This window comes from Pteronotus mesoamericanus, unplaced genomic scaffold (assembly GCF_021234165.1).
Source record: "Pteronotus mesoamericanus isolate MK-2021 breed Mesoamerican mustached bat unplaced genomic scaffold, CSHL_Meso_final scaffold_167, whole genome shotgun sequence".
In the NCBI taxonomy this organism is placed as follows: domain Eukaryota; kingdom Metazoa; phylum Chordata; class Mammalia; order Chiroptera; family Mormoopidae; genus Pteronotus; species Pteronotus mesoamericanus.
Window position 1 is genome coordinate 24,656,157 of NW_026555308.1, and position 144,179 is coordinate 24,800,335.

Here is a 144,179-nt window from a genome sequence, read left to right on the forward strand (position 1 = left end):
CACTGCACACTCCCTCCTTGCAGTATGCCCTCAGAGGTCCCTGTTTCCATGGCTGCGCCTGCTGTGGGCCCACAGCCCAGACCTTGGGGCCTCAGAGCAGATTCCCATTTGGGCTTGGCTGCTTAATGGTGGGTATCTCTGTTGCCTCGTGTGCAATATGGGAACAGGACATCTATTCTGCAAAAGTACGGCAATGCCAAAAGACAGCATTCAATAAATGGTTCTCTTGGTTGGAGAAAAAATACTTGCATTCAGTTTAAGAAACTAATAATCTAAGATTTCATCTTAAAAATTAGCCTAAAGAAGAACTGGCCCAGTTTTTCTACTGAAAACGGAAATATTATAAGGAAACAAAACCAAAAACACATTCAGTATTTTTATTCAATTTTTTTTAGCAATTTACATATCTCCCCACTTTTTCTTTTAAGTTAGTGTGACAATTTTCCATAATAAACTACTAAAAGAGAAACTTTGGTCAAAATGGAATGAAATAGCAAAAACAAAAACCCAAAAAATAAACAAACAAAAAACCAGGAAACAAACAAAACCCAGTCACTGCTGCTTTTAAAAAACCAACACTTTCACCAATTATATTCAAACAAAACCACACAAACAACATCTGCGAGATATGTGTCTTCAGTGTTTCCTTGTGGCTGGCTCTTCTCACCATCATGCAAATGGTGGAGCTGCCGTGGGCAGTTTGTCAGTTTGTCATGCTGAATCTGGGAGGCTCCCTCAGCTTCACATTATCCGAAGGCCCTGGATGGAAGACTCTAAGGTCTTGAAAATGGAAGGAAGAACACTAATGGTTACTGAGGGTTGTCCATCCTGGCCTTCTCTCCACTGTGCCATTCTACTTCCCTCCTCTACTTGGCTGAGGTACAGGCTCCTTGACACTCGCCCCTGACCCCCGCAAATCTGAGACCTGCTCTCCCAGGACTCTGCCCTGCAGAGATTCTCTAGGACTGCTGCCTGTTGCAGGCCATGCATTCCTCCGTCCCCACCACCCCAGCCCATAGGCTCTGGACACACTCCTCTGTGTTTCTGGGACACACACCTCCTTATCTATGTCATTGGCCCCTATTGATCAGGGCCATCTGTGCATATGTCCCTTGCCTCTTCACCATACTCTATATGCCCTAATGGCAGGGACTTGTATGTTTCTGTAGATCACACAGCAGCCAGCTTGCTGCACGACACGGCAGGTGCTCAAAGGAGGATGGATCGAAGAGAAAACTGCACTGAGACTTCCTAGCTTACACAAGTGCATCAAGAGAGAAAAGGACATGGCCTGAGGGATCAAAGAATAAAAGGGCAGAGCTGTAACCACCCAGGTGGTGCAACCTACACAGGCGCCACAATGCCTAGGACTTAAGGCCTATGAAGGTAAAAATGGGGTGGAGAGACTCTTAGAGAAAGGTGGTTTGTTTCTCCAGAATATTCTGGAGGCTCTTCCATACTATGTATTTGATCCAAGGAGGAAGAAAAATATAAAACATCATGGAAATGCACAGCAGCAAAATTCTGTAAAGCTGGAGTGTATAGAGTCCTCCTGGATCTGTCACTACCCTCTTCTATCAGGCCTCCTAAATCTCTCTCCACTCCAGGGCTTCCTGGCTGCAACCCCTGCCACAGCTGCAGTTCATCTCCTCATCACTTGTTCATTGGACTCAACAGCCTCTTCCTGGAGCCCTCAGTTGCTTAGGCCACTCATGCCTTACAGTGGGTGCTTTTCTACTTTTCTGGAACAGCTCCTAGTGTCTGCAGACAAAGTCCAGCTTCCTCTCCCTCACCACGCCACAGCTCTTTTTTTCTAGTTCCACCTTCTGCTTCTGTAGGACTCATACCACAGTCCAAACCACTGGCAGCGCCTTGATATAGTGTGCGCCCTCTGAGCTCTGGGCCTAGTCTGCGCAGGCTGCCCTTGCAGCTTAGAATGCTTGCGCACCCCATTCTCCCCTAACCATGTGTCCTGAAATCCCACTGCATCTAGAGATGCAGCTTTTCCCTGAAGCACTGGCAGTCCATGTAGCCTCCTAAACTCCTCAAAGTAAAAACAAAATTCTCTGCTGGGGCTCCACCTAATGCCCTCACCTTCTTCTCTCTTCTACCAGACAAGCCCCTCAGGGGCTCCTTCATCTTAATATCCTCAGTGCCTAGCACCATTCCTCATATACAGAGGGCACTTAGTGACTGTTTATTAGATTATTTATGTAAACCATGAAAATATATTTATATAGTGAAACTTAGACTGGTGCCCAACACATGGCCTGCTACAGAAACAGCACTCAACTTTTCCTCCATGAGTAGATGGGCGCCTAGAAAGAAGTATGTATTACATCTCATTGGAAAAGTGTGGTTTCCTCCTGCTAATGACTTTTAGGTTTTAAAGGTAACTACAGTCTAATGTCCTACATTTCTGATTAGCATTGGCTTTGATATTTTGTTCAAGAAATGAAAAACATTTTTCTCACAGGAAGAGTTTTAACACAAACAAGATTTGTTCTGAAAGGCAGAAAATACCTTGAAATCCCAAATTGTCATGGCTCCATCGATGCCAGTAGTGCAAAATTTGCGACAATCTTGCTTGTCCACTTCATAAATAGATACTTGACTGAAAAAAGGCAAAAATAAGAGATTGTAAGGTACGTGGTTGAAGCAAGCCCCAACCTTCCTTATAGCATAAGGGCATTTTAAGGAAATTGTCTATCAACTCTTTATTATCGAGTTTCTATTAATATTAAGCTGCAGCAATCTGACTCAGAAAATACGCGTATGGCTTTTGGCTTGGAGGAGGCTTAGATGCATGCCTGCCCTGTGCTGCCAAAGTTTGATCCCAATGAGATCAAAGTCATATATGTCAGGTGGGGAAGGTGGTGCTACATTTGCCCTGGCCCCAAAATTGTCCCCCAGGCCTGTCTCCAAAAAAGGCTGATGATAACACTGCCAAAGCAACCAGATTGGAAGGGTCTGAAGGTTACAGTGAAACTGACCATTCAGAACTAACAGGCCCAGATTGAGGTGGTGCCTTCTGACTACCCTGATCATCAAAGCCTTTAGAGAACCACCGCAAGACAGAAAGAAGCAAGAAACAAACAAAAAGACACATTAAGCATAGCTGAAATATCATTACTGATGAGACAGTCAACATTCCTGACAGTTGTGGCACCAACCTTTAATCAGAGAACTCTGTGGAACCATTAGAGAGACCCTGGAGACTGCCTAGCTGTGGGCTACGATGTTGATGGCTGCCACCTTCATGACATCATAGATGATATCAACATGGTGCAGTGGAGTACCCGGCTAGCTAAGGACTATCAAGGTAAATATTTAAAGATTGTTTGGCAACCAATGGGAGGGAGGAAAAAAAAAGAAAATAGACAAGTGCATTTTATTACCAGGTAGCCAGACAACACTGAAATGAGGATAAAGTTAAGAATTTGCAATAATTAGTGACATAAATAAAAGACAATCCAAAGCATGCAAACTGCCCAGGAGCAGGGTGCGGGCAGGACCACAACCATGACTAAAATGGAAACTAATAAAAAAAATCGTAGAGGCAGAAAACCCAATTGGTGTCAAACAAAAGCTCTGAAATCATCTCTGACAGCCAGGGCACATAAGCCAACAGCTCTCCTTGCATTTGAAATTAATCATTGTAAGTGCTAGCAACAGTCAGACAAGCCATAAGAATCCAACCAGGTAAAGCAGAAGAACAGATAAATCAAACAATTTGTCTCAGCCTAGTCATCTGAAAAACTTCCAAGAAAATCAATTCTATAGCTTGGACAATATTTTTCTTTTTCCTCTGAAATGCCTAGAACATTCCCTCTAGGAAAGAGATGGCAAATGGCACATACCATCTGTTTCTCTATGGCCTGTGAGCTAAAAATGGGTTTTACAAACTTTTAATGGCTGGAAAAAAACCCTATTATTGCACGAGATGTAAAAATTATGTGCAATTCAAATTTCAGTGTCCATAGCATTTTACTGAAATACAGCCATGACCATTTATTAACATATTGTTCATGACAGCCTTTATACCACAACGAAAGAGTTGAGTAGTTATGATGGAGACTGTATTGCCCCTAAGAGCCTAAAATATTTACTATCTGGTCCCTTAAAGAAAAAGTTTGCTAACCCTACTCTAGGGCAAAGAGGACTTAACATCTGCAAATAAAAGGAAACATGTCAATCTGCAAGGGTCTATCACTTTATTTTTAACCTAAAAGTCTCAGAGAGGCAATGAGAGCTGTTTCCTTTCTGATACACAGTCTGCAGAGGAGCTTAAGAAAAATTCACAAGAAGTAACTTTGAAAGTCATTCAAGACAGAGAAGCTTGAAAGTGTGAAGAAAGTTTTGCTATGCCTTCAAGTTACTACCCTTTAGTAGAGCACAAACATTTTCAGCCTATTTTAAGTCCAGTGGTCCCTTCCATTGAACATGATGAAAAGCACAACCTGAATTGATAATTCTCTCAAAGAGAAAGTCAAGAGGTTTCCATTATTCTTCTTGCCACCATCATCACCGTAAAAGTCTCTCAATACAAAAAGTCTAGTCAAAAACAGAAAATCCTATGTACCCAACTCTGAATACAGTCACTTAAAATCAAGAACATATTACCCTGGCTGGTGTGGTTCAGTGGGTTGAGTGCCAGCCTGTGAACCGAAAGGCTGTCGGTTCAATTCCCAGTTGGGGCACATGCCTGGTTTGTGAGCCAGGTCCCCAGTTGGGGACATGGGAGAGGCAACCAACTGCACATCAATGTTTCTCTCCCTCTCTTTCTCCCTCCTTTCCCCTCTCTTTCACAATAAATAAAAACAATCTTAAAAAATAAAAAAGAATATATTGCATTTCCTGACTAGGTTTCAAAAATTTAAGCTTTTTGGACAAAACACAGTTCTATTGTCTTATATAACCACATATCCCTGATGAAAAATAAGAAACTCTTCAGCTTGTCATAATGATGCTAAGGAATTCTGTTTCTCTAAATAAATGATCTTCTTACTTGTATACATTACTTGAAATCCATGGTTGAAATGGTAGCTAGAATCATCTTTTCAAACAGGATAAAACTAATCTTCCTGTTATGTTCACTACCAGAGGAACATGATGTTCAGGAAGGTCTTCTTTCATTCTCTTTTTGAAAAAAATTTTTATTGAATTTATTGGGGTGACATTGGTAATAAAATTATATATGTTTCAAGTGTACAATTCTGTAACACATTATCTGTATATTGTATTCTGTGTTCACTCTCCAAAGACAAGTCTCCTTCCATCACCATTTATCCCCCCTGTATCCTTTTCTATCTCCTCCCACTCCCCTTTCCCTCTGGCAGTCACCATGCTGTTGTCTGTGTCTGCAGTATTTTTTTTTCTTTTCTTAATCCCTTTACCTTTTTCACCCAGCCCCACACACCCCTTCCCTTCTGACAGCTGTTAGTCTGTCCTTTGTATTTATGAGTTTGTTTCTATTTTGTTCATTTAATTCCTTTCATTCTTAATCAAGTTTTTGAGAAAGCAAGCCCTGGGAAGAGGCTGCACTGATAGTCCACACCAGCTCATAATCCTCACGTGGGATGCCTTGTACTATCTACATCTTGAAGGACAGTACAAGACATCCAGGATGACTAGTGGGTGTAGTTCACTCTCTATCATGAGCTGAAAATAAGAGCCTGAAGTTGGGAAGTTACAAACTTCTTGCTCTCATTCCTGCAGGGAGGTCTGGGCATGTAGTACATAGCACTTTCATAGAGACCCAGTCAGGAAACAGAAGGGAAGAAGGGCATCTTGGTCACCTAAACAATTCTTTCCAGGTGGTCAGGGCCCTGGCCACAGGTGGCATCCATCACATCCCAGTCCAGGGGGCCCCAGGTGGCTGGGTGGCACCTACGTGATGCTATTCTGGTGCAAGGTCTCCAAGGCTGTATTGCGGTCCTCAGTTGTGGCTCTCTTGTCCATGTTGCGGAAGCGTTCCATGGCAGACATATTGCGCTGGATGCTCTGTTTGGGAATGTCTAGCTTGGAGACGAAAGTCAAGCAGCCACGGTCATCATAGTTAAAGAGCATTGGGCAGCAGTCATGGCCCTGAAACAAGGTATTAGTCAGTCCCTGGAGGGCACACTGCCTACCTACCAACCCCTTGGCAGAATGTTCACCACCACAGGTATCTCTTACTCCTAAAGGCTAGCTCTGTTTCTTCTAAATGGCTATTCCACTTTGTGCTATTACACAAAGTCACAGAGAACACTTTGCTCCTGTCCTGGAGAATTATATACAGTGTATTACAACGAGAGATGAAGAGAAATACTTACAGCAGCTACAACGCTATTCTCTGAGACAAATGACACACTCAGGAGGGGCAGGAACTCTGTTTTCAGAGTTGAGACCCTGAACACAAGAAAACTTGTTAAATGGAGACAGAACAAACCACTCAGTTTCTTTATAGATATAGAAGATGACAAAGGACCCATTCTCACAGGGACTTCAGCAGTATAAACGACTACTTATGTTTAAAAGGAGCCCTGTGGCCTAGTCTTTGAGGAATCTCAATCATGAGATGGCCCTGAGGTAACCTGCAGAAACTGAGGCCTTCTGTTCTCTTTAGCCTATGTTCCACTCCTTTCAAATGCCCCCCCCCCGCCCCCACTCCCAGCTCACAACAAACTGGTCTACTGCTTGGTCCCTAGCAGGCCCTCATCCTTTCCCATCTCTGCCTTTGCTCCCACATTCCTTTACCACATGCTGTCTCTGCTCCTCTTGCTTATCCAAAGTCCACCCCAGTCTCTGAAGCTCAGCTCTAATTTGATTATCTCCGTGAAGCTTTCCTGGACCACATCAGTCTAAAATGGCTTTTCCTTTATCTGACTTCCTTAAGTTCTTATTGTCACTCATGACTGAATGCTTAATTCTGCTACTTTATCCTTGCCTGTGCTCACTGTGGGCTCCTAGAGGCTGGGACCACAAACAGTTATGAATGCCTATTCCCTTTCCTCCACCACACACTGAGTTAAGAGCTGGGGCTACTGATGAACAAGACACAGTCTTAGCCAGGAATTCACACACAATAGGTGTGTGTGTGGACATATATGCAGACTTAGTACACATACTAAGTATATAATTTAGTAATCTGCTTTAGTACCCAGCCAAAAGCTTACACAGATATGGCAGGAAAACATATTAGTTAATGAATTAGGATTCTATAACTTCATGTGAAAGACGATGCACTTTGAAAACTGTTTCTCAAGAGACAACCTCCCTACCTCAAATACCAATGATATAGGATTAAAGTCTTAACACCTTATATTAAGACCTCGCTGTGGCATACATGGTTTTTACTATATGAAATATTTATATTTGAGCCCTGGCTGGTGTGGCTCAGTGGACTGAGTGCTGACCTGCGAACCAAGGATCGCTAGTTTGATTCCCAGTCTAGGGCACATGCCTGAGTTGTGGGCCAGGTCCCCAATAGGGGACATGTGAGAGGCAACCACATATTGATGTTTCTCTCCCTCTCTTTCTCCCTCCCTTCCCCTTTCTAAACATAAATAAATAGAATCTTTAAAACAATGTAAAATAGGAAATATTTACATTTGAGAAAGGGAAGAATAGGGGACTTAATTTGACTTGCAGGACCATAAAAGCCAAATATAAATCAATACAGGGGTAGACAGGGGTTTGTAATAAGCATATGCTAAGAGCTTTTTATGCATTATAATAAATTATACACAAATTAAATAAGTATAACATGAAAACATTACTGAATGACAAAAGGCAAATTACTGTACAGAATGTATAGTATAATTCCATTTGTGTTAAAAATAAAAAGTTATATAAATATCTACATATGTATAGAAATCTTCAGGAAGACTATGTTATTTATAATGAGGGGGTATTTTAAAGAAACATAAAAAAAAACATTCAATCCATTATGAAAAAATATTCTCTCTGAAGTGTCTCTTTGTCATCACTGTGCAGCACAGGGGGCCAGTCACCTCATGTGACTGGTTCTCAGTATACAGGTTAAGTCAGGAAACCTTTTTTGAAAAATCCTCAGCCGAGGATATGTTTATTAATTTTAGAGAGGGGAAGGAGAAGAGAAAGAGAGAGAAACATTGATGTGAAAGAGAAACATCAATTGGGTACTTCCCCTATGTGCCTCGACAGAGGATCAAAACTGCAGCCTAGGTATGTGTCCTGATTAAACCTGCAAGCTTTGGGTGCATGGGATGACATTCCGACTGACTGAGCCTCCTGGCCAGGGCAACTCAGGAAACCTTTAAAGGTAGGTTACCTTTGGCTGCCAATGGAAAAGGATGTAACAGAAAAGTAGATTCTTCCTCCAACACATGGTGAACACATATGAATTGTAGTATCTAACAACGTGCCTCATGCTCCCTTAAGGCTGAGCAGGCACAAATGAACCACTGCAATTCAAGTTCTTCCAGCTTACATCAGGGGAACTGGTTTCACAGTTTTAGTATTACTGAATAAAGTCCCAAATTAATGGTGTCATTATTCACCAACTATATAGAGCAAGAACTTAAAATCCATTTAAGGAATCACTATACACATTTCCATTAAGAATTTGTTTCTGGAAGTGAGACCTAAGTCTTTAAAATTTCCCCAAGTGGAAAATCTAAATGTGTGTCTGTGACTTTAAAGGCTGCCTTGCAGTCCTTGGTCAGATTTTTATGCTTGCGTCCTGCATAAGTACCCAGGGAAGGGCACCCTTATCCCAGCTGATGAGAGATTCCACCCCACTTCCTAATTCAAACAAAGGGTAAATACTCACTGCACACTTTTTGAGGCATCGGCAACAGACACGGTGCTGTCGTGGCTGACCCAGGCCAGGCGGCTCCCACTGGCAGAGAAACTGACGCCATGCACCCAGCCACCAGTGCCACTGCCACCAAACTCTGACATTAGCTGACCAAACGGCATTTTGCTGCCCCAGGGTGTACTGGCTGGCTTTTCATCCACTTCTTTAATGTATGCAGAAAACACTCTGCAGTTTAAGAGGCAGGGAGAGAAGGAAAAAGTAAATGAAAATATGTGTATATACAAATGGGTCACAGGCAGATGCCATAAGGTGCCCCAGAATACAAAGAGCAAAAAACGATGGACAAGTTCAGATAAATAAACCTCTCATGACAAAGAATGGTTCCAGGCTGCCTACAGGTCAATCCAAGTTTGGCAAATCCACACTCGATCAATGGATATTCACAGAGTGCTTATGGTGTGTCATCGATGTAATGAACACAAAAGCCCTTCCCTCCAGGAGTGTACATTCTGGGGGAGGATCATGCTGTCCCACTCTCCTTTGCCCCTGGGAGATCTGGCTAAATGAGCACAGCATTCCTTCCTGTCTGTTACCTTCACCATCATTTTCGACACAATAGTCCAGGAAGCCCACACAATCAAATGGTAGGAGAAAGGAAACTATTTACCACCCTGCAATAAACCAATGGTATAAACCCACTTAAAGAAAGGGACATCCAAAAAGGGAACCAGGGGAGGCTGTGAGGAGAGCAAGCAGGCTTTCCCCAGTGCTGTCTGGCAGAAGGCTGTGCTCCCTTGATCCTCAAGCCTACTGTCCAGCCTTTGTGGCAGGTGTAGTCTGTGATGAAGTTGGTTCCTTTAGAGCCTCCTCATCAGTCTTTCCCTAATTCCTTGAGGTGGGAAGCAAGAGGGTTAAAGAACAGCTAGGAATCTTTTTATATTCCCTTTTGCCCTCCAATGCTCTATCTACTTTAAAAAAAAAAAAAGATTTTTTTATTTTTAGACAAGAAGGGAGGGAGAAAAAGAGAGAGAAAAACATCATCAATGTGTGGTTGCCTCTCACACGTCCCCCAGTGGGGAGGTGGCCCACAACCCAGGCATGTACCTTGACTGGGAATCAAACTGGTGACCTTTTGGTGCATAGGCCAGTGCTCAATCCACTGAGCCACACCAGCCAGGGCTCTATCTACTTTGTAAAGCTTCTTTTCAAAAACTTCTGAACCTAAAGACTCTAAATGATTCAGAATATGTCCCCCCAAAATGACAATGGCAGCAGCAGCTCTGGAAGAGTCTGGGCATAAGAGAGAAGGGCACAGTGAGCTCTCTGGAAGTTAGATGACGTGACCATTTTAGAATTCTGTACTTTAAATTAGCATCAAAATGGCTACTGCGTTAAGTCATCTGAGTCCAGGAAAGAACAGGTGGTTCTCAGTTGCAAACTCGAGTGTGTGAACTGAACAGACACATTCCTAAAGGAGCACAAGTCAAAGCAAAGTTTATTTCTGGAAATTATTATTAACAAAAGAATTGTAACCTATTTTCACAACCAGATTTTTAAACATAGCCTAATGATCCAGATGGCATGGATTGATAAACTTAGCTCCATCTTCTAAGGGAGCTAGAATGACTTGGGGTAACATCACAAAAACAAAATTCTTAAATATGAAAAACTCTAGAGAAAATCTATGTATTTTTTCTGTTACACTGGTTCTTGGGTAGAAGAACCAATATTTTTCCAAAAAGTGCCCTGGCACTACTGAATCCCCTTCCTACAGTCAAACTGCCACACATATTTAAAAAAAAGACCCCCCCAAAGAAAAAGTTCTTGGGTATTCATGGATATAAATCACTAGCTAGGTTTTCTGGATATTCTCCACATAGCCTACTGAAGAAAGATACATCCTGTCTCTCAACTCACCACACAGTCAACTTGAAGCAGCATTTATTTGCCTTTCTTTTGGCTAAAGGGAAAAAAAAAGGCTTGCTGATAAAGAACTACTTAAAAAAAGCAATTAATTGTATGATCCTTAAAGTTCTTAGCCAAGTGGCTGTTTCTTTTAGCCTCATGCTAATAACAAAAAGCTTTAACTGAAAATGAATAGCACAATAATAGCTCAGCAATACACTGTTCAGCTATGTTTTGTTAATCTTAGTTTCACATTGGAATTTGCAGTCTGCTGCCTGGGTTATAAAATGAGAAATAGTAATATAGTTGACGGAGAAGAGGAGAACACTTCCCCCACTCCAAACCATGGATGTTCTGCCTAAGGAAAACTTCCCTCTTCTCACCCTTGCATCTCCCTTCTACCAACCTTCCAAGTCCACTTCTTTCTACTTCAGTGATTTATGCACTTGCTTTAGTCACTTTTCTAGACTACAAAAGCTCCTTTCATCTCTGAGTCCCTTATGGTGCTTGGCATAGTATCTTGCAAAAAGGGACCTTAAAAATATCTGTTGAAAGATGAAAAGACAGCTCAAGTGTGTCTACCAATTCTCATTTGTTCCCACCTGCATTTGAAATCACATGATCCTGCTGCCAGCAAAACATTGTTGGGATGCCAATCCAAGCTAAGAACTGTGGAGCGAATCGGCTTTTTAATGTGCTTGCTTACCCACCTACAAAAGGAGAAAATCTATTTTAGTTTATTCACAAATCAAACAATCCCCAAATGACCTACAAATGTGTCAGGTAAAAACACCAATGCATGTTTCTTATGTGGCTACCAGGTCTCCTGCTAGAGAAAAGGTGCATTTCCAGAGGAAGAGAGGAAGACAGGAAGAACCACAGATAGTTCCTTCCATTTTTCTGTCTTTTAGGTTTTGACATTCTCATCAGGGCAGCCAGTTTTGAACTTTTCCAGTACCGGGGGATCCTCTTTATGGAGAAGTATATTTATGGATTAACTCTGGTCCTGCTCCATGGAGCTTCAGATAATGGGAGAATTTAACCACTTTTTAAAAAGACTATTTATTTTTAGAGAGAGGGGAAGAGAGGGAGAGAAACACTGATGTGTGAGAGAAACAACCAGTTGCCTCTTACATGCCCCCAACTTGGGACCTGGCCTGCAACCCAGGCATGTGCCTTAACATGTGCCTTTTGGCTTACAGAATAATGTTCCAAACAACTGAGCTACAATGACCAGGGCAGAAATTACTTGAATTTTTATTATTAATATTTAGTGATTTATTATTTCATTTTAGATTAAGTTTGAGTCATAAGCTTAATTTCCTTTCTAAGTTTCCAATGCTAAGTACAATAAACTTCCTGAGACTGCAAATTCTTAACTTTTTTCACAGAGAAAACACAATGAAGAAATCAGCAGAACCTCTTGTTAGAGATTAGCCTCTAATTCTCTAGCTCCAGTTAAAGAGTTTATTTATGTCTAAAACCAGTCATTATTCTGGCATAACTAAATCGACTTTGGCCCTTAAACTGCTGCTTAAAAATCAATCATGTTCTATTGATCAAGATGAGAGACTTAGGATTGTAATAAGTGCCCTTCCTTGAAAGCTAAATTATTTTTCTATAGAATCTTTATCTTAGGAACCTATCTGAAAAATTTCATTCTGAAAAATATACAATATTCCAACTTAATAACATAGTTATTTTAAATTAAAGACTTAGAGGTTGTTTTATTTATTTTTTAAATCCTCACCCAAGGACATTTTTTCATTGTTTTCAGAGAGAGAGGAAAGAAGGGAGGGAGATAAGGAAGGAGGGAGGGAGATAGGAAGGGAGGGAGAGGGAGGGGTGAGGGGGTGAGGGAGTGAGAGGTGGAGAGAGAGAGAGAGAGAGAGAGAGAGAGAGAGAGAAAGAACAAGAGAGACAAACATTGATTGGCTACCTTCTTATATACACCCCAACCAGGGATGGAACACCACAACCTGGGTATTTGCCCTGACCCAGAATCAAACCCATGACCTTTTGGACTATGGGACAACGTTCCAACTAACTGAGCCACACCAGCCAGGTAGAGGTAGTTTTAAAGTAGTCACATCATACCAATAAAATATTTTTCCATAGCTGAAAAACTCACCTGAACATACAGCTTGTTCGAATTACAATACTATGTACTAAAGTAAAGCCCAATTTACCTATATTTGAGATTATTTTTTGATGAATAAAAATGTAAACAATCACTGACATTGAAAGTTACTTAGAAAGAAAAATTGTTTCTTACCTATTTGTTACAGTGAGCTTTCTAAATGATTTTTAGCAGGCAATATTTTATTAGCCTTAATTTTACATGTTTGAAAGAAAAATGCATGTCTTAAATTCATAATTCAATCTTGCTGCAAATTCAGACTTTCTGTTCAAAGAATCAAATTTTCCAAGGTTTTACTAAATTACAAAGTGCAATATAATCCCTTTCACTGTTTCAGCAGAAAGCAAACAGTAACACTAACACAAAGAGTAATGTGTTCTCTGCTATTTTTAGTGCAAATACACAATGCCAGTTTTGTACTGACAGTTTCATGTAGGAGGGTAGTAACTACCCTTTCTGAATGCATGTCAGATAGAGCAGAATTGCTTCCTTATTAAAGTAAGCAAGAAGGAGTAGTTAAAGTACATTACTTAGCCATAAAATAAACCCCTGCATTTTGACTGGCTTAGCTACAAGTGACTTATAAAAAAATGTACCACAGGCTGATTATATTTCCAAGATCCTGGCCAATTTTTACTTCAATGGCTTAAACAAGTAAATCATTATACCAATGCACAGATTTGGTTAGCAAATAAACCTGAAAGGAGAACATTGTGATCTATAATAATCCTAGATATTTTAAGTGGATAGAGATAGGGAAAAAAATTGTATCTCAGGACACAGGGAATCTATCAAGTTTAAAAGTTATATATCAGAGTAAGAAAACAGCAATTTGGACAGTATAGAGTCAGAAGAGTAATAATAGCTTATAGAACAAACAAGTTAGGGGATCAGAACATGGAAACCACAGCTCTATATTAATATGAGAAAGATGTGAGATTTGACTCAAAGTACATATAAGAAGGAAAAATCCACAATCAGAGCGAATGGAAAAGTTCAGTGGAAAAATTTTTTTAAACAGAGAGGAAGGAAGGGAGGAATAAAGTTTACTTTTACTACAAAGCAAAACCCACACATTATTATGAGACAAACATCACAACAGAACATTCAGAAAGTCAATAAAGTCCTGCCCCTGTTCTTTATGTCCACGTACATTCTTCCCCACAGAACTGAAGTTATAGTTAAGCCTAAACCCAGTATCTCAAGATGTCACCAAGAACAGCAGTCCAAATGTATGATTCTGTAGAGAAAATAAAAAAAACAAAATACTCAGATCTTGCTCACCAGTCATTTTCAGACTCAAAGTAACAAACAGAAATGAGTCGTGCTCCACTTCCCACAGCAAATTTGTTTTCTAGTGGGGACCACTTGACAAAAGTTGCTGCACGATTAATTCTCAGGATCACCAGGGTTGGTTTCCAGACACCATCTTTCTGACTCCAGACATAGGCATTACGGTCTGCCCCGCAAGTGACGATGCGGTCGCTCTTGGGAGCCCAGTCAATACCTGCAAGTGAGACATGGCATCATCTGCTTTGCCTGGGCCAATGACAACTGACATGGCACAGGCAGGTGGGCACTGGTATGGGGGGGACAGGTGTCCTGATCATCACACCACAAAGGTGAGGATGTTTCTCTGCAAAGTTCTCTAACTTGGGATCCTCCATGAGGTTAGGTAGAACAGAACTGTTTTATAACTGCAGAGGTTGCAAAACTAAGGAGGGACATTATTTTCACCCATTCACAGGTCTAAAGATATCTGGTCTGAAGACCTTTGTCTTCCCTCTAAGATTTGTTTTTTTTTGTCTTAAAGTACCTTTATTATTCATTGACACAACTAATTCAATAACATTAACTGAAAGCCTGCTATAGATGATTCCAAATAAAAAAACATACAGGGTAAATAAAAATAATTTTTAGTTTTTAGAGGAAAAAATATAAGTTGTGTTTCACTATATATGCTTCTGAAGGTCTCTGTCATTTAAACTAAACACCTTTTCTGTATGACAAGTTCTATGAAAGAGACCTTGAGTATCTTTATCTAAAACTAGGAAGAGACTTACATATATATCTAAATGTAAGGCTTATTATTTTTATTTCACCAGACTTTCAATTACTTGGTGCCTCTGGGAAGGATCCCCAAACCAGTCAGTTTGTAATATACCAAGAGTAGAAGCTGCTATGACTCAGTCATTTTACTGAGGTATTTTCTATAGACATAATTTCAAATTGAAGTTATAGAAATATTACTAATAATTTTTTATTATAGATATCTCCCTAAAAATTAATTATTTACATTCTTAACATTTATATGGAAACAAGTAAGGTGAATATAAATAAAAATCTTCATTAGTTATAATCATATTGACTTAGCAATATGAAGAGTTCATTCATTCATTCATTCATTCATTCATTCATTCATTCATCTATAGGAAATGTCAGCTCAATTATTTGCACCATTGAAGGGAAAGAGCCATGGGGGAGTGTGCTCTAAATGATGTGTATTTCCTTTTTAAATTCATTCATTACAGGACTGTTCTGCAGCCCCCTTTATTAGATTTAAAAGTTTATTTTTAACTACAAAAACAAAACCCACACATTGTTATGAGACAAACATCACAATATAACAGTCAGAAAGTCAATAAAGCCCTGCCCCTGTTCTTTATGTCCACATATATTCCTCCCCCCAAATATTAGTATTTTGACAAACATACTCTCTTGCTTTTTATAAATTAGTAGCGGTTATTCATTATTTCAGAACATTGATCTTATCATAATAATTTCCCCAAACATCCCACAGTTGAACATTTTGCTAGTTTCCAATCACTTAAGTTAGATAAAACTGGAATACACATTCAGGCACATATCTTCTTGCTCTGGTTAAAATTATCTCTTTATGATAAAAATCTCAGAAATGTGACTCAAAATATGATTATTTTTATGAATGTCTTCTTTTCTTAACTTGATTACAAGCTTCTTGACCCCAGGAAGCAAGTCTTTGAAACTACTGTGGTGGGCAGACCCTAGGGTGGTCCCTGTGATCCTGCCTGCTGGTGTTCATGCCTCTCTGTGGTCCCCTCCCCAGAGGTGTGGGCAGAACCTGTAACTTGATTTTAACCACTGGAATTCAGGAAAGGAGGTAAGATGTACATGATTACTGTATATTACATAAGGATGTACCCCCCTCAAAACATCCCCCCACAAAACACAACATCCCACCCCTCTTGCTAGAGATACTCACTCTTTCTCCATTGTTGGCTTTAAAGAAACAAGCTGCCATGAATCTTATGGTAGCAAGGAAATGAACTGTTCTACCAACAACTTGAAGGAGTTTAGAAGTGGACCTTTCCCTGGCTGAGCCTCTGATGAGAATCACCCCTGACTGATACCTTATTTATAGTTTGTGAGACCTAAAATAGAGTCCCAGATAAGACAGGCCCTCACTGTTTTTTTGTGGGGGGGGGGGGGGGGGGGGGGTAACTTTTTAGAGAAACATTGTTGTTGCCTCTTGCACATACCCTGACTGGGAACCAAACCCTACCTGACCATGAATTGAAACTGCAACCTTTTGCTGCAGGAGACAATGCTCCAACCAACCCTGACTCTTGACCCATAGAAACTGTGAGATGATAAATGTGTGGGTTAAGCTGCTAAGTCTATAGTATTTGTTTCACAGCAACAGAAACCTAATACATCCTCTAATATCCAGAATATTGCCTTGTAAGAGAAAGCTTATTGATTTTGTAATGATTTTGACAATCTCAAATTTCACCCATATTCCATATGACCACCACTCTAATTAAACACATATGTTTTGTAAGAATTACTGAGGTGCTTAAACATGAGGTACTTAATAAAAAAAATATATTCTTACTATTTAAGAAAATTATAAGCAACTGCCTTCTGCTTGGTTTTATAGTTCCAAGTCTACTGCTATAGCTGTATCTTTCATTTGATTTTGAAAGCTGTGAAACCAGTCATAGCCTCAAACTATTTTAGATGAGAATAGCCTTTAGCTCTTTAAATACACACTTGTTAAGAGATAAGAAGAGCAGATATTCAGTAAAAGGCAAATTTTCATCTCTTATTAATTTGGCTTTGCATCTTTTCTCTATTTTCCTGCCATTAGAAGACTTAAAAGAAAAGGAGGGGAATCAAGCATCTATCCTGTCTTTCTTATACTAATTACATCTCAGGCTAACTAAACAGTAGATGACATAGTGTTTTTCATAAATGTATTCCAGCTAATAGAGAAGAAATGATAGATTTAGAATATCACTTTGTTGTAGCCACTACCAAATTAATGGATATGGGCACGGATCATTAACAGTTGCTCACATCACAGAAAGAAAGATGACTAAACATTGTGTGCCTTCTTGATGGAAGAACCTGCTATCACCTAACTCAACTAGCAATTTATAGGAAATATAGAGGACAGAGAATATATAAAACACCATGGCGTTGCAATCACTAGAATCTAGGCTGTGGCGAACACTATAGGACAAACTATCTGATTTTCAATTTCCTTAACAAATAAATTGCAAAAGAAAAGAAAGGGAATGTATAAACAAAATAAAAGACTTAGATACAGCAACTAATCACAACCATGTGTGTACCTTATTAGGAATCCAATTAAAACAAAATATTGTATTGGTTATTATTGAAGAACCCTTATCTTTTAGATATACGAACAGAAATATGAAATGATACAATGTCTGGGATGTGCTTCAAAATAGTGCAGTAAAGGAGTTGAGAACAAGATTGGCTGTGAGTTAATAAATGTTGAATCTGGGTGATGAGTACACAGGGGAGTAACACAAAAGAATAAACTCACAGAAAAAAACACTAGGACTCTGAGATCCCTTTGATGTTTGCCATACTCTTTCTCTGCAGTACTGACAGGACTAACTAGTCTTTTCTTCTAGAAAGCTTTAGAAGATCTTTTTTTTTTTTCTTTCTGTAGTTAACTCTCTTTCTGAGGAAATATGTTTGATCCTTGGTCTCCTGCCAGGTTATATTTAGGTTTTTCCAACATTTTTTTTACGACCTAACAAAAAATACCATTTGAGCATTTGGACAGAAAACAGGGCCAAGTTCAAAGGATTCCAAAAACAAAGCAGGGGAAAAAAAGGACACTATTAAATATTTCACTTTTTTGGCTATCTCTTGGGCCTTTCATCTTATCCCTTTCTCATTTATAAGTATTTCCTAATGCCAAATTCCCAATTTAAAATATGAGTGTTATTATTTTCAGGCCATAAGGTCACTGGCAAGGGACTTAGAGAAAATAGGCCAAATCTAATAGAAATAAGAAAGTGGGAAAGCAATAGCAACAAAAATAGAAATTATATCTTTGGTGCTGGTTTGGTAATATACAGTCAGTCAGATCAAGCGTGTTCACTAGCATTACATACAAATTCTGGTAAAAGCAAAAAGGGATGGTCAGAAGCTTTTGCTGGGAACAATCTAGATACATCAACATAGAGCTCAGAAACAATGGGGAATGTAAAAGAAAGCTAAGAGTTACGTGATATGATGCCATTTTGGTAGCATTTAAAAATACTAGCCAAAGGTACTAAAGATTGCTTATGAATACATATATATATTCATTTTATATATATATATATACACACACACACACACACACACATATATATATAAAAGTATTAAAAATGGGACAATGTCATACTAAATTATAGGCTGCCTTCTCAGGGACAAGAGCAGGAGTGGTGGTGAGATGGGGCCACCATTATCTAAAATAAAATTCCCTGTTATTAAATCTTTGTTTCCTAAGTTTGCTGGCACATGAAAAAAGATATTTATCTTTTTTGTTGTTAATTCTGGGTGGCAGAATATGGGTGTTTGTCATATTATTACTCTGTCTTTTCAGTGTTTTGGAATATCTTCCTGGCCCCCAAAACAACATACAATAAAATTAGGAAGACACTGCGCTCCCACAGCAGTTGGGAACACAGTTTGGCTTACATTCCACACAGCTGACATGCTGTCTAGTTTCTGCTTTCATGTCCCATCTCCTAATCTAAGCTCTCTTTAGGCCTCATAGTAGGTTCAGTGTTTTCCAAAAAACTAGTAGAGTGTTGTGTACCAATTGGGGTAAAACAAGCACTTAAAAATTGGGATCACTCTTATGCTATTTTCTTAAACACTCTAAGGAAAACTCAGCAAATCTGTACAATTTGGACTATTATGGCAGATTTACTTATTAGGCTCTTTATTTAAATGAAAGAGTGCCAAATTTGAAAATGCTATACTAAGCTCACAGTTATCTTCCTTTACCTGTGATGTGTCCATTATGCTCCTTAAGTTCATGAGCTTTCACCCACTGGCTCCCGTTCTTCTTATAAATGTGGACTTCGTGATTATTGGGGCTAAGGGCAATCTCTAGAGAAAAAAGTCAATAGTTAACACTTGAACTTGAAACTGTTATACAAAAAAGGGATATGTTACAGTCAGCATTTAAAAAACAGAATGAAGGAACAGAAAATGTTTCAAAAAATGGTTCTCAATATTCACCCCTGAAGAATTCCTTTTATTATTTTTACCTTTACTTGGTCCCCATATTCTAAAATGTTTTGTAGAAATGTTAAACTTAAAAATTCATTCAATCAGCGATATATACAACTATCAATGAAAGATTATAACTAGTAAGAAATAGACAATGTTGCTATACTTTGATATATACAGTTGACTCTTAAACAACACAGGTTTGAATTATGCATGTACAATTATATGTGCATTTTTTTTCCTCAATAAATACAGTCACCCTCCATATCCACAAGTTTCACATACATGAATTCAACTGACTGCTGATCAAAAATATTGTTTTCCATCTGCAGTTGGGAATCTGCAGATGTAGAGGGCTGACTGTATGCATTGTTCTATGCCATTTTATATAAAGGACTTGAGCATCCTCAGATTTTGTTATCCAAGGTGGGTACTGGAACCACTGCTTCTCACATGTCAAGGGTTAACTGTAGTTATGTCTTTGGGGTCAAAACTTATACATGAATTGTCAACTGCATGGTGGGGGGGGTTAGTGCCCCAACTCCTGCATTATTCAAGGGGCAACTGTAATTTTAGCCCATAGTAAAGATATTTGACATTTTAGCTCATGTGTACAACATTATTTATACTAATAATTTAATTTCTGTTAGATTTTCTGAAATGCTGAAAATACATCATAGGCTCTCATTACTGCTATCCCAGACCCATGTTGGAACCACTGTAGTTTATCAAAAAAACCCTGATTCTGTTGATAAGCTATATCAAAGCTTTCCTTTAAATAAAGCCAGTATAAATCACAAAATAAAATTCTGTTTTCAGGAGAAATCTCTTGGACTAATCCAAAATATTAAGAATATACATATATATGTATATGATGAATTTTTAAACTGATTTTGATCTTTTCCCTTTCTAGTTGATACATTATTTCTTAAAATTAAAATTAGGATCTATGACTGAAAATTTAGGTTAATCTTTTAATAGTTTCTCCATCTATTATGTTACCTATCCACCCCTCCTTAGGGAAGCTACTGTTTTATAGATGAATTGTGAAACTAGATAAATATCTAGCTCTAAAATCCTAAGACTTTCAATGCTCTCTGGAAAACAGCTATGTATTTCTAAGATGCATATAGGGATTTCAAAAGTCAAATCCAAAGTTAAACCTGGAAAACATTATAATCTTCAAATTATAATGTGGCATAACAAAAAAAATCTGACTTAGCCCTGGCTGGTGTGGCTCAATGGATTGAGTGCTGGCCTGCAAAGCAAAGGGTCATTGGTTTGACTCCCAGTTAGGGCATGTGCCTGGGTTGCAGTCTAAGCCCCCAGTAGGGGGTGCCTGAGAGGCAACCACACATTGATGTTTCTTTCCCTCTCTTTCTCCCTCCTTTCCTCCCCTCTCTAAAAATATAAATAAATAAATAAATAAAAACTTGACTTAATATACTGCATTTATTAAGTAGTTTAAATGAGGACAATAACAACTTACACTCCTATTAAAAATTGGAAATACTCCAAAAACCTATTTTTAGATGGGAAAATGGAGACAGAAGATATAGCAAATTCAGCTAGGAAGCTCTGGATTCACCATCTTGCATGTAACATATTTTCAAATACCCAATATAGAGGCTCATATCTAGGTTTTCACTCAACAATAACCTGGTGTATACTGTTTATGTACCAAGGATTCATTTAAAAGTATGAGTGAACCATGTCTGAACAGCTTTTAAATAGATAGTGACTCTATAGATTCAAAATCCCAGCTGACTTCTTTGCAGAAATTAACAAGCTGATCCTAACATTTACAGGAGAATGCAAGGGACCCAGAAGAGCCAAAACAATCGAGGAAGAAATACAAAGTTGAAATTTACAACTTTCAATTTCAAGACTTACTACACAAAGCTATAGGAAGCAAGACAGTGTAGTTCTAGCATTAGGATAAACATAAAGATCAATGGGACGAAATTGAAAGTCCAATAAATTTACATTCAACTTACTATTGACAAGGATGCCAAGATAATTGCATGGGGGAGAAAAGAGTTTTCAACAAATGGTGCTGGGGCAACTGGTTATCCACACGCAAAAGGATGAATGAAGTTGGGCACCTACTTTACATCATATACAAAAATTAACTCAAGTGGACCCAAGACCTAAATATAACAGCTAATACTATGAGACTCTTAGAAGGAAACATAGGTATACATCTTTGTGACCTCAAGTTAGGCAATGGTTTATTAGATATAACAGCAAATGTATAAGCAGCAACAAGAAAAACATTGGATATTTTCAAAATTAAAAATTTGTGCTTCAAAGAACACTATAAAAAAGTGAAAAGACATTCTACAGAATGGGAGAAGATTCTGCAAATCATATATCTGATATGGGACTTGTATCCAGAATATATAAATATAATGAAGATTATATATTTAAAAATAAACAACTCTTACAACTTAAAAATTAAAAGACAATCCAAGTTTAAAAATGGGCAAAGGATGTGAATATATATTTCTCCAAAGAAGATATACAAAAAGCCATAAGTGGGTATACTACTTTATACCCGGTAGGATAATAATGGGTATAGGGCTCTAATAAAAAACACAGATAATAACAAGTATTGATGAGGTTGTGGAGAAATTGGAACTGTCTGCTAGTAAGAATGTAAACTGTTGTGGCCACTTTGGAAAATAGTTTGGCAGTTCCTCAAAGTGTTCAATATAATTACCAAATGACCCAGCAATTCAACTCCTAGGTATATACTCAAGAGACGTGAAAACATATGTCAACATAAAAACTTGTATGTGAATGTTCTTAATAGCAATATTCTCAATAGCTAAAAAGTAAAAAGAACCCAAATATCCAGTAACTGATAAACAAAATGAGGTTTTTCTACACAATATTATTCAGCCATAAAAAGGAATAAAGCTTATACATGCTACAACATGGATGAACCTTGAAAACATTATGTTCTGTAAAAGAAGCCAAATGCAAAAAGCCATATATTGTATGATTCCATTTATACAAAATGTCCAGAATAGGCAAATCCATGGAGACAGAAAGTAGATTAGCAGTTGCCTCCAACTGGAAGTTTTGAGGAAAACTGGAAGTGACTGCTAATGGGTATAGAATTTCTTTTTAGAGTGAAAATTGTTGTACAACTCTGTGAATATACTAAAGAAATCACTTAACTGTATATTTTAAAAAAGGATGAATTTTATGTTATGTGAAATTTATCTTAATAAAGCTATTCTTTAAAAAAGAGTGAATACAATTCAAAACTTTTAAAAATAACTCATGGGTCTAATACTACACTTCTGTTTCTAGATTTTTATTTTGTACCTCCTCCTTGTAATATTATTTTACTTTGCCTACTATGCCTACTTCTAAGAGGCTTCTCTATCCATTTCTAGTTTGCTGTAGCTAGAAAACTAGAAACTCAAGCTTGTTATGAATAACATAGTAAATACTAGTTAGTACTGCTCTTAGTACCTCAAGGATAAACCATATTCTCTGAAACATCTTATTTCTGGGTCTTAGAATTCTGCCTAAATGCTGGGTTAGTGTGGTATTATGGCACAACCATTGCAGACACTGGATTCTTAGGGCAATGAAAGATGTTTCTGATATAAACTGTCCATTAGTGGTATAGAAAAAGAAGTGGACAAGGAGCCAGAAGGCTTAGGTGCTAGCAATGGCTCTGACATTAACTAGGTATGTAACCACTGGAAAGTCCTTCCAACGCTCTAAGCCTCAGTTTTTATATCTGTAAACCAAAGGGCTTACCTAGTTCCCTTCTCAACCTATGTCCATCCTTTTCACATGTGACAATGAAATACTGTATTTTTCTGTGTAAAGTACACATTTTTTTGCCCAAATTTTGAGGGAAAAATAAGGATGTACATTATACATGGGTAATACTAATCCTGGATGTAAATATTGTAAATTTTTTACCAGAACATACAATTTCTTGTATCATATGTTCAGAAATACATGCTAAAATTCCTTTATAATACAAAAAACAAGTATCTAAATATAAATTTAAAAAATTGAATTAAAAAATTAAAACGAAAAACTTTTTTTCCTGAAAGTTTGGGCCAAAAACATGGGTGCTCATTAACACATGGCAAAATATGGTATATAATCCTTAAAAGTGTCTACATCAAAAAGTATCAAAAGTGCCAAAATAAAGGTGCAAACTTAATAGCATACTTACGGGTACGATCCCTGTTCCAGGCATGACAGGTGATTGGCTCAAGTAAAAATTGATGCAGGGACATTATTCTTAGTGTTTTCAAAGGACAGAAAGCTGCAATGAGCAACAACAACAACAACAAAAACATTTAAAATAGCAGGCAACCAATATGTAAGTTGTCTGAGGATCCTGAAATGTTTGGGGATAAATAAAACATTATTTTTGTATTATAAGAGAATCAATCTCAATGTCAAAACAATTATTTAAACACAACTAGAATTCTAACCATCAATGTATAATTTATTCTGTCCAGGGTCATCAGAGGACTCTAAAGCCATGGGTTAAAGATTGCTGGGTATAGGATATTCACAGTTTCAAGTGATCATCCTACAGATCGCTTATTAATTACAGAAGGAAAAACATGTCTTCACAAAAAAAAAAAAAAAAATCTGGCAGTCACCATCTTAACTGAGTGATCAAACTTAGTAAAATAAATAGTGGAACCATATAATCTGAGGGGCCTGCTGATAGGAGGCTACATGAAGGGCATATCATCATTTATAAGTAGTGACCACTTAATTTATCAACTTTTAAGAGAGCAAAAAGGGGCACTATTAATAATTATACTGTGACAATAGGTCACGGACTATCCTGGAGTAAACTGGTAATATGGCCAATTTAGCTACGAAGTATTTATGCCAAACATATTTACTCTAAATCCAGGCAAGATCAAGACCCAATTTCCAGTTTATAGGAAATATGGGAATTAAAGAACGTAAAAGGGAAATAAACAGTTAAAAACAGAATATGTTCCATACTATAAAACAATGGGCCTGGACTATTCCAAAAAGGCAGGTTGGGGGTGAAAGTCTTAGGATTTTAGAGCTAGATATTTATCTAGTTTCACAATTCATCTATAAAACAATTTAATTTAAAAAAATTAAAAGAGCTATGAAAATCAATTTTGCTATATGAAACTTGATTGTAATCTGTATTTTTTATTTCTTTAAAAGATATTTTATTTATTATTTTTAGAGAGAGGGTAAGGGAAGGAGAAAGAGAGGGAGAAAAACATTGATGTGAGAGAGAAACATTGATTGGTTGCTTCTATGCCCCTAAGTGGGGACATGGCCTACAAACCAGGCATGTGCCCTGACTGGGAATCAAACTGGCAGCCTTTTAGTTCACAGGCTGGTGCTCATTCCACTGAGCCACAGAAGCCAGGGCTATAATCTGTATTTTTAAAATGGCCATAAAAGATACATTTTGTACAATAGGGAAAATTTCAATTTGGGCTACATATTATGTAACAATATGGAATTATTTTCAATTTCTTAACTATAATGGTTTGCACTTAGGTAGGAGAATGTTCTAATTCTTAAAAGATAAAAATAATGAAGTGTTTAGGGGTGAAGTGTAGTGATGTCATCTGTTAACTCCTTTTCAATCCTTCAGTACAAGGAGGTATAAAAGAGCAAATGTGGCAAAATGTTAACTGGTAAATCCAGGCTAAGAGTATGCAAGTGTTTGCTATATTACTCTTTAAACTTTTAAGCAGGAATCTGTGAAACATCACTGACTTAAAAAATCAAATAAAATTCTCTTTTTTATAGGCACCCAAATCTATATCCATTGAAGAGGCAATCATTACCTGAAATAGGAGAAAATATTTCAAAAAGCACCCCATTTTATCAATTCTAAGAGGCACTCTCACAACACCTTTTAGTTTCAATACACTTAAGTTCAAGTCATGTTAACCTAGGGTGGAGACTGAAATGTGAGATAGGAATTCTGATGTAAGCAGGAAATGAATGGAAGGGCCACCAGTAGGTTGTGAAGTGAACAAAGTTCAGCAGACGAAGCAGAAGTCAATCTTAGTGGAAATCAGAAAAAATGTCTCTGCTAATTGTTGTAAAGGAATCCAAAGGTCAACATGAGATAACCCTTAAATAAAACATCTCATATTTTGAACTAGCAGAGAAATGTCAGTGTATCACATTTTATCCTAACGGTAGAGATGTTTAGGTCATTAATTTTTCACTTTTGCATGTTCTAAAAAGCAAACTGCAACTCACAAATAAAGAAAAAGACTGAAAATTAAAAAAAAATTTTTTAAATAAATTCAAATGAGACTGCTACTTTTTTTTTTAAATGAATTTTCAGACTTACTGCATGATTCTCTTTGATAGCAGGTGCTTACCCATCACAACAAGTTTTGCTCACAATTACTCAAAATAACATGTAGTTTTACAAATATTTTCTGAATTAAAAGCAATTTAGGTCAAAAGCCACACTTTATAAGCCTATTTGTTAACTGAAACAAAATTGGTCTGCAAATGAATAATTTAACGTGAATCTATATGCAATAAAAGCACATATTTCACGTATAAAGAGAACAGCTGTAGACAAAAGTTTTCTCATTCTTCAATTCAGTTTTAGAAGCAATGTAACAAAGCCTTCAAAAGAGGTAAACATTTACACAATGGCATAAACTTCTAAAATTGCATTTCTAATTTTGTTATTATTATTCAAGTTCCATATTTGGACACACACTCACACCTATAATTCTTAAACAATCATGTGGCTATTTTAAGTCTGTAGGCCAAGACAACACTCAGATTTTTGTCAAATTTATAACACACCCAATAAACACAGCCTATATTCATGAAACTCAGTGAATGAAGACCAATAATAGCTCAAATCTTGTCCTAAGAAGATACCTTCTGTCATAGGATGATAATTACAATTTCTAAACTGTGATTAATATTTAACTGAAATCTGAAAACCTGTGTCTTAATGAGGGTACAGAGGAAAAAAGGGACAGACAAAAAGGTGACATTAAATTTAAGCTTCTACTAATGACCTTTTATTATCCAGCACTGAGAGAAAGAGAGATGATTTATAGCATAGTATGATTCCAGGAATTCTCCCTCTCTTCAAACTCCTTTCTTCACCTATCACTTGGAGTACAGTGTCATTCTGAACTTTGGTTAGCCATGGGCTCTGGAGCCAAGGGAACCTTGGTTTGAATCTTGGCTTTGACACATACTAGCTGTGAGACCTTGGGAAGGTCACTTAATAAACATAAATCTCACTTTTTAATCTGTAAAATGGTCATATCAGACATATCACTGACATTCCAAAGCTGTTGGTAGGAGGGCTAAATGAGATAACAGGTGAAAGAATGTAGACAAAGACTAGCTCAAAACAGATGCTCAGTAAGTTAGATCCCTTTCTTCCTTTGACTTGAGGCTTTTGAATCATCCCAAGAAGTTACACCAGTTAACATCCTCTGAAGCACACTCCAGCTGGTATCTTCTGAAGTTGGCCCTGTAGCTTGAAAGTATTTGTACAAGTGGGAATTTCAGTTTCCTGTTTAGAGTCAGTTTTCAAGACTGTGATTCACCTAGTTTCTAATTGCTCTCATTACCCAACCCAGCAATACCAGGTGCTCCAATAAGGTCACCACACCCTCCACAAGTTCAGAGACAGGTTCCAATTCCCAGCGCAGGCCTCACCAGCAGAACATTTTGAATTTCTTCATGCAGATTTTGTTTCAGCAAAGGATTAGTCAACTAATAGATCGAAATGCTGCCACTCTCTCTCCAAGCAGTTTTAATTTTTCCAAGATGATCCCCTCCTTAAATTGTGATAAGTAGATAAATTAACCTCAGGGATTCTCTGAATACTCTGTGTTAAGGAGCCATTCATACCCACTCATTAACAGGGCAAAACCACCCTCCTGATACCCACTGAAAAACGCAGTGCCCACATGAAACCAAAAGGTTAGATAAAACTGATAAAAGAGGACAGAACTAAGATAATTTAAGCAATGAGTTGAGGTAGATAAAAGCAGGCTCCAAAGTCGCAGTGTGAGAACAGAAGGCTTTATAATCAGAGTCTAGGTCACAATTTTTTAAGTTCTTACCATGTTCCCAGCAGTGTAGTAGATACCAGATTGGGGCCAGAAACATAAATCAATCTGACACTTTTCTGGTCCTCGAGTGGAGAGAGAGGTCGGTTCAGAAGAGGAAACGAAGATATGCATAGAATGCCCAGAAGCAGTAATAAGTAATCATACCTAATATTTATTGAGCACCTACTCTGGGCCAGAAACTATTCTAAGCAATTTATGCAAATAAAATCACTTGATTCTCCAGAAAGCTCTAAGAATGTTCTTATAGCAATTTTCCCAGGGTCATTCAATGAAGGAGTGGTGCTGGGATTAGAATTGTGTCAATCTTTCTGGAGGGTTGGAATGTGACAGGTGCTGCTACATCAAAGGTTCACGGAATCATTATGTGCAATTCTGACTTACGAGGCAGGGGCACTCGAGAGGGGGAATCTTAAGGAACTCAAGAAAAGGCTTTCCTCGAGTTTAGGACTCCCCAGTAACCGAAGGATAGAGGGCTGCCCTAGATAGAAGCCAAAATGTTCCACCAACGCAGCGTGCAGGGACGTACTCTAGAGGCTAAAGAAAGAAACGAACGGTCCCTTGTGACACCCAATTAGGATGAGATTATTCCATTTACTACAGTTTTACAGATCGTGATAAATGGCCACTATAAATGGCCAATATGCGGCCATAGCCGCATATTGGGCTATGGAAGCGCAGGAAAAGGTGCCGTTGATTCTGGCATTGGAGGACGTCTGGCGCTAGAAAATTTTGGGAAGAACGATCTTCATGGGGCCCCAGGAGCTTAGCGGTCCTACGGAGAATGGGGATCCCCCGCCCCCCGGGAGGCCGGGCAGGGAGACCCGGCCCGCCCTCAGTCTCCGGGCCCCGCGGCCTAAGCCCTCGCCTCAGCGTCACTGCGGTTTCAAGTCCTGTGAAAGGCCAGTCCACTAGAGACGCACAGGGTCAGAAGCTCGCCCCTACAGCCCCTTACCTGGGGTCGGGGGAGTCCGGACCGGCTCGGAGCAGATAATTCGCGGACTCTGGTCAGTCGACGCGAACAGGCTCCGGCGGGCGCTGGCGGAGGACCGAAGCCCAGAGGGAGCGGCTGACAGATCCCGGAAACAGTCATGGCGCCTGCGCGGGGTGGCCGCGGGGTTAGTCCGCGCTTGCGCAAAGCTCGGGTGCGCCGCTGGTCCGGAGCTGGTGCGGCGGGGCAGTGTCCAGGGACAGAGCCGTCGTATTAACCCATTTGAAGTGGCGTTGCAAAGCGGCTAGAAAGAGGTGACGAAGCAGCCTAGAAGTCTTACTCGTTTCCTAGAAAACGTCCTCATACTCCTGGGTCGAAAGTGTGGATCCCTGTCGGTTTCACAAGAGCTTTTGTCAGGAAATGAATTACTGAGATTTGGGGCCTTTCCAGCCGCAGGGACTTGAGAAGCGACCATTCAGAGACACCCCCCCCGCAACCCCCGCCCCACATCCCCCCAGCCAATTTCCTTTGGAGAACACCGGAGGCCCGTCCTGGATCGGAATCACTTGTTCCCTGCTCCCAAGATGGCGCCACAGGTCGGGGAAGTTGAGGGAATTCATCACCTCCAGCCGCTCCCCTCTTCCCTTCGCGAAGGATAGTACTTGCTGTGCAGGTGCTTCCTCAGCTTGTGAAGAAAAAGGGACGCTGTAGTAGATAAGAGAAGTTCAGGGGGTTACTTGGCAGGCCCAGCAAGCTCAGTGCTGGGAAGTAACCACACAGGATTGTATAACGATAAATCCTAACCGGGCAGGTCGTGGTGGGTAGTTATGTCCCAGTCCTATAGCTTGCTTAACAAAGGTCAATCTTTAAGTAAGTCCTGTCCATTGTTCTTATGTACCTAGGATAACATACCTTTGAAATGTCAGAGTAAATTTCTTTTTCAGACCCCTGGAAAGCACAACCTGCAGCACCAGAACATGAGACCACACAATTTAGTGTTTTCTTGTTACCTGGATACCATATCTATGTGCTATAACGATCCTGTACCCATTAATGTAAACGAGATATGTGTTCCGGTTTGCTTTTTATCCAGTCTTAGACATTTCCCTGCTTTGCTTTCTCCTGCTTCCTTAATCTACCGCCAATGGATTTCTTGAAACCATACTTAAATTTTCTCCTTTGATTGTAAATGTATAAAATCAACTGCAAAGCTGCCATTGTTTGGAGCATTTTCTCAATCCTTTGAGATTCTGTCTCCAGGCATGTCCCCAAAATTTTGACCCAAATTCATATTTTTTTATAGGTTTAGACATGCTTTCTTCAATATACAAATGTCCTAGACTTCTAGCTGGACTTGCTGCCCTTGAACTCAGAAATTTAGTAGCAGCATCCTATCCTGCCAGTCACTGCAGTTGCTGATCTGCTGCCTATTTTGTTCCTTGTAGTGTTTTGTGAATTTGACCCTAATGCTTGGCTCCAAGGTGATTTTCACCGAAATGAACTTGTCAATTTCCCAATTTCAGAGTCACACTATGTTTCTGGGGTAAGTTAATCCAGTTGATCATGGAGCACTAATGCGCTGGAAGGAACTGGCTTTACTAAGTCCTATGGCTACAGAGTCTTTGGTCCTCGGAAGATTGAGGACAGACTGACAGAGTGGAATGATCATTTTGAAGTAGTTACTCCCTCCCAGAAACACAAGCTTGGCAAAGGAAGGAGAGCACATGGAGGCAAGGATTCCTGTGTCTGCAAGTTACCTGAACCAATTGGAAGTATGGAAGTACATGTCTCCTTTTGGCATCCAGAGTCAAAATACCAACAGTATTTTATTTAGATGCCACCTGTTTACAATCTGGGTAGATGAGACTAACATATATAAATCACTGATACCAGATTCTTTATAATAAATGACAAGAAAAGCAAAAAACAGCCTCATAAAAGTAACAGTGAGGCATTCAATATTAATCTCTGGTTCTATCTTTTGAGTTAATATTTTGCATTTTAGCTACCATTTGATTGCATTTCATTTCATATTTTATGAGTCATTTCTGATGGTAGGACCTCAGTTTTAAAGGGGCCCTTTAAGTGAAACCACCTTATGTTGTAACTGAGGAAACAGGACCTGGGAATTTTGATACGTTAGTGGCAGGGTTGGCCTCTTGATGTCTAGTCCAGAGCATTTCTCATTATCCCAACATGTCCTTGTGTAAGAGCTCTTGGAGCTCCAAGGAAGAACACTTCTTAGTGTTTGTTTTTTAGACGTGTATAATGACACTGATCTGGTATCCAAAATGAGGACTCTGCCTTATAAAAAATTAGCTCCAGGGAACGTGGTATTTAGAAATGGTAAATGGGAAGAAGAGAAGTGTTGGACACTGCCATTGGATGATTTTGTTGGCTTTATTGGTTTGATTGGAATTGGAATAGGATTGAATTAGAATTTGGTCAAGCTTCAAGTTGTCAGATATTTAGTGAGTACTCACCAAGTGCCAAGTATTGTGTTAAGCCATTTCGTACAGTGTATATAAAAGTAAGATCCCTCGGTCCTCAAGAAATTTAGAGACAGATAAGATCAGTTCACAAATAATTTTAAATATACAGTCAAACCTCGGTTCTCGAATGTCTCCCATCTTGAACAATTTGGTTCTTGACCAAATTCATGGAAAAAATGTCTTGGTTGTTGAACCAAACTTTGGTTCTCGACCTGCTACCCCTTTCATGCTGATACCTGTAGGATCAGTCATAACGTCTTTCAGGTGGCAAAAAAAGGAGATTTGGTTTTCAAACAAGTTGCTTTTCCGACAGCCTGGGGAGCAAATTAAATTTCCAGAACTGAGGTTCCACTGTAAGGAAATGCACAGTGCCTCAAACCAGGGAGGGTCTAGTTAATGTTTGGTGAAGAAACTATGACTGAATGAAAGACATAGTCTAGGATTTCAAAAAACACAGAGGATGCCACCAGTTGCTAATTTGTGTGGGAGCTTGTATAGATACATCAGAACATAACCAATCATAGATTAGAAAGATTACATGTTTTTAAAGGCCTAAGGAATTCCTTCTGATCAGGAGACGTGTGATTTAGTATGTAGAATATGGGGAGTAAGAAGATTGATTATTTGTGTCAGTGAACACTTACTGCTAATCTCCCATTCCTGTTTCTTCATGGGTTAATGCTTGCCACCTATGTACCACAAAAACTGTTGAAAATGTCATTAAATCAATGCTTATTAAAACTAAGTAAACAAAAGAACAAAAACATAAATGATACTCTGTTAATGCTTAATAATCCTTGTGCTTTAGATATTGTCCTAATTGCCGTGGTATGGTCCAATAAGGAAAAGTTTCCCCTAGAAAGGATATAGTACAATTCAGTGCCAGAGTGACTGAAAAATGCATACAGATTTTTGGCTTTTTTGGCTGTTGACCCAGTTCATTTCCCTAGCATGGAGATAAGACCAGTTTATGGGGTATCTAGGGGCATACGGTAGTCGCAGATGGTATATAAATAGCCTATTATCACAAAAATCATACAAGACAAGCACTCAAGCATACTTTTAAATACCAGGTATTACTTTCCTAATTTGATAAATGAAATCTGTAGTCCACTAGGCTGTAAATCTTTTGGAGGCCAGGCCAGGGCTTCCAAAAGATGTGTACTTCTTACTACACATTTTGTTTCTAATATTTTTCCGTGCTGTTATGCATCTTAGATTATTTTTAAAATTTTATTTTTTATTTTTGATTTTACAGAGAGGGGAAAGGAGGGAGTAGAAGAGGGAGGGAAACAGCGACCATCTGCCTTATTCACTACCTTATTAGCTCTCTCAATTTTGAGTAGTTATTTTGTATGTTTTGTTCACTTTTCTAATTATCATTGGTGGGAGATTTATCTATTGCCCTAGTCTTTCATTACCAGAACCATTTGGTAAGTAACCATATTTAAAAGTTACCATTTATTTTATTTTGCTACATTCTATTGCATCAATTATATATCTTTAATACATTCTTACAGTGTTTATTTGCTTTGTAGTACATGTTTGTTGCAAAGGGGGTATTTAATTCTCATCCAATATAGTACCAATCTTGTTTACTGCTTGCAGATTTAGTCACTATGGAGTTAATCAAGTGTTAAATAATTAGGTAGTGCTTAAAATATTTATATTATGGAGAAATGTTTGGAGAATTGTTTTATAGGTGTTTAAGAGGGTTTTAGTGATATTCAGATACATTGTTTAGAGTTTTTGGACAGGTGGTGAACACATTCTTATTTTCTCTTTTAAAATAACAGAATACAGGCCCCTTGATCTTAGAATTGTTTTCAGGAATGGGTTAAGCTAGGATGATTGTAGTTCTGTTTGTGGCATATACCATACCTCTGGCTTTTTGTGTTTATATCACAGATATATTTGTGGGGTTCTCCTTATATCATACTTCCAAATGAAGATGTTGGCAAAGATTGAGTAATTCTAGACCAGGAGGGAAGTTAACTAACACAAAGAGTATGTCTCTCCAGGAAGAAATTTAAAGTGGTAGAAAATTGCAAGACAAATGATTATTTTTGTAAGAACACTGAATGAAATGGCTGGTTTGCTTTTGAGCATAACAGTTCTTGTTTGGGTGTTGTTTTCGGTCTTAAACCTTTATGCCGATGAACTCAAGCCCCTGCCTCCTTCTGCACATACTCCCTAAAGTGATCTGAAAGTCTCTTAGCTTATACCACCAACCATAAGTTGCTGACTCTCTTGATATGTCCCTCTCTTCGTTCCTGACCCCTGATAGTTCTGATTGCAAGGGAGCTTCTCCACCTGGTATCTCTTCAGTTCCTACTTCAATTCAACACATATAAAGCCTATTATTTCTCCTTCCTTTCCCACCTCAGATTCAACTCTCCTCTCTACCTCTCACCTCAAGGTGTCATCATTTACAACAGATTGATCTGGGCTCCCAGGCAGTTACCAAGTCATATTGTGTCTACCGCCTATGTATTTTCCCCCCAGAGAAGGTATCAAACCTACAGAAAAATTACAAGAATAATATAATGAATATCAGCATACCTGTTTATGTAGATTCACCAACTGTTAACATTTTATCACACTTGCTTTATCTCTCTCATATATGTAAATAACAACAATAATGGTTATTATTATTGTTTGTTGAGCCATTTGTTAAGTCACAGACATTATGCCTCTTTACCCCTAAATATTTCACTATGTATCTCTGAAGAACAAGAACTTTCTCTTACATAATCATAAGGATCAAACTTAGGATATGTAATATTAATTCAAAGTTATTTTTTACAATAATAATGATTATAAAACTCAATTATATATCATAATTATAAGTTTAAGGTCATATACAAATATCACTGGTTTAAATAATGCCCTTTCTAGCAATTTTTTCTTGATCCCAGAGCCAGTCCAAGACCATTTACTGCATTTAGTTGTCTTGTTTCTTTATCCTAATTTGAAACAGTTCCTCAGGCTTTTTTTTCTTTGCCTTTTTTAACATTGATAGTTTTAAAGAGCCTACACCAGTTATTTTATAGGGTGATCTTCAGTTGAGGTAGGCACTGCCGTAATTGACTGAGTAAAGTTAACATCACAAATAATGGCACCAATAATTGACATCATGTTCTTTTGGTGTGATGCAGTGGGTCCAAAATGCATAATCTTAATAGATTCATGACAAACCTCCTTTGCCCTCTGAATGGTCCATGCTCCATAACAAGTCATCAAGGCCTCTCATGCTCTGTCAATTTCATCTCTTACCATGTCCTCTGTGAGCAATCTGGCGGTCCTCACATCACCTTTCCCACCTTGGCTGCCTCAGTTTTGTTCATGTGGTTCTTAGGGAGGCAGGGCCCTTCCAGGGAAGAACCACATTTGGTCCATGCCTTAAATGCCAACCCCATTGCCACATGCTGCTAATTGGTTTAGGGACCTATTTCTGCCAATCAGGACTCAAGAAGAGGTCTCTTAGGGAGCTTCTGTGAAAAAAATATGTCCCATGACAAAAAGGATAGTGAGAAAGTCCTTATATTTTTCCTGTCTTAAACATGGTTGTGGGAAGATATGATGGTTAGCGCTGTGGAAACTGTCTTGACAGACCCAAGGGTAAAGCAGTATGGAAAGATAGAGAGCTAGGTCTTTCACATTGCACTAATTCTGAAATCCTCTGTCACTTCTGGGATTGGTATATAAAATTATGAAATGTCTCTATAGCACCACTGTTGGCTCATGTGCTAATTGTCACTAAGCATGCTTGTAGCTGCTCCTCCCTACCCCCACCTTTCGTTCGGCACACTCTCCTCCACTTTATGCATAACTTGTTACTTATCCTTAGGCTTCAGCAAGACACAATTTCCTCTGGAGCACCTCTTTTTTCTTCCAAGACCAGCCTGAGTTCCTCCCCTGTAGCATTCTGTACTTACCCCACAGAAGCCTTCCTAATCCCTAACCTAATTATCATAATACAGCTTTCCCCTTGGTCTACATGTTTGGTTACTATTTTGCCTATATTTAAAAGTTGCCTTTTTAAATGTAGAGAAAAATTTTATGGAATCACTGCTCCAAAGCCACAGGATACATTTTTCATTAGCCTAACTAGAGGTCAGGAAGTAGAGGGAAGAATAGTTCCTTCTAGTTGGCAGCAGGTTCCCCACCAGCCTTATGATTCTGTCATAAATGAAGGTTGGCCTTTTCACAACAGATCTCTAGTCCCAATTTCTGGTAGCTTGTGGGTGGAAGGGTTGGGGTCTTTGTGATGCTTTTGTGACTTCTGGAAACACTTAATGATATGCTCCATGGGCAAGACCCAGAACCTGCCCGGTTCCCTACAAGGACCCAGGATTGTTTCACATGTGAAAGAAGGGGGGCGGTAATTGGTGTTTTCAAATGTACCCATGCTTTGTTTTAATTGGGTATGGTAAGACACACAGACATGGAAATGATTGTCACAAAGGAAGAAGTTTTTATATTCACACATGTATCCCTAGAAGCAGGAGGCAGAGCCTGGCGTGACACTCAGTGCCACACGGGAAAGCACAGGGTTCATCAGGAGGCAGGAGTGAGGGGAGAGCGTGGGCATGAACCTTATTGTGGTTTCTGTGGGAAAGAATAGGCAAGGCAGTGTAAGCAGGTTTATGGTTTGGCTAGTTCGAATAATTTCAGTGGGTTCTGTGGCATAGGGGCTCTCTCTAGTTGTCTGGTACCTTGCTTTTGTGAGTAGGGCAGAGAAATATTGCATCCTAGACTATAAGGGCTAGATAAAAGAGGTGGTTCTGAGTATGAGCTATGGATTGTGTTAGTCTCTATATGAAAGGTGTTTGCTATCTCTAAGAATTGGCTAGCTATGGGAGAGGCAGTGTGTCTCCTCAGTCAGGGAGGCCCCAGATGCTGAAGCATGAAAAATACAGAAAATAAGAAAATATAGTTAATATAGCAGTGATACAAAATTTAGCAGCTTTGAAACCTAGTCCAAAACATTTAGCAAAACTGTTTAAATGGCCTTTGCTCCATTTACTCTGTCGAGCATGGTGCCAGTGCCCTGATTTTAATTATTGTGGATACCAACTAATGTTGTTATTTTGAAAGTCTGTGATTATATCATGTTAGATCTTCAAGGTATTCAGAAATTACATGTCCTTAGGCAAAAACAGAATATATGACTAAGTGAAGTTCATTTTCTTAAATATATTGGGTCAGAAATGTCACCTCATCTCATGCTACAAAGAATTTGAAGCTCTGCCATTAACTGAATGGTCTTGGGTGAGTCACTGAATTGTTTACATCTCCTTCTGCCACTCCCCTCCCCCAAATGAGGAGCTGCTCTGGAATTATGTGAGTGTGGGAGGCTACAGGGTAGACTAACCTCCAAGAAACAATGATAGACTCTTAAAACCTCATGGAATACTACACAGCAGAAAGAAAGAAGGAACTCTTACCCTTTGTGGCAGCATGGATGGAACTGGAAAGCATTACGCTAAGTGAAATAAGCCCGGCAGTGAAAGACAAATACCATATGATCTCATCTATAAGTGGAACCTAATCAACAAAACAAACAAATGAGCAAAAAAGAACCAGAGACATGGAAATGAAGAACAAACTGACAGTGACCAGAGGGGAGAGGGGAGGGGAATAAAAGGGGAGAAGAAGGGGAAGGGTCAAGTCAAGGAACATGTACAAAGGACCCACGGACAAGGACAGTGGGGTGGGGATTGTCTTTGGGAGTGGGGGTTGGACAGGGCAGGGGAGAGCAATGGGTGAAAAATGGGGACAACTGTAACTGAACAACATTTAAAAACCCGCATGGAATGCTCTTGCATTTTTCCAGCAAGAGGCCTGCTGCTGTCAGCCCAGGCAGTCCTCTCTTGGGAGGTCAAATGTTGAAGTTGTATGGAATGCTAGAAGAAACTTGGCAAAAGTCCAAGTGTCATCCACAGTAAGCTCTATGCCAAATTATCTTGTTTAAATTTCACATTCCTATGAGGCAGATGCTGTTATTATTCCTCGTTTAATAGTTGAGAAAACAGGAGGGGAGACAGGTTAAATTGCCTGATACTGCTGGGAAAGTGAAACCCATATCTATCTGACTTTATAAGAATTAGCCTTAATTACAGAGGTGAATACTAGATCAAAATAAGGGCAAAGTAGAGGGATATATATTCTAGTTTAATATTAGGTGGGACTTTTGTACCATGGTTATTAGTCAAAATTGCAGTGGACTGCCTTTTTTTCGCTGGAAGAGTTCAGGTACAAGTTAGATTACCTTTCTTTCAGAGATATTATGGAGGGGAATCCCCAACTGCCTGAGAATTGAACTAGACACCCTCTGAATGCGCCCTTGAACCCTAAAATTCTAACATAATTCCTAAGATTCTGTGAGTTGGTGTCTCCCAGGAAATTCACACACAGCAATTAGAGATCTGACCACTAGAGTGCAGTGGCTTCACACTTGGTCTATTTTCACAGTAGGAACCAAACATGGTTCTTCGAACTTCCTAGAGAGCACCAAATTCAGAACCATTGCAAGGGTGATATGGATCCATGTGAAAATGGAGAGGGATCCACCAGTGGGGTATTGTTATCTCTTTTTCTATCAGCCCAAACAGTGATTTCTGTCTGCCAATGGATTGGCGAGAGGTCAAAGTGGTAATTGTTAAAGGGGTGATGCCATTTCCAGAGAGCTGAGGAAAGGTGCATTCTGAGGGCTGTGAATTGGCAAGGAGCCCTCATAGTGTTGCCCCCTCCACCCCTGCACTCTGAAGACTGGGAAAATGAGGAGAGGAACAGGGTTAAATACTGTTGGAAGATTACAGCAAAAACCCTGCTACACTTGGAATGGTTGAAGGACCTAGGAATATTCTGCCTGGAAAAGAGAAAGCCTGGAGGGACCATGAAAACTGCCTTCCATTAAGGTTGTTCTGCAGGGTCCTAGGTATCAAAACCAGGGATGGCAAGGGGATACCACCAGGGGGTAGATCTCAGCTTGATATAAGGAAGAACTTTCTGGCCAATGTCTGGAAGGACTACCTTGGAGGCAACTCGTTCTCTATCATTTGTTCACTCCACACATATTTACTGAGTGCTTACCCCATGCCTGGTGATCTCTGGTTGCTCAGGATATAGCAGTGAGTAAAACACACAAAACTTCCTGTCTCCATGGAGCTGACCTGCCTGTGTCTGAACATCCTGGAAGATGCTGAGGTGGATCATTAGGAGATCTTGTGGGTTATTGGCCTGGATGGATCTTAATATCCTTTCAGCGGATTCCATAACCTCCTGAACTTTATAAAACCTAGATTGTCTTCATATCTTTGAGAATACCCTTTCAAAACTTGCACAGAACTGCACTAAGACTGCATAGTTTTCATGGTTTCTGGAGAAACGAGTCTGTGAATTAGGTATAGGGACGTTAGGTATTAGGTAACAGAACTCTGATATATTGTAAAAATTGCCTTTGGATGTGGAAGTCTTAGAAAAATATTTCTTTACTTAAAAGCAATCTCCAGTCAGTCTATTGTTTGTATTTCTTTTATTTAAGCTGCATTGGGACAAGGCATTAACATTGTCCATGTGAACAATTATTTCTAGGGAATAGCCAAGCCACACAGACGTTACATATTCCGTCCTTGACATGAACATGTACGATATCAACTGAAACAGACCCACTGTTATTGTTTTACAAGTGCTTACACAGCTTGATGAAGTCTCAGAGAAGCCATGCTAATTTTAATTCCACTAATGGCTGAGTATTCACATTCCTGAACCCATTTGCCCCACAGCTATCATTATTCTTTAGCACCTGTCTCTTTCTCGCCTGTACTTACCTTTGCATAGTAAACATTCTCAGGAAGACCTAGTTTTCCATTTTCATATATTTTTCCTCTCAGTGGTCTGCTGTTGAGATCTGTATTACCCTAGAAGGCAAAAGAGAGAGAGAAAATCCTTGTGGGCCAGAGCTGAGAATTCTGACATCTTTGCCCCTTCTTGCGTGTAAGATTGTGATAGTTTAGGGAAACTTTTTTGAGCTTGGTGTGCTCAAGTAAACCTGAACTCTACATAGGCCATTGAAGGACCAGAGTGTAGTCCCCTGGGATAGAGTGCTCGCCATGAGCTTGCCCGCGTTGTCTCATGAGGGCCCAAGAAGCTTGTTTTGCTCTTGCGATGTATCTTCCCAAGAAAGAAAAGTTACTATTCACTACATCCCGCAAATGGATTTTGAAAATGAGCAAGATTTCCTTAAGGAGATTATGGAATACTTGCAAGCAACAGAGGCTTGCACAGCCTCACCCATGCCTATCCCACTAGCTTCATCTCCTGCACTGTCCATCACTCTTGCCTCATTATGAGCCCACCTTCTCCAGTCATGATGCACCCTTGTGTGAATTCCACCCCTGCATTGTTGCATCTGTTAGGCCTTTTATCTGGAATTCTCTTTTTCCCTTCTCTACCTGGTATGGGATCAGTTTTATTTTTTATTTTTTTATATTTAAATTTTTAAAATAAATATTTATTTATTTTTAGAGAGAGGGGAAGGCAGGGAGAAAGAGAGGGAGAGAAACATCAATGTAGGGTTGCCTCTCATGTGCTCCCTACTGGGGACCTGGCCTGCAACCGAGGCATGTCCCCTGAGTGGGAATTGAACTGGTGACCCTTTGGTTCGCAGGCTGGCACTAAATCCACAGAGCCACACCAGCCAGGGCAGAATCAGTTTATTTTTAATTTTCACTAAATATTTTCCATTTTCATTTATTTTAATATCAGAGACTAATACATTTATAAAATACACTGATCATATCCTTGGATGTCATGCAGCCTCAGCTGCTATAAAAATTTCTAAAAACTTCCTCTCAGTTTCTATACTTCTGTTGTCTTGTAAGGTAAAAGACAGGCCCTGCCCACTGAATGGCACCGCTCTAAATTCTTGTGCAGGTCACGTCCACTGTGGAGCTGCTCCACCTAGCCTCCTTTGGTTAAACCAGTCACCTTTCCCCTGTGATTCCCTGCCATGAGATGCAAACACCACATCACAGAACATTTGCTCACAGCCTTATGGTAATTGCTGTGTGTGTCTACTTCTCTACTGGATTCTGAGCTCCACAAGGGAGGATGGCCTTTTTTTTTTTCATCTCTGTATCCCATAGTACAGGCCTAGCTCATATTCAGAGCTTGATAGGTATTTGTGGGACTGAATATAATGCTACTTTAGAAAACTAAACTCTGGCATCTTGACTCAGTGCTGACCCATGTACTAGTTTGTTTAAGACATCTCATGGCTACAGATGGAATATCTGGCCCTATGACCAACAAGGAGAGCTAGAATAAGAGAGTGATAATGAATCAAGACTTGGAGAACAGACCGCAGGGGCCCCAGCCTTATAACCTCTACATGCTGTTGGCACAATGGTGTGGAGAGAGAGCAATTGGACCAGGACCAGCAGACCCCAGGAATAAACAATCACCAAGCCAAGGCAGGGGATGTGCTTTACAAGGTGTCTAATTCTGGACGCTAAGACTTAATGCGTGGAAGGAGCTGCAATGCCTTCTGACTCTGGACAGTGCAGGAAGCCTTATGAGTAACCCTTGCCAAGGCCAGGAATTAACAAGAGATTTTTGTCCTGAAAGGAGATGGTTACGCATTAATCGCAGGACTCGCCCAGAGGCAAGCCTCTAGTTTAACTTAACTTCCTGAGTTTACCATTATTTAAGAGTTAAAGAATTAACAGAAAGATTCTGTGTCCTATTTTTTGTTCCCTCCCTAAGCAAATGGGAAGAGCAGGCTCAGCTCAAATTCAAATGTCAATGGGGTTGCTGCTTTTGGCTAAAACCTAAAATGACCCATTCCTGCAAGACAGATATAAGTGAGTGAGGAACCTTATTCTTACTGAGGGCTGATTCCACCAGATGCTCAAACACAAGGCCAGAAAAATTTCCCAGAATCCATGGAGGTTGAATATCATCGGCACATCAGCACTGAGACTCCAGCCCACTGCCTCTCCCAACCTAAGCCAAGTATTTGATTTTGAGTTAATCATAATCCTCCTGATTAATCCTAAACAGAGGGCAGCTTTTTCAATCTCGACAGTAATTAAGACAGCTTGCCTTTCCATAGCACGGGGCTTGGATGACCACAGGCAAGTCACTGAACATCTCTGAGCTTCTTTCTTCTTTTCCACACTTGAAAGATATACCTACCTCTCAGGGTAAATAAAAGTAAAAAACATATACCATGTGCCTGGCTCTTGTAAAAGTTGGTGAAACCTCTGTTCCCTGGCTCTATGTTTCTCTAAGGGACAATTTCTGTTATAGCATTTGGTCCTCAAACTTGCTCATACATCTGAGTCACCTGAATGGCTGGTCAAACCACAGATGTTGGGCCCACCTCTAGAACTTCTAATTCAGTGGGTCCGAGTGAAGCCCAAGAATTTGCATTTTTAACAGCTTCCCAGGTGATGCTGATGTTGCTTCCTGTCCAAAGGACTACATTTTGAGGACCATTGTTCTAGACTAATGTTGTTTGCTTCTCTCCTCACCTTTCCCTTTCTTTTCTTCTGGGAAGAGGAATGATTTATCTTATATTTAGAAGAAGGAACCAGGAAGGCAGGGATGAAGACCATCTGTTCTCTCCTTTTGGATCTATCTGCAGGGCTGATGAGTTCTGGTTATTCTTCCCCTTGGAATATGAGCTGCTTCCCAGGGAGCAGGGCTGTGGTTATTCAGTTCTGCAGGTACCTTTAATTCTGGGGTGCTGACTAGGATGCCCATGACAGACACCCATTAAATTCTCCATCTAGAACCATAGCATAAAAGCTTTTATGTATTTGTCTCCTGCATTCTTTTTAATTGGCTCTGAATTAAGGAAAATAAAGGACTATTTTAAATTGTCCCCCTAAAATCCTACCTGCACTAAGTACTCAAGAAATGGTGCTGTGATTATTATTTTTCTAATGTTAGAAATCTAAATTCAACCAGTATTGAGAAAATCCTCAAGGGTAATGACATTGTGGGGGAATGTGAAAGATGAATACACATTGCCTATAAGCTTGCAAATATCCCTGTGATTGTCCAGTGAAAACAAGCTTGTATTTAGCATGTATTCGCTGGCCTAGTGTCAAGTAGCATCATCAGACATGGAAGCTACATTCAATGAGCTTCCCCGCAGATGGGGATGCTTGATGACTACCAGCACCTGTGATACAGGTAGACAGCACCACATCTGAAAACTTTCAGATTCTAGAGAGGGAATATTGCAGGTGAAGGGACAGAGGAAACTTTGGGGTCGCCATTGTGTGTGATCAGGGCATGGCAGACTGGAAGTCAGGAAGCATAGGAGTCTGAGGGAGCAAAGCAGGAGCAGGAAAGGTGAACTAGGAGAAAGGCTGTCAAGAGTGGAATCCACACCTACCAGCTGTGGGCTGGGACATGGATAACCTCACTCCTCAGAAGGGGTTTTGGAGGAGCCTGTCTTGGACACCTGGATGATCTCCGCAGAGGTTCTAGATGCCTTTGCCAGCCACCTGGTAGCTGGTGTGCAGCTTCTTCAGCACAGTCTCTGCCATGCCGGCCTGCTCCTCAGCATCATCCAGCTCATGCAGTCTTCCTGTAGCGAGCCGAGGTCTGGTTGGCCTGTTCTTCCTGTGACAAAGACACAGCGGAAATAGTGTGAACCTGGTTTATTCTGGTTAATGTTATCCATTCTGCAATGTCATCTAAGAGTGTAATTATTCTATAAGGCTTGTTACAAAACACAGCAGTCCTGGGTTGGGGTTGTCCTCCACCTTACCATGGACAACCATCATCAACACTCTTAGCAGATTCTTTTTGGACTTGGCATCCATATTTCTAAGTCAAATGTATTGTTACTGCTTCTGTCATTTGTGGTTTTAAGCATTAGTAATTGGGCCCCACTTGGAAATTGTGGATTTAGCATTTCCCATAGCCTCTGCCACACATTTCCCATCTCCTGGTCTTCCCAGTAGATTTGTAGTTGTTTTGTTTAGACCACATTTACTGTACACCTTGCCTTTATTGAACATTTGGGGAAGGGCACTGGGTGGATGGGTGGCTGATGGATTCAACGTGGTGGCTTCAGAATTGGCAGCAAATGACAGCAGAGTCAAATATCTATGTCTTGGGCAATGGTGGTATAGGACTGAGACTTGAAGCTACCATTTGCTAACCATTTGACTTTGACTTTAACATCGAAAAACATAACATAAATACCCTACGTTGGGCTGTTTACTCACCTGTGAAATGGACTAAAAAGATCAGCTTTCCTGCCTTATATCAGGAGGATCAAATAAGGGTAAGTCCTTGTGTTTAACAGTATGACCAGGAGGAAAGGTTATTTTGGCAGAGGCCATAGGGGCAGTGGAAGCAGGACAAAGGAAGTTAAGACCTTCCCCAGTTTGAGAGCACACCCTTCAGAGGGTACTTAAATTAGCACAGGAGTTCTTAGAGGATAAGTTTGGTTTTTATATGTTCTTATTGCCAGATTTGGAGTGTCCAGTCCACTTGCAAGATGATGGTGAGGATGAAGTGCCATGGACATGAAACTCATGGGAGCTGTTTTTTGGCCAATACTTTATTCCTTCCCTGTGGTTAATTCTAATCAAGCCTAGAGACCTGGGCGAGGAAGGGAGGGGGAATTAGGGACATGCGGCAACCACCTACCGCCTCTTCAGTCTGCCACTTACAGACCTTCAGCTTGTTCTACAGCTTCTCCTCCAGCTCCTGCATGCGCTGGTTGGTCTTGTGGTCCTCCTCTGTCTGGAAGACCAGCTCTTTGAGGCAACGCTCATTCTTCCACAGCGTCTTGACCATCTCTACATGCTGTTTTTGTTCACCATCCAGTTCTGCCTCTAGTTCCTTGATTTGAGGAAGGAAGAGAAGAATGTGGCTGAGGGAATACATGTTTTTGAACTTCAGAGCGCAGCGACTTTGGATAGGGGTGTTGTGGCTACATTGTCCACTTCCTTCCCAGAGGCGAGCAAGTGAGCCCTGGACCGAAGGGTAGGGCCCTGAGGTAGCTATCAGATGATCACTTTCCTTGAGCCTCAAGATTTCACCTCTGGGAAATGGAGGAAGCAGGGGTCAGGAAAGATGACCGAAACTCCAGGGCTCTTCCAGCTTTAACATTCCATGAAGTAAAGACTAAAACTGTGCCCTGACTGCTATAACTCAGTTGTTTGGGCATCATTCCACAAAGCAAAATGTTACAGGTTTGATTTGCGGTCAGGGCACATGACTGGGTTGTGGGTTCGGCCTCGAGTTGGGGTGTGTACGAGAAGCAACTGATTGATGTGTGTGTGTGTGTCTCTCTCTCTCCCTTCCCCTCTGTCTAAAAATAAATACATAAATAAAATCTTTAAAAAAAAGAGTAAGACTTGTTTTAAGTGAGTAATAAGAGAGGAATAATGTTGGAAACTGAGACTGGGAACAAAGAAAGAGGAAGAATATTGGAAACTGCTTTGCTTGGGGCCTAAGGACATTCTGAGGGAAAGATGACAGGGAGAGCTGTCAGGTATACATAAATTAGAGCTGTTGCCTCAATTTCCTTTTCTTTCCCAGTTCTGAAATAACCCAATCCCTCATGAAATGCTGAGCATGGTTTTTTTTTTTGTTTGTTTGTTTTTGCAAAAAGACCTCCCCACTCCCCCAGGCTGGCCATATCTCCTTCTTCTCTCTCTGGGCTCAGCTCTGTTGCCTTCACCCTGGTTTCCAGCTTCATGATTGTGCGCTTCCCTCCTTTTAGAGCCAGCTGCTCAGCCTCCTCCATCTTGGCCTGCAAGTCTTTGATGGTGGTCTCATAGTTTTTCTTGATCTTCTCCAGATGCATGCAGTGGTCCTGCTCTTGCTGGAGCTCTCCTGCCATGTGGGCAGCCTGTGGAAGATAAGGAGAAGAGCACACGCTGGGGGTTGGTCGCTATCCAGCTCCTAGTACCTTTGAGAGACAAGGAAACTTGTCTCCCAGTCTCTGGGAAACCAAGTGGCTGACTCGCAGAACCTCATTGACATATTGCTTGGATTTTTGGAAGCCGGGGCTCCATGCTCCCGTATCCTTCCAAGTGCAAGGGGAGGGGGCAGGTTCATGCACTCGCAACTAGGCCTTCCAATCCTGTGGATTCCACCAGCCTGTGCTCTCCAGCCAAAATCTTTACTCTCTCCTCCAAGAGGGGCACAGCATGGAGGGTAGGCAAATCACAGATCTGAAGTAGAAAGATGAAGTTCTGTACCCAGCCCCGGTGTGACTTTCGGCAAGTCATTCTACCCATTTGTTCTTACGTTCATTCCACAAATATTAATGGAGAGCCTACTGTGCACTCTGTATGTATCTCTGCTCTTGGGACATACCAACAAATTAGACTAACAATATTCCCAAACTCCTGGCATTTCTGTTAAGCGTGAGGAGCCTGCCCCCTTCCTCCCGGCAAAAATCTGTATTTTCTCAGCCCTAAAGTAGGATACATAGTATCTACCACTCGATTGGCATGTGAGCACTTAAAGTGTTACTGAGGTAAAAACACTTGGCAGCACATCTTGCCAACATCCACCCCTGAGCCCCTGGGCACAGCACCCATCTTCCTTTCACTAACCCTCCCTTCAAGGCTGGTTTGATGTTCCTCCTTGCCAAAAAGCCTGCCCAGAGGAGTCCACTTTGATGGCACCTTTGATCTATGTCTCCAGGCCACACATTCTGATCTCTCACGTGATCGTGTGTAGCTTGTAAGTATTCCCCCAGACTTTGGACTCCTCAGAGCAGGGACCACATTCCCACTGGCAGGGTGCCAGGACTCCACAGTGACTGATGAAGGAAGGGGCTGGACTTCCCTGTGGTAGCTAGGTCCCTAGCAGGTAGCCTGACCTGGGAAGCCCAGGCCCCTTCCTGCCAGCAGCAGACAGCACACACACATCAGTCATGGCTTTTTTGGCCCTCTCATCAGCTGAGCAGGTCTCACTGATGAGCTCCTCACACTCTTTGGAGATGCTCTGGATGTCTGATTCCAGCTTGCGCCTGACCACCAGGAGGCTTTGGTTCTGGAGGAGGAAATGAAGAAATCACTGAGAAAGGAGTCTGCACAGCCCTTTTGTTTACAGGAAAGAAAATGACCCTCTCCCAGACACTCTTGCCAGACTCCCTAACAGGCAATGGCTCTGGGACCCTGCTAAAGGTGAGGGTCTCTCCCCTGTATTCTTCTCTGGGTTTTAGAGCAAAACTTGCATCATGAGGAGCAGAAATAACATAATTTAGGCCTGGGGAGGATGGCAGCTGTAGAACAATCCTGAACGCAGAGGTGGGAAAACCCAGGTTCAAGGTTGTGTACTTCGACCTATGTGGATAAGTTCCTTACCTCTAGGCTTTGGTTAACTTGTCTCTAAGTGGGATAATCTCTGCATGTCCCATACACATTTTTCTTTTGGTGAATTCAAATGAGATAATGAGTAAGGATTAAGCCATGCTGGTAAAGGATTGCACTGTGAGTAGTAAGCAGTACTAGTGTTATCATTAGTAGCTGACAGGGCTCCCCAGTGTTGACAATGGATAAACCACTCAGCTCTCTGGGCCATGTTTTTCCATTTGTAAAGGAATGTCAGACTTTGAAATATTTTGGATCTCTTCAAGTTCTGAAATTGTAGCCTCAGCTACACTGGGGTTCTTAAAATTGGCTTAATAATCAGAATCTTCTGAGGAGTTTCTAAAAGTTCAGACTTCCGTGGTCTCACCATAGACCCACTGCATCAGAATCTCCAGGGGAGACTCTGGGAGTCTGTCTTTAAAAGCTCTACACAGCAGTGTACATGTTGTTAACACACTGTGCTGTGCAGTGAATAATGGCTAAGATGGTACATTTTATGTTACTATTACTTATAACAAAAACAAACCAAAAAAAAAAAAAAGCTCTGCAGGTGAGTTCTGAGGCCCTGAGGAATGAGGACACTAGCTAATTCTGAGTTTTGAGGGGAGCGCATAAGTTTTGGGCATCATTCTTGGCTCGCCCTGGCACCGTGAGTGTGTTTGCAGGGCACCCCCCAGGGAGCCACAATCTTACCTGGACATTGACCTCATTATGTCGCTCTGTGATCACCACCACCTCCTGCTCTAGCAGCTTGCAAGAGCGCTCACTGCCCTTCAGGGCTGAACGCACCTCTTCCAGCTCTGTCTGCAGCAGGTTTGGGCGCCTCTCCTGCAGGTTCTACTGTTTCTGCAGCTCCTCATGCTGCCTGGCATCCTCATCCATCTGGACCTGCAGGTCCTGGGGGAGCAGGAGGACACAATCTGAGCCCATCTTACAGGCCGTGGCACAGCCTGGGGCTGGCTAGGATTGAAGGTATGACCTTCACAGAGCTGGCTCAGAAAGGTGCTAGGGTCGGGGTGGTGGGGAAGTGGAGGCCACAGAAGAAGAGAGTGTGAAGTGCAGACTTGCCCTTGGGGAGTTCACAGCCTAGTTGAGGTGTAGCTGCATCATGGCCCAGGTGACCAGAGGATTTGTCCAGCGGGTAGTCAGCATGAGGTCAGGGCTTTACAGATGACGGAGCACCTGATGTTTACAGCAGGACCTTCTCAATGAGGCCTTCCTCAATGACCTTTGACAGTTACACCCACCCCAGCTAATCACCATCTTCCTTCCCCTGTCTTGTTATTTCTCCACAGCACTTACCATTTCTTAGTACAACAGTTTTATTTACGTGTCGCTTATTGTTTATTTGCTGAGGTATTTTTTGTTTTGTCCATTCTCCATCCTCTAACACTTAATTTAGCACCTGGACAGGGGAGGTCTACAATAAACATGTTTTGAATGTGTGGCTCTAGCTATGCATACTTTAAAGACAAGCCTGATAATGAAGAGTGATAAAGGACTTCAACTGTATTTGTGTTTAGTTCTTAAGGTGAGTAAGTGGTGGGTACATGGGTATTTATATTTTTTATTTTTCTATGTCTGAAATCATTGATAGTAAGTAAAAAATGATTTTAAAAATCAAAATAGGTCCAACTTCCTTTTTTCCTCCTTTTCCCCATGTTCCAGTGGTCCAGGATATGGACTTTGGTGACTGGGGCCTCTCATTTATACAGTTTCCAAGTCTCCTGCTCCCTGGATTGCCCGCCACCCCATGTTCTCACTCTCCTGCCTTTATCCTAGCTGAAGACATGCATGGTTTTAGCTTCCTATAAGCCTGCAGGCATGGGGTTGGCTTGATTTGTGATTAGTTCTTCTCCCTCCCAGATCACTGCCTTGATTTGCTGTTGTAGCCTTTTCAGTGTCTTCACAAGTTCACTGTTGTTCTTGTTGGCATGGTCCAGCTGGATTTCCATCTCATTTAGGTCAACCTCCATCTTCTTCTTGAGCTGAAGTGCCTCTGCCCGGCCCTTGGCCTCCGCATCAAGGCTGGCCTGCAAAGGCTCAATGGTCTGCTGGTGGTTCTTCCTGTAAGTCCAAGCAGAGAAGGCCTTGGAGTACTGGACCTGCTGTTCAGTCTATGCTAAACCACCTCCCTAGATAAAAGGTCTCTGAGTATCAACATGGGTATGTCCACAAAGTTGAAAAATTAAACTGTCTTCCTTTAAATTATTTAAGTAAAGGAGCATCAGGCTTTGGAAAAAGGAATGGAAAGTTAATGTTTACCACATATCTTTGTGATCTCAATTCATTTAACATGCAAAAGAGTCCTGCAAGAAAACATACCATTTAGCCCACAATGGAGTTGGATTCAAATCCAGGTGCCAAGGTATCTGTTTTATTCATTACAAAGTATGAGTTTTGGCTATACAAGTTAGATATATATCTCTCTTCAAAACAACAGTCATTTATTAACTGTATTTAATATATATCAATTATATTGTAATCAACATAATAAACATTTCCATAAAGCTCTCATAAAGGCTGTATTAATCTCCTTTTATATAGGAGGTGACCAGAGGAGATCACTTAGATGTTAAAAAAAACACTTAATTGAGGCAAACAAATGATTAGCATATTAAGATCTTGCCACCTGCCCCACACTGTCTACCTCTCCTTCACCCATGAACACCCACTGTGCTCAGGCATGTTGCTAGATTTGCAGCACCTTGAGGTGTATTCAATTTCCAGATATGGGCAAGGGTATTATGATATTCTCAAATGTAAACAAAATTGGGATTCACTTTGACTTAAGAATAAATACAAGCAAAACCCACAAAATATGTTGAAGAAATTAAAGACCTAAATAAATAGAAAGACATTCATGTCTTAATATTAAGACAGGATTCAATGCATCCAGTCACAAAGGACCACAGATTCTATGATTCCATTTAGATGAAACATCCAGAATAGGCAAAGCTAAAGAAATAGGAAGTAGGTTAGTTGTTGCCTAGGGCTGGGGATAGGATAGTGGTGGTAGTGGGGAGAAATGGGGTATGACTGCTAAAGGATGTGGGATTTCTTTGGGGAGGGGATGAAAATGTTTTAAAAATTGCAGTGATAGTTGCACAACTAAAAACCATTGAATTTTTTCCTTAACATGGGTAAGTTGTATGATATGTGAATTATATCTTTTTTAAAAAGATGTTATTTATTTATTTTTAGAGAGAGAAAGGGAGGGAGAAAGAGAGGGAGAGAAATGTTAGTATCTTGTTGCTTCTCTTGCCTCCCCAACTGGGGACCTGGTCTGCAACCCAGGCATGTGCCCTAGACTGGGAATCAAACCAGCAGCCCTTTGGTTCACAGGCCAACACTCAATCCACTGGGCAACACCAGCCAGGGTGGTATGTGAATTATATCTTAATAAAGCTGTTGCAGTCATACACACAAACATCCCATTTTACCTGCACACATACACACATACCACATAGTGGCATAGCTAGAAATTTAGGGTGAAGTTCAGGTTCAGCCTACTTGTTGTAGAGTCATTGGGCTTCTTACAACATGCTTTCATATCTTTATTTTCATTTAATCTTTATGACATATCTCACAGATTTTTTTCAGTTTTTTTTTTTATTGTGGAAAATACACGTGACAAAATTTGCTATCTTAACTACTTTTAAGTGTACAGTTTGGTGGTTTTAAATACATTCATAATGCTGTGCTACCATTACCACCATCCATCTCCAGAACTCTTTTTATTTTATAAAACTGAAACTCTGTACCCATTAAACAATAACTCCCTCATTTCCTCCCTCCCCCCAGCCCTTGGCAAACACCACTCTACCTTCTGTCTCTATGATTTTGACTACTCTACGAACTTCATATAAGTAGAATCATACAATATTTGTCCTTTTTATAACTGGCTTATTTCACTTAGCATAATACCTCAAGGTTTATCTATGCTGTCTGGTGTATTAGAATCTCCTTCCTTTTAAAGGCTAAATAATATTCCATTGTATGTATATATCATGTTTTTTGATTTGTCAATGGACATTTGAGTTGCTTCCTATGTTTTAGCTATTATGAATAATGATGCCATGAAAATGGGTGTACAAATATCTCTTTTAGACCCTGCTCTAAATTCTTTTGGGTATATATCTGAAGTGGAATTGCTGGATCATATGGTAATCCTATTTTAAATTTTTTGAGAAATGTCTATTCAAGTCCTTTGCCCACTTTTGAATCTCCATACTGTTTCCCACAGCAGCCATACCATTTTACATTCCCACCACAGTGCACAACACTTGTTATTTTCTATTTTTTGGATAGTAGCCCTTGTAATGGGTGTGAGGTGGTATCTACTGTATTTTGCCATATATATGCACACTGTTTTGCCCAAATTTTTGATGTAAAAATAAGGATATGCATTATACATGGGTATAATGATTATATACCATGGGTATAATAATGGGCATAATAATCTTATGTATAATGTGCACAAAAACATGGGTGTGCATTATAGAAGGCAAAATATGGCAATTATAGTTTTGATTTGGACTTTCCTAATAACTAGTGATTTTGAGCATTTTTCCATATGCTTATTGGCCATCTGTATATCTTCTGGAAGAAATCTCTATTCAAGTCCTTTGACCATTTTTGAAATGGATTACTATTTCATGGGGTTTCATGATGAATCACTAAGGTACAACATTTCAAAGTGTTTGTAAACCCCATCTGTATAAGGTACTACTACCATTATTCCCACTTAACAGATGCAGAAACTGAGGTTCGGCTAAATTGCCTAAGGTCACATGACTAGCAGGTGGTAGAGGCCATGTTTCTGAGCTCTGCTCCATTATGCTGTCAGCCTCCCATCCTGTCAGCACTGTACCTTGTAGCTTCAAATTCTTATTTCTCGTGAATTCTTTGGTCTATGTCAGCTTTAACCTGAGCCAGTTCCAGCTGAATTCAAATCACCTTGCTTTCTTCAACCTGCCAGGAATGTAAATGTCAGTCTTTCTGGCTAAGCAGGTGTGCAGTCCCTAGCCAAATATTCAGCCCCCGAAGAGAGAGCCATGAGGTTACCTCCAGGGAAGACTCAGCTTCCTCTAGGGCCACCTGGAGTTCTTCCTTTTCAATCTCCAATTTTTTCTTCAACTTCTGCAGCTCATGTACACTTCGCCCTCCCTCGCCCAGCTGATCAATAAGTTCCTTTACCTCCTCTGAGAAAAAAAATATTCTTGTTAATAAGGTACGTGAGAACTACAAGTGTCCCAGGGTGGTGATATGTAGCACAGACATTCCTCCACTGGGGCTAGAAGCAGGCACTCCTAGCCTCCCTGTATCAAAAGAGAAGCAATACACTCCACATATTATGACACAGGTCATAGACCTGTGGAGCATCAGGGCTTACGCATTGGAGAACAGTGGATCCAAGCTCCTCTTTTTATAGATGAGAGGCTGAAGCCCAGAGAAGAGTAAACAAGCACAGGGTAGCTTTAGGGACAGTGCACAAGACTCCCAGAATCTGTCAGTTTTATGTTCAAGGCCTTCCCTTCTTAGAGACACACTCCCCACGGCACCCGCCCTACACCCCCAGTTCTCAAATTCCACCCCAAGGCTCTTATATGTAATAAATATATATGCATACATATATTATTTACATATGACAGATGTAAGGGCTCAGATAAAATCTATTGAGCCCTTATTTGTGCCAGCTACTCTGCTATGTGAAGACATGGCATATTTTACCCTATTTCATTGGCACAGTAACCTTACAAGGAAGGCAGTATTATTTCCACATATTACAGATGAGGAAACTAAGGCACAGAAAACTTAACTCACCTGCCTAAAATTATATTACTGAATGCTCCAATGCTTCTACAAAGCACTTGCCAGCTAGTCAACAAACATTTATTGGGCATTTACTGTGTGCCAAGTGCTAAACCCACGATGTGAACTACTTTGGGAGGAAGGAGGCCCTGTCTGTGTCTTTGTCCCTGCAGGCCTACCCACCTGCCCTCAGATTCACCCTGCAGGGTCTTGTTTTCCTTCTTCACTGACTTGAGGTGCTCCAGGGACTCCTCGTAGGCAGTCTTGATCTTGAAACTCTCAGTCATGTATATGCGGCACTCTTTCTGTGAACTGTCCAGCTCCACTTGCAGCTCCTTGCACTTCTGCTGCCACTCAGCCAGCCTCTTGCCAAAGGCCCACTGCTTCTTGTCCAGGGCAGCAGCTGCAGCACTGGCCTAGGGAGAGTTAGGGATAGTCTCTGAGGGTCTGACTTCCCTGCCCTTTCCCCTCCTTCTGCCCCCTCCCTGCCTTTGCTTTCCTTCCCCAGTAATTCTGGTGACTACTGACTTCTTGGGCATTGGGATATAATTCAACATTTATGGCACAAACACAGAGTAGGGAGACTGGAAAGAGCTACATTCCAGTTCTGAAACTTCTGCTACTAGATATGGTCTCTGGCAGTCTACCTTATCTTCCTAGGCTAGAATTATTTTAGGTATAAAATGAATTATCTGGAGCACAACATCTCTCCCAGATTTATGACATTCACCCAATTCCCTGCAATGTATTTCTCTAAAATGTACTAATAATATACATTATACACCATTGTCCAACTCAAAAATAAGTTTGGTATTCTTCTTGTGAGTCAAAGCTGATTAATTTTAGACATTGTTTTTCATACACCTTTGATCTTTTTCATAACTGCCTGGCAACTATGTATTTGCTGCTAAGCAAGGTTAGATTTTATAAATTTCGGCTTAAATTTTGAATTTGAGAGGAACAAACCCTTTTTTGGGTTTTAGAACTTTTTTTCTGAAGCCTTTCATGTGGATGTGACTTTCTGCCCCTCACAGATGGCATGAAGAAATGGTCCTGTGTAGACCAAGACCAGGTTGGTGTGTGCAGTGGAAATCTTATGTAATTCAGCTGGAGATAGGCAAATCAGTCCGAATCAGGGATGCAAAGAGGAATACTTAGCCATACAAACTGCGTGGGACGTGGTTTTTGTGAGACAAAAGGGAACAGTTACATGACTTGCTGGGATTAAGTTTTATCCTTGTCATGGATGTATTTAAATAGTGGCTTGTTGAGTGTTAAGATCTTGGAATTATGAATACATATAAACACATATTCAAGCAAGAGCCTATGTCCAGTGGGCCTGTATACAAACCCTATGTTTTATTTTCATGGGCCACTGTTTCTTCCTGATCACACAGACATGTGCTAAGTCTCATCCCGATGCCTGTGGGCCCTTGGACCTGGCAAATAGGCAGCCTTTAAACCTTTTACCCCATGACCTTTTCCAAGTCAATGGTGAGGTTCTCAACTTCTGCCTGGAGTCTCTGTTTATTTTTCTCAAGGGACGCAGCCCCTGCCTGGGCGGCTTCAGCTGTCTCTTCTGCTTCCTGGGGCCTGGCAGCCAGTTTTCTCCTGTGAATGAGGGCAAGAGGGGCTGTCAAGGAAACATAGGAGCCCACAGGCAGTGGGGCCAGGAGTGTGGTGCTGAGATCTGGTGTCCTGATGGAAAAGATGCAGGCAGAATGTAGAGTGTTTAGAGGAAGCAACCACTGTCCATTCATTAATTCAACAAATACTTCTGTGCCAGGTATTGTTCTAGGCATTAGGGAAGTAGCAGTAAATAAAACAGACTCTAAATCTCTGTCTTCATATTGTGTGTACTGGGACACACAATACACAACATATAGACATAGCACTATGGAGAAAATAAAGCAGGGAAGGGGACACATGAGCAAAGATCTGCGGGAGGGAGGGCAGGGGCCCTGTGGATATCTGGGGAAGAGGTACCAGGCAGAAAAAGATGAGGGACTGAGATTTAGGTTTAGTCCAGAGTGAGAGCAGGCAGCTCCCAGGCAGCTTTCAATAGAAAGTAGAAAAGGACTGAAAGGCAGGAGGTGGAAATGACAGGAAGGCAGATTTAGGCTCAATATATGAAGAGATTTAAATAAAAGATTTGTGTCAGTCGGAAGGCACTGTGGTTATTGCTGTCCTGTCACCACAAATTCTAGTGAGTGGAAGACACAGCAAGCAGGCTGGGGTGCCCTTCATTCCTGGCACAGGGTGGCTCACATGCAGGGCTTCCCTGGGTGTGTGGGTCAATGGGTACCTAAGCAGCTTCTTCTTACGCAAGAGGGCAACTCAGAGACACATTCATGTCATGTCCACTTTTATTTCCTCAGCCTGGCAAGCAGAGTATCTACTTCTCTAGTTTGTGAACAAGGAATAAGCTCAAAGGAATTGAGGACCTTTACCACTGGGCTGAGGAAAGGCAGAGTGGGAATTTTGTGATTGAGTATAGTCTGTGTACCGCCAGTATCACAGAGAGTCCCTGTCCTGGACCCACCAGGCCTGTGGAGGCTTCCTACACCCTTCAGAGGCAGAGAAGCCTTTCCCAGAGAAGGAGCCCCTGCTTCTACTTTCCCTGTCTGAGCCTGAGTGCTTCAAGGCAGAGGATGTAGATAAGGGAGCCCTTAAATATGGAACCTGAAGACTGGCAGGGTAGGCAGAGGGCTCCCCTGTCCAGATACTCATCCCCACTTTTTACAGGAGCCCATGAACAGCCTTTTCCTGGGCATGGCACTGGCCTCAGCTGTGGCTGATGGTGAGATCACCAGCACCCACCCGCTCACTTAGCCTTCTCCACTCTCCTGACACAGAGCGAGCTCACTTCCTCCAGCTCCTCGGTCCTTAGGATGGCATCAGTTTCATACTTGGTCCTCCAGGTGGTCACCTCAGTGTTGAGTTTGGACACAAGGCTCTGCAGCTCTGACTTCCCTCCTTGCTCTTCCTCCAGCTGTTCCTTCAGCAGGTCCAGGTCATGCTTGGCGCTGGTGAGACTCACCACAGCTGTGCTGCGAGACTGTGGGGGACCCTACGAACCTGTCAGAGGCCCATTGGTCCCTCCATGCCCCCCAGGGCCAGCACTTAGATATTTGTAATGTTGGATCAGCAGTGCAGCAACTTAAGGAGGAAAAGACACATGATTCTATAATCCTAGTCATCAGGATTTATTTTCCTTGTTTTTTTCCGATTACTGTCCACAGATACACAATTCCATTTAGTCCTACACATAGCATACTTCTGTTTTGTAGTTAACTTTTTTACTTTCTAGTGGGACTTTTCATGTTCCTTCTGTATCTTTATAACCTATAAATTTTTTCAAGGAGCCAGCTCTGTCACCATCATCCCACCCCCAAACCAACCTTGGACTCTTCATCCAGCTGCCTCTTGTAACTGTCCACCTGTGATGTCAGCGATGTCTTTATCCACAGGATTTGATTGAGTCACCTCTGGATTCTTCATATTCCTGGCTCAGTTCACTGTTTTCAGCTGAGCGAGAAGGAAATGGGAGAAATATTGGATGGAGATCTAGCTCCTCAGCCCAGATCCTAAGCTCCCCCAGGGCATTGCTCCCAAAGTACCCAGTAAATACAGTGGTGTGGCCAACTGAGCTGGGACAAGGAGCACAGTGACCACCACACCAGCCACCCAGATTAAGTCATCCCAGCACTGGAGCAAGATCCCTAGAGTTGCTAGCCTCCAAGTGACTTGCATGGGATAAAAAGCTTCATCTAATGAAGCCCTGACCCCTGGTTGGAGATACAGCAACGGAGTTTGGAGAAGACAGTGGAGCAGAGTGTTTACTTTCTAAACTATATATGTCACAGTCCCAAGACCTACTACACTCCTGTCATTTGTGGACTGATTGCTGGGGCCAGAGGCCAGGAAGTGGTGCATGAGTCAGAGAGCTTCTGGTTTGGCTCTGCAAGTCATTAGATTTGTCTCTTCATCTCACTGAGCTTCAGTTTTCTCATCTGTCAAATGGGGTATTGATTTTCAAATGTATTCAGGATGTGGGAAATAAGGCTAAAGGATGCCTGAAGGTTCTCTGGTGTCATGCTGGAGCTTGTCTAACTGGCTCACCTAAGGAGTGTTAGGTTCTCTCAGGGAATGCACTTTTTTTGGACTGTTTGTTCTGGTTAGAGCCAGCCTCTGCAAAGTTATGTATCAACCTGTATAGTGGTAAGTTCCAAATTATTTAAGTCCTAGAGATGCAAAGGGTTTCTTCTGATAGAAAAACAAAAAACAAAACCAAACCCAGAGGTTGCAGTATTGCTGTCTTGCAGGACATTAGCCAGTTTTACATCTGACTTAGCAGAGTTCCTTAAGCATTCCTTTCCCCACTGACTATGCATCAATAAATCTCAGCCCCCTGTGCTCTTCAAAGGCAGCGTTACTATTTTTCTGGTTCCCTGATTAGTGACAAATGTTTTCTTTATGTTAGTATGTGGGTCATGTTTTAAAATGTTTAAAAAGTGTCAGTATGGCTGCCCTTCCTGCTGATCTCACAGGGCGGTTGAGAGAACTGATTTGGTTCCCTATTTTACACTCTCAAACCATGACTTGGAACACTCAGAGGATAAAATAAAATCTCCTTATCTCATCAAAGAGGATGTGAATTTTCCAAAACTAAGAAAGCTCTGGGGAGAGGGTCTAGGTACTCTTTCAGTTTGCTTGCAGGTCCCTCTTCTGTTCCTTACACTGTTCCTTAGGAAACTGCAATGGGGACTGAACTCACCTTGCAGGCAGGTCCTGATGGCATTGATTTCTGCCTGGTTTCTGTCCAGCTAGGCCACCTTGGCATTGGCTTCTGCTAAGCTATCTTCCAGCTTTTGGACATGGGCCTTGGCATTCATCTGCTCAGGAAGAACGCATTCAGTGGGGAAATGGGGCCAGGCTGCATGTACTAGGGGAACCCAGGCCAGGCCCTCCCTGTTTCCCACCTGAGTTCTCCTAGTGTAGCCTCCCAGGTTTCCAGCTCCTTCAAGATATACTCATATTAATGTAATGATAATCTTAATAACACACTTGTATTGAGCTTTTCTTATGTGCTAGCAACTTTTATAGCCCTCACCATGGTGCTGTGAAGTAGGGATTATTATTATTCCCATTTTACATATGAGGAAACTGAGGCACAGTTAGGTCATGTAACTTGGCCAAGGTTATATGTGTAGTTGATGGGGTCTGTGACAGGTTCACCTTGGTTCCATTTAAAACATGTCTGGGACTTGCTGGGAGCTCAGGAAATATTTGTGCAGGAGCCAACGCCGGGGTGTGTTCCTGTGGCTCTGGGGGCGGGGCTTCCCTTCCTCCAGCTTCCTCCAACTTGCAGAAGTTCACCTTGGACTTCTGCACAATCTCCATGCTGGCATTGAGGTCGTCAATCTCCACCTTCATGACCTGCTTGTCCTTCTCCAGCTTGAACTTGACCCTCTGCAAGTTCTCTATATGCTCCATCAGCACAGCTATGGAGTCTGTGTGCTTCTTGCGAAGTGTGGAGGCTGTTGCCTTGCTCTGCAGGGCCACCTCCTCCAGCTCCTGCTGCAGTTTCAGGAGCTTGGCCTCTTGTGATTCTGTTCAATCTGGGGTAGAGGGGAAACAGGGCTTAGCAGGACTGGCTGGCACTGGCCTCCTTGGGGTGGATACTGCCCATCTGATCAACGGTCCTCTGATATTCCTGCACAGCACTAATGAGATGTCCTGATTGAAATATCAGTCCTAAGCCTCTGGGTGGGTTGCCCATAGGATTTGTTTAGATAGTATTGTGTGTTTAAGATATGTTCAAATCTTAACACCAATACCTTATGTGACCGTATTTGGGAATAGGGTCTTTGCACATGCAAACCAATTAAAATGTCATACTGGATTAGGGTGGGCCTTAATCTGAAGACTAGTTTTCTTTACAAGAAGAGAGAGATTTGGACCCAGAGAGACACACAGGATAAAGGCCATGTGACCACATAGGCAGAAACTGGATGATGCAGCTACAAGCAAGGAGCAGCAAAGATTGCCTGCAAACCATCAGGAGCTGGGAGAGAGGCCTACGACAGATTCTCTCTCAGAGGCTTCAGAAGGAACCTACCAGGCAGCCCCTTATCTGCAGCTTTTGCTCTCATGGCTCCCTGTTGTCCTCTTAACTCCCTGCACTGCTAGATGTAGTCCCTTTGTTAATGCCCCTCATTCAATCTATCTGGGATGATTTTGTTTTCTGCCAGGATCCAGCCACAGCTGGTTACCTGATTCAGACCAGGTCCCCAAGGAGCAGACTGTGGCCAGGATGATGGGAGAGCAGGACATGGAGTCCAGGGGGCCACAGGAAAAGATGATCAGCCTTCCAGTGATAAGAGACTCTATTTCTGCTCTCTGCTCTGACCCAGGGTCCACATTTGCAAGATAGCTGACTACATGAAATTAGGAGAGTATCATGTGAACTAAGAGTCTGAGGGGATGGAGACAAGGAATCATGTAAGGAAAAAGGAGTAGAATTTGGACAATGCATCTTCAAAGTATATTTTTCTAAGGTAGTTTTAAAGCACCACAGACCGCCAAGCAAGGAGCTGGAGGAGGTCTCTATGATGCCTTCATGTGATTAGAGAAAGATACATTCCACCCCAGGAGGCACAGTTCAGATTCCAGCCCCCCTTTGCCTGTCTGTGGGTGCTCTTGGAGTGTGGGGTCACCCCACCATAGTAACCTTGTCTTTATTTTCTGTATTCTTGTGCTCTGGCATCTGGGGCTTTGCTGACCACCAAAAGACGGCCCCCTCTCAGGATTAGCTATTCCCTAGAGGTAGCGAACAATTCAATTTCAATGATAAATGAACCAATCTAGAGCCCACATCTCCAACCCCTTCCTCTGTATATTGCTCTCATACTCTCAACCATTATTCACTTGCTCTAATCACCCAGGGTAGGTACCAGACAACCAGAGTTGCACTCTATGCCCCAGAGCCCTCTGAAATTATTTGAATTAGCCAACCTAAGCCTGCTCCAACTTGCTTGTTCCTTCCTTGGAAACCATAATAAAGGCTCTTGCCCACAATTTCCCCTCCCTCTGCCTCCTGACTGACCCTGGTGCTTCCCTGTGTGGCTCTGCCTGGCATGCCCCCTCCTCCTGATAACTGTAACAAACTACAGTTGACCCTTGAACCACGCAGGTTTGAACTGCACAGGTCAATTAACTGGGGTCAATTGAAAGAAAGCCGTGTGTGAGTGGACTCGTGCAGTTCAAATCTGTGTTGTTCAAGGTCAACTGCATGTCTTCAGTAGCAGTCCTCTCCTCATCTTCTGCTTTATTTTACCTCAAATTCTCTTTTAACACACTATATTTTAGAATACCCACCTTCTGCATTCAATCCAAATCCTGCTTCCATTAGCGCTGCTGAACTAAGGAGCCCCAAAAGGAAGTGGACCAAACCAGTCCCTCTCTTGCCTACTCTTTATTACTAATGGGTTTCTACTTATGCTAGCCTCAGGAATTCAGCAAAACTAACTGGTCTTTATCTCATTGTTTGTCATACAGCACTTTTTTTTCCCTGCAGGCAGTCAGGAATTGGGGTTCCCAAGGCTCCCAAGGATGGTACCTGAGCAGATGTGGCTCCCCCAGCCTCTTCTAGCCTGTCGCTGAGGTCTTTGAGGTCCTGGGACAGGTCACTGCGTTGTTTCTCCACCTGGGGTGAGAGCGAATGATACCCAGAGAAGCCATCCATGAGCCCCTTTTTCTGCAGGTATCTGTGAGGCCAAGAGCCTGCACTTGGGGAGCTCTGCACTCTCTCTGCCTCCCTACATGTTCAGTGAAGGACGCTGTCTTTCCTCCCTGCACTGGTTGGGCCCTAGTGCCCATCCTACCTCCCAGCCCAGTTTGGCTGAATCTGGAGTTTAGGTGTCTTATGATTTATTTCCCACCAGTTTTCTGGCCTTATTTTAGTAGGATCTCTGCCTTCAACCTTCCCTCTACTCTTTGCTCTTTCTTTTATACCTTTGTACCTGTGCAGGTAGGTGCTATTTCATTCCTCCCTGCCTCAGCCTGTTGAATTCAGTCTTCGAGTCCACAGGCTAATGTTGTCTCCTCCACCTGCCCCAGGCAGAACCAGCCTCCTCTCCTTGGTCCCACATCAGATGTTATAATCAATGTCTACATGTAGTACAGTGCTTGGCACACAGTAGGTGCTCAAGAAACAAGCATTTTCAACTGGAAACCTGTCCTCCTCTCTTTTTCTGCTTATGGTTGGATTGTAGCTGTCATTAGGTCCTTTGACTCAAGAAAGGTAGAAAAAGTATGTCTCTTACCTTGGCTCTCATTGCCCTCTCAGCTTCCAGTTCTTCCTCCAGTCCTTCAATTCGGGCCTGCCAGACCAATAAACAGAAGAAGAGCATTGAGGGGGGTTATGTTTCCTGTGTGAACTTAGAAACTTACCCACTTGGACTTTTAAAATGGAGGTAATTAAAGGGAGCTAAACATGTGAGGGACACTGTCAAAAGCAGAGGGAACTAAGGTGTATGTGAGTCCCCTCAAGGAGCCAGCATTGCTGGACAGCATGGTGGGGGGAATGATGGGGGATGAGGTCAGTGAGGGAATAGGGGCTAGATTGTGGAGGGCCTTGTAACCACTGGAAGGACTTTGAATTTAACCCGGAGTGAGGTGAACATGGGTCATTCTCCAAGGACTCTGTGGCAATCTCGCTCTTCAGGAAAACTTAGGAGGCAATCGGCTGATGTAAACAAAGGGTACAGAGAAGTCAACCTCAAAAGGTGAGTTCAGTCTCCTCAGTCCTGTGGATACCTGGTGTTCCTTTAGTTTCCACTGCAGTGTGCAATTCAGAGACTGCTCATCCTCATATTTAGAGTTGACAGAATTGATTTCCATATCCTTCCTGCAAAAGAAGATTTGATCTCCTGAAGGGGAAAAAAAAAAAAGCTCTTAGGGTAGACCAGCAAGCTGGCCAGTGAACAGAGACTGGGCTGCCAGAGAAGGTCTTAAATCTGCTGAAAACTACTTGCTCCCTAACCCCTGGCATTTTGGGGTGATGGCACAGAAGATCTCATCCTAGAGAGTCTCAGAATCTTCCACAGGCTTTTCATTCCCTTATTATTTCACTCATGCATTTATTAATTTGACATATGTTTATGTCAATGAACAAACTAGACAGAAATCACTGCTCTGGTGCAGTTTACATTCTAGAAGCTCCAGAACTGCATTAATGCTTTGCCTTTTTGGGGAAAATTTTCCACAAAAGTCTGTCTCCTTCTGATGTGTGAGTTCAATGTGTCAAGGAGTCATGCATGAATGAACACCAAGAGGATAGACCAAGTGAGTGAGGAGGATGGGCAAGGTCACATGCACCTTCTGGGTGTGCCACGGAAGAAACGTGTTGAAATGCAGATTTTGTTGCATATGCCCTTCATGGAGGTCTGTGTGCTTTAAAACTGCCTTAGAAAAATATACTTTGAAGATGCATTGTCCAAATTCTACTCCTTTTTCCTTACATGATTCCTTGTCTCCATCCCCTCATACTCTAACTTAGTTCAGGTTTATGCCTGGACTATTGCAGTAGTTTCTTAATTGTTTTCCTTCTGTTAGTTTTTCTCCATTCCACCTTTCCTCCATGTTATTGCCAGAGTGATATTGACAAAATAACCCCTCAGCTTGTGATCTTCGAGAGCCCAGCATATAGAGTTCTATAAACTTTTACCCTCTAGAATGCATGCATTGCTCGATACCAGTCTCCTTTTCATTGTCCAGTAGGCCCTGTCTGAGTCTGGGAGCTTCCTGCAGACAGGGCAGCACCTACTTCTTTCTCCTTGTATCCTCCATGCTGAGCACATTGCCTGGCATGTAGCAGATGCTGGCTACAGGCATGGATACATGTGAAGCCCTCAGCAAGTGCCTGGCACCTAGCACCATCCAGAAAGTGCTAGATATTGCCAATATTGTTACAGATGAGTGACTACACAGGTGTACTTTTTCACCACCTCCTTGAGATCTAGCTTGGACTGCTCCATCTTGTTGAGATCATCAATGGTCACTTTCAAGTCATTCTCAGCCTTCCAACGAGCCTTTTCCACCTCTGCCCAGATTTTCTTTTCCTGTTCCCGGTTATCCTCCAGCTGTGGAAACAAGAAAAGCAAGAGAAAGTAGAATGGGGGGAGTTTCAGGTCAGAATACAATAAAAAATTAGGCTGGGCTTGGTTCCTTAGCTGTGGCATCAGAGAGTCCCTCACTTCTATGGGAGATGTGTCAGTCCAGTTCCCAAAATGTATCTGAGGACCATGTACTCCAGTGTGGACCTGGCCCTTGAGCTGTTGGCCCAGTTGTGGGGCATTACCTCATGGATCTGAGTGTTGAGTTTGCTGTTGCTCTTGGTCAGGTGGTTCACCTTGTCCTCCTCAGCTTGCAGGTCATCGAGGGTTTTCTGGAAGGAAACATACAGATGTGTGTCGCACGATGCAGGAGCAGCTGATAAGACCTAGTTCTCTGCTATTACTTCTGAGCAGAGTTGACTTGACTTCAGTGACTAGATACCAAGCACCTGCTCCTGGGTGCTTGGTGAGGCCTGGGCAGACCTGAGCACCCATCAGCAGCAGGTAGGCCCTCAGGTCAGTAGTGGGGCTCTGGTTCTCCACAGAGCATATGAAAATCTCTGCGGGGCTTCTGGTTGTTGCAATGATTGGGGACCACACTGGCACTAGTGAATAGTTCCAGGGAGGCTGGACATTTTGCCTTGCTCTGGACAATCCAACACCTTGAAGAATAATTCTACAGCCCACATGCTTGACGTCCCACTTTCATGTAAATAAAACAACCATTTATCCTTTTCTGAATCTGAACCCACCACCACTTTTTACATATAACTCTAAAAATGCTTTCATTTATTATACACTTTATTTTTACAGAATTAACTACCATGAAAACTGAGAAAAGATTCATGTATTGTTATCAAAATCTCCCCAATAGTTATTCACCATTTTGTTAAACTGCATTAGTGACAGCAGCTACTCTTTGCTACCTGGGTCACCAGCACACCCTCCTGATAGAGACAGACTCAGGCAGATAAGCCGCTGCTCATATTTTCTTCTACTTGATCTGCCTGACCTTTTACACATGTTCAGTGCCTTTTTTATTCTAAATTATTTTCCATTTATTTCTCCTTTATATTGAAGGGTAGGCACTCTACTGATTTTTTGAAGTTATATATTAGTTATATCATTATAATTTTTATTTCAGGACAGTAAGAGAGCCTTCCAAAATAGTTGATCCTCATTATTTGTGGGTTATCTAGCTGCCAACTTACCTGCTTGCTAAAATTTATTTGAAACCTCCAAATCAATACTCATGGTGTTTTCACAGTCATTCATAGACATGAGTAGAGTGGTGAAAAATTTGAGCTGCCTGGGGTTTTCAGCTAAGGTGAAATGAGATGATGCTCTGCCTTCTTATTTCAGCTCATACTGCAAACAAGTGTTCTTTTTCACATTGTTGTGCTTTTTTGGTGTGTGATTTCACTGTTTAAAACAGCACCCAAACACAGTGCTGTCTAGTGTTCCTAAGCACAAGAGAGCTTTCATGTGCCTTACAGAGAAAATTGTATATTAGATAAGCTTTGTTCAGGCATGTTGACTGAGGGTTCAATGTTAAGTAATAAACAATACATACTATGTAAAGCATCTTTAAACAGACACACAGAACAACATAATGTATTGATTGTGTTGTGTGTGTTATGTATTGATTGGTTGACAAAATGTTGTGATCAGAGGCTTGCAGGAACCTAACACTAAATTTCCCCTAGTATTTGCTAATTCAGTGTGTGTAATGAGTTTATAGAACATAACTACCTCGAATAATAAGAATTGGATGTACTTGTAATAAAAAGAGGCTCTGGGTTTAATAGAGTTGAGAAATACAGTCTAAGATAAAGTATTTCCAGAGGCAGCACAGGGGACATGCTGTGGATTCAGGAATCAGCAAACACAGGGATGAGGGTTCACTGTCTGGTTCTGAGCTTCAATTTGCTCTTTGCTCCTGTGTTTCCAGAGCTAGAAGGTGCTCTGTGCCACAGTCAGCACTGGTGGCTGGTCAGAGCTGGCTCTGCATTAAGGAGTCTGAGCCCGTAATAGTCAAGTGGGTCTCCCAGTGACCTCAAGAGCTCATGCTTGTTGTTGCAGTGATGTGTCAGGGTTCTCTGGTGCTTTAGAGCTCAAGGACACTTCCATACACCTCATTCCATTCTTATGACTCTGGGGATCACACCTCCCAATGTGCCAAGGGCCATCCTGACTCCTGCCTGTTGCCCGTCTTCCACCCTCAAAACTTACCTAGTTTGGGTGATAAAATACATGGTTGTCCCACTTACAAAAAATCTGGAAGGAAGGCACCACCATGTGACCATGCCCATTGCACCGATGAGGCAACTGAGATCTAGGGAGGCTCTGTAAATTCCCTGAGGGGCCCTAGCTGAGAAGTGGCAAAACTGGGATTTTCCTGCTTTGCCAGGGGAAGGAGTGGGTGGCACTTACCTGGTGCAGCTCCCCCAGCGCCCTCTTTTCCTTCTGGAGCTTGGCAAATGGAATCTTCTTGGAGTGAGAGGTCCCTGGTCAAGGTGCGGAACTTGTGATCCAGGGCCTGGAAACCCGGGTGGGGGAGAGACAGATCTTTAAGGCTCAGGATACCCTCTGGTAGAAGGAGAGGAGGCGGAGGCACCTGTTCTGGGAGAGGGTTCTTGGTTTGGCTGTACTCTAGAGTCACCTGGGAGCCTGAGAAATGCCAACACCTAGGGCACACCCCATCCAACCAGTCAGAATGTTGGGGATGAGGATAACAGCAAGAGTCACCAGTTCAGGCTTTGCTACTCAAAACCTTGTGCTTGGATCTCAGCTATGGCATTGACCAAGAGTGTGTTAGAAACTTGGATCCTGGGGTCCTGCCAGACCTGCCATCCCAGAACCTGCATCTTATCAGGATCCCAATGGTTTGAGTACACATTAGAGCTGGAGAGGCACAGGTTTGGTCATGTCTATCTTTCCCTGCTCATGGACCCCCCTGCTCACCCCCTGCCAACAACCTACAAGGGTAGGAAGTGGGCCTTGGGGCCAACGGCCAGCCAGATGGTATCAGGAGCCAGGGGCTCCTCCTGTAGCCAAGTGGAGGGGCAGCAACTGCTTGTCTGGGTGGAAATCCAGCAGCTGCAGGTGGCCCCACTATACTGATAGGGTTGCTTCTTTGAAGGTCGGAAGGGCAGACATGCTGCCGTAGGACATTCTGTGAGGGGGCAGGGATGCTGAGGCTGAGTGGGAAGCAGGCTAATGCAGACACCTGGAATCCCAGGCTTGAGGAGAACCACTTGGGGCTGAGTCTGGATGGCACCATGACAGAAAGAGTTCTCAGTGCCCTTAGCTTCTCTGCCTAGCAGAACTTCCTGTAACAATGGACATGTTCTCAGTTTGCTTCATTCAACATGGTAGCACTGGCCATGTGTGGCTCTTGAGTACTCAGAATGTGGCTAAGTTGACTGAAGAACCACATTTTAAAATATATTGAATTAAGTTAAAATAACCCCATGTGTCTGGTGGCTAGGATCTTGGGAAGCACTGCTGTGTGGGCTCCAGGTGTGGCCCGTACAGGGAGAGTAGACTGGGGATTCCCTGGCCTTGAGAGGAGCATGGTTTCACCCAGGGCTTCCTCACCTGCTTCTCCTTCTCTGTCTTGGCCACTGTGGTCTCAAGGCCTTCCAGGTCATGCTTCAGGTCACTCAGGTCCCCCTCCAGCTTGTGCTTGGTGCACTCAGGGAGGCAGCTGTGCCTTCCTCTTCCTCTAGCCACTTCCGCATGTCCAAGTTCTGGCTCTCTAGCTCCATTTTGGTCTTCATCATCTGGGTCAGGTGTTCCTCAGCATCTATTAGGTTCTCTTGCTCCTGATGAAAGAAAGGACCCCAGTCAAAGTCAGAGGTCCAGGCTTTTGTAGGGGACCAAGATGGCAGACAATCCTTGGCCTGACAGGCCCCCCAAAAATGTGTACTGGGGTTGTGCTGGGTCAGCTCTGAGCTCCTTTGTGACATGTACAACAGGAGCTGTCTAGGAGTACGATCCCTAGACCAGCTACAGCACCTGAGAATTGGTTAGGATGCAAGTTTTGGTCCCGTTCTGAGATCTGCTGCATCTGAACCTGCATTTTAACGAGATCCCAGGTGATCAGATGAACCTTAAGGTTTTAGCAGAAGTAGAGCTATCAAAGGTCACACAGGCTCTATCTCCTTATCATCTGTGGTCACTTTTGTTCTGCTTGAAGGGACCTTAAAAGCTGTCGGTCTGGGACCTCCCAAACAATAATACATACACAAAGGGGGCAGGTGAGAAGGATTCAAACACTGCATTGAAATCCTTTGATTCTTATTGTTACACAATTACTTTAAAAACAATTTTTAACAGTAATAACTTAATAATTTTGAAAATAAATTTAAAATGAAAAAGAACTTGTTAAATCCATAATTTTATGGCTAACATTTGCTTAGGATGAGATTAAAGCAGGTTAAGGAAATTAAGTTTCCTTTTAAAATAAAAATAATGAGTTGATGGAAAGAAAAAAGGTCAATCATAGGACAGCTGGAGAAAGTGCTGGGGCTGCCTGAACTTTGAGAAATACTCACCTAGAATCCTCTGCAGTCTCACACCCTTGAGAGGACTGGCCTGTGTGTGGGCAAACTTGGGGATGCAGAACTTGCTATTGTCCCTTTAAATCTGTTGTCAGTACCAATCGTTAGGGAGTACTTTCCCTATGGGAGGGGAAGGAAGCTTCTGCATGAGCTGTTGGGGCCTAGGGCTACCAGAAATGACCTGGAGCCTGTCCTAATCTTCCACATGGCTGCCCCGTGAGACAACCATTCTCTTGTCTCCTGAATGTGGCATCCCTGCATCTGGCCTCCTCTTGTGCCCATAGGTGTTCCCTCTCAATGTGGGTCTCAGGTGGGACACCATAACCTGGTGTGATTCAACCTGCATGCAGTAGATTGGTTCATGGCCTCCTGCATTTGTTGAGGGCAGCCTGGCTGCTTGGGGCACCTGCAGTCCCATCACCTGGCTGACTCACATTGCCCTCAGTGCTATCTTGGAAGAGCCTTGGGAAATGAGACATCAGGTCTCTTGATTTCCTGAGGTTACTCTAGCTCTGAAGCCATGGACTTCGCTAAAGGAGATAAAGATGATTCAACCCCCAGGGGTGAGTCACTGATAGCCAAGCCCACATTTTGCGGGGGAGTGGGGCCTCCTCCATTCTAAGTGTATTTTATTCTGAGGAATGAAATGAAAGGTGGGAAGACACAACATAATTTTTCTGAGGGAGGAGTTAGCCCTTCTGGGAGGAAGCTAGACCCCTCTGTCTCCAAGGCAGTCTCATTTCTCCTGCAGCATCCCATGGCTCTCCACCCTGAAGACGCACTTGTGTCTGCTAGGACTGAGGCTTCCCACCCACAGAGAGCAGCAATCCTGGCTGGCTTGGCCTTCAGCTCTCACCTTGTTGTAGAGCTTCCACCAGCCCCAGAAGCGCGGCTCCAGAAACTTGCATATGTTCCACTGGATGACTTTTAGGCCAATTCTGGGAACAAACAAACAAACAAACAAACAAATAAATAAATTGGGGGTCGCATGGGTTAAAATGCAGGTGTCAGGATCTTTCCTCCCAGACAGCACAAGGCTGAGTGAGACAGACTGCTCATTTCTTCCTGCATTTCCCCTCTTTCTGTTCCCTCACTAGAAATCATCCATTAGTCTCTAAATCCCTCCTATCAGGAGTCTTTGGAATCCACCCTTTCTTGCCCCTTACAGTTTCATTTGATTGTCATTTACCAATGACTTCCTGTGCACCAGGCCCTTGGCGGGCTTGCCCTGCCATCCCACCACTCAGCACCTAACTGATCTCCCTACCTTCAGCTGGAGTCACAGGGGGCCTGCTCCTGGATATCAGGACTTCAGTACTATTATTATTTATCCATTACTATTATTATTACTATTTCTATGACTACAACGTGGGAGAGACAGGTCAAGCAGGGAAGTCTGAACGATTTTCTAATTACTATTTTAGGGAGATGGCTGAAAAACAAGATTCTGAGGGCATGGATTTGGAATGAGGATTTCTGGGTTCTAATCCTGACTCTGCATGAACCTGGCCCAGCTCCTTAACCCCTCTGACATCAATTTTACGTCTATAAAATATGGGTGCTGGCCCTCCCCCATCCCTTTTCAGCATCACCATCATATGGATCAAGTAAGGGGACAGCTGTGAAAGTGGCTTTTACACTGTAGAGAGAAGGGTTTATATTAGGTGGTCCCTGTTATGAATTCAGTTGTATCTTTCTAAAAAGATATGTTGAAGTCCTAACCCCAGTGCCTGTGAATAAATATGAGTTTATTTGGAAATAGTGTCTTCACAGATATAAAACTACAGAAGTAAAGATGAGTTATACTGGAATAGGGTAGGACCCTGACTCAAGATGATCAGTATCCTTATAAAAAAGAAAGAAGATGATTTGAGGACACACACACACACACACACACACACACACACATACACACACACGACCTTATAAAGACAGAGGCAGAGATTGGACTGATGCAGCCACAAGCCAAAGAATGCCTGGGGCTGCCAGGACTGGAAGAAGCAAAAAATTTCCTCCTCTAGAGCCTTCGGAGGGCGCATGGCCTGCCAAAACCTTGATTTCAGACTGTTCACCTCCATAACTATGTGAAAATAAGTTTTTGTTGTTTTAAGGCACCCAGTTTGTGGTGCTTTGTTACAGCAGCCCTGGGACACTACTATAGCCCCCAAAATGGTATCTGGGCCAGCAGAGACATTGGCGTCCTCCCCTCCCCTCGCTGTACCATGTCACTAATGAAGCTGACTGACCACTGTGTGTGTGACGGAGCCCCGATCATTCTGTGTGGATGTGTGCGGCTTCTGTGGTCACACCCCATTGGTGTCTGTATATGTTACCTTTGTTCTAGCGTCTTCTTGAACTCGACTCTCATGAGGAAACCCCAGAGCCGATACTGTGACGTCGTCATGATCTTGGCTAGACGTTCATCGCGCATGTCCTCAAACTTGGCCAGGATGCCCGCTGAGAATACCTGCAGGAAAGGCACTCTTATCTGAAAATAGCCCAGCTGTCACCAATGGCAGCTGCTTGGGGGGATGGTTAAAATCAAAGCACAGGAGGTTCAGAAGGGTCTCTCAGAGTTAAGAGACAGTATGGTGCCAGTATTTGAGGCCTCTCAGGATCAGCTGACCCCAGCATGGACACCTCCAATAGCAGGGCCTCAGTGTCTAGTTCCTCTTGCCCTTGGATTCTCCTATAGACTCCAGACCTGGTCTTGTACTTACCAGCTGGCTCACCTTGGACATGCCTCCTCACATCTAAGGGCCTCAGTTACTCTGTGAAATGGGAATGTTGATCTCTCTCAGAGGGTTACTATAAGGATTAACTGAGATAACAGGTGGAAAGGTACTTTTGTAAACCATGAGGTTCTGAGTAAAATGTGAGATCATTATAATCCCTGCTGCTGTGATTGCCCGGCAGCCAGGGTGGCAAGGGGCCTCTCCTTTTTACCACCATACACAGCAGCCTTTGGATAGTCATGGTCCCATGGGATCTTGGAGTGGATAGAGGGGATAGTGGTCATTGGAGGTGGGTAGTGAGTGGTTGACTTTCTAGAAAGGAGATGGAGTTGTACTAATACCGCTCAATTTCAGGCATCTAGCACTGTTGTGCCAGTGGGACTCACGCCCGGGAAAACAAGGTAGCTTTGAAAGTCATTTTAAAGAGAGCCCCAAACACCCAACCTGAGAGAAATACAAACTTAGGTCACAAGATACGATTCACCCCTCCCCCCACTGCAACCTTTAGGACTTTTATAAAACAGATCTTGGCAAGGATGTGGATCAAGGGGAAGGTGAGTTTGTATAACAATTTTGGAAAATGGCTTGGTCTTCTCTCATCAAATTGGATGTTTGCACACTCTGCAATAGACAACTGTCCTCCTCAGCATATATCTCAGCATGTGGGCTGTACCTGAAGGGCTTTGGAAAGATGCCAATACCTGGGCATTGGTGATTTCAAACTATTTCTGGGGCAGGGCTCAGGCATCAGTGTTCTTAAACTTCCCCTAGATGACTCTAATGTATAGTCAAGATTGAGAATTTGTTCTAGAGAAAAGCCTACACAGGATCATGTATAAGGAGGGATATAGAGGAGTTGTGATGTGGCCACCTGAGGGAGTATTATATGGCAGTGACAGTGAGTGGGTGTCACATACCAGCCAGCAAAGATGAACCTTAGAAACATGATTAAGTGATAAAAGCATGCCACACAAGAATATATCTAGTATGATTCCCTTGTGGAGCTCAAACCAGGCAAAACTTTGGGCCATATGAGTATGTGATAAAACTATTTTTAAAAAGGAAATGGGGTCATTAACATTCAGGGCAAGTGGGGAGGAAGGCGAGGAAAGAGATCAAAGATTAAGTTCTGGGTTCTAAGTGGGCTTACAGAGGGGGTCACTTTATTAGTGTGTTTCATAATGTAACACCTTTTCATAGGCTTCTAATAGGACATGACAGAAACTTCTAGAAGGATAGAAAGAGCCAGAAGACCTGCATTTGGCCTCTGCCTGCCTTGGATGTCCATGTGACCTTGGTTAAGTCACTCTCTTTTTGGGGCCCTCAGTCTCTCCTCCTGCACAGTGGGAGTGTAGGACCCTAAGTCACCCCAGATTGGAGAATCTGTGATTCTATATGCGGGAGAAGGGAGTAGAGTGCCCAACTAAATCCTTTACATGGATGCTATGGGCACTGACAGGAAAAGAATACTTCCTTTCACCCCTCCCCCACCCTCCAAAAAAACCAGGGAGCTAACCATCATGGGGTAAAATGTTTGATATTTCAAAATTAATTGGCATTGAGGTTTGGTCTTTGAAAGGCAGTAGAAGTGAGCGTGTGTGGGACCCACATGGGCCAACACTGGGGATAAGAATGCAGTTTACAGGCAGAATCACCCTGTTCTCTGCTCTGCCCCAGCAACCAGTGCCTGCCTGGTCCTCAGGGAGCAAAACAGTCCCCAGAAACCCAGGCCTTTACCTGGACCTGAGATGTCCAGTGCAACCTTTGAACAATAGCAAGATACAGTCTGTTTGTCCAGGTGGTAGCTGTGTCAGATTGTGTCATACTGGTGATGTCAGCCCTATTTTTCCAGGTCACATGACCTGTAGTCATAGGGTATGAGGCCTGCTCTGTTCCATCTGGTTCTATGAAATTGGGCATGTCACCTCCACCCCATCCTCAGGCTTTCTTATGTTTCCCATCTGTCAAAGGTGGGGCAGGGAAACGAGCTTGTCTTTGAGGTTCTCTCCAGCTCAAATATTTAATGATTGTGTGGCAAATGTGGAGTGTTCCTGTAAGTCAATTAAACTATACCTATCATATGTTAATTGTGAAGGAGAACGAAGCTAACAGATTCTACAGCAGTGTTATAATTCTGCTAGTACCCAGTGCTACAAAGCAAGCTCCCAGGAGCTAGCGACACCTGTTTGGTTCATTGACTTAACTGTAGAGTTGAGAATCATGCCTGGGACACAGGGGGCACTCCCTGAGCTTTGCCAAGTGACCAGATGTGTTGGACGCACACACATGTTAGAGCTTTCACATGCATCGAGCCATACCAGGCCCGTGGAGAAGCTGCACTCACCTGTGCCACCCATGAGACCTGGAGAGGCAAGTGACCTGCTCTAGGCTACACAGAGTCAGCCTATGAGCTTGACACTCTTGACTGTAAAGCCAGTGCTCTTCCCATGTTGGGATGCAGTCTGGGATGTAGCTATAGATGGACACCTTGCACTGTTAGCCTGTCTAGGCCTAATATTTTTGACAGAAGTCTGTAGGATCAGGAAGTGGGACAGACAAAAGACAGCCCAGACCCCATGAGTCAGGATCAGGTGGCTGCTCCATCTGAGTCAACTCTGACTTACTGGTCAGCTCGAGGCTGAGGCTCTTGGTGTGAGTGGGCTGGCATAATGGTGCTTAGCCTGAAGACTCCAACCATACAGGAACTGCCGTGCCCCAGTCAAATCCAGGACCTTGATTCTGATTGACTACTTTTGTTTTTAGAAATATGGGGCACATACATTCCTATGAAATATCCTACCATTTATCGATATTTGATCAGACCAGATGAGAATCCAGTTTGAGCTGGATTCTCATGTACATTACTGTTAATCATCCCCAAGTCCCATGAGACTGACCTTATGAGCCCTGAGTTTTCAGAGGAGGAAATTGAGGTTCTCATTAGCTGAGATGCTTGCCCAAGACAGGCACCTGGCCAGTGGTGGATCTGGAATTCACACCCTGGGGCTCACCTTCTTAAAACAAGGCTGAATGTTGTAGGGAAGAAGCACCACCAGAAGACCCTACCTTGGTATGTCCTATTTTGTATTCATTTACATCCAGGTCTATGGACCCAAGCAGCAGCTCTGAGGCCTTCTTGTTGTCTATGAACCCCTGAGGAATCACACTGGGGTTCAGTACTTTGTATCTATTAGGAGAGGGATGGATAACAACCATCATGCAGTCATTGCCATCTCCAAGCTGGCAGCATGAAAGCATGTCCATGAAGTTATCCCTTGATATATTCCCTCAAGTCAAGGAATAGGCTTCTTTTACAGATGCTCCTGCAGGCAGAGGGATGGGTCTGACAGGAGATTTTGGGGACTGAATGTCACTGTGGGTTGGAGGTTTTGGGAGGAGGTGTTCATAAAAATGTAGACACCAAACTCTCCCTTTTCTTCCAGGGAGAGGAGAACCACTTTTTTTTCCTGACCTGCCGGCAGCCCCCTTTGTGGTCTTGGACAAGTTCTTCCCCAGTTAGGGACTTCAGATGACTTGGACAAGATGACCTCAGATGACCCTTCCTACTCCATCAATATGCAGTCACATGGTCTAGCAAGTAGATCTTGGTTTGAGTTCTCCCAGAAACAAACCCTGAGACAGGAATTCAAGTGTAAGTAGTTAATTGGGAAGTGGCAGAGTTGGAAAGTGGGATGGGAAGCAAATAAAAGGCATATTATCAAGCCAGTTATTACAACAGGCAACTGGGTCTTAATCATGCTGGGGACACAAGGAGCAGTGGCAAGCTGGAAACTGTGCCTACTGGCTCACAAGAAGAAGTTGTGTGCATCTCTTTCAAACCTCACATTCAGTGAGTGATGAAACATTGGTAGCTTGAGATCAGCCATGGTGGGAGTATTTACACCATGGAAACAGGCAGACACTACAAATTAAGGCTTACTTAAAAAAATAAAATTCCTGGAGAGCCTGTTATTTAACATTTACCAGCATGTTGCTATCTGATCTGACAGTCAGTATAGGACACACTTCAGAGTTAGCCCTCCAGAGGGTGAGGGAACTGAGATACTTATATGCCAATTGTTCTTAGTCATTGGTTGAGGGCTGCACCTGGGAAGGCATTAATTCCTGATACTTTCAGCCTGCCAAGTAGCAAAGCAGCCAGAGAAAGCCCTCAGGCAACAAAGCACAGCTAATGGCAGTTAAAAGTTAGGCCAATGTAGTGAAGTACTGAAGTAGTGACAGTGAGACCACATACATCATTGCACCTACAGTGTTTGTGACAATGGGATATTTATCCGTAGTTAATTCCTGAAAATTGAGAGATGTATTCAAGGTTTCAAGGAGTCATTACTCACCTCTGTTTGAACTCTGGGTATTGCACCCTATTTGGGAAACCCTTCCTGCAAATATGGATACCTTCCATGACTCCATTGCAAGCCAGCTGGTGCATGATTAGGTGGGCATCCACCACACCTGCCAAGAGGGAGGGCACAAGATGGGGGGTCATTACCTTATGGTGGGACAGGCCACTCCTTGCCACTCAAGGAGGCTGACCTGAGTATCCACATCATCAACCCTAGTCTTCTCCCATCATTGACCAGGGGTCCCTGGTCTCTCACAATTCACCAAAGACCCAAAGGCCCTCCTGAGTATGACTTCTGTCTGGGTGGGCACCATTCTGCTGTCAAAGCAACAAAAACACAATTTGTGGATTATCCATTGTTGGGGATTCTTTCATACCCTGTTTAGCCCCAGTCATTCCTGGTTACTGAAAGTGGACTTAATTGGGAACAAACACCAAATTACAGATCCTGAGAACTGCCAGCTGGGAGACATGTCCCCATGATGTACCTGATTGCTTGAACTCATTGAGGACAATACAGTGGACAAAATGGGGGACAGAGCTGTGGAGGGTGGTCATCAGCTTGTTTAACTGCTCCTAGGGTTGGAGGAAAAAGAAAAATAGTGAGTAAAGCTTGGAATTGGTGTTGCAGGATATACACACCCAGGAGAGGTATTTATTTAGAGTTTAATTAATTAAATTAAAATTAAAATTCAGTTCTTTCAATCACATGAGCCCTTCTTGAGGTACTCACTAACTATACATGGCTAGTGGCTATCATATTGGATAGCATATTGGCAACAGTGGTCGCCATCTTGGAATGAAGAGAACATTCTGTCATTGTGGAAAGTTCTGTTGGATAGCAGTACTCTTCAAGGTCCACTGACTTGCCTAAGGTGACATGACTTACAAGAAACAGGACCTCTTTTAATTCAGTGCTGGATCATTGTAGAATCATGGTAGTAAAGGGAGCCATAGTGTCTGTGTGTGGACAAACCCCTGTCCATTGTTAACCTCCCTACTAAACGGCCCCTCCTCATCTGCTTGGATACTTCAATGAAGTAACCCGCTCTGCCTAAAGACAGGTGATACTTGGGAAATAGCAAAATTTTTCTTTGTGTAACATCTCCCCATTGGCTGCATTTTTGCACTTTGGGATGTCTTTCCAAACTTTGTGGAAGAAGATGTGCCAACTAACTCTAGGGCACAAGAGCTTAGCTATTGATATCTCCATTTGCCATGTTGGACAACTCTTTTCACTCTGAAATGACGTGGTTGGACGGGACCATCTCTAAGGGTCTCTTTTGCTCTATAGTCCCATGGTTCTGTGACCCCTTCAGAAGGAAACGAACTCCTTGAATGCAAGAAGCAACCAGAGTCATAGAAATGAAACCACCCTGTCCTTGGTTATGTCGCAGCCAGACCACCATACCACTGGAAAGGGGAGATAGGTGCACTGAATGCAAGGTAGCCTCCGAGCCAGCCCTTACTCACCCTGTAAAAATTGGAGACTGCCATGAAGGAGGGCCCTCTCTTTTGCTTCTTGCTTCCATCTGAGGAAGAGAGACAGACATGTTTCTCATCAGTACACAGCATGAGGGGCTGTCTCAAGGACATAAATTCTCTGGTTTTAAAAAGGCTTTTTTTTTTTTTTTTTGAGAGCGAGTTACAGCAGGGTCCTCCCACCAGGAAAATAAGATCTACCAGGGAGTGGGCCAATGGGCTCACTGCAGCATGATGGCTAAAAGGAGTGCTGTGCTCCCTGGAGAGGGCATAGCCCTTTGTGATTTAGGGGTGGCACAAGGGCACAAACTTCTCCCATTACCTGGTGAGGAGGAAGAGCCCACAGACCATCTGAAGAACTGCATGTGGGTGGTTTGCAGTTCTTGCCCCATGAGTGGCAGCTCTACTGGGCAGCTCTCACCCAGGGTGTTCCCCTATGGGCCACACAACATGGACTGTGGGAGGCAAGGCTGGGCTTGGCATTTGTCTCAGACAAAGGAGAGCAGGGAGAAGAAAAAAAGCACAGAGCTTTTGGGCATCAACTTTTCCAAAGAAGTATTGTTCTGCCTAGAGGTAATATGGGCCTGGTGATCAATTCAACTGATACATCTGTGTCTCTTTGTGGCATCCTCTATGCCCTACCTCAAGGAACATGTCATCCATCCATCCATCCATCCATCCATCCATCCATCCATCCATCCATTCATCCAACAAGAGTTGAATAAAAAATTTTGTTTCTTTCTTTCCATATTGGCCACCAGCACAGGCAGGTGAAGGGCATCAGCACAGGGAGACTGGACACGACAAGGGTTCAGCCATACCTGGAGCCTCCTCTTCTTTGAAGAGAAGGGCCAGGATTGACAGTGTTGATTTCTGGAACAAGCCCACTACTGTTTCATTCAAGGGGTCTTTGTTCTTTTCCAGCCAGCCCAGGATGTTGTAACCCACCTGCAAAGGGGCAAATGCTGGTGATTACATTTCTACCTACAGCTCTATCTGCTCTCAGGTCCCAAGATCAATCTCCCATCTTCTGGTGCTTCCATCCTTGTCCTGATGACTTGCTTGGAGTCCTGCAATGTCCCAGGCAGAGGCCCTTTCATTTGATTTCTTGGTCATTTGCAGTTTACCTGTCTTGGGCACCGTTGACTTTGCCCACAAACCAGGACTCCCAGCTACTCTCTGTTGGTCTATGACTTTCTCTTGCATGTCTTATTTTGCTGAACACTCAGCGTCCTTACCCCTGGATCTTCTTCTATTCAGATGAGTTGATCTTGCTGTCAGTGACTGGCTTTGACCAGTGGACAGCTCCCTACAAGGGCATTTGTTCTCTCCTTGCCAATAAGCACATAACCCTTGGGTCACTGCCTTGTGGAATTGGTGGGGGGAGGGGTAATGCTCCATTCATCCAGAACTGGGGGCTCTATGTGTCCAGGTAATTGGACATATACAAGTTTCTGTTTCCCATTTGCCATGTGGCCCCAGCTAGAGAGACAAAGATGAAGGAGCCTTTCAGATCCTTCCATTGAGTACCGAGAACTGAGGGAGCAGATGAGAAGCTCAAACTTTTGGGCTTCTCATTTTCTCTATAACACATAAATGTCTGTCATCTCCGGGCTTTAGTTTAGAGCCTTCTTGGAAGTGCAGAGCCCTCATTTCAGTTTTAACATTCCATTGCTATAAATATTTCATTGCTCCTCATTTTAGTGTGGGAGGTGAAGTGGAACACTGCCATTTGCTCCCAAGCCTGCCATTTGCTTTAGGTGTCAGCACTATTTATTTTGAGTAATTGACAATGTGAATGAGTAGCTGACATTGTTATGGTTGATGAGATTATTAAATCTTGGTCCCAATGCCCAATCTGACAGTAGCTTTCCTGATGGCTCTATGCTGAGGCTGCAGTTTCCTTGCAGTTAAACCCAAGGAGGGTCAATAAACTTTAGTGGTAATAGCAACATAGGCATTTATGACAATATTGAATTCCCAAAGAAGTAAAATGCATTTTTATAAACTGGATGGATGAATGTTCTCATCCCAATCAATTATTCAAATAGGACCTGAGTCCTCCTTGCACTTAATTATCCCCTTCCGTGAGGACTGAGTTTGTCATAAGTGAAAAGCCACTTTGTAGATGTTACCTTGTTGGTTTGGTGGCCACAAGCTGTCAGAGAGATGAGTTAATCATTTGGGGACTAATTAATGTGCTCATGGAAATTTTTTTCAAGTGTTCTCATTTCTGACCAAGATTGAAGTTCAGCTGTCAAACCAAGGGCTTTAGACAATGGTGTGGACTTGGCAGTTCTGAGGGCCACAAACTGTTGGTCATTCCTTAGCAGGCATCCTTGGCTTGGACTTTTTGAATTCTCAGATGAAGAAGATGAGGGAGTATGAGCTGGAGTTCATTTCAGTGAGCTGATCACCCTGTTCTATTGTGGCTATACTAGCTGGAGGCTGGAAGCCTTTGGAAGGGAGTGTCAGGATGGACCTATAATAGCAAGAGGGAAAAGAAGCCAACAGGTGACCACAGGGTAATACTCACAGTGCCTGCATAGTGGACAAGCTCAAAGTGAGCCTCAGGCCCCTTGCCCTTTCCTCCTCCCTTGGATTTGAGGAAGTTGCTGGACTTGCCCAGGTGGTTGTTATACAGGGCTGCCTCGAATGTGGCATTGGTGGCCTCGGGGAAGAGGCACTGTTCCTCCAAGATAAAGAAGATGCCCATGGGCTAGAGAGAAGAGGAGCAGATGGCTTTAGAGGAGGCCACATGATCCCAAAGAGTGCACTTTGATGTTGGCCAAGGGTTGGTGGTAGGGGTGCCCACACACCCATTGGCCAGGAGGCAGAACTCTGGGAATGGTGCCTGGCATTCCATGGTTTGGTCTTCTAATGCCATGGCCATTTAGACTTGAAAGAGGCTAGAATTCATGAAGTCCAACAGAAGGGAAGACTGAAGTCTGAAAGGGGCAGATAGCTCCCCAAGTGTTAATACCACCCAAACAGTGGTGCCAGGCAGGTTTGGCCCTCAGAAAAACAGTGAGATCAAAAACATCTGACCTCTCTGTTTGCTTTATGTGCTTTCACCTCCTTCTCCTCCTCCTCAGTGACATTCCTCGCTACCCAGGGGCCTCATGTTGTTCTAGGTCTCTACTCACACAAAAAAGGCAGAGCTCATAAATGTTATTAGTACCTTAATATTTCCCCTTCCATGCAGAGTCTGGATTTTTAAAGAATACTTCTGGAAGAGGGTAATGATTAAACCCAAAGCTCAAGCATGAGGATGTTCCAGACTCTGTGACAGCTGGACAGGGATATATTTGTAGGTGTGGGGGGACAGGTGAATCATGCATGCAGTCTGTTTTTGGAGACTCTATTTTACTGTGGAGTTAAAGCTGAACCCACGGCGGAGACTCCTGGCTATCTTGATGATAGATTCTACATGATAGGCCAAAGAATGAGCCTAAGACATCGATTTTCAACCTTTTTCATCCCATGGCACACATAAACTAATTACTAAAACTCTGTGGCACATCAAAAATATATTTTTTGCCAATCTGATGAAAAATAAGCATAATTTTGATTCATTCACACCAGATGGCTATTGTTGTGTTGGCTGTTGTCATTTTTATTTGATAGTCTAAGGGAAAAGAAGCCAGTTCCCCTGACTAAATAGTCAGATGCTGCATATTTTAAAAATTCTTGCAGCATACTAATTGAAAATTGCTGGCCTAAGAGAAAAGATATGTTCTTTCTTTTTTTTATTTTTTAACTTTTCACTTTGATAAAATTTCAGGCTTGCAAAAATCATGTAAAGCATTCCTATATACGCTTCATTCAACTTCTCCAAATGTTAATATATTTTACTCTGTACAATAACAAAAACCAGATGTAATACTATGAATATACTTTGTTTAAATTTGGTCATCTGTCCTGTAAATGTCCTTTATTCTATTCCTTTTATGCATTTAGTCAAACAATATCTGTTCTTGAACTAGGCCATCTGCTAAAACACCAAAATCCCTATGATATGATTTTACATAGGGATTTTGATTACAGGGGAGACTATTAGATTGCTTGGGTTAGAGTCTGACTCTGCCACTCACAGGTTGTATGACCTTGGACAAGTGACTTTCCTTATCTGTGCCTCAATGTTTCTATCTCTGGAATGGTTATACTAATTTATCTTCCACATATGGTAGCTTGTTATGATTCAATGAGTTAAGGCATTCAACAGCCCAACTAACTGTTGTCACTGCAGTCCCTGTTGTACCCATTTTGCAGAGAAGAAGCTAGAGGTCAGACCAACCAAGGTCATCAGCAGTGTTGCTGACTGCCCCGAATCCAGGTACCACCTCCAAGCCCCTCTCCAAGTCCCTCCTTCGAAAAGCAGGTTACCTTTTCCAGGAGGTTGATGCAGGCCTGCAGGTCAAGGCCAAAGTCTATGAAGACCCATTCGATGCCCTCCCTGTTGTACTTCTCCTGCCCCGGCACAAACATGTTGTGGTTGAAGAACTGCTGCAGCTTCTTGTTGGTGAAGTTGATGCACAGTTGCTCAAAGTGGTTGACCTGCAGCAGGAGAACAGAAAGAAGGGTCTCAGCCAAGGCACCAATGGAGCCTCCCCCAGGACCAAACAAAGAACTACAGTAGAGCTAAAATCTACCGAGGGCCAACCCATGTCAGGCACTGTCCCAAATGCCTTAACACTGCCCACCTCATCAGTAGCTCCCTCAGCCCTGTGAGAAGCCCTTCTCCATTACCCTCCCTGAAAAGACAGAGGAGCTTGAGCATGTGCCCCTGGCCAACAGTGCTGCTTCCAGGACCAAAACCTAACCAGCCAGACTCTGGCCCTGTGTGGTTAACAAAAATCTTCATGGAAAGAAACATTGTCTTTACAGATATGGAAATTACTTGAGATGTTTTATGGATCTGACCCCTGTTGTACCTTTGGACTGTACTGTTATAATTTTTCTCATTCCTCATCTGTAGAATGAAGAGGTTTGAGGGATTCATAGACCCCCTTTATAATTCAGATACTACGTTCTCTGAATGAAACTCCATGCTGAAGCCTCCTATGAAAAATAATTTTAAGTAGAGGCGCCATTGAAATCACAGGGAAATATACATGGAGCACATGCATGCATCTGATCCTGGGCTAAGCTGCATCTGCTCATAAACCTTACAAGGTGAGAATGGTTAGCATTCCCATTTATAGATGGAGAACAGAGGCACACATAGCTTGGAAATGGCTGAGCTGGGATTTGATCCCTGTTTGTTTGTTGAACACACTCTGCTATTGGCACAGGGCATCCTCCTTCTTCCCTAGTCCCACTCCTGCTGACTGTCAGTGGCTCCCCAGGACTCCAGGGAGCACAGTTTGGAAACTCTAAGGCTCCTTCCACCTATTAAATTAAATTATTCTTTGTAGACTGCAGCCAAACTAACCTTTTAGAACCTGAAGAAATTGGTAACCATCTGTGGCTAGTAGAAATCCTAGAATAATAGGACAGTAGAGCTGAAATGGACCTTACAGATCATCTCCTCCAGCCTGTTCATTTTAATATTGAGAAAACAAGGCTCAGACAGGCAAAGACACTTTCCTAAGGCCACACAACTATTTGGTGGCCAACTTGAGTCCAGAACTAGTCTATTGACTCTTAATCATGCTGCTTCCTATTATCAAGGTAAAATCTTCCTGACCTGCAACACTAGTCTTTAGACTAGTGATTAGAGCTGAGTCTCATTTCTGTGGACAAGAAGTGGGAGGCCACAAATGTTGTGTTGATAAATCAGCTCTCTCTCTCTCTCTCAATAAAAGCCTGATTTGTAGTGTTGGCCAATTTCCATGATATAAACATTCACAGCAGGGCCATGTATCAATATAATGTCAGCTGGCTCACAAAATTCCAGAAGATTGAACCAAAAGCTCTTGTGAGCCGGTACAGGTAAGTTCTAGCATACCATTCACTTTATCCATTATCATTCTTTATGAATAGGCAAGTTAAGATGACACTTTCTGGAGGTCAAAAGTCAGACACCCAGGAGCAAACTAAAACTGGCCTATCCCAGGTCCAAGGTAAGGTACAAGAGAACCATGGTGAAAAGTTGTTTATAAAAGGAGGATGGCCACCCCAAAGCAGAAACAAAAGGCAAGGCCAGGCATACCTCAAAGATCTCAAAGCCGTCGATGTCCAGCACCCCAATGAAGAACTGCCTCTGCATCTTGGTGTCCAAGGTCTTGTTGATCCTGACCACCAGCCACTTGAACATCTTGTCGTAGACAGCTTTGCCCAGAACCCCAAGAGAGTTGTTGCACTGTTCGATGTTCTAGCCCTTTTACACAAACTCATTGCCTACTTTGACCCAAGGCCTGGTGATGCCCTTCTGGAGTTCCCTGGAATTGAGACCCATGAGATGGGCGACTTTGTCAGCCACTGGGCAGGGATGGAAAAATATAGGTGAGTGAAAGAAAGATGGTGCCCTGAGAAACTTAGTACTATCTCCGTAAGTGAGGGGAGGGTGGAGAAGATCCTATGTTGCCAATGAGAAAATAGAGGTCTGAGATGGTTTCCATACTCACTCAAGGTCAAGTGGAAAAGTAGAGTATAGAAACCAAAATCATCTTTCTGATTCTCTGCCATGTCTCTCTGAGAGTATCATTGTCTGGACATTTAAGGAATGTCCTTGGTTTATAGCATGTCTCTGAAATGTGCATGAAGCTTTGGAGAGCTCTGCAACTCTCTGATCAGCCCCAGCCCAACACCTACCCTTGGTTGTGTCCACTTCAGCTTGCTCCTCTCTAGGCTTCTGCTTGAACTTCATGTTGCCAAAATTCATGATGCCCCCAGTCAGCTTATAAATGCCCATCTTCTCCTCAGCACTGAAGTCCAACACGTCAAATGCAACCTGCAAGGCCACCAGGAGGAGAAAGCCAAGAATCTCCTGGCTTCTCATTCCAGAGTAGAGGCCACAACGCTGTCACTGCACCATGGTGTGGACTTTGGAGATCGGACACACCCTGATCAGGGAGGTCTGTTTTTCTCCAAGGAGCCCAGACCAGATGCTCTGCAATCTAGTCTCTGTATTTGTTTAACTTCTCTGGCCTCTCTTTATTCTTCTGCAAAATGGCAATAGTAGGTGGTCATAAGGATAAATCAGAGTAATGAATAAATGTTTAGTCCAGTGCTTGACAGATAATAATAACTGAGGAGTAGTATAATTATTACAACATTATTATTGTTAAGGTTTCATGCTAGGTATTGGGAGATGAGAAAGCAAAGATGCATCAGGAATCAATTGTGTTGTCAAACAGGAGAGATTTCACAAATACTCTTAACACAAGTTACAGGTGCTCAGTGCCATAATAATAAGAGAGGGTATAATAGGAATGTCTAGCTGGACTGGAAAGGGGAAACAAATGTGTGGAGTAACCCTGGCTGGTGTGGCTCAGTTGGTTGGAGTGCTGTCCCATAAACTGAAAGATAATGGGTTTGATTCTTGGTCAGGGCATATGCCTGGGTTGTGGGTTTGGTCCCCAGTTGGCACGCATACTAGAGGAAACTGATCCATGTTTCTCTCATCACATTAATGTTTCTCTTTCTCTCTCTCCCTCCCTCCCTTTCCCTTTCTCTAAAATCAATAATTGTGTCCTTGGGTGAGGATTAAAAAAAAAATGCATGGAGTACATGGCCTCCTTAAGTCCCTACGGAATTCTAGCTCATGGTGGAATCTTTGGGGTTCTCTATGCGTTTCTAGTTCAATACTGCAAAGAGAAACTCTGCTTGCTATGACAGGCTTGGGAGAAATGCTAACTGCAACCCCAGGAATATCGAGAGAAGAATCTGGGCTGTTGCCTGACAACTCTTAGGGGGACTCCCCACCCCAATTCTGACAGTGGTGCATGCAGGCCCCCAAAGTTTCCCTCTTGACTCTCTTTGTCTTTCACTAGCCATTCCTATCCACTTACATCTGTGATCTGCAGCTCCTCCCTGTCGTCCATATTATCTACCATGGTGACATCCTGGCTCACCCAGTGGTACTCTTTAGGATTGGGGACCAGCAGCAAACTCTCTGCCAAGAGCAGGTAAGCAAGTTAGCAGCTTGGCGACACACATCTTTCTTCTCTTTCATTTTTAAGCAATATTTCTAAATGCCTCTCATGTGCCAGACATGACAGTGGACATTGTGGGGGTCAGACTCTAAGGCAAAAGATAACATGTGATAGCATGAGCAGTAATAATCACTTCATATATTATATATGGAACGTTGTTGCTTTCACAAAGAAATATCCTCACTTTTAGTTTTCTTCTTGGTCTTTGTTTTTTCACTTCCAGATGAGTCATGGGTACAAGAAATACTTGCCTTTCCTTTCATCTCTACTCTCGAGACAAACCACAGCCCCAGAATGAAGGTAAATAGAGGCTACCATGCTGCACCAGAGAGGCAATAGAGCTTGGTGGAGAGGGTGGTAAACAGGAGAGCCTTTGCTCTATCTGAAGGGGCCACGACCATTCAGTTGCCCTGATTAGTGCCACATGGGAGAGCAAGCCCATAGCAACCAGATCTTCTGCTACTTCAGATAAACTAGGAAATTGGTTTCCCTTAATTAAAAATACTCTGTGTTGAACACAAATAAAGCCAACCTATGAGTGGGGATGGTGTCCAATGCCCTAGTCTCTGGCTGGGTCAGGGGTGTATATATGGAAGAATGAGTCTTCATCCTTACCCCTCTCTGCCCTGACATCCTGTGCAGGTCTGCCAAGGACAGTGGAGCAAGTTGGTGTCTGCCCAAGGGCATCCAGCTGAGTGGATGAGTGCACTCTGCTGGCCGAGCAGTACCCTCAGTGTGAGCTGTGTCCCTGCAGAGTGTGGCCTGTTGTTGCATTGGCTAACTGTGGCAGTGGCAGGGCTAACTGTGGTCCTTGGTTGACCTCTCTGCTGCTGTCTAGGCATCGGGCCCAGAGGCAGCAGGTCCAAGACACAAGAGGCCTTAAGCTCCATATTCCAGGGCTATGCCTCAGCCATGAGTTGCAGGCATCCCAAAGCCCCATCTGTGAAACGGGCCGACAGTGGAGTTAAGGCCCTTAAGGCTGTTGTGAAGATGAGATGTGAGTAGAACTTTGAGAAGGTTCCCTGTATCCTACTCACATAACTCTAAGCTAAAAGGATTCAGGCAGAGCCATGGGCTCCGCACATGGGGATATTTTTGTTATTGATAAAACAGGAAAAGTGAGTTAAGGAGCAGGCAGACAAACAGATCTTTACTAACAAGTTCAGGCTTCCTGTTAGAGAGAATCTGGCAGGAAATGTGGTAGCCCCTCTCAGCTGCTTGCTGTGAGATGACACGAGGTTTCTTTAAGATCTGGAAAAGAATAAGCAAAATGTCTGGAAGTTCAGCCCATTCTGCCTTGAGTGCAGGGGTCCTCTCCACAAAGCCCAGTGCCATAGCCAGTCATGGGTTCATCCTTCCCTCTCCCCCAGACGCACAGCTTCGGGGGCCCCTGACTGCTGATGGTGGTAGACAGGCTATGCTCAGGAGGCCTCCACCCACTGATGTAATGTTCCTCTGTTGCTATTTTGAAACTCCTAATACCTTTTGAACAGGAGGCCCTCATGGTCACTTTGCACTGAGCCCCACACATTATGGAACTGAGCCTGCCTGGAAGAGCCCTCCGAAAGGGCCTGCTCTCGGTGTCTGCTCCGGCCAGTTTGCCTGTAGCTCCGAAGTGGATCTGGATGAACTTTCCCTGAGCAGGGAGGCGGGGGGAGGGTCATGAGGGAGTGTATGTGTAGTCCTAGAGCAACATGTGGCTCAGGTTTGGCCACAGTCACTCATTGACAGCCCCCTGAATTGAGAGGGCACTTCGGGAATGTAACAGGGCCAGATGTGGCTGTACTCTGAATCGTGGATGTCCCATGCAGATGGGCAGGGTAGGTGGATGGATTTTAGAGCTCAGTCCTGGGTCTGTGAGGCAACCTGTAGGGTTGGGGAGAGGGTCCACAGCTTCCAGACATTGCAAATCTCTGGCTCCCATGTCTGACTTCACAGCCCCCATATCCCCATGTCCCTAACTTTCTGTGTTTAAGCTCCTTGATTTATGTACTGATGTGAGCTCTGTTTGATATAGAGCCTGACATAAAAATCTCTGGGAAGGAGCTGCTGTGACTTGCCTATTCCCATTGGTATGTTTAAATCAGCCCTGATTTGCTTACCTGGAAGGGGGTGAGGACACCTGTCCCATCACCCCCAGGGCCCACCGTTGCTGCTGTTCACACGTACAAAACGAGAGTTGTTTCTGGTGGTCTTGGCATTCCCAAAAGCCTTTGGCACAGGGTTTGCCTGGATGATTTGATCCTCCAGGGACCCCTGCCCCAGAGAGAAACACTAGAGATGGGGTGGCCTGTGGGCTACTGCATGGGGACCCAGGGCTTTCAAGTGACAGTGGCTCATGTGCCAAGAACCACTGGGGAACAGGTTTGGGAGGCTAGGAAATTGGGACTGGAGGGGACCTGGGAGGAGGGCCACTGCCTGATGACTGTACCCCTGCAGCCTCTGACGTTGGAGGGGCACCTGGCTGATGAAAGGCCTTGATTCTTAGCTATTGTTTCCTCACTTTATTCTTGGTGGAGACACTTGAGCAAGCTGAACATCCTCCCTAGGCATCCCTGATCTCTAGCCCAACCCTCCTTCTCTTTGTCAGCATTTGAATGCCGCCACCGGCTCAGCTAATGTTCTTTGTGCCCCAGGTCCTGCGTGTAAGATGGGCTCTAGGCAGCAGAACTCATCCTGTGGGTCGAGACCTGGGTCTGCGGCCACCTCTCAGTGTGCCCCCACCCAAGGTATGTCTCTCCAATCTTCAGTCTTCTTGTCTGTAGAATGGCCCTAAGCCACAGAGCAGCTTCGAGGGTCACAAGTGTGCTGCCATGTGGGCCCTAAGATGGGGTGGGCTGAGGCTTGCAGACCTGAGCTTGCGCAGTCAGCCCTACCTTTGAATCTGTGGACTGTTTGCCAGTTCCTCCGATACTGGCAAAGTACTGGATGACCTTCTTCATGTTCTCAATCTTGCCAGCACCAGATTCTCCACTGTGGTTGGGAAACGGGAGCAGACAAGTGAAGCACGAACAGGGGAGTAGCAGCAGAGGAGTAGGGCAATCAAAGGTACAGGCTGAGCATGATCACATTTCTCCCTTTAGCTGTGACAGGCAGGTGGGGGGCTTAGGGACATGGAGGCTCCCCATAGTTTAGCAGGTGCATATTTACTAGTCCTGCTAAGCCTACTTGCTGCCTACAGATTTCTATACAGGGTCCCACCAATTAATTTAAGAGGGCTTATTTACACATATAAGGCACAGATTTAATTATATGTATATAAACTGAGGGACAGAAGGGACACTTATGGGATTAGCATGGACTGATTTTCACAATCTGCAGGGAAGAAAAGAGCAATTGGAAAATGTAATTAGGAAACACTTAGAAACTAGATGTTTGACATCATCTTTGCCAAACAGCCTGACTCTTCCTGCATCCCATCCAGCTTGGAGAGTGACCACAGAAGCCAGGTGAGCCTGAAAACCCAGGATCTTGTGGGGTCTGTGGTGACATGGTTGTCTCTGTATCAAACATCTTTGTGGAAAGGGCCAAGAACTGACCAGCCACCATGTTTCTACCAGAAACTTTATCCCATAAAGCTACCCAGTCATAAATAAAATGAAGAGAAATGATAATAAAAATCTCTTCATGGGGCCTCTATACTGTATGGCAGAGATCATACAGGGAATGGTTAAATGTTGACTTGAGTTTTGGGCAAATTACTTGACATCCTGGCTTTTGCGATGCTTCAGTGAGATAGGGCATGAGGTAGGGCTGGTACTTAGCAAGTGCACTTACTGAGCACTGGCATCTGGTATTAATATCACATGCCGTTGCAGCTCAACATTTAGCAAAAAAGTGCAACAGGTAGTGCAGGGTCAGGGTTGGGACTGGGTAGCACACGGTTCTTATGTATTTGGAGCGACAATGGCAACAGAGCATCTGTCACCTACATGAGAGCCCCACCAGGCCCTACCCCACATACCCATGAGCATGTCATGGTAGGCACTATCCAAAATGGAGAAGAGGTGGGGTGGAATCTCTGTTGCTTCTTGCCTTTGTACATGTTGCCCACTCGGGCACCATAGATGGGCAGCCACCTGTAGGGGTTGACTGTCATGCAGAATAAGCCTGAGTAGGTCTGGTGGGAGGGAAGGAAGATGGTTAGCTGGCCCTTCCTTCTGCTGCCTCCCTCCCTCTAGGCTCCAACTTGTCACAGAGCAGCCAGGCTGGAGGTCACTGCCAGCCTGGAGAGATACAGTGGTGTCCTCTCTGGGGGCAAAATCTATGTCTGAGTCTTTATTCAGTAAGCAAAACAAGTCTTCTCTTTAACGTATAAGTTTCATTTTCTTTTGATTTAATTATTTGAATAAATAATACAGTCACTATATGGACAAACATATAGCAAAAATTTCCCCCAACTGCTCGGTGCCTGCCCCCTCCTCCCACAGGTAAGCACTTCCTAATACCCACTTCCATGGTTTCTGATGCATATACAAACAAATTCAGAGACACATTCTTATGCCCTACCTTGTTTTTAAAACTAAAGATAGTATTTCATAACACTGTTTTATGTATTTCTTTCTCCATTTAATATAGCTGGGAGATTTTTCCACGAGAGTTCATAGAGATTTCTGGGGTGTTTTAATAGCTGTGCAGTGCTCACTGTGTGGGCATGATCCCCTCCTGGTGGGCAGTTGGGTTTGATCTACTCTTAAAAGATGCCAGCTTCTTGTTTCATCCCAAGACAATTTTGTAAGAAAATCATCCCATAAAAGGAATCAGAAAAACCAATGAGGTAGTGTAAGGAATTATCTGTGCAGAGAATAAGTGAGGGCAGGAAATGGCCAAATCCAAGGGTGGCCATCCGTGGGTTCCAGACTCTCCCTTCTCCTTGCTGGACACTCATATTGACCTGCTGTCCCCACTCTGTGCCTCTTCATAGTTCAAATTTAAGAATTTCCACTTTGGTCCAAGTGGGACTACTGCCCCCCAACCACCTTCCCCACTCCCCGCCAGCCCCAGCTTCTCCTTAACATAGCAGTGATATGTTAAGTTTTATAAGGAATCTTACTGAGTTGTAAATATGATATACAGTGTCTCATCCTGGGACTCCAGCCATTGAATCACTCCTTCCCTCCAGCCCTGTGTCAGCGGGGATGGTGGGGGGTGTGTAGACCTAAGCCTGGAAACCAGTTATATCCCTGTTTTGGTCAGAATGAAAGGAGAGGTTCCCCATCTTCCCTTACAGGAGGGGTGTGAAAGGGAAGCAGTTGGAACTGTGGAAGAACCCCTGCCTGTCAGAGTTGTTCTACCAGCACCTCAGGAGACCCCTTGTCCTGGCCCCTTGGGCCATACTCTGCAGAGCCTACAGCCCCTTAGCCCAAAGACATGGCGTGGCCACCAATGGTGAGCAAGGGCTTGGCTGCAGAGTGACCCTGAGTAAGCCCTGGGCCCAAGCTTGGCCATCAAGCCCACACATTCTCAGCCCAAGCTCCAGGCTCAGCCAAGGAGAATGTGGTTCTTCCCAGACATGAAGTTAAATGATCCCCACTCACCTCCAGGCCCAGCAAATATCCTTAAGATATTCAGACCCAGCAAATATTTCCAAGAGCTTTTTAGAGATCTTTCAGCATGGCCTGGGGCTATGGTGCTGCTAGGGGCTTGAATCTGGAACTAAAGTAGTATTGAAGTAGGTTGAGGGAAGGAAGCATGCAGCAGCCATCTTGCCTGTCACTGAAAATCACCAGAAATCCCCAGGGGCCCCTGACCTTTAAGGGAGGCTCCACCTCACCTATTCTTATCAGATAAGCATTTTTCTGTTTTAGTAAAGACATCTAGAGGGGCAAACACCCATGCTAAATCTAGCCACCAGCACTTTTAGGAAATCATACTTTTGTCCTGGGATTTCCAAGACAATCAGGGGACTGATGGTAACCCACTTTGCTCATCCTAGCATAGTGCACAATGTTTGTTGAATGAATGATTGAATGAATGGATAGAATGAAGGAAGAAAAGAAGAAAAACGAGGAAGAAAGGAAGAAAAGAAGGAAAGGAGGAAGGATAGATAAATGAATGGTTGGATAGATGGATGGATGGAAGGGACAGGGAGGGACTTCTAATCAAGCCATATAAAGTCACTAAAGAGAAAATGATATTTTGATTGTGGAGTTTGCAGAGGTGGGGTGGGGTGGAAGACTTCTGGGTGGCAACTTCAGCAAAAGATATTTTGGCTGCCCGTGGAGATGGTGTCATCACTGAGATGTCAAAAGCTTTGAGTGGAGGTTCTAATGGGTCAAAAACAGTCCCTGTGCCCTTGTCTGAGTCATAATGTGCATCAGTTGCTGTGGAAGGTAGAGTAGCTACTTCCTCCCATCAGGAGAGGGGCAGAAATCTGTAGTGCCCACTTCCTTCTCTCCCCTAGCCGGGGGCACTTACATAAATCCTCATGTTGATGTAGTGTTGGCGCAAATTATCCAGGACACTGGCCTCATTCAGGAAGGTCATGTCTGCCATGTTGCTGGCCTGGTAGAATTTGGGTGGATTCATCTGCTGGATATCATCCTTCATGGTGACGGTCTGGGGGAAATGTCGAGATATAGCACATGAATTAGGGAGTAGTACTGTCACAACCACAGCAGCATCTGGCACTGGTTACCACACACATACTGTCCTGGAAGGAGCTGGAGTCAGGAGTCAAGTGGACCCAACTCCTGGTCCAGTCATGCCCCCTGTGCAACTTGGGAAGGGGAGAGACTTCTGAGATCATATGAGACCTAACAGCCTACTTTCTGAAGTAGGGACGACAATAGCCTCCATGGCTGGTTTCTGGGAGAATTATATGAACTTAAGTGGGGCTATGGAAAAGTGCCTTGTAAGCTGTGATGTTCCCTCCCTCATTTGGAGCACCTCTGGCCTATGCTTCTCTTCCTATCAGGTCCATCCTAATAGGTGATCAGACCTTTCTCATTGATCCCAGAGATGCTTTGCAGAGATGTGACTCTTGGCTTTCTGCCTTGGGAATTAGTGGTGGTTTCTAAATAGTAATGAACTTTTTCATTAAAAAAAGGACATTGGCTCCCACCAAACCACTTTGAAGGATAAAATTGGAAACAAGCAAGCAAATGAGACAAAGAAAAAGAAGACAATGAGTGTTGGGCAGTAATGTAGAGCATTAAGAGTCAGAGCTCCTGTGCATGGAGGGTGAATCCTGCCCTTTTCTGCACCCTGGTTTTTCATCTGTAAGTGAAAACTAGCACCAACTCTTACATTTTATCATCTAGGGCCAAAGCCTAAGACATGTGATCCAGGAAAAAAATATCTTTGAGCTGCCTACAGCCTGAGATGTGAAACTTAAATACACCTTTGAATTTTGAGACTTTTAGTAATTTATAAGTCCAATAGGTAGATAATTTGACATCTTGACAGTTTTGGAAAATCCACCCAGTAGTGGTCACCATACCCCTAGTGAGTCAAGCTGGATTTTATTCAGAGTCTATTTCCACTGATTTCCAGATCTCTGGGCTTTGCCCACAGGCAAACACTTATCTCTCATCTCCAGCCTTTATCTTAGGAACCAAGGAAGTCAGTCTTTTCCATCCCAAACCTGGCTGGGTGGTGTGTCCACTGCAGATGCTCCCAGAAGCACTGTCCTTAAATTGCATCCAAACTGGGGCCTCTGGGTCTCCACTCTTATCGTCCATCATTTCTTACAACACTGTCATGTTCTGCCCTTCTGAAAAGTATGTTCCTCCTGAGAATTAGGCTTGACTTTAATGTTCAAATCCACTTTAATCCAACTATAACCTCACTTCTCTCCAGTCACTTCCCTGGAAGTGGGGTGCAAAGTGAAGCTCGACTATTGCAAATTCTCATCATGGAAGGTGTCTGGCTTATCTTATGCATGAAATCAACCAAGGACTGACCTCATGCTCCCCCTTGCTGCTCACCATGGAGAGATGGCATGGTGAAGTAGAGGGAACACAGGTGTTTGAGCCAGATGCTCTAGCTTTGAATATGAGTTCATAATTGTGACTGTGGGCAAGTCACCTAAAGTTTTCTCTATCCTACTGAAAAGCAGGATCAATAAATCTTACTACATAAGGGTATTGACAGGATTAAATACAATGCTCGTGCCTAACCCAGAATCTGCAGTAGGGTAGGGATTTAATAAAACAAATTTTCAATTCACAAATTTTCTATTCAATTTCTCAAGTCACCCCTCAGAGTTAGGCAATGTTGATTAACAGAAAGAGTGGTGTGCTGGTAAACCATTTGTATGGAAAAAAAAATCTCTGATTTGTACAATTTGTCAATTCCCATGGTGTAAATACTTCCACTGTGGCTGACATGAAGCTGCCAAATGTTCAACAACTGGTTGCAAATCCTGAATGTTTACTGTTGGGTCCTTGCAAGGCAGGACCAGCCAGCTCCAGAACACCACTACCAGGCAGCAAGGGGCTCAGCAGCCACCATCTATTGCTGATGCAACTGAAGAGCTTACTCAAGTTGGTCAGTGTTCCAGGCCCTGTCTCACATTCTTCATGCTGTCATTGGCACATAGTGCATCCACTGATGGGTGGGATGCTCATTCTCACTCTTAGAAAACAGATTCCACATGAGAACTGTTTGGGACTTTAAGGATGAGCAACTCATGACAATCTCTTATACATATGTATTGTGTTAGAGCATACAAAGTACTTTACTATGTCCTAACACATTGGAATCTCTGTTGTGAGAAAGCCAAATCTCAGAGAGGAAAAGTATCTTTCCCAAGGCTACACAGCTTGAGTGTCACTGTGTCTGAACTTGAACTCAGCACATGGGACTCAGAGGCATCTGCTCTTTTTGCAACTCTGCCTCTTGACCAGAAGCGTGGACAATGGAGCCTGCGTGTCTGCCACTTCCAAAGCTGTTTCATCCTGAAGAGTATTATCCACTCACCTGGTTGGTAACCATCTTCATGGTGACTTGGTACCCCTGTTCAGATTGGATCTCTCCAGCAACGAAGCCTTCCTTCTCGTCTTTGACCCAGCAGGACCTCTTGATGTCATAGGGTTTGTTCATAGCTTCGATCCTCTCTTTGTCAGGAGGGACCAGGAAAGACATTGCGTCCGCATCATCCCCACATTCACTTTTATATCCACCGGGCATTGTGGCTTGGCTGAGGAAGAAGCAAGGAGGAACCTAGGGTGGGAACGAGGGTTTCTCTAGGCACTGTAGGGAAAAGAAAGCAAAGACAGTTCGTCAAAACTGATGTGAGGGCCAAGGTGAAGGCCCTGAGAGCGACAGGGGGTTGCTTTTCTCATGTCACTTTGTCTGTCTTGGTAACATTAGATCTTAATTACTAAGAATAAGCTAATAACTCCTCAGAGTTGTGTACCCCCCCACCACCAACAAAACACTTCTGCATTTTTTTGTCTAATGTACCCCTTACATTAAGGCTGTGAGGCAAGGCTGGATCATTTTGTGGAGGAGAAGACCAGAGCCAGGAGAGGTTAAAGTAAGGATGTTTAACCATAAAATGGGACAAACCCTCCCCATCCCCCCAAAAAACAACTATTACCACTTGGTTTTCACTTTCCCTTAAGGTATGAACAGAGGCCATAAGCCATGGTAGTACCAGAACTGCTGTGGCTTAACCCCAACTGAAACCACAGCTATTTTCCTTTTAGTGTGGTTGCAGACATCTCAAAATAGTATTTATCTTCATCTCAACTTTGAAATTTGGGTCTTATTAGATCCTCAGTTGGAGGTTATTGAAATCTACTAACAAAGAAGTAGACTTTTAATCACTATATCACACACTGATTTTTTAATATTTTGATAACTGTAGTTTATTACCAGAGGTTTCCTTTGTAACAATATATAGTTTATTTTATACATTTAAAACACTAATCTCATCAGAGGTCCACAGGTTTTTACCAGATGCTAAGTGAGACCTGGCTACAAGTTATTGCCCAGGTTCAGTGATTACCTCGCAGATGAGGCCAGCCTAGGCCCAAGTTTGGGCCTCTTAGCTTCCAAACCCAAACAATTTCACCAAACCACCAGGAAGGAGGAGAACTGGGCATCTTAGATTGTCTTGGGAGAGAAGAAACTTACTGAAGTTTTGGTTAGGGTGTGATTCTGAGTCCCTTTGACAGGTGCAATTCTCGAGGACAAGTCCAGCTTCTACCTTTAAATAACCCAGCTGGAGATGGAGGGTCTCACTGCTGTGCCCCTGGACCCCTGCTGCACTGAGCTGTCCTGGGAGGGACCCTGGGAGAGGTCTTGGTGTTTCCAAAGGAGGTTGAGCCAGGACAGGCAAGCAGTGGAGGCAAAGCCAGATCCTTTTTCCTCTTTTTGTCTCCCTGTGGGGTCCAGCTTAGAGAGTTCTGGTTGGAGCCTGGGTTCCCCAAGCCCAGAGTTGGCCCATTTCATAAAAACTACAAATGAGAGGAGGACAATGGGGGTCTTATGCCATCTGGTGATATCTGTAGTTCCACTGGATAAAATGTTTTAAATTCTGGAAATAAATTATATAGGGTCACCAAGAAAACAAATGGCATTAAAATATAATTGAAAATATTAAACATGCATGATATGGTAATACATATGCTTCTTTACTAACACATTAAATAACACAATCTAACAGCAGGTCTAATAACCACCGCTCTGAAGCAATGATGGGAATTAACAATCTTTTGAGCTTTTTGCAACAGTTGTAACATGATATGAAAATATTGGTGACTTTCACTGCTGACAAAGTCACAAATACCATTAATATGACTGTGATTTGTTGCCTGTGTTAAAAGGGAAGGAAATGGTACATTTCAGTTGAAGGCAGTGAAAATCACAATGGGATTGTTTTCCCATGGAAGATTCCTGAGCCAAGGGTAAGGACCCTGCCTAATCCCTTCTGAGAGGATTCCTGTCACTGAGGAGCACTGGGCTGGGAGTCCTTGGTTCTTGCCAATGGCCTTGAGCAGGCTTCAGCCAGCATCCAGGAGACTTGTGTCTCACTCAGCTGTGCCACAAGTCACCTTGGGAGCTCAGTGGCCTCCTTGGGCCTCCTCCACCCACTTTAGGGAAGATACGATCGATCAATTTATACCTACTTTGGTCATTTGTTGTCCCTGCTGGCTCAGCTGCATTGTCTTTTTCCTGTCTCATTTGCCTGGTTCTGTTTAACATAAATGGAAGTCACCAGGGAGATGAGACCAAAATCCACATGAAAAGAAAATGCATGTATCATCCAGGTCAGATTAAAGTAGACTAGACTTGCCATTAAAACAAAAGAACTGCTTCTGAGGGCTGGGTTCCTTTTTAATTGTTCTAATGGGAGAGGAAGGGTCAGAAACCTTCCTTTGTTTATTCCAATATGGCTGCTTGTACTTTTTTAATGTTAATTTTGCTGTGAACCACCAGCTAAGGTGTTATTGCTGTTGTCCTGGCCTGGTGGCCTGGGGTGCCGGTCCCTGGGATCAGGCGTATCTGAGGGCTCTACAGGCCTCTGACTGGCCACCAGCCTTCTTCTCAGTTATGACCCCCAACTCCAAGTACCCTCTGCATCCAAACCACTCCTGTCCTCCCTGCTCCTGGACAATGGCTCTTTCCACACATCTTTGATAACCAAGACCCACTTTTTAAAAATCAAGAACCCACAAAACATAAAAATTTAGTTCACTGAATGCAACAGCTAAAAGGGTCCTCAGGGGGAAGAGATGCATTACTAAGTAGGGAAAAGGCAGGGCTGGGATTGAACCCAGCATCAATCCAGCACCCCCTGCATTCTCCCCTGCCCCCAAGGGTGGTGCAGTGAAGTGGGGCTGATCTGGATTTGAAGCCCAGATGCTCCTGCCTCATTGTGGAATGTAGCCCAGGTCATGTAGGTCCAAGTCTCTTGGAACACGGATTGAGAGCCCCACTCTGCAGCCCCTGGGTCAGGCAGGTGCTCAAGAAACGCTTATCCTCTGCTCCCACTTGCTCCTCTCTCTTCATTATATCTACTTACCTCAGGCAGCTCCTCTAGGAGCCCCCTCCCCATTTCCCATCTCTCCCAGGATCCCTGGTGGTACCCACCTGAGACCACAATGGAAGAGGTTGGCCATTCCCTTTTATACCTGCCCAACAGGTCTGAGCCAGCAAAATCTTAAAAAAGAAAAGAACCCCTTTTCCAATGGGCCTGCTGGCCCGGCTAGATGCTCCCAGGTCCCTCAGTGGGGATCAGTGAATGCCCTAATTCTAGGACATTTGCTTTCTTTCCATTGCCCCTCTGGGGAAACTGATGACTCTAGCCCAGGGATGCAGGCTGTGGGCAGAAATAGAAGAGCTGGCTAATGAGTTTTCCTTTTAAAGTTGTAACGGCACTCATCGAGGGGGCTGACTCTAAAGGAAGAAGACCTGGGTTGACCCATCCAAAGCCTTTGCCATGGATGAACCCAGATGGCCAATTGGTAATGACATTGTCCCTTTCACACACTCAGGCTGGAAGCCCCTTATGATCTTGGACTTCATTCATCTAAGTCATGGCCACGGGCCTCCGCCAGCCCACCATGGCCAGTAGAGGTCATGAGACATCATGGTGCAGTGCCAGCTCTGAGTTCTAAAGCCAGCTTTGAGCTCGAAATGCTTCCTGTGCATTTCCTGGCCCTGAGCAAGTCCTTGTCTTTTCTGGGCCTGCCTTTCCCATCTGTAAAATGTGATGAAAGGACTCTAGGATTCCTTGGTGTTCTTCTCAAGCTGGTCAGTGGCCTCTGGGTCTGGAGGGAGAAGCTGCTTGAGGGACTTTCTTCCTGGCATCTGACATCATTCTCCACCCCCAAGGTCCTTAATTCACTTAAAAAAAAATTGAGCAAAAATGAACGTAACAAAATTAACCATTTTGAGCAAATAACTCAATGGCATTTAGTATATTCACAATGTTGTCTAACTACCACCTCTGTCTAGTTTCAAAGCATTTTCATTAGCCCAAGAGGAAACCCATTACCCATTCAACAGTGTCTCTCCTAGACCCTGGCAACCAAATATCTGCTTTCTGTCTCTATGGTTTTACCTAATCTAGGTGTTTCATGTGAATGGAATCATACATAACACATGACTTTTTTGTGCATGGTTTCTTTCATTTAGTATAATGTTTCCAAAATTCATTAATGCTATACATATTTAGCAGTTCATTTCTTTTTATGGATGAATAATATTCCATTGCATGCATATATCACATTTAAAAAAATCTATTCTTTCATTAATGAACATTTGGGTTGCTCCTACCTTTTGGCTACTGTGAATAGTGCTGTTATGGACATACAGGTACATATATTTGTTTAAGGAACTGCTTTTGATTCTTCTGGATATTTACCTATGAATAGAATTGCTGGATCATCTGGTAATTCTATGTTTAGTTTTTGAGAAACCCATATACTGTTTTTCACAGAGGTTTTACATTCTCTCCAGCAATTCACAATTCCAGTTTCTCCACATTCTCACCAATACTTGCTATTTTCCTTTTTTTAAAAATCATAGTTATCTTGGTGGGCATGAGGTAGCATCTCATTGTAGTTTTAATTTACATTTCTCTAATAACTAATGATATTGAGCATCTTTTCATGTGCTTGTTGGTCATTTGTATATCTTTGGAAATATGTCTTTTCAAGTCCTTTGCCCATTTTAAGTGGGTCATATTTCTATTTTTGAGTTGTAAAAGTCTTTTATATATTTTAGATACTAGTCCCTTCTGAAATCTATGATTTGCAAAAAAACCCTACAAAAACTGTACAGTTTTTCAGTTTCTTAATGTTCTTTGATGCACAAAAGTTAATTTCAATGAAGCCCAGCTTATCTGTGTTTTTCTTTTGTTGCCTGTACTTTCAGTGTCATATTTAAGAAACTACTGCCAAATTCAAGGTCATGAAGGTTTGTCTCTGTGTTTTCTTCTAAGAGTTTTATGGCTTTAGCTTCTATATTTAGGTTGTTGAGGCCTCAATTTGCTCTTAGAGGAAAAAGGAACCCACCTTAGCACAGAGCTGATTTCCTTTTTTGTCTCTCTGGGCTTAGAACTGGGAAGCAGTTACTTGAAACCCAAAGAACCTTTTGTTTAGTATGTATTAATGTTTTTCGGATGCTTTCTATTATCATCTGATCCCTGCAGCATCTTGTTGTACTCTTCTAAATGGAATTAGCAATGAAGAATCATATTAATAAGCATTTATACCATTGACCTTTATTAGCACCTGCTTTGTCTACATACTTCATACCCAAGGACCTCGCTTTTCCCATGCTGGACCTCAGTTCCCTGAAAGGTAAAATGAGATTTTGGCTGAGATGCTTCCAAGCATGGTTGTTGTCAAATGCTGCTTAGGTGCCATTCTCGCCAACCTGCTGCTCCCTAAATTCTGATGACCTGAGGGGTTGTTTTTACTTTCTGTAGCAGAAGAACTTTTAATGGGCAGATTCTTTGCAGAAATCTGGGTTGTAAACAGGTAAAAATGGAGTTTCTCTGGGTACAGCATGAGAGAAGGGCTTTGGTGACAGTGCCCAGATATCCAGGCGAGGCCGTAAGGAGAGCCCTCCCCTGGCAGGCAGGCCTGGAGCCCATCCTTGGAATGTTGCACCTGAAGCCTGGACACCGGGTGCTCCAGCTTACTCGCACGTGATCTTCATCCTCTGGCTAATGAGAGCAGGGGCCAGTAAGAAGAAATGGGGCCCTGCCCCATGGAGATTCTGGGAGGACATATCTCCTGGCAGCAGGTTTTCTGCCTGGGCCCCATCAGGAAAGAGCACGCTCCAATGGGGTCACTGCCTAGTGTTTAGTGGGCACGGTTGAGAGAAACCAACAGGGGATGGTGAGGCACCCTCCACCCCTGGAGAGGTGACAGGAAAGCCATCACATCTCAGATGTGGCTGTAGGAAAACTGTGGCTCCTGGGAATGGCACAGCTATTGTCCAGCCAGACAGAGCTGGGGCTCCATTGCCTCTCCTGTCTGCTCACCCATCTTCTATTCTTACCTGCTTTGGCCAAACCTGACAGAGGTGAGAGACCAGGGATCTGGGAAGGTAGCTGATGGAGGTCAGCATCCTAGGACATAAGACAGGGTGCCGAAGGGCAGCAAATGGATCTGGAACAATTGTTGGAAATCCAGCACCTGTCCCATGGCTTCTCATGGTTTGAGCTTCCCACAGGGGAGTTTTTAATGTTCAGCATTCCAGAAAGTCCCGTTTCAGTAAATGTGCTTGGTGTTGGGAAAGGTCCTCAAAGTAACTGTCAGGTGACTACTACTTCCCAAGAGTAAGTGGACACATACAATTCTGTCTGACTTAAAAATGCAATAAGAATCACACTGGACTTGAAATTACCTGGCTCATAGAGATGGGAAAGTTTAGTGATATCGTTGTATAAAAAGCAAGCTGACTCAAATCTCCTCAGGGAAAAAATTCCCTGGAGTCAAGGGTTGGTGTTGGTACAAAAAATAAAAACAAAAGATTCCCATGTCCACTAGCTTATTTTGATTCTTCCAACAGCTTGGGCTGGGAGGTGGGTCAGATGAATTCTGACCTGCTTTTAGCTGATGAGAAAACAGGCTCAGAAGGGTGAAGAAATTTGCCCAAAACACATAGCGAGTCAGCCTCTGAGACATGGCTTTGTTTTCCTTTCTAGCACTTATCAGTATCCAGCAGTGCATTATAGGTCTACTAGATGACTTCTGGGCTCTTTCCCTTATAGAATGTAAGCATGGTGGGGGCAGAGACTTGGCCTGATCCTGATCTCTTTCCTGGGAGGCAGTAGAATGTAGTGGTTAAGAACTTGGACTCTGAAACCATATTCTCTGGGCTTGCCCCTTACGAGCTTTGTGACCGCTTTGTGTCTTAATTTTCTTGTCTGTAAATGGGGACAGTAGTGGTACTTACCATGTAGGCTAGTTATGAGCATTAAATGAGTTCATATATGCCAAGTGCCTGGCACCTATTAGATGATCAATAAATATTTGTTGAATGAATGAAAGCCAGGGCCCTGTGATGAAACCAATGACTCCAGGCATAGTACTCTGTTCAGATGGTAGTTGAGATGGGGATTATTCTTGGTATCTACATCCAGAAACCCCTGGGTTTGGCATTTGTACAGAGAGGGCTGGGCCCTGCTCCCAAATAGCTGGTTTGGAAATAGGCCTGCTAGCCATTCTGTGTGTGTCAGTCTCTCCCCGCCCCTCCCTCTCCTCCTTCCTTTCCCAAGTTCCTTGAATTCTGTGCCAAGTTCTTTGTTAGGCCCTAGTGAAGATATACAATTAACTAGACACATTCTCTGTCATCGAGGACTTTGCAGCATTGCCTTGTGGCCTCTTGTGGGGAAACACTGTGCTGAGCACTGCAATGAGAGACAGACTGGGAAGGGCAGAGGAGGTCCAGGAGATGAAGGTGGAGGGGTGGCACCACGATCAATCCTGTGCTCTCTATTCCTCCTGCCAGCCTGAGGACCCCCATGTTCAGTGCCGTTGGAGAGTCCCCCAGTACCAAGACCAGGACCCAGAACCTCAGATGAAAGTAAGTTCTTAGTCAAGGTATGTTGAAGTATAATACATCAGACCCCTGTTCAGATTCAGGGCCAGGAAGCCAAAGCTACAGATTTCTGGCTGTGTGCCAGGCCCTGGGCTTGAACCAGCTGCTCCTGTAACAGCCCCCCTTTCTATGAAGCAGAGCACCAGCTGTGAAAGGTCCAGAGGGCAGACCTTTCCCAGCCGGTGGGAGCTCCTGCTATTGGACGCTCAGTAGCCATTTGCTCCACACTTCCCTGGGCACCCGCAGAGGCAGGCCCTGCACTAGGTCCTGCTGCTTATGAGGCTGGACAGGATGGTGAGGGCTATGTGTGTGGCACGTGATCTTCTCTCCTTTCTTAAAATGAGAAGTGTGGCCTTGTTAAATTGAATACTAAGTGTTGGCTTCTAGAACATTCTTAGAATGCAGAAATCTCCCAAGTGGATGAAGTTCCTTAGTTTTGAGTCTCTGTTCTGATCTTGGGCAAGTCACTTAAGCTCCATGAGCCTCAATTTTTTCACTATAAAATGGTAACGATAACAACCGATCACAATCTGATCACCATCAACCAATGATGTTGAGCGCCTTTTCACAAGCTTATGTGCCACTCACATATCCTCTTTGGTGAAATGTCTGTTTAGTTCTTTTTGTCCATTTTTAATTATCAGATAGTTTCATTTTTATTAATTTTTGAGAGTTCTTTATATAGTCTACATACAAGGCTGTCGTTGGATATATGCTTTGTAAATATTTTCTTCTAGCCTGTGGCTTGTCTTGAAAATGCTTTGAAGTGGAAATATGCTGCCTACATGTTAAGGGTCTGTCTCCCTGAATGACTCAGAATGGAGGTCTCAAGAAATTCCACTTTCACCTACTTGTGCTTATCACCTTGGCTGCTTCCCTGGACCATGGTGGGCTCCCCTGAGCAAGGTCAAGGGTTGGAGCCATGAGTTCTGATAACTTGGTTCAGGTCTGGGGTTGGGAGGAGAGGGAACAGAATCCAAATATATTTATCAGGCTTTGGTGTCACTCAGCTGGTTTCTGCAGGTAGCTGCAGGGGCATGTCCCCTGCAGCCCTGGCCCCTTATGGGAGCATCTCCTTGCTGTCTCTTTGACCATCCCAGCTCTACATTCCACACAGTTTGGATGTGTAGGTTACTGTTAGGCTGCTGGGGCAGGGACAGGCTGGACCCACGCCTCCAGGCTATTCAGGCTCTGGAACTGTCTGTCTGAAGGAGGGCATGTGAGACAAGCCTGAGGCTTCTGGCTCCTAGCTCCACTTTGTAATCCCAGGCTCCTGTCTAAGCTCCTTGGGGGAGCTTTTTATTTCATTTATTTATCCTCAACCAAGGACATTTTTTTTTCCATTGCCGAGGGCGGGGGACGGCGGGGGGGGGGAGCGGGGGAGAGAGAGAGAGGGAGAGAAACATTGATCAGTTGCCTCATGTATACACCCTGACTGAGGATTGAACTCACAATCTAGTAATGTGCCCTGACTGGAAATCAAACCCCCAACCTTTTGGTGCACAGGGCAGCACTCCAACCAACTGAGCCACGCTGGCCAGGTCTTGGGGGAGCTTAATAGAAGCCCAAAGGTATCTTTCCTTCCTCCCTCTCTCCCCACTACCACTCCCTTCTTCCTTCAGGCAGCTCTGAGCTGGCTTTCTGTAGAAGGAAGCAGAAGGGGAAAATCTGCAGAAAACAGCTGTTGGGGAGGTAAAGCAAATTGTGAGAATAAAAAGTTGGAAACAACCTAAATGTCCATCTACAGGGTATTAGTTAATACAGTAAAATATAAATAGTTAAATAAAGGTACATGGATATTTTTTTAAATTGGAAATTCATATTCCTTGGCATGGAACAAGGCCCATTGCACACTGTTGGGTTTTAAATAAAAAAGGCTATAGAACAGCTCAAGACCATTTTTTTTTTTTTTTGCAAAATTGCACCTGTGTGAAAAGATGTAACAAGAGCTTATCTGAAATGATGTTTGTCCAGGTGACCATACCCACTAGTTCTGGGTGGTGGAATTTCAGGTGATTTTTTTTGTTGTTAAATCCCTTCTTTAAATTTATCACTATTGCCTGGCGTTCTTTCAACAAGAAGAACTATTTTTAGGATCTGAAATTATTTTTTAGGGAAAAAAGGAAACAAATGTCAGTTGGATGTGTCTCAGGAGGCTCCCTTCAGTGTTTCACCGCAGGGCGGTGGTTGCAAGGTATTCCAGAAGCTGCATTCCCAGTTGCTGTTTGCCGTCTTGGAGGAAGGGCAGGATCAGTGCCTTCCCAGGAGGGATTTGGGATGAAGTCTTGGCAGGTGAAAGGAAGTTCACAGTGTGATCCTTGAAGACCAAACATGGACATGGAACCTGAGCCCAGAAATAGCCCCTTACTCCAGAGACCCTTGGAATCTGCCAGGTCACCTCAGGGGCTGGAGAGACTGCACAGGCCTCTGCTGGAAGCCTCCTCGCAGGCTCTGAAATGGACGATGGGGGCTAGCACAGGCTCCTCTGAACACATGCCCTGGCATTAGGGCGGAGACAACATGGGACCTCGGTAAGGAGTTCTGCAAACTCAGCCCTGCTTGAAAAATCTCTGATTCCAAGCCAACTGGAGATTTCCTAATTAATCATGATTTCTACCAGGTCTTGGAAATACTGCGGTCAAGGCTGGTGAAGATCTATTTCTCCAGCTGCATTTCTTTCTTTTTCATACTGCACTTTGACTTATATCTCAATTTGATATTACTTGGCACTGAAGGGCCATTTTTTATTTTATCCTGAAAATATCTAAAAATCTTTCCAACTTTCATCTCCCCAGCCCCACATTATTCCTCTTGATGAAGAAATGCTGATTCTTATTTTTCCAAAGGAGGGAGTCTCTTTACTTTCTGTCAACCTCCCAAGGTCAAATAAAGCAGAGTGTTTGAAGAGCTCAGGTAGATTCAAACCCCCACTCAGCTGGGTAATCTCTCATTCATTCATCCATTCCAAGCATGCATCAACCATGCATCATCCGTCCACATATATATCCATTCATCTACCTATCATCCACCCTTTCATTATCTATAACTTACTCATCCGTCTGTCTGTCCATCCAGTCATCCATCGTCACCATTCATCCATCCATTAAGCACATATTTATGATGCTCCCTCTGGGGCCAGGAACCCTGCTGAGGTGACCCTTTACCTTGTTCTTGTGCACTCTATGAGGACAGTGTGTCCCCCCATTGGTATTATTGCAGGGAGGGGGAGCATCTTATTGGACACACAGTGCTATCTTTGAATGCCTACCTCACTTCCTTAGCTGGGATGATAATAACACCTATTTCACCAGGTTGTTAAACAAGTGAGGTGTTAACATGAATGAAAAGGCCCTGTATGATTATAAGAGCCTAGATACTCAAGAGATGGCAGCTCCGAGTTCCAAGTTCCATAGCAGCTGGGACCCTGCCTGGCTCACTCCTGAACCTCACAGAGGCCGGCAGAGAGTAGGTGCCCAGTAGTTTCTCCTGGATGGAGCCTTTTCCATGGCCCAGCTTCTGAGGTCAGATGGTATCAGGAGGAAGCTGGACATGACCTTGACTCTGGGTACAACTTGTGTTTCTGATATGCAGAGGCACCAGTGAGGAGAAAATTCTGTAGACTGCTCCCACATCCCCAGCAAAGAAAGCTCTTAAGACAATCAGGTAGGTGAAAAGCTTGGGAGGGGTGGTGCTGAACCAGCCCATCAAACAGAACACACTTTTAGGAAAAAACTATTGTATCGAGGGATTCAGGTTCTGACTTTACTAAAGAGCCTCCAGACCTGCTAAATAATCAGTCTTTGGTTTCCCTTTCTGTCTTCCCACCTGCCTTTCTGGCAGCTCCCTCACCGCCCCTGTATCCCCCCCCACCCCCATACCTGCTTCTCCTTCTCATCTCCTGGTCCTGGGCTGAGAGTCTAAAATTAACTCCTTAAGGGTCAGCATCTGGGAAGTTAAAGTACCCAGATCCTGGGGACTTTCTGACACACGTGAGCATATACAGACACATACACACACCCACAAACTCACACACGCAGAGACCAAAGATTTGACACCTGCTTTTGCCAGGAGCCAGTGGATTCCCAAAAACTGACCTCAAGCACAAAACCTTCCATGAATTCCTCAAGGAAGCGTGACATCAACTCTCCAATTCTGTGGTACTTTTTCTTTTTTTAAACCCTTTTTATATTAATAACATAACAAATAGACATTTATAAATAACCAGCGATATACCAAGTTGGAGGATGGTGGGAACTGTAGGCCAGGAACATAGGCAACGAGGGGGTGCACTGACTGTAGAAGATTTAAGAACAATAGTGAAAACTGAGCAGAAATCAGTCTGCTTTTTAAAAGCATCCTGCACTGGCCATTATCAACAATATCAATGACTAATATTCCCCCCTGCCAGGGGGCCACTCCGCCCATCCTGCACCCTGCGCTTGGGATGCCACTGGAAATAATGGTAGTAATGATGCCACCAAAATACGGCAAATGTGTTCTTGTTTCACAGAAAGTAGGAAGGGAATCCTGATACCTGCTATACAACGTGGATGAACCTTGAGATCATTATACTCAGGAAATAAGCCTGTCACAAAAACGACAAATTTTGTACAATTCCACTTACATAGGGCACCCAGAGTAGTCAAATTCAGAGACGGGAAGCACATTGGTGGGTTCCACGGGCTGGAGAGAAGGGAACGGAGAATTATTATTCAATGGGCACAGAATTTCAGTTTTGCAAGAAAAGAGGTCCGAAGATGGTTGGTGGTGACGGTTGCACAATAATAATGCACTTAATGCCACTGAACTGTACACTCAAAAATAGTTAAAATGGTAACTCTTATGTGTATTTTACCACCATAGAAAAAAGTTGGGGGCAATCCCAGCACAGGCAGTAGAGCACTGAGGCAAAAATGGGGCCACACAGACCGGGCCTGTCCCGATCATGTAACCTTGGGCAAGTCACATTGAAGCTGGCAGCCTCAGTTTCCCACTCTGTGAAATGGGATTGGTATCATAGGAGTCAAAGCAGTTTAAACAAACCAGGTAACAGATCCACCTAGGTTATTCAGTCACAAGAATTTAATATAAGAGGTTGTAGACTGCTGGGCCAGTGGGCCCCAGGGCTCAGCTTGAGCAGGGGTTGGGAGGCCTGAGGAGCAAGTCTCAGGGGACAGCAGAGCTGATGGAGGAAGGGGAGGCCCACATCGGCTTCCTGGCCTGGGTGGACAGGGTGGCCTTGATGCACAATTGGGGCTAAGGAGTAGGGGAGGATGCAGTGACTTCCATCCGAGGACTCGGATTCCATTCAAAGTGATTTTCCGTGACCTTTGTGTGGCAACTGAGGGCACAGTTGTGGTGAGCTGATTAGGTTTATTTGAAGGACACTGGCTGGATGCTTGGTCTTGGAAGGGTATGAATACTGTCCACCGTATATCCTGGGAACATCCTGGGTGATAGGGGAGGGACACCTGCAGCACAGTGGGGAGAAGGGGGAGGGCCTGGCTTTGGTGCCAGCATGCCCACTTACGCCTTCAGCAAATACAATGAGCAAGGTCTCTTCCTGGGGATAGAAGGTGAACAAAACCCCTACCCTCACGGAGCTTATGTTCTCTTTTGCAGGAGGCAGAGTTGGAAAATAAACAAGCAAGTAAATGTATTGCATTTCACATGTTAACGAGTGCTGCTAGGGAGAACAATAAAATGAAGTAACTCAGATGGGAATACAGGATTGGGGTGAAGTTCAATTTTAGATGTGGTGAGCGGGAATGAGCTCTAAAAACAGAGACTGAAGGGAGTGAGGGAGGCACAAGGAATAGCAGGTGCAAAGGCCTGGAGGCCAGCGTGGACCTGATGTGTTTGAGGGCTAGTGAAGAGGCCAAGGGGGCCACAGCAGGAGAGTGTGGGAGTGAGGCCGGAAGGAATGGAACTGGGGAGAGGCAGAGCATCAAGGGCCTCAAAGGTGACTGTGCAGCTATTGGGGAGCACTGGGGGGTTTTGAGCAGCAAAGTGGTGTAACCTGACTTCAATGTTTAAAGGAGCCCTTTAGCTGTGTGTGGGAAAAAGCCGGAAGGGGCATGAGCCAAAGCAGGGACAGCTGTGACAAGGTGAGCGGGATGCTGCTGGGCCGGGGTCCGAGGTGGAGGCGGAGAGACGGGCACAGAACAGGGAGGCCTGGGGCAAATCCTCTGAGAGCCTGGGATCCTGCAGCAGCCAGGCCTCCGTAAGTCATCCTGAAACCACCTTTTCTGACACCACCACTCACCAGCCACCTCGGTTGGAAACCATAGCATCCGTTTATGTGTCTCTATCTTTGTCACTCACTACCACCTCCAATGGGTCACTGAGTCCTGCGCAGCTCTGAACCCGCTGGCGTTGCTGCATCTCCACCTCGATGTCCTTCGGGCACCTGGGTGTGAGGGTGCTACTCTAAACACCCTGCTTTGCTCACTCAGAGCCCAGGTCATTAGCGCCTCTCACCTCCCATAACCAGAGCATCCTGGGGTCAGACTCTCCTTTCTCCACTCCCACCAATGGACATCAATAGCCATGTGATACCGAAGGCCACCTCCTGACAGCTCCTCCTCCGTCCAGCCCCAGCTGGGAAGGAATCCCCCTCTCACCTCCCCAAGGCGAGCCTAAATATCCCAAAGTGACGTGCTCAGTATGATTGTTGATTTGGTTAGGCGTGATTGTGGTTTTTTGGTTATAGTTTTTAAAGTCTTTATATTTGTGAGTTCAATAATATGATATCTGAGATTTCCTTTAAAACACACCAACAAAAACAGTAAATGCAAAATAAAAAAGGTGGGAGGAGAAGAAAAAAGATGGTGTTGATAACAGTTGGACCTAGGTGGCCTGTACTTGAGGATTTGTTGGTACTGTTCTACTTCTATGGACTTGGAATTTTTCCATAGTGGACAATGAAATAGGAGCACAGCCTTGCTGAGACCGCAGGGCTATCTGCTGCCCTTGGGACAAAGTACCAAAGCTTGCAGAGAGTAATGAGGTGGGTGCAGATCACTGACGCTGTTCAGAATTTCTTGCTTATGACGATAATAAGAAGCAAACAGACTTGTAGTCAGTTTTAACATTGGCTTAAATTCCTGCCTCAACCAAGGTGGATGGCTCCCACTGTCCCCTCGTCTGTACACCAGCCCACCTTTGCCCTGGCACCTACCCCATCTAGCAATCTGAAGGGCTTCTTTTCCCAGCAACCATGCAGTGCCTTTTCCTATGCTGTTCTCTCTGCCTGGAGCATCTTTCTCAGTTTTTTCACCTGCTAACTCCTGCTTTTTCTGAAGACTTGGCTCTGGTATCACCTCCTCCAGGAAGTCCTCCCTGACCTTCCCTATCCTGTTTTATCCCAACTGCTGCCCTGTTCCCATTCTGCTGGCAGAGCCCATCTCTGCTTCTAATGGGAGAATGGAGACAAGGCCAATTTGTTCACTGTTGCATGTCAGGGCTTGGCGTACAGTAGGAACTCAATAAATATTTGTTGAATAAATACATGAAACTTTGTTCTTATTTCCATTTCAACACAAAGCAGACCCATTCTCACCTCCACCCAATTGTCTTGCCTGCCTTGATGATAAATTTTTCTTAACACTTCAACAGCAGTTTTAAGCCTAATATTCCAATTTAGGATGAGACCTCACAATCTAGCCAGATTTCAGAAACCTTAAACATCCACAGTGCAAACCCTCCCTTGGAGGGAGATGTCCCGCCCCTTGCCATTTGATAGTTCTTCTGAAGCGCTCAAAAGGCTGCAGCTGCAGAGCCTGAAGTTATGCTGTGGCTCTGTGGCTGGGCCTCCATGTTCCTCTTTAGGACAGGAGAAGCACCTGCAGACGTGGGCCTCCCCATAGGCCGGCTCAGCTTCTGGGCTGGGCTCAGGTGCAGAGTGTTCAGAGCTCCTTGCCCAATTCCAATGTAAATCCAGGACTAACTATTGACTTAGGTCAGACACCAGCCCTGTGGGGAAGGGCCAAATGCCCTAAAACACCTGCACCTTCTGAGGTCATTTAGGGCTGACCATAGGACTGGAGACCATGGCTCCCTGTCAGGTGAGTGAGGGACAGGTGGTGGCTTGGTCCTGTGCATGAGGGTGCTGGGGCTGGGGGCTCCCGGTGTCATTGTGTCCCTCCCAGCCCTCTGTCTAGGTATTGACCAGACACCTTGCTCTGGTTCGGGCAATGAGCCATGGAGATGTCTGGGAGCTAGGGAAGGCGGCTGTGGTTTCACCCTCGTGACAGTCAGTGGTCTTCCCGGAGGGGTGGCTCTCAGACGGCCTCATCCTGGTCTGTCCTGTGGAACTCTGCCTCAGTTTACAGAAGCTGTGCTCACTGGACCTTGGTTTGTTTCCAGGGGGGACAAGGAGGATGTGGTAGATGTTGAGTGTCTGTTTAGTCTGCAGAACCTAGTTGGGGGCTGGCATAGTGTGGGGTACTGTGTCTGAACACACAGCAGCCTGTGGATCTAGGTACCCTCTGCCTTTGCTTGTGTTCCCTCTCCCTGAAATGCGCCTCTGGACATTTTCACCTGGGGGGATTGCCCACCCCATTCTGCCCCCTCCCACAAAGCTGTGGCTCATGCCTCCCCTCTGGGCCAGTGTGAGCCTTGGAGGGAGGCCTAGCTGTGTGTCCCCCTGCATCAAATATGGTGTCTGGACATGTCTTGTCCATGGTGGTAAAATCCTTTGGCAAGCCAAAGAATGCAGAGCTGGGCTCCTGTTCCTGGGGCCTGCTACCCATCCCCCCGCCCCTCCCTGGGGTCCGACCCCAGAATCAAGGGTGCCTGCTTATTGACCTATGCACCTTGGAGACGAGGTTGACTCAGTTCTTCCTGGGGAATAAGCCTCACTCACTCCAGCTCCACATATAGTTAATTTAGCTTAAAATAAATCCCATTTTGAAGTGACTGTTGATGTAGGTCTAAACACACTAAGGATGTCCATGGTATAGATGATGCGGAGAAATGTGTCCCAAAACTGTGTATCAAGGTCTTCTTCTGTAATTAGTCCCTTGGCATACATGCAGAGTGGCTGGGGTGCATGGAACGTGTGTGAGGTTGGCTAACTTGGAGGACGAGTGGGGTTATTGGAAATTCATGCTCAACACATTTCTGAAGTATTTAATTTTCTAAGCTGTGAGTATGTGTTAATTTAAAAATCAAGAAAATACTGTTTTAGAGAAGCCAGCTCTTGGATGCTGATACACACAAATCCTCACACAAGGACATTTTTTCATTGCTTGTAGAGAGAGGAAGGAAGAGAAACATTGATGCAAGAGAGAAGCACCGATTGCTGCCTTTTTGTATATGCCTGAACTGGGGATTGAACTCACAACCCAGGTATGTACCCTAACTGGGGATCGAATTCACAACCCTTGGGTTATGGATGATGCTCCAATCAACTGAGCCACACTGGCCAGGGCTGGATGCTGAAGTATATCTCAGTTTAACACAGTTCTCAGTTCGTGAAAGATACTCAGTCAAAGATTGGCTGGATGGGAGGGGAGACATGAGGGGGATGGCCTGTAATGCCCCAGCCGGAGAAAGTGAGTCAGTGCCATGCTCAGGACTTGGCCAGGGGCTCTTGACTGGGCCTCTGCCACGTGACACCAGGGAAGGGGTTCAGTGTGTGGGAACCAGCAGAGCTGGCCTGAGCCTGTGTGTGCGTGCATGTGCGTGAGAGAGAGAGAGAGAGAGAGAGAGAGAGAGAGAGAGAGAAATAAAAATAAAGCCCCTGAGTTTATGGTGTTCATCTAAGTAACAAGTTTGGCTTTTTTCTGGGTCACAAACTCAGAGAAACTACGGGTCAAGGGTGACAGAGTAGCTGGCTCTCCTGGATGCTACAAAGAGCAATGTGAGAGGACAAAGCTCTCACTGAGCTGTGACTAGAGAAGCCCGTGAAAGTCAGGATTTGCTTTGCAACTGGCTTTGCAGACCATCCCACAGTGAGTGGTTTGGTCAGATCTGTGACTTTCAAACATTCCTCAAGACCCTCAGGGAGTTGGGGGGACACTGTTCGATCTGACGTTGAGCTTTCTCTGCTTGAGCCATCTCACACAGGTCTATCAGTTGACATTTGATTTGAAGGAAGGTGGTCCTCCTCTCAATCCCTGGGTCTATTTCCAAGGTTTCTTATGGATATATTTTTTGGAGGTGCAGAAAGATGTATGGTTCCCATGGTAACAGTGCTATAACTAGACACTGGCTTGGGTCTCCCCAGAAGCAAAAGCATTTTATCCCCTTGCCCCAAACTGGCCTCTTAAGTACGTTCAGAGTCTCACGCACTGAGCTGGCTGGGCCACTTACAGAGGGTGTGGCAGCACTGAGGTGGCCACGTGCAGCAGAGACTTTCAGAGGCAGCCTCCATTGTTTTCATTGCCTAAAACATGTGCTTCCCTATTTTCCAGTCTTACCCCATGTGTTAAGGGCACTTATGAGGATGACTTGGTGTTTTTCCAATCAGGTCTTGTTACAGATTATAGGTTGCAAAGCTTAGTGATCCAAAGGATGGATGCGGGAGTCAACACTTGACTGTAGTTCTGCCTCTGATATATAATAGCTGTGGGTTTCTGTGGGCAATGAGGTCTGAGACGGTTTCCCCACATGCAAAATGGAGTGAACTCCACTTCACTATTATCAAATGTGGACCAGTTGTTGGGGGGGAGCCCAGATGCTGTTACTGGAACAATGACCCCCCTTTCCCCAGGGTCCCTCTGTTCCAGGTTCATTTGCCTGCCACTCTTAAATTATGTTTCTCAATGGCAGGGTTTGGTGAAAAGGAAAGTATTCAAAAGTTATATAGGTTTTGAATAATGGCTAAATGTTGCCATTAAAACTAAAAATCTCTTTAAAACACTCAGCAACACACAGTCCTGCCTTCTCCCATGTGCCCGGTTAGGCCAGTAAGGGATACCGTCCTTCAGAAGAAAAAGAACGTAAGTCCGGAGTTCAGCTACGCAGGCCTCTCGCTGTCCCCAGCACCAACCACTGCATGGCCGCGATCTCCAGTTCTTAACTCAGAACCACGTGGCACCTTCTCATGGCCCACTAGCAAGTCCTTTCTCCCTTTCCTTCCCGCACGGTCTACGCTTTGTTCCCTTACAGCAACCACCTCTGAGCTCTCGTGCTGGTACGCAGTAACGGGGCGGGAACGACACCGTCTGCATGGCTGCCACACCTTGCTTTCCTGCTTCCTAAGCCATGTGGTCAACGGGGCCCCTACTCCACTCCCCAAAAACACGTGGTCAAAAGCCTCTAGCGTGGCTACTGCACCTGGGTCTCAACCCAGGCAGGAATCCTCTCCTGCAATCCCATCTCTGACCCCTTCAGCAGGTGCTGCAACTGGTGGGGGAGGGTGGGAAGGGGGGCTGCCTTCCAGTTACATCCTGAGTTAAAGCTTATGCAAACCTTCCTGGTTAGCCTTGTTGAGATGCAAAATAACCGTCTTTGCATATTCGGCCTGAAGCTATCTTGCTGTTATTGACATGCAAAATGACTCTCAATGGCCCTGCTCCAGGTCTGGTATGACGCTGGCCTGTTACTGATACACAAAGTAACTCTCAATAGCCCTGCTCCCTGTCTGCCATCCCCTGTGGCAGCCCGTCTTGGGAGGGGGTGAGAATCTCTTATGTTTTTCTTGGACACCCCAATTTATGGACTCCATTACAAATCCCCTTTGGGGGGGCCTAGTTGCACCCTGTTACATTGCTATTAATTTTGCTTCAGTTAATCCTAAATGTCTAATATTCTTGTCATGTAATCAATGTGTCTTGGCCATTGCTCCCTGAAATAGGCCCATGATACTGATAAGGGCAAGATGACTTAAGAGGAGCAGCCTAGCCAGAGACCCCTCCCAGGTTAACTGTTAATCATTGCTTATCTGTTCCTGTAGCCCGTTTTCACATCCCTTCCCCCACCTGGGAAGCCCATCCGTTTCCCACCGGAATGCTAGGGCTTATAAACCCCTATCTAACCCCGATTCGGGGCTCAGAATTTGGAGACTGCCTCCTCTGAGCCCGAGCGTGTGAATAAAGGCTTACTCCGTTCCCTGAATCGTGTCGTGAGTCTGGCTTTCCATAACAATACTAGTTTATTCCAGACTTATAAAATACCATGTCTTATCTCCTAAGGTACAGGACATAGCTTCTCATTTAAATACAAATCTCAGAATCCAGCTGATAACCCTCTTGACTGGTTATTATAGCAACTAAAACTCTCTTTTGAGATGGTGTTTTAAAGTGTGTTGTAGTTAATAACAATGATTTACTTTTCTGTCATAAAAAGCAACTTTTTTCCTTCTTAATGGGGCAGAATTTGAGATTACTTAAAAGTAGATGAAAGGATAGCACTTGGTTATTCTCTGGCTGGAGTTTCCAGTGCTGAAACTGTCATGCAGCAATAGTTATCGCCTATTCTGGAGGTGTTGGCTTCTGATGTATTGCTGGAGGTAAAGCTACCTCCAGCTTGAACTTTTAACTGAATTAATCTAAAGCCCGAGGTCTTAAGCCAGCTTCTGTGAGGTGCTCCTCCTGGGAGATATGCAGTAACTGAAGGACTATGCATGCTACAGAGGCCCCTCTGCTCTACATGGCGGGTGAGGGAGGTGGCCAATAGGACTTTGTTAACAGAATGGTTAGGAGCTCCCTTAATGTTCCTTTGAACCACCGTGTCACTCTCCAGCTTGGACTGTGCCAGGGCGGTAGGGGGATCGGTCAACTCCAGGAAGTAATTTGCATTTCCCACTCTCAGAATTGCAGACAAGTTGTAGACTGTAGACTGTTAAGGAGACTAATGCTTTAAAACACACAAGTCACCATAATGAAGCCTCTGCTTTGAGCCTCCACTGACTCGTTCTCCTGTCTTGCTGTGCCCGGCTAGAGGCACTTTGGTTTAGCAACTTGTCCTTGGCCTGGTAGCTGCTGTTAGGAGAATGCCTCTGACACTATTGCTCTGTCGTCCTTTCTCAAATTCCCTTCTTTCTCATCGTCTCTGCTGGTTCTTCCTTCTCTTTGGCCCTAATATGAGTTTCATTTACCAAGACTCCATCCTTGTTCTGTTCTCACACAGGGTTCATCTTTCTTCTTAAGACATTGGTCTTGGCTCTCTACTCACTTATGGAATTCTCCAAATTATTTACACTGTTCCTTCCAAATTGATATGTCTAAATTAACCCTTCCTACCAAAAATATTCCCAGCTGCTATACACTTAAGGAGAGAGTCAATAGACCCTGGTCTTCCTCATCCAGCTTTCTCTTACTCTGGTCCATCCTGCATACTTGGAAACAAATGGATATTCCTAATACAGTTGTAAGAAATTTCATTATCTGCTGCTTTGCAGAACATTCAAACTTGGCCTGATATCAATCTTTTCTAGTTCAAAGGGCCAGCTCCCTTTGTGACCTTATCTCCACCACCCTTATCCAACAAATATTTGAGTACTTACTATATGCCATGCATTGGAAGGGTCTGAGGGATCAAACCTAAGACAAACACAGTCCCATTGTCATTGGGAATAGAGGGAGGAAGAGGCACAAACAAAAAAGTATTGGGTGCTGGTAAAAGCTATGGACAAACTAAAACAGATGATTGGAAAGATAGATTCTTGGGAAAGAGTTGTTGGTGGGCTGGGGTTGGCTCACTCAGGGCATCGTATGGACTTTGATTTTTCTTCTAAGATCAACGGGCGGCCAATAGAGGGTTTTTAAGTGGGGGAAAAACACATAATTGATTTTACTTTAAAAGGTAGCATGGCAATGTAATGGTGTGCAGAGCCGGAGCCAGAGAATATTCCCCACAAGTCTTGGTTTTGGGGATAGGGGAAGCAGGGGATGGTGATTGAGAGGTACTTTGCATATCTATGGCAACTTGGCTAGTTTAATAGTTATGTTATAGCTGTGCTTGCTTCTGGGGCAAGGGAGATGGGTGTGACTTTCTGACTGTGTCCTGGGAACTTACAGTGCCTGTGTGAAGCAGGGAGGCAGGTCCTGTTACAGTGCCAGAGGCAGGCAGGTAATTGGGTAGGCCTGCATCACCAGGCCGTGCCTGCCTGGGCTGATAATGGCAGCAGAGAGAATATGAACTGTACTGAGAACTAGCAGATGTAACCTGCTGTGGGAGGAGTTGGAAATGGGGTCATGCTGGAAGCTCCGGGTCAGGATTTAAAACTAGGCCACTAGGCCTGGCAGCCAGGAGGGGGATTTTGCCTTGTGGTTTGAAAGGCTTTAGGAGGCCCCCCACCAGCCGGCCATGAGGCTGGTATGGAGGAAGGTGCCATGTGGTTTTGGATTAAGAGCTGGAGAATACGCAGCATAGCTGATGGAATTGCGGGGGACCTGTCCAGCCAAGCACGGATTAATAGGAGATGCCTGAATACTGAACTGTGCCTGGGAATGCTGAGCCATGGGCTTCTGTTTTTCTGACAGATGGTGTCTCTCTGATTGGGATATTCTCAAACTGGCCTGGTTTGGCAAAGGGAGACAGGACTGCATATTTATGGGTTTTTAAGGAGAGTGGGACTTAATGGTAGAATTCCACTATTACTCTAAATCTGTATAACTTTTAAATAAATAATTCCTCTCCTTTTCACCAAACTCTGGCATCTGGGGTCATGTTTCTTGGCAGCAGGCAGTCGGTCCCCTCAACTGTTTCAGAACTGCAGAGGCTGGGGTTCTGTAACAGCCAGGGTGGAGGAGGGCCAGGGCCAGGTGTATGTTCAAAGACTTGGCAGGGCTAGGGTGCGGATGTGGACCGCTGAGTGGAAGGCATAGGCCCCAGCCAGGGGACACCTGGTGGGACGAGTGTCCCCCAAGTAGGAGGGGGATGAGGAACATGTGTTCTTCCTGTTCTCCACCTTCAAAAGGAGTCACAAGGTGTGAACAGCATGGACTGGGACAGCAAGATGGGTGTCAGGGCACCCTTGATGCAAGCCACAGCTGCCACCAGGGTGCGGTGTGCCTGTGTCTTTGGGACTTGCAGGAGGCCTTTCTGGGCAGGGACAGCATCCCACTGTGCTGCATTACCTGCTGTGAGGATGGGAGCTGCAGTGGGGTCAGACTTCAGAGCCGGTAGACAGCAGCTGGATCTCCTGAGGGCAGGGCGTTTGGAGGCTTCCTGCTAAAGCCGCTTAAGTGGACTCTCTCCAACATGCAAGGGGATTAATAAAGTTCCTGCCAAGGAGGTGCTGTGGTTGTGGAGCCTCTTTAAAGGAGAGGGCTGAGGAGGTTCATCGTCTGTGTCAGAACTTTCTCTTCCTGCCCTGTGGTGGTTCTGTTGGAGCTGAGCACCTTCTATGAAGGCTCCTTTCTAAACGAGAGAACCTTTTACTCGTGTTGCTGCAGCTATGTAGAGAGACAAGTCAGAGTCCTCAAGCAGAATGGGGAAAAGATTGTGAGGTTTGCCTGGGAGCCACCTGTCAATGATGTAGATGTCGGGATGTGCCAGCGGGTGCAGAGTGAACAACTGCTCTTGTGCAAAGTGACCTCCTCATCTCAGGAAGCAGAGAGGTGTGAAGAAGAAGCTGGCTGGGCATGCTGAGCAGGAAAAAGCAACTGGTGCTGAGGTCTCTCAAGACCAGACAATGGACAGTGAGGCACACTGAGACACTGTTCAAGGCATCTAGGACTGGATCTATGCCTCCCAGACAGATCAGATGGTTTTCAGTGCCTATCAGGATGGGGTAGGGGCACTAAAACTCTCCATGAAGGATGCCATAGTGGAGGAGGCAGAGAGCCTTGTGGATCAGATCCAAGATCTGTGTGACGCCCAGGAAAAAGTTTTTCACACTCTGGCTGGTGGGGTAACCAATGGTTTAGATTTTTACAGTGAGGAACTGGAGAAGGAATTGGACATCCTTCTTCAAGACACCAATGAACCTTTGGATCTGACTGACAGATGAGACATTTTATACCAACTGCGTGTCTCACCCTAGGATCTCAGATACTGAAATTGGCACTGAACTTGATAAATTGTCCTTATCTGAGGAAGGTTTCTTGAGCACTGACTCTCCAAAAAGGCAATTGGTACCGACTCTTTAAAGCCATTATAGGACCCTTCAGTGAAGGACCCATGTGTAAAAGAGACAACAGACTGGCGTGTGTGTGAGTGTGTACATAATTATTTAAATGAGAAGCTCTCATAATTTGTTGTGGAGAGGAGGAAGGAGAACCACACTGACTTATCTGATTGGTACCACTTACTACAGGGAAAATACAATTTCTGGGCGGGTGCTTCAAAGGCTCCCAGCTGTATCATGGATCAGCCTTTCTATCTTTATAGTGACACAATGTATGCGGTTCTGTATTTGAGCTGTCATCTTTCATAGCATTCAGTTCTTGCCATTGGTTCTGTTAGGTGTGTCTTCACTCACCAGCTTTGTTCCAGCCAATGAAGGTGAAGGATTTGCAGGTTTGATAAATCAAAATCCTCTTCCTACAACCCTCCCCTCCTTGTTTTTTAGAGGAATGTAGTCTGTCTATAAGGTAGTTATAAAGCTTATTCCAGTCCTACTCTATTTTCACTGGTAATGAGAAGAATGAGAGTCAAACCACTGCCATTCTATGGAGAAATATACAGTGTAAAAGATTTTTCTCTAGGGTCATTTGTCAAATTGTCCAGGTATTTAGGAAGAGAGGTCACCCTGAGTGGCTCAGAGTCGTGACAGTTGGAGAGTGGACTTCTGGGGTTGATGGATGCTGTTATCCTTCCATCTTATGCAGAAGACCTCCTGACTGGCAACCACCAGTCTGTTCTCTGTGTATGGGTCTGTTTCTGTTTTTTATTTGTTTATATAGTTCTTTAGAATCCACATATAAGTGAAGTCTTTCACTTTTGGTATTTTTGTCTTTCTTTGACTGACTTATTTCACTTAGCATAATACACTCCAGGTTCATTTATGCTGTATCAAAAGGTAAGATTTCACTCTTTTTTTTATGGCTGAGTAATATTCCATTATATCTAAGTCCCACCACTCTTTTATCCACTTGTCTTTTTTATCCACTTGTCCACTTGGGCACTTAGGTTCCTTCCATAGCTTGGTTACTGTAAATAACACTGCAATGAATTAGTGTTTTGGGTTTCTTCAGATATATACCTAGAAGTAGAATCACGGGGTCATAGGCAGTTCCATTTTTAATTTTTTAAGGTATCTCCATACTGTTTTCCTCAGTGGATGCACCAATATGCATTCCCACCAATAGTATATTAGGGTTCCCTTTTTTCCACATCCTCATGGACACTTGTTGTTTGTTGATTTATTGGTGGCAGCCATTTTGACATGTGTGAAGTGATATTTCATTGTAGTTTTCATTGAATTCCTGTGATGATTAGTGATGTTGAGCATCTTTTCATATGTTTATTAGCCATCTATATGTCCTCTTTGGAGAAGTGTCCATTCAGGTCCTTTGCCTATTTTATAATTGGATTGTTTTTTGGTGCTGAGTTGTATAAGTTCTTTATATATTTTGGATATTAGTCTCCTATCAGATGTATGATTGGTGAATATGTTCTATTCAGCAGGCCGTCTTCTCATTTTTTTGGTTTCTTTTGCTTCACAAAACCTTTTTAGTTTGATGTAGTTCCATTTGTTTATTTTTTTCTTTTATTTCCCTTGCCCAAGAATATATATTAGAAAAAATATTGTGAGGAGAAGTGTATAGGGTTTTACTGCCTGTGTTTTCTTCTAGGAATTTTATGGTTTTGAACCTTACATTTAAGTCTTTAATTCATTTTGAGCTTATTGTTATGATGAAGAAGATGATCTAGTTTCCTTTTTCCCATGTATATATCCAGTTTTCCCAGCACCATTTATTGAATAGACTGTCTTTACCCCATTGTCATTCTTGCCTCCTTTGTCAAACATTAATTGACCATATAGCCATGGGTTTATTTCTGGGCTCTCTATTCTGTTCCGTTGATCTATATGTCTATTTTTATGCCAGTACCATTCTGTTTTGATTACTGTGTCCTTGTAGTATAGTCTGATATCAGGTAGTGTGATTCCTCCAACTTTGTTTTTCTTTCTCAAGATTTCTGTGCCTACTGGGGCTCTTTTGTGGAGGAACAAGAAGCATCTTAATACATATTAACTTTCTTATAATTAATACTTAAAAGTCTTCAACCTAAAACTCATTTATCTATAAAAGTTAGATTATTTCCCCAATATTTCAATGCTATAAATTCCGTGGGTTTTGCTTGATATTACAGAAAAGGGTGGCTTTCATTTTTTAATTTTAATCTCCCTCACTCTGGAGTCCAAGTAAAACTCTTGTTACTAGATCAACACTTAATGATCTATGGACTGATTTCCCTAACAGTTAAAATGGTCAGGGACAACTGGTACATGGACATTCCCTTCACAGTTCTCAGCCCAACCTGGATCCCCACTGTTGGAAGGCTCAGGCCTGCTCCTGGGCACCCATGAAGAGGTGCTCAGCCTTGGGGCAATGGGATGCTTCGCTCAGATGTCTCCACAGCTGAGAATCCTGACCTGCCGAGGGTATACATGATCTTCCTTTACTTTGGGAGTATGATCGACTAGTTTTGTAGGTGTGGTGTAGTAGGAGAAAGAGGAGGGGGTAAAACCAACTGATGCTATTTACTAGCTGTGTGATTTTAACTTTTCTGGCTCATTGAATCTGTAAGAATGAAATCAGATAGATGCTTTAAGCAGGTTTTAAAAGCTGAATATGGCGACAGCCTGACTGCCTAGCTCGAAGTGCTCCAATTCTTTCTTTTAAACAGTAGATGAAGTGGCAACAAGGGCTAGCAGTCAGCCTGGAGCTGAGGAAGGCCAAGGAATATGAGGAGGCCTGAAACAGAAGAAATATCACCAACCTGTCCCTGGGCCTAGCTCTTTAACAGGGGACCAAAAAGGTATGCCTGGAAGGTGGCATTTATAGCAGTTGTGTGTAAAATACATTCTTAGTAAGTTTCTCTGACTTGAAAATGTTTAGTAGATTCAGAACATACAAGTTCTAATTGAGGGTCTTCAAGGAAAGGACTGGGGAGGTCATGGTTAGAGCTAAGCAGATGTCAGAAAGCTATGGGTTGTTACCTTCGTGGCCGTGAGTGTAGGATCTATGTTCTAAGGGGTGGGGGATGCTGCTTCTAATTGAAAATTCACTTGCCACCACTCAGCTAGAAACTGGAAATGAGGGATTATGAAGGTTGTCTCTCAGTAGAGACATCTAGTCATTTGATGTGTAAAATCTTGTCTAGGATTTTAATGCTACCCTCCCATTTTCCTTCTCTGTCCAACCCACCTCACTAGATGCAGATCTTGAGTTGACCTCCAGGCCAGTACTGTTTTTGTGAATCCTTTCCAGAGTGCTCTGACCAGGAGGTTTCCTTTCTTAGAACTCCAATAGCTTTTCTAGATGCTTTTGATGATCTGCTGCTCTCTCCCACTTTATCCTCGTGCATCGCTTGCTGGGCTTGGGGCTCTTAGAAAGCAGAGTTTGATTGAATCTGGGCTACTAGATCTGATGATGTATTATGGCCATCAAATAGAGGGGCTGTAATCATTCTTTGAATTGCCATAGGACTCCAAAGCGTGTCTCTACTTAGCTTCATTTATCTAGAATAGTCCCCTAAATTCACCCCTTCAAAGGAAGATGAAATTATAAAACTAAAGAGTTGTTTTTCTTAACCCTCCATTAGCATGACTTTTTAAAAAAGTATAATTCACATGCACAGAATTCACTTCTTTGAAGTACATAATCAGTGGTTTTTAGTATATTCCCAAAGTTGTGTGCCATGATCACCGCCACCTAATTTCAGAACATATTCATCACCTCAAATAGAAACCCTGTAAGCAGTCACTCCTCAGGCCCCCTTTGCCCTAGTCTCTGGTGATCGCAAATTTACTTTCTGTCTGTATGGATTTACCTATTCTGAATATTTCTTATAAATGGAATTATCCAGCATGTGGCCTTTGTGCCTGGCTCCTTTCATCCAGCATAATGTTTTCAGTGTTCATTCATGTTGTAGCATGTGTCAGTGCTTCATTACTTTTGTGGCTGAGTAATATCTCATTGCATGGATATGCCACCTTTTGTTTATCCACTCGTTAGTTGGTAGACATTTGGATTGTTTCCACTTTTTGGCTATTCCGAATAATGCTACTGTAAACATTTGTGTATGAGTTTTTAATGGGCGTGTTTTCAATTCTCTTGAGTCTATATGTAGGAGTGGAATTGCTGAGTCATATGGTAGTTCTGCATTTAACTCTGAGGTGCTGCCTGTGGTAAGCTGAATACTGGCTCCCAAATGTCTCCATCTCCTAATCCCCAGAACCTGTGTATGTTACCTTCCATGACAAAAAAGATTTTGTAGATGTGACTAACTTAAGGATCTTGACATGGGGAGGTTATCCTGGATCATTTAGATGGACCCAATGTAATCACATTGATCCTTATAATAAGGATAAAAGACAAGTCAGAACAGGTGATATGATGGTAGAAGCAGAGATTAGTGTGCTTTGCTTTGAAAATTGAGGGAACAGTCACAAGCCAAGGAACACAGGTGGCTCCACTAGATGCTGAAAAAAGCCAGGATTCTCAACTCAGTCTCCAGGAGGAACCAGCCCCAGCAACACCTTGACTTTAGTCCAGTGAAACAGATTATGAATTTCTGACCTCCAGAGCTGTAAGAGAGTATTTGTATTGTTCTAAGCCACTAAACTTGTGCTCATTTTTACAGTAGCAATAGGAAACAAATATGCTGCCAAACTTTTTTTCCCTAGCAGCTGACATTCTTACAACACTGATATTTTCCATTTTTGGAGTATAGTCATCTAGTGGGTGCAAAGCCCACTGTTATAATTTTAACATACTTTCCTACATTAGCATGACTTTAAAAAAAGTATAATTCACATATCACAGAATTCACTTTTTCAAAGTACATAATCAGTTTTTTAAAATGATGAGCATTTTTTTGCATGTGCTTATTGACTATTTGTATATCTTTGTTGGAGAAATGTCTATTTAAACCCATTGTGCATTAAAAAATCAAGTTTTTTTTTATTATTAAGTTATAAGAGGTCTTTACATATTCTGGATACTAAATGCTTACCAGATATGATTTGCAAATATTTTCTCCCATCATGTGGGTTGTTTTTTCACTTGTTGATAGAATCCTAAAAGAACAAAATTTTTAATTTTGAAAAAGTCCAGTTTATCTACTTTTTTTCTTTGGTTGCATTTTTTTTAAGTATCATATCTAAGAATTCAATGCCTAAACTATGATCACAAAGTCTTACCCTGTGTTTTCTAAGTGTTCTATAGTTTTAACTCTTAATTTAGGCTGTTAATCCATTTTGAGTTAATTTTTGTAAATGGTGAGTAGGGGGTTCAATTTCTTTGTTTTGCTTGTGGCTGTCCAGTTATCCCAGAACCATTTGTGGAAAAGACTATTCTCTTCCCATTCAGTGGTCTTAACACCCTTATCAAATATCAGTTGACCAGAGATCTAGGGTTTATTTGTGGACTCTGAATTTTCTTCCTTTAATCTGTTCATTTATTCATTTTAAAAGTTTTTATTGTATTTTTTTTCATTACCATTTAGTGCCCTTATACCCCACTCCCTCCAGCAATCACCACATTGTTGTCCATGTGCATGAGTCCTTTTCCCTTTTTGCTCAATTCCTCCGCCCCCCAATTTCCCCCCACCCCCATAGCTGTCATCCTGCTCTCTTATCTATGAATCTATCTCTACTTTCCTTATTAGTTCAGTTTGCTCATTATTTTCCACATATGAGTGAAATAATATGGTATTTGTCTTTCTCTGACTGGCATATTCTTCAGGTCCACCCATATTGCTGCAAAGGGTGAAATTTTCTTCTTTTTAATGGCTGAGTAGTATTCCATTGTGTAAATGTCCCACAGTTGTTTTATCCACTCAGTTACTGATGGACACTTGGGCTGCTTCCATATCTTGGCAATTGTAAATAATGCTTCAATGAACATAGGGGTGTTTATGGTCTTTCAAATTAGTGTTTTGGGTTCCTTTGGATATATCCCCAGAAGTGGGATAACTGGGTCAAAAGGCAGATCCACTTTTAATTTTTTGAGGTATCGCCGTACTACTTTCCACAGTGACTGCACCAGTCTGCTTTCCTACCAATAGTGCAGAAGCGTTCCCCTTTCTCCACATCCTTGCCAGCACTTGCTGTTTTTTGATTTATTGATGATAGCCATTCTGACAGGTGTGAAGTGATATCTCATTGTGGTTTTAATTTGTATTTCTCTGATAATTATTGATGTGGAACATCTTGTCATATGTCTATTGGTCACTTGTAAGTCCTTTTGGAGAAGTGCCTATTCAGGTTCTTTGCCCATTTTTTAATTGAGTTGTTTGGGTATTTTTGGTGTTGAGTTTTGTTAAATTTTTAAATAAAATTTTGGATATTAACCTCTTGTCGGCTATGTCAGTGAATATGTTCTCCCATTCTGTGTGTTGTCTTTGTATTTTTTATGATTTTTTTTCCTGTGCAAAACATTTTTAGTTTGATGTAGTCCCATTTGTTTATTTTTCCTTTTGTTTCCCTTACTTGGGGAGATATATCCAATAAAATATTGCTACAAGCAATGTCCAAGATGTTGCTGTCTGTTTTCTTCTAGTATTTTTATGGTTTTGGGTCTATCATTTAAGTCTTTGATCCATTTTGAATTTATTCTTGTGTGTGGTGTAAAAAGGTGGTCTAATTTCATTTTTCTGCACCTATCTGTCTAACTTTCCCAACACCATTTATTCAATAAACTACCCTTAGCCCATTGTATGTACTTGTTTCTTCTGTTGAATATTAAATGACTATAAAGATGTAGGTTTATTTATGAGCTCTCTGTTCTGTGTCATTGACTTATGTGTCTGTTTTTATGCCAGTACCATGCTGTTTTGATTACTATGACCTTCTAGTATAGTTTGATTATCAGGTAGAGTGATACCTCCAATTTTGTCTTTTTTTTTTTCTCCCAAAAGTGCTTGGGTTATTCAGGGTCTTCTGTGGTTCCATAAATTTTACAATTGTTGTTCTAGTTCTGTGAAAAGTGCCATTAGTATTTTGGTAGGGATTGCACTGAATCCGTAGATTGCTTTAGGTAGTATGAACATTTTAGTGATGTTAATTTTTCCTATCCATGAGCATGTTACAGTTATTCATTTATTTGTATCACCTTCAGTTACTTTCTTGATAAATGTCTTACAGTTTTCTGAGTACAGGTCTTTGACCTTTTTGCTTACATTTATTTCTAGGTATTTTTTTAATGTAACTTTAAATAGAATTGTTTTCTTAATTTCTTTTTTTTACACACACAATAAAGAAGACTTATTCACATTCATTTATTGTGTTTATGTACATCATTTGATTTAATCTCTACAATAACTCTGAGAGAAGGGTGTTATAACCATCTCATAAATAGGGAACTGGGGGTCAAAGAGTTTAAAGAATTTCTAAGATTTGTACTCAGAGGTATCTGATGGTGGATTTAATGTTCCTTTAAAAATTTTTATTTTTAAATATAGTTTACATTCAATATTTTATATTAGTTTCAGGTATGTAGTATAGTAGTTAGAAAATCATATACTTTACAAAGTGATCCCCCCAATATTTCAAGTACCCACTTGACACCCTACATAGTTATTGCATTACAATATTATTGACTGTATTGCCTATGTTGTACTGTATGTCCTGTGACTATTTTGTAACTGCCATTTGTACTTCTTAATTCCTTCACTGTTTTTACCCAGTTCCCCAACACCCCTTTCCTCTGTGAACCATTAGTCTATTCTCTGTATCTATAGTCTGTTTCAGTTTTGGTTGTTTATTTTGTTCTTTAGATTCCACATATAAGTGAAATTATATGGTATTTTTCTTTCTCTGAACTGGCTTATTTCACTTAGCATGATGCCCTTTTGGTGCATCCATGCTGTCACAAATGGTAAGATTTCACTTTTTTTAATGGCCAAGTAGTATTCCATTGTATATATGAGTATGTACCACTACACTTTTTATTCATTCATCTATTGATGGACACTTGGGGTGCTTCCGTATCATAACTACTGTAAATAATGCTGTATTGAACATAGGGGTGCATATATTCTTTTGAATTAAAGTTTTGGGTTTCTTCTCATACATGGTATACCCAGAAGTAGAATCACTAAGTCATAAGGCATTTCCATTTTTAATTGGGAAACCTCCATACTATTTTCCACAGTAGCTGCATCAATCTGCATTCCCAGCAACAGTGTACTAGGGTTCTCTTTTCTCCACATCCTCACCAGCACTTGTTCACCATTTTATTAATGATAGCCAGTCTGATAGGTGTGAGATGATATTTCGTTGTGGTTTTAATTTGCATTTCTCTGATGGTTAGTGACATTGTACATCTTTTCATATGTTTATTGGCCATCTGTATGTCCTCTAAGGAGAAATGTATATTTAGTTCTGTCCATTTTTAAATTGAGCTTTTTTTTTTTTTTTTTGGTGTTGAGTTGTATGAGTTGTTTATAAATTTTGGATATTAACCCTTTATCCAATGTATCATTGGCAAATATGTTCTCTCATTCAGGAGCCTGCCTTTTAATTTTGCCAATGGTTTCTTTTGCTGTGCAAAAACTTCTTGGTCTGATGTAGTCTAATTTATTTTTTTTCTTTTATTTCTCTAGCCCAAGAAGATATATCAGAAAAAACATTGCTAAGAGAAATGTCCAAGATTTTACTGTCTGTGTTTTCTTCTAGGAATTTTATAGTTTTTGAGTCTTAAATTTGTCTTTAACCTATTTTGAGTTTATTCTTATAGGTGGCTAACAAGGTAGTCTGGTTTAATTTTTTTTGCATGTATATTTCCAATTTTCCAAAATCCATCTATTAAATAGATTGCCTTCACTCCATGGTATATTTTTGCCTTCTTTGTCATATGTCAGTTGACCATATTGGCATATGATTTATTTCTGGACTCTCTATTCTGTTTCATTGACTTATATGTCTACTTTTAGGCCAGTACCATGCTGTTTTGATTGCTATACGCTTGTAGTATTCTTCAATATCAGGTAGTGTAATACTTCTAACTTTGTTCTTTCTCAGGATTATTGTGCCTATCTAGGGTCTTTTTGGTTCCATATAAATTGTTGAATTATTTGTTCTAGGTCTGTGAAATACTCCATTGGTATTTCGATAGGAATTGCATTGAAGCTATACATTGCTGTGAATAGGATGTACATTTAGTTATGTTAATTTTTCCTATCCATGAATGTGGTATATGCTTCTATTTATTTGTATCTTCTTTAGTTTGTTTCCTTTGTATCTTGTAATATTCTGAGTACAGGTCTTTTAACTCTTTGGTTACATTTATTTCTAGGTATATTTTTAAAATGCAGTTGTGAATGGGATTGTTTTCTCAGTTTCCTCTTAGTGTGGCATTTTTGTACACCAATAATGCACTGATTTCTGAGTACGTATTTTGTATCCTGCTACTTTACTGAATTTATCAGTTCCAGTAGTTTTTGGGAGGAATCTTTTGGGTTCTCTATATAAAGTAGCATATCATCTGCATATGAATGCTGTAATGGCAGTTTTATTTCTTTCTTTCCAGTTCGGATGCCTTGTATTTCTTCTTCTTGACTAATTGCTGTGGCTAGGACTTCAAGTACTATGTTGAGGAAGAGTGGTGAAAGTGGTCATCTCTGTCTTGTTCCTGATCTTAAGGGAAAAGCTTTTAGTTTTATCCTGTTGAGTATGATATTAGCTATGGGTTTGTTATGGCCTTTATTTTATGTTGAGGTATGTTCCCTCTGCTCCCATGTTACTGTGAGTTTTTATAAGTGAGTTATTTTATTATTTTTAACCCTTATCCAGGGATAGGTTCTATACATTTTCTTTTTTTAGAGAGGAAGCAGGAGAAGAGAGAGCAGAAACACACAATAAAAGATTTGTGCAGTGTATGGAGAAGGTGCTATGACTGATCAAACATGTCAAAAGTGGTTTGTGAAGTTTCTTGGTATTATTGATGTTTTAGCCAAATAATTCTTTGCTATGGGGCTGTCATATGCATTGGAGGCTGTTTAGCAGCCCTCTACCCGACCCCCTGCCCCAGCCTTTACCCACTAGAAGCCAATAGCAAGAGATAGCCAACATACTCAAAATATCCAAATTAGTAAAGTTATTGGTGAAAATAAAAATTGTCTTTTATTTTATGGAAAAAAGTAAGTGGACTTTTTGGCCAACTCAATACTTCATATATACCAAGCTATATTGATAGCTATCAATTTTAAGTTGATGGTCACTGAAGTTGAACATATTCTAAGCTCACTACAATTTTTACTCACCCCTCCATGTTTATATTTGTGCCATTATGGTCGACTTCTTTTGCATATACCTTAAATTTATTGTTGTAATTACACATGATCTTCCTATTTTTGTCTTCTAACCTTTGTATTAACTGTATAGTTGTTTGAGCCACTGCTTTTACTGTTTTCCTTTGTCCGTGGGATGTTTTATTTCCCATATATTTTTATTCATATTTTATTCTTTTTCTATTTAAAGAAGTCCCTTTAACATTTCTGATAATATTGGTTTAGTGGTAATGAACTTCTTTAGCTTTTCCTTGTCTGGAAAACTCTCTCTCCTACAAATCTAAATGATAACCTACTGGGCAGAGTAATCTTGATTGTTGTTTTTTCCTTTCATCACTGGATTTCCTGCCATTCCCCTCTGGACTGAATAGTGAGTGAGCTCTCTTGCACATCACTGACTGCTTTGATATTGCTACTTTTAAGATTCTTTTTTTGTCTTTAACTTTTGGCATTTTAATTGTGATGTGTCTTGGTGTGGGCCTCTTCGGGTTTATTCTGTTTGGGACATTCTGTGCTTCCTGAATTTATACGTTTATTTCTTTTTCTAGGTTAGTGAAGTTTTCACTCATTATTTCTTCAAATATTTTTTTTTTTTTAACAGGTATTTATTGGTCATTTAAAATGTGTCAGCCACTTTATAGGCACCTGAGATACTTTGGTAAACAAAACAAAAATTCCCTGTCCTCCTTAAACTTACATTTTAGAGGGGGAGACAATGAATGGAATATATGATTAAGAAATTATAAAGTATGTTCTAAATAGAGAAGTACAGTGGAAATATATACACTCGCAGACATTTTCCTATGCATTACCCGGAGGAAGCTTCGGGCGTGGAGGAAACACATCTGAAGACAGTTCTCTGGTGCGTCCTCAGGTGGCGGTGGTAGGTGGATGACTGGCGGAAGCATCTCTGGCACACGGAACAAACATAGGGCTTCTCTCCCGTGTGGATTCTCTCATGAGCCTGAAGGTTGGTTCTGTGGCTGAAGGACTTGGCACATATGTTGCACCTGAAAGGCTTCTTTCCCACATGAATCTTCTGATGCACGTGTAGGTCTGAGGCCTGGACAAAGCCTTTGTCACACACGGCACAAATAAAAGTCCTCTCATTATTGTGTCTTCTCTGATGGACTTTTAACCGATTGAAATACCTAAAGACCTTAGGACACTTGTCACATTGGTATGATCTTTGGGCTCTGTGGAATCTTCCTTGGTGTCCCCCACAAGTGGCGCTTCCAGCATTGCTCTGGTGGGTAGGTATGGGCTCAGGAGTGACTTGGTGCAGCCTGGAGGGAAACGCTGGTCCCGCCTTCTTGAGGATGTCTTGATAAGAGGGTCCTTTCTGGGACCTGTCCTGGGACCTGGAGGTGCCTAGACTTGCTCTTCTGGAGCTGAGTGGATTCTTCAAAGAAACATCTCCCCCTTCAGGAGCAGGAAAAGTCTCTCCCTGGATAATGATTAGGGAAGGTGTCTGATGGCCTTGACCAGTAATATTGTCATTTACTTCAGTAGTTTTCAAAGAAATGTTGCCACCATTTTCTTTATCCTCATCTCCTTGTCCTGTTTGCAGAGAAGCATCTTGGGGAGTCCAGGAGTGTGTCCTCACATTTGTCACTGTTGAGGTTCCTGCTGACAACTGTTTTGTTAAATGAACAATGACTTCTCTTAAGGGCATATTCTCAGAAAAGAGGGCTTCTTGTCCCTGCATGTGGATGTGGACCAGGCCAGGGGGCTCTATGCAGTCATCACTCAGGCCTTCCATGAATGTCTCCAGGTTTCTGCCACTTGCTTCCCATTTCTCCTTCAACATGGATCTGCCACTGTAGTGCCTGTTGACCATAAACTGTTCCAGGACCACTTGAAAAATAATTTCATCCTTGCTGTGTTGTTCTGGCTGCAGCCATGAGTGAAATGCATTATAAATTCTTTGCAGTTCCTGCCTCGCGCACGAGTTATTGCTGTTTTGAAATGAGCTGAGCTGAGTGTTCTGGAACCCAGGGTGCCCCTCTGCCTTTTGGAGAGCAGCTCTCTGGCTGGGTATAAAGTCCATGTGTTCTGACCCACAGTCATCCCTGCATGGTTCAGACAGAAATGAGGTTCTGAGGTCTAAATCCATTCTTGCAATATTTTTCAGAGCCTCAACTTCCAGGATTCTGTTTTTGAACTCCTGTGTTGATAGTGCTGGATGCTAAAAAGACCGTGAGCTCCTCGAAAAGGCTGGACTTCCAACTGGGTAATCCGGGACTGGAGGCTGAGCTGCCAACTGCCTGGCTGCACTGGTTCCTCGGCTGTGTTTTCTTCAAATATGTTTTTAATTCTTTCTCGCTCTCTTCTCCTTCTGGAACCCATATGATACAAGTGTTGGTACACTTAATTTTGTCCCGGAAGTCCCTTAGTCAAATTGAAAAATGAGTATGGTTTTTCTTTTTTTGCTGTTCCAGTTGTGTGTTTTCCATTATCTTGTCTTCCAGATAACCAATTCAATACTCTGTTGATATTGCCACTTAGCTAGGCCTGCAGCCACCTAATAGGAGTTACAGTTCAAGTTGAGACCAGTTGCTGCTTTTGCTGTCCTTGGGGCTGGTTGGCAGGAGCTACAGTGAATGCCAAGACTGACCACTGCTTGTGTGGGGTTTGTGGACTTTTGAGTAAGTCTTTAGCACAAGCCTAGGTTCATCAGCCCTTGTGTGAGGTTGGCAGATTTTGGGGAAAATCCACAGTAAGAGCTGAGGCAGGTCACTTGCTGTGGATTATTGCTGGAAGAGGCTTGGACAGGGTGAGTGAGTTGGGTGAGGTGGGATCTCAGAAGGATGAATAAAAAGCACAGATTTGGTGCCTGCCTGTGTTGGGCTGGTTGGGTGGGAGGAGAGCTTAATCTAAGAACAGTAGTGCCTGTCAGTGTTTCTGTCCTGGAGAGAGTTGCCTCAACAATGCTCCTGCAGCCCTTGCCCTGAACTTAGTCAATTTAATTTCTACTCAAATGTTCCTGGTGCATTTTGAGCTGCTACCTCTATGCTGGAGCTCAGAGTGAGTGAGTGAGTTTGTGCATGGGCTTAGTAAGAGCAGTGCCTCAGTCCCTCACAGCTCTTTGTCTCTGTTGGACAAAAATCCCACTAGTTTTTACAGTCAGAAATTATACAGTCTCCTCTTCCAGCACTGGTACCCCAGGATGGGACATCCTCATGGGACTGGTATCCATTGCTCCTTAGGGGGAACTTCTGCAGCTGAGATATTCCTTCTGTTTCTTAATCACCACACCATGGATATGGAACCTACTCATTTTGTATCTCTTCCCCTCCTACCAGATACAAAGTGGCTTCTTTACATACTTAGTTAAAAGAAGTCTGTTTGGCTAGCCTTTAGGTGTTTCTCAGTGATGGTTGTTCTATAATTTAGTTGTAATTCTGATGTGACTGCGAGAGGAGTTTAGCCAGAGTATACCCTACCCTGTCATCTTGACCAGACCAGAAGTCAACATATTTACATTTTTATATCTTTTATATTTATCAATACGTTTACCTTTCCTGGTGTTCCTGAGTTCTTCATATGACTTGAATTATTGTCTAGTTTCTAGCACCTGAAGAACTTTTTGCAGAGTGGATTTGGTGACAATGGATTATCAGTTTTTGTTTATCTTGGAATGTCTCGATTTCTCCTTCATTTTATTAGGATAGTTTGCTAGATGTAGAATTCTTGTTTAACAGTCTTTTTTCAGCACTTAGACTATGTCATCTGCTGCTTTCTGATCTTCATGCTTTTAGTTCTCAAATTTACTGAGGCCTGTGCATGATGAGTCACTTCTTTTATTCTGATTTCAAGTTCCTCTTTGTTATTGGCTTCCAGCAGTTCAATTATGATGTATTTAGGTGGGGATCTCCTAATTTTTTAAAAATGATTTTTAATTTTTCAATTATAGTTGACATACAATATTATATTAGTTTCCAGTGTACAACTCAGTAATTAGACATTACATAACCAAGTAATTGCCACAATAAATCTAGTACCCATCTGACAACATACATAGTTATTACAATATTATTGTCTATATTTCCTATTGCTGTACTTTACATCCCCATTACTGTTCTGTAGCTACCAATATGTACTTCTTAATCCATTTACCTTTTTTACCCATCCCCTCAACCCTCTCCCATCTGGCAGCTGTCAAATTGTTCCCTGTATCTATGAGTTTGTTTCTTTTCTGCTTGCTCATTTATTTTGTTTCCTAGATTCCACATTTAAGTGAAATAATCTAGCTTTTGTCTTTCTTTTTCTGACTTATTTCATTCATCACAATACCCTCTAGTCCATCCATGTTGTTGCAACTAGCAAGATTTTATTACATTTTGATGGCTGAGTCATATTCCATTGCATATATGCACCACTTCTTCTTTATTCATTCATCTATTGATGAACACCTATGCTGCTTCCATATCTTGGCTCTTGCAAATAATGGTGCAGTGAACATACAGATGTCTATGTATTTCCAATTTAGTGTTCTGGATTTTTTTCAGATAAATATCCAGAAGTGGAATTGCTGGGTTCTCTTTTGTCTCTTGTTATATAGCCTTTGTTTCAAAGTCTATTTTGTCTGGTATATTCCTAACCTAGCTTTTTTAAAAGTTTCTTTTCATTTTTATGAAATATCTTTTTCTATCCCTTTAAGTCTGTGTATGTCTTTTAATCTGAAGTAAGTCTCTTGTAGACAGCATGTGTAAGGGTCTTCTTTTGTTATTCATTCAGCTTCCATATGTATTTTGATTGGAGTATTTAACCCATTTGCATTTAAAGTAATTGTTGATAGATATGTATTTATTGCCATTTTATTCACATTTTAAATTTTTTTCTTCTTCTAAAATAAGGTCATTAACATTTCTTGTAATAAGTTTGGTGGTGATGAACTCCTTTAGCTTTTTCTTGTCTGGGAAGCTCTTTATCTGTCCTTCAATTATAAATGATAGCTTTGGCCCTGGCCTCATGTCTCAGTTGGTTGAAACATTGTCCTGTACACCAAAAGGCTGTGGGTTGGATCCATGGTCAGGGCACATACCTAGGTTGCATGTTTGGTCTCTGGTCAGCGCATGTATGGGAAGCAATTGATCAATGTTTCTCTCACACTGATGTTTCTTTCTCTCTCCTTTTCCCTTCCTCTCTCTCTAAAATCAATAAAAAATACATATCCTTAGGTGAGGATCAAACAATTTTTTTAAATGACAATTTTGCTGGTTAGAATAATTTTGATTCTAGGTCCTTGCTTTTTATCACTTTAAATATTTCTTGCCCATACCTTCTGGTCTGCAAAGTTTCTGTTGAGAAATCAGCTGACAGTCTTATGGGAGCTCCCTTATAGGTAACTAACTGGTTTTCTCTTGCTGCTTTTAAGATTCTCTCTTTGTCTTTATCCTTTTGCTTTTTATTTATGATGTGTCTTGGTGTGGGCCTCTTTGGGTTCATCTTGTTTGTGACTCTCTGCACTTCCCGAACTTGTATATCTATTTCCTTCGCCAGATTAGGGAAGTTTTCCATCATTTTTTCACATAGGGCTTCAATTCTTTCTCTCTCTCTTTCTGATACCCCCATGATGAGAATGTTGGTACACTTAAAGCTGTCCCAGAGGATTCTTAGACTATTTTTACTATTTTCATTTTTTGGATTCTCTTTTCTCTTTGCAATTCTGATTGGGTATTTTCTGTTTCCTTATCCTCCAAATCTCTGATTTGATCCTCTGCTTCATCTACTCCACTGTTGATTTCCTGTAATGTAGTCTTCATTTCTGACTGGTTCTTTTTTATTTTTTGTATTTCCATTTTTATGTTTTCTATCTCTTGTTGAAGTTCTCACTACATTCATCTACTCTTCACCTAAGTTCATTGAACATCATTATAACCAGCAATTTGAACTCTACATCTGGCAGATTGTTTGTCTCCATATTGTTTAGTTCTTTTTCTGGAGTTTTATTTTGCTCTTTTATTTGGGACATATTTGTCTCCTCATTTTGGATGCCTCCCTGTGTTTGTTTCTATGCATTAGGAAGAGCTACTATGTAACTTGGTCTTGGTATAATGAATTTATGAGGTAGGTGTCCTATAGGATCCAGTGGAACAGCCTCCTTGATCACCTGAGCTCAGCATGCCAGGTGTCTCTCCCATGTGGGCTGTGTATACCTCCTGTTGTAGTTGAGCCTTGATCACTGTTGGAACCTCAGTGGGAAGGATTTACCCCTAGGCCAATTGGCTGTCAGGACTGGCTGCAACCACTGTGGAGGACGAGCTGTGCAGGGGCTGACCCCATGAGCAGGACGTACCCCAAGGCTCTGATGCCTGTTGAGACTGCCCCTTGAGCATGTTGCTTGTGGAGATGTTTGGATGGTGCTTCGATGTGGCATAAAGCTGCCCATTGGTTGTACCGGCTCTGAGACCTCCCAGGAGGTGCAGGCCAAGGTCAGCTGCTGCCTGTGTTCTGCCTGGGGCCACTTGGCATGACCTACAAAGCAATCTGCAGATGGCTGTTACTTTTTCTGGGGTTGTAGGTGCCCAGGAGAGGCTAAGCTGTTAACCAAAGCCAGCTGCCACTAGTGCTAGACCTGAGGCCACTTAATGACAGGTATGGGGCACACTGAGGCCTGATGCTGCTTGTTTGAGAGATTTTAGGAAAGTACAAAGTGTAGCCAAGACAGGCCATTTGTATGGAAAAGCCACTGGCACCACTTGGAGGGGCCCTCAACTTGGGTGGAGTGGGGTCTAGGAAATCACCAGTGTGGTGCAAAGAGCAATAACCAGGTTGATGGAGATTCAGGTTGATGGGCTCTTTGAGAAGAATGCTTGGAACTCCAGCAGTCTCTGTCTCAGTCACAATCCCTACTGGTTTTCACAGCCAGAGGTTATTGGGACTTCTCTTCCTGGCACTGGAACCCTGGGCTGGTGGCCCTGATACGGGGCTGAGACCTCTTGATCCTCAGGGTGGACCTCCCCAGCAAAGTTATCCCTCCCAATTTTTATCCACCACACATGGGTGTGGGACCAGTCTTTTCTGTGTCTCCATCCCTTCTACTAGTCTTGATATGACATCTTTTTTATCTTCTTCATTGTACGGTTTTTGTTCAGCTAGATTTCTGGTAGTTCTGAATGATAGTTGTTCTCAGTTTATGGTAATTTTGATTTGGTTGTGGGAGGATTTGAACACTGTATTTACCTACGCTGCCATCTTGGCTGGAACCCCTGGATCTTCTAGTTTTAGCCTCCTTGGATTTCATTGATTTTCTCAGATATGTAGATTCATTTTTTTCAAATCAAATTTGGGCCATTTTGGGGAATCATTCTTCAAATATACTTTCTGTCTCTTTTTTCTCTACATCCTATTTTTTGTATATTGGTATGCTTGATGGTATCCTACAGATCTATAATATTCTGCTAATTTTCATCTTCATTCTCTATTAATCATCCTCAGATGGATAATTTCAATTAGCCTATCTACAGGTTCACTGGCTGTATATTATGTGTGCTCAAATCTGTTCTTGCACCCTGTTAGTGACTTTTTTCATTTTAGTCGTACTTTTTAATCTCAGAATTTTTAGTTGTTTCCTAATTATAGTTTCTCTTTTCATTGATATTCTCTGTTTGGTGAAACATTATTCTCATGTTTACCTTTAGTTCTTGGACATGATTTCCTTTAGTTCTTTGAACATATTTAGAGTCCTTGTCTAGTAAATTTAATGTTTGGGCTTCTCAGGGCCAATTTCTATTGATCACTTTTTTTTTTAAATGTGTACGTGCCATACTTTGTATAGCTTGTAATTTCTTTGATAAGGGTCATTTAATTTATTTTTTAATCCTCATCTGAGGATATGTTTATTGATGAGAGAGAGAGATCGATGTGAAAAAAACATTGATTGGTTGCCTCCCACACAAACCCTGACCAGAGATGGAACCTGCAACCTTTTTTGGTGTATGGGTCAACATTTCTTCCAACTGAGCCACCTGGCCCAGGCCCAACTTGTCATTTTCAATAATATAGTTTAGTAACTTTGGGTATCAGATCCCCTTTTGTCTAGGATTTGTTAGTGTTGCTGGTGTTGTTTGTTTGTTCAGTGACTTCTGAATGAATTTTGTAAAGTCTATATTCTTTGTCATGTGTGCCATTTAATTCTCTGCCCAGTTAGCTTACTAGTCAGCTAATGACTGGACAGAAATTTCTTTAAACACCTTGAATAAAAAGTTCACCAATCTTTGCCAAGGGGCTTTCTGTGCATGTTGGGGCATATCTTCAACACTCAGTTGACTCTCTCTCTCTCTCTCTCTCTCTCTCTCTATTTATTTTAGCTGCTGTTTATTGACGTACAGGTAGGCTCTATAGCAACAGGCCTGGAGGCGGCTGCAGGAGTGGGGAAAATGAAGGTGGAGGGTGGAGAGTTTGTCTGTAGTGACAGCTGAGTAGAATGCAGGAAGAGTAGTGCACAAAAAAGTGGGAGTGGGGAAGGCTGACGGGGTTGGAGAAGCAAGTGAAGAACAGGGCCAGAATCTGCTGAAACTGGAACCACTGCCCTCTCTAGCTGGCTATCTCCTGACCTTAGGGCAGGCTTAGGGGTTCTCTGAGTGTCCATTTCTACAGGAACTGGATGGACTGCACAAAGGATGAGAAGCAGGACCTGTTACCCTCTATGTTAAGTTCTGGTGCCTCCAGTCCTACACCACTGTCTCTCTTGGTTGGGTGGGGCCATAACATTGCCAGCCTGGCTCTGGGCTACCTCACCTGAGCAGGGTCTTAAAAATAGCCATGCTTTATAGAGGCATTAATCTTCTCCCCTAGTGTGCCAGCCCACCAGTGCCACATTACAGCCCTAAGTGAGCACTACTGGCCAAATGGATGGGTTGCAGGAAGGGATGGGACAGGGGCTGGAAGGGTTCCAGGGCCCATCAGAGCACATGCAGTACACACATGGTATTGGTGAAGCCAGAGCCAGGACGCCACTAGGCAGCACAATGACCACATCTTCCTTCTTGAAGAAGCCTTGAGACTTGCCAACATTCATGGCCCAGTTCATCTGGAGGTCCATGTCCTCAGCCCAGGCCTCCTGCACTGGGTCCTTATACAGTGTGGGAAAGATATCACAGTGCAGGTGGTCCTGGAGAGATGTCTTGTGATTACAGGTCACAGCAATTATGGGGACATGGGGGCAGTACCACCTGGTGAGCAGAACTGCCAGACTTGGTGAGGATAATTATGGCCTCACTGCAGCACTCGAAGGAAGCCTCCACGGTGCTCATGGCAGCAGCTTCTGTGGGGTTGCTGGTAATGGGCACCAGGCAATGGAGTTTCTCAAATAATTGCAAGTGGTAGATGGCAGCCTCTGCCTCACAGGCAATCCAGTGCTGCATGTGCACAGCCTCCAGGTGTAGTCTCCCTAGACAGCCCAATGCAGTTGGCTTCATCCAAGGCATTGGTCACATCACTTCCCTCAGCCTGGGTAGAAAGAGGCTTCTTGATCATGCCCCACAGCATCTGTGTGGCACAGTTGACAAGCTTCCCAGTTCAGTTGCACTGACTGATCATCATCTTTTGAGGAAGGAACACCGTTTCTGTAAAAATCTCAATGTCTAGATCACCATGAGCCACCATGATCTCATCACTGGCTTCCAGCAGCTCATCAAACCTCTGAACCCCTTCATGATTCTTGATTTTGCTGATTATCTTGATATTCATTCCTTTTTCTCCATGGACCTTCCTGATTTCTTGGACATCGGAAGCCTTGCAGATGAAGGACGCGAATACCAGGTCTATATTCTGATCTTCAGATCCTGGATGTCCTTTTCTGACATGGAAGGCAGGTCCACAGCAGCCCCAGGGAGGTTTACACCCTTCTTGCTGCCCAGAGAGCCACGATTCTCTACCTCTGTCACCAGGAAGTCAGGACCTTTCTCCTTCACCTGCAGAGAAATGAGTACATCATCCATGTAGATCTTGCTGCCCAGTTCCACCACCTTGCAAATTTTCTTTTAGTCCAGCCACAAGGTGTTTTCATCACACTTTTCCACGTAGGTGTCATCCAGAATGATCTTGAGAGTGGCACCTTTCTTCAGCTCCACCTCCTTGGTGCTGCTGCCCTTGATGAGCCTGGTTTCGATCTCAGGCCCTTTAGTGTCCAGGGCCATGGCAACTGGCTGGTAGAGAATGGGATTAGAAGCAAAACTTTCTGTGACTGTGCACACATTCTTGATGGTCTCGGTGTGGTACTTGAGTGCACAAGAGAAGATCAGATAAGCCACATTCGTTCCAGACTTAATCATCTCCTTCAACATCTCCATCAATCAGGAAGCTGGGCTGATGGTACAGATTATGCCAGTGTTCTGGGACACGATGGGCAGGGAGTCAATGTCCAGCTGGTGCATGTGCTCCAGGAAGGTGTCAGCTATGGTCGCTTGCAGCTGCTGGGTCTGAATGAAGGCAGTCCCGGTATCATTATGGGGCTTTGACATGGCTTCTGAAGTCCTCCAGCGTGGTCCAGCTCGAGCTACTGCAGAGATGTTCGGAGGCTTTGGAGGTGCCACTGCAGTCCAGTCGACAATCCTGCCTTAAACGTTCACTTCTTGCTTCCACAGAACCTCAAAGTTAGCCACGATGAGGGCTCAGGGCCTTCTCAGTTTTTTGTAAGCATGTGTACAGGCCTATGCATGCACATGTTTTGCACTGTTGTCAAAGCCCCAGTGAACATCTTGTTTCCCAGCTTTTAAGTTTTCTGGTTATTCTATTGTTTGTCCCCAACGATTTTCTCATCGCTCCCGCAAGCATCTGTGAAGTTAATGTCCTCTATTTGTTTTTAACTAATACCCCCAGGAGAAAGACTTTTTGTATTGCATGAGTTCTGAGCCAAATAAAATAAAGAGAATATTACAAATGGGATCTCCTGGAAAATCACCAGATAGGTTGAATGATAATTCTCTGGGAAAGAGGTTTTAAGGGAGCACCAACTAATTCTGCTTAGAACCTGGGATGGGTGAGAACATAACAAGGCAAAATGCTATATTCAAGAAAAAACTTTTTTTGGTTTGAGTAAAACAAATTGCTGCAAGCCTTTGGTCAGTTTCTAGAGTTCTGAAAAAGTTTATTCTGAATATTTTTGTCAGTTTTCTTGTTGCTTTTATAGAGGACAAAATTTGTGTAGGTCCTTCTTCTGCCACTTTTTTTTTATGACATTCACAAGCATGTTCTTACTGCAGGAGATAAAAAGTGCTGGGGATCCAAATGATGGCAGGAATTACCTCTCTTCCAGAGCATGAGGAGTGTCCACATATCTGTGAGTCCGCAAAATGTTCTTTCCTCCCCTAATAGTATAAACCAGAGTACAGATTGGGACATACTGTCCAGGCCAGCATATTCTAGTCGGACAGATGGCTAGACTAGATGACTTTCATGGTTACTTTTGGCAGAGACTCTGACCTGAATGTGTGTCTCCTTGTATGCCAGCCTCACTCTGCAAGAAATGATCCATGATGTGAATGCCTCAGACCCATAGCTATGTTTCCAGGCCACCCAGGCAGCCAGGTATCGCCAAAGAGACTTCTACTGTTTACAGGTTCATGGGTAGAAATGAGCCACAGTGGCCTACTTAATTTCTTGGTAGTGGCAAAATGCTCACATAATGTAAATAAAGCCTAGTTCATTCAAAAGTGAGACTGAATAGCTCCTCTACACTGTCCTTAAGAACAGCCTAAGATATACCAGTATTGTCAGAGATAAATTGTTTAATTTAGATTGACCTCTAAAGGAATCTTAGCAATAAATAATACCCAAAGGGAAAAATGTTGCTGCATTGCTGAAAAGTGCTATAGACTAAACTCTAGGATATTAGATAGCTCTGGTTCAGCTGTTTGTCTCCTTTAATAGGTGGAATGAGAAGAATATCCATTAAGGAGCTTCTTAATACCTACCTCATGTGACTTGTTTTTGTTCTTGTTCTTTCTGTTTCATTGCAAAGGAAAATACTGTCCTGGGAAAGGACCCTTCCTCCCAAACTTGGTTGAAGCAGGGCTTATTATCAGGTTTGTGGAGTTCCTGAAGTCGTCACTTCAGCCCTCCTCGCAGTCTGAGGCAGCCTGGGCTCTGACCAACATTGCTTCGTGGACTTCAGAGCAGACTTGAGCCATTGTGAAAGGGGGGTGGCATCCAGCCATTTAGCCCTTGGTTGAGCTCTGTCTTCCCTTCCCCACAATATGACTGTGTAAACAGGCCATGTGGGCCCTTGGTAGGTAATGGAGTAGGTGAGACTCTCCCCGTAGGGAGCTAAGAAAACAGTGAGTCAGGCATGTGGTATGCTACGGGAGTTCTTTGGGTAATAGAGTGAACTAACCCTCTAAGTATTTATTCCTAGAAATGCTGAGAAAAGTATAATAGGTTTTTAAATAATTTAGAGTTGAGTTCAGAGGCCAAAAATTGAAGCTAAAATCAGATGATGCAATATGTACTGAAGCTAAGCTACAGGCTGCCTGGGAACATGTTCCAATACTGGGGCCTACAGCCCCAGGCATTACTGGCTTCAGGAACAAAACACAAGTCTTTGGCCCATGTAGTGTGGGTTTTATGATAGACCTTTACATAGCCCGGGACCCTAAAAGAATTCTACCTCCAGTGAAAACTGCCAAGGGAATATACAAAAACAGTTTCCTTAGCTTGGGGTAAAAGTCTCCCCCGCCTCTCACCTAATGGCAATCCTAAAATTGGTCTCGTGTATTTGGGACCTGATACTCTATTCCCTGTGTGGTTGAGACAAGCACAAGCTGAGGAGTTAGTGTTGCATGGTTGGAAGCTCCCACATTCCTGCCTACATATAAATATGATGCTCTCTGGGGAAAAGAAACTCAACTGGGCTTTTCAGAAGTATGATGAATTAAGGTAAGCCAAATATTAGCAATTTCAAGTTCAGAGAATCAACAACCCACCAGACTGAGTTGGCAGAAACAGTATAATTAGACCTGAAGACTTCAGATACTGGAATTAGCAATCACAGAATATAAATCAAGTATTTTTCAAATGTTTGCTAAAATAAAGCGCCTATTACAGAAACTTTGTTTAGTTCAGTAAGGAAGAGGCAAAATTGGGTGGTATAATGTAACTTATGCCTTGCCTGATGGTTGAATTACAGACTGAGATTTCTAGGGTATTCTAGCCAAAGTAGAAGAGAGCTGATAGCTAGTACCTCTCTAACTTTCAGACCATTCTGAATTGTTTAGAAGTTTTTGTCTCATGCCAGTGTCTTAGGAATATAATGGGGGCTGTAATGGTCATCTTCCTGGTAACCATGCTTTGAAATGCTACCAGCATTCAGAGTGCAGTGCCTGGGCCCACTTGGCTGGTTCCTTTATGTGTTCACAGACTATGCTTAGAGCAATTGCTGCTGTATGGTACCTGCTTTTCACATCATGCCTACTCACTCAATTGATATGTTGAAGACCCAGGACATAGTTCATGGCTACACTATGGAGTTGCCTAACCCAAGAATGAGTCTGGCCTCTGAAGGTTTGTACAGAATTTTTAAAAATTAGTCACCCACCCCAGGATTCTCTTTGTTCCCTCTTTGAATGTTATGTTCTTATCTATTTGTAGGTTACGGCCTAGAATTCAGAGACATTCTCTTGAGCAATGCCTTTTTATGTCTGCTGGCCCTGGCTTCATCATCCATATGAGTGAATGTCTTTAAGTTAGAAAAACCAGCTAGGTAGCAAGTTCACAAAGTTGGAAAATGAGGGAAGTACTTCTAACAAATGCTAGGTAATGTGGTTGCTGCCTGTCCCCTTATGACAGCGTTTAGAAGCAAGGTCTAGGACTGAGTAATGCTTTTTGGGTAGAGATTGATCCAAATTTGTCCTAAAGGGGCAGCAGTGCTGATCTTCCTCTTGGGGGCATTGGAAGAGGTCCGTTAGTTTTTCTAAGCTTACAATCTTGCAAAAGTAGATGACTAAGCACTTCGTTCAAGGGCAAAGACAGAATTAGTGGCTCACCAGCTCTGTTCCTGAGTAGTAGGGTCTAGGTTTGAAAGTTAGAGTTAAAGTTGATTGTTTTGGAAACAATAGAGGACTCTGTGGATTAGGAATTAAATTTGGGTTCTAGAGATGATTCAAACAGAAATGAATAGAAGGCTTCCAAAAGGCCTACAGAAGGGACTACACACTCATCCCTTAAAGTAGGAGAAAGCCTGATGTGGTTAAGCCAGAAAAAGGCTGGCATGACTAAGAAAGTTTGCAAGGAGAGAGAAGTATGGCAAGTAGGGCAAGCAACTCAGATATCATCCTGGTGGCAAAGGGAAGCCTTTGGAGAATTTCAAGAAAGGAAGTGAAATGGCCTGATCTTTCAGGAAGGCGCTTCTGGGTGTGTGTTGTAGAGTTTGAGCAGAGGGACGTGGTGAAGCAGGTGGACCTGGGATGCTGCCGTCCTAGACATGGAAATGAGACAGAAAGAAGCAAGGATGTTACCAGGTTTTGGGTTAGGTTGTTTAGAAAGATGCTCTCCTAGAGAAACAGGGAAGACTGAGGCAAGAGAGTCTACATATTAAGTTGGAGTGAGTGGCATCATTTCAGAAATGTCAGGCAGATGGATATACAAGTCTAGGTGGTTGTGCAAGCATATGCCATCCAGATGTACAAGATCAACAAGAGCAGGGGTTGGCAGTCCTAATCTGGCCAGCAGCTGTTTGCCTTTGCAAATAGTTTTATCAGAGCACAGCCATGCCTGTTTATTTATATACATATTGTCCTGTGCTTTTGTAGTGTTGCAGGAGCAGAGTCAACTAGTTGTAACAGAGACCCTATGGACGTGCAAAGCTGATCGATGTTTTCGATCTGGCCCTTTGCAGATAAAAGAATTTGCCACTCCCTGCCCCAGAGTGTAAGTGAGTCTGGGATGAAGTCATTCAGAAGTCAGGCAGAACCTGCCAAGATGTCTAAGAAGAAATAGGCCACTTCACAATAGAAAACCATGTCTATGTCATGGATGCCAAGAAGAGGTTTTTCAAAAGGGAGTGACAGGCTACTAAACAGAGCTGAGAGGGACAGTAACTTTAGGATTGGAAAGCAGTTGTGGATTTGACTAGGAAGGAGCTGATTTAATCACTAACTACAAAGAAGTAGGGGCAGAAACCAGGCTAAAGCGGTGGGAGAACAGTTGGGAAGCTATGTCATAGGTAGTGAATACAGACACCTCCAGGAGAGACTGAAAAATAACAGTGGGGTGATGGCTGGAGAGGTGTCAAGGGTAAAGGTTGAAGTTCGCAGAGTATATTTCCATACTGGTGGGAATAATTCAGGGGAGAAAGGTGATCCTGAGGTCAGAATCTTTAAAGGCAAAAAGTGATGGGATTCGGAGGTAGGGTAGGAAGACTGATCCTTGAATAGAAGATCAGAAATTGGGCTATAAAATGTTGGCTATAAACAAGTAACTCCTGCTTCATCTTTGTTTTGCCAATGAAAAATGAAATTAGGTCATCAATTGAGACAATTGAGACAAAGAAGGGCATTTTGAAGGACATAAGGAAACTGCTCTCTAACATTTGGATATGGAACATAAAGCTCATCCTCTGTGTCCCTAGCATATATCACTACCTAGAACAAATATCTGTTTGAAGCTCAAACACTTTGGTTTATGTTGGTCATGATATTGATTGAGGATGGCAAGGACACACTGCCGTTCACATTTTTTTTCTTTGCCCCTGATGCTGGAAGTGGTCTTCTTGTTACAGGTTACATTTCTGCAGAACATCACGTGGACCTTGTTCCAAAAGAAGAACCTATACTGTACCCTTGGAAAAAAACATGAAACAAATGTCCATTTTCTTCCAGCACCAAGACAGCGAGGTTCTCTCAGACACTTGCTGGGCCTTGTTGTACTTCACCAATGGCTGCAACAAGTGCATAAGCCAAGTGCTTGACATGGGGGTCCTGCCAGGCTGGTGGAACACTTGGAACTCAATGTCTTGCTAAGTGTCCCAGGTCCTGTCTATCTCTGTTTGGGCCTTCAGGATAGAGTCTGTGAGTCATATTTACTTTAGCAAGTCCTGTTCTTTCTCCATCCCCAGGTCTTCAACAGTTAGCTCTAATTCTTTACCTAGAGCAAGGTGCGTCATTGGTGGTTCCCTGCTCTCTGCTACCCTGTTGCCAAAATCTATTGGGTTGGCTAAAAAGTTAATTTTTTCTGTAAAATAACAAAAAACACATTTTTTCATTTTCACCAATAGCTTCATTGATTTGGATATTTCGAGTACATTGGCTATCTCCCATGTGTTATAATGTTGATTGTTCTCAGTTAATGTCTTGATTTGATTGCTATCAACTTCAACTGGTCTACCAGACCATGGAGCATCGTCCAGTGAGAAATCTCCAGCATGAAACTTTGCAAACCACTTTTAACGCATTCTGTCAGTCACAGCACCTTCTCCATACACTGCACAAATCTGTTTTTGCATTTCAGTTGTATTTTTACCTTTCTTGAAATAATATGCCAAAAATGTTGCTTATTTTCTTCTATCTTCAATATTAAAATAGCTACACAAAAATTCATCAGTTTTGATGTTTTTTAAAAATGCATGCTGATATGACAGCTGTCACAATACAATCTAACAAAATTGTTTCAAATGAAGTTTTAGACAACTAAGCACTAATAGAGCCATCTTACAGAAGAAAACCAAATGAACTCTTTGGCCAACCCAATATTTCGACTCAAAATTTTAGTGGGTATTAAGTAATGTGCTTTTTCTTAATCTGATAACTAGAAATTATAGAAAAGCACCAAATTAAAATTGCTTATAATCCCTTTACCCAATGAACTATCCTTTTGTGGCTTTTCCTTCTAGTGGTCTATGCATGTAGCCATTAACAAGTTGGTTCAGACAGGGTGTATGTGTATTATTGTAAAGCTCATTGTAACATTTGAGTATCTTATTCAAGTATAAAAGAAAATTTTCTTATTCTCTCTCTAGTTTGTTCTGTAACACTACTTAAGAAATCAGTGAAAAGTAAGTAAAACCAATATCAATTACTGCTATTTTATGAAACATTTAGCTTACATAATATACTTGTTGAAAATGTAGTTTAAAATCTGGGTTCCCCTTTTGATTTCTATGCTTAATATTATATGCTATACAATTTCAGTGGTCATCTATTCCAAGATTAGCATAGCATTCCTAAAATATCAAGGTTAATTTGGGGATAGTTGTGGGCGATGGAGGGTGTGAAGAGACTATAATAAGTTGCTTCCCCTGGGGGTTTGGGGCCAAATTGCCAGTCATGGCAAGGTTGTGACTGGCCTATAGCAGTATTTCTACCTCTCACTTGAGTAGCAGATACCTAGCATAATAGGCTAGGAAGACTCCAGAACCGTTGATGGGCTGCAATAGGCTGCCACTGCAGTGCAGAGAAACCAAAATAAATCCACAGTCAGCCCTCCTAGGACAGTTGGCTTGAGCTCAATTGTAGACCCATCCTGGGGACCTTCAGTGTTATTGAGAGGGGGGTTTATGAACATAACCACAAATGCCATCAGGATCTCATTAGCTCTAGTTAAATATACAACAGAAGCTTGACACTAAATTTAATAGACATTATTACATTATAAACACTACAATCAATTCAGCGGTTTTTCCAATGTAAGGATATAAAAGGGATAGCCTAATTTCTTGACTTCTATTCTACTTGAGCTAGAACTTCTGGGAGGCTGGCAAGTACCTTTAGTAATAATAACAGCCACGGATGTGATGAATTAATAAGAGTCATGGATGTAATCGTTGTTCACAGGCCTCCAGAGAGTCATCAGCATAGCACGACTAATGTTTGGGAGGGCACAGATGTCAGTGTGTTTGTCACCTTCCACTCTGATAAACTTGCAATACCTGGTTATAC

At 42.9% G+C, this 144,179-nt stretch overlaps 3 protein-coding genes and 2 pseudogenes across 3 annotated transcripts; 1 reads left to right on the plus strand and 4 right to left on the minus strand.

The window, feature by feature from the left end:
- Window positions 1-386: 386 nt before the first annotated feature.
- ARPC1A (actin related protein 2/3 complex subunit 1A) lies at window positions 387-28,561 on the minus strand. Its single transcript, XM_054589862.1, has 10 exons — window positions 28,431-28,561; window positions 23,563-23,655; window positions 19,125-19,229; window positions 14,112-14,334; window positions 11,290-11,397; window positions 8,795-9,007; window positions 6,315-6,390; window positions 5,894-6,087; window positions 2,524-2,614; window positions 387-780 (listed from the first exon to the last, which is right to left on the minus strand). Exons 2-10 carry the CDS (start codon window positions 23,624-23,626, stop codon window positions 742-744), a joined length of 1,113 nt encoding a protein of 370 aa, XP_054445837.1. The 5' UTR covers window positions 23,627-23,655; window positions 28,431-28,561; the 3' UTR covers window positions 387-741.
- A 13,777-nt stretch (window positions 28,562-42,338) lies between these two features.
- LOC129083516 (myosin-16-like) lies at window positions 42,339-92,571 on the minus strand. The gene is given in 49 exon segments (XM_054589345.1): window positions 42,339-42,401; window positions 42,403-42,499; window positions 42,501-42,541; window positions 43,580-43,774; window positions 44,613-44,789; window positions 45,818-45,943; window positions 46,957-47,160; window positions 48,138-48,330; window positions 51,137-51,237; window positions 51,331-51,467; window positions 52,277-52,493; window positions 53,556-53,688; window positions 54,906-54,910; window positions 54,944-55,135; window positions 55,479-55,561; window positions 55,564-55,605; window positions 56,855-56,972; window positions 57,457-57,686; window positions 57,689-57,698; window positions 59,699-59,785; window positions 60,405-60,461; window positions 60,898-60,988; window positions 62,077-62,222; window positions 62,441-62,527; window positions 64,629-64,673; window positions 64,675-64,734; window positions 65,796-65,887; window positions 65,890-66,022; window positions 67,617-67,698; window positions 69,094-69,217; window positions 72,549-72,682; window positions 73,851-73,968; window positions 74,347-74,434; window positions 75,332-75,390; window positions 76,162-76,288; window positions 77,877-78,059; window positions 79,727-79,897; window positions 81,495-81,763; window positions 82,097-82,235; window positions 83,296-83,399; window positions 84,594-84,689; window positions 85,009-85,075; window positions 85,609-85,695; window positions 86,316-86,412; window positions 86,721-86,754; window positions 87,404-87,466; window positions 87,469-87,559; window positions 89,857-89,997; window positions 92,362-92,571. Coding segments are annotated over 49 exon segments (5,646 nt in total).
- Window positions 92,572-114,698: 22,127 nt separating this feature from the next.
- Window positions 114,699-115,991, plus strand: LOC129083470 (charged multivesicular body protein 7-like; annotated as a pseudogene).
- Window positions 115,992-127,111: 11,120 nt separating this feature from the next.
- On the minus strand, window positions 127,112-128,419 carry LOC129083472 (zinc finger and SCAN domain-containing protein 4-like). Its single transcript, XM_054589317.1, has one exon. The coding sequence runs from the start codon at window positions 128,417-128,419 to the stop codon at window positions 127,112-127,114; it is 1,308 nt and encodes a 435-aa protein (XP_054445292.1).
- A 6,793-nt stretch (window positions 128,420-135,212) lies between these two features.
- On the minus strand, window positions 135,213-139,242 carry LOC129083517 (pyruvate kinase PKM-like; annotated as a pseudogene).
- Between the last annotated feature and the right edge of the window lie 4,937 nt (window positions 139,243-144,179).

Coding starts and splice junctions, on each gene's coding strand:
- ARPC1A (XM_054589862.1), bottom strand. CDS start 23,626: ATGTCCCTGCATCAATTTTTACTTGAGCCAATCACCTGTCATGCCTGG. Junction 14,335..19,124: donor GCATAATGGACACATCACAG/GTAAAGGAAGAT, acceptor TCTCACTTGCAG/GTATTGACTGGGCTCCCAAG. Junction 2,615..5,893: donor TTGCACCAGAATAGCATCAC/GTAGGTGCCACC, acceptor GCCTTTTTTCAG/TCAAGTATCTATTTATGAAG.
- LOC129083472 (XM_054589317.1), bottom strand. CDS start 128,419: ATGGATTTAGACCTCAGAACCTCATTTCTGTCTGAACCATGCAGGGAT.